This window comes from Dendrobates tinctorius, unplaced genomic scaffold (genome assembly GCF_039654945.1).
Source record: "Dendrobates tinctorius isolate UK_male_01 unplaced genomic scaffold, ASM3965494v1 ptg000063l, whole genome shotgun sequence".
NCBI lineage: Eukaryota > Metazoa > Chordata > Amphibia > Anura > Dendrobatidae > Dendrobates > Dendrobates tinctorius.
The window spans coordinates 11,543,747-11,687,925 of NW_027361731.1; the positions used below are offsets into that span (position 1 = coordinate 11,543,747).

The 144,179-nt window shown below is 46.4% G+C and overlaps 2 protein-coding genes across 4 annotated transcripts; one reads left to right on the plus strand and one right to left on the minus strand.

Annotated features, from left to right (window-relative positions):
- Positions 1-40,810: 40,810 nt before the first annotated feature.
- On the minus strand, positions 40,811-44,876 carry LOC141093958 (SCAN domain-containing protein 3-like). Its single transcript, XM_073579634.1, has 3 exons — positions 43,168-44,876; positions 40,993-41,049; positions 40,811-40,871 (listed from the first exon to the last, which is right to left on the minus strand). The coding sequence occupies exons 1-3, from the start codon at positions 44,874-44,876 to the stop codon at positions 40,811-40,813; spliced, it is 1,827 nt and encodes a 608-aa protein (XP_073435735.1).
- On the plus strand, positions 41,977-84,641 carry LOC141094202 (uncharacterized). Of its 3 annotated transcripts, XM_073579979.1 has the most exons (11): positions 41,977-42,132; positions 57,293-57,412; positions 57,542-57,721; positions 57,805-57,928; positions 58,012-58,109; positions 68,349-68,498; positions 68,628-68,807; positions 68,891-69,014; positions 69,098-69,195; positions 69,394-69,484; positions 82,010-84,641. In XM_073579979.1, the coding sequence occupies exons 2-11, from the start codon at positions 57,356-57,358 to the stop codon at positions 83,785-83,787; spliced, it is 2,880 nt and encodes a 959-aa protein (XP_073436080.1). In that variant the 5' UTR covers positions 41,977-42,132; positions 57,293-57,355; the 3' UTR covers positions 83,788-84,641. The 3 variants fall into 3 exon arrangements, with proteins under 3 accessions (XP_073436080.1, XP_073436081.1, XP_073436082.1); XM_073579980.1 differs by lacking the exons at positions 57,805-57,928; positions 58,012-58,109; positions 68,349-68,498; positions 68,628-68,807 and having other exon boundaries at positions 41,978-42,132; XM_073579981.1 differs by lacking the exons at positions 57,542-57,721; positions 57,805-57,928; positions 58,012-58,109; positions 68,349-68,498 and having other exon boundaries at positions 41,978-42,132.
- Positions 84,642-144,179: the final 59,538 nt, after the last annotated feature.

A 144,179-nucleotide genomic window follows, 5' to 3' on the forward strand; every position in this document is an offset into this window, starting at 1 on the left:
CACTGACAGGTTTGTTAAAGAAACGAAAGAATAGATATAGACACATAGAATACATATATATATATATATGCATTCTATGTGTCTATATCTAATCTTTGGTTTCTGTTATAAACCCTGGTTGGGGCTCCATTATATGTCCATTTTGCAAGCCTGCGAGAAAATCTCGCCATACAGATTACATACGGATGCTTACATGCACAAAATACGCGACCGCACCTTGATTATGGATGACATACGGAGCACTGTTTAGGGGTCATTCATCCGTATTACTCCTGTAAACTACTGACCGTATTTTGCGTCGGTTAGTGTGACCCCGGCCTTACCCCGCGCCGCCTTTTCTACACAGTGTTACGTGTGGAATGTAACGTGTGATTTCTCTGGAGACAAATAGACCCCACACATGAGGGAATTATCACCAGTGACCGGACGGCTACTACTGTATATGGCGGCATATGATTGTGCTATCTACTCCATACCAGGAGCTAAAATGCCGAAATCTCGTTATTTAACCCCTTCCAGAGTCCGGCTGAGGCTCATATTCGGCCATCCACCTCTCCAGTCACCGAGGGGTTTTTTGGTAAAAGGATGGAGGGCTGCGTCTGTTCTTGGATTTTAAAGAGATTAAAGGGGATCTGTCACCTATTTTTAGCCCTATAAGCTGCGGCCACCGCCATCAGGGGCTTATCTACAGCATTCTGTAATGCATTCTGTAATGCTGTAGATAAGCCCCCGATGTAACCTGAAAGATAAGAAAAACAAGAAATATTATACTCATCCAGGGGCGGTCCGGGTCCGATGGGTGTCGCGGTCCGGCGCCTTCCATCTTCTAGCGATGACGTCATTTTCTTTGCTTCCCGTCGCGGCTCTGGCCCGGGCATAGTTCTCGGATCAGAGAGGTCCGGTGCTTGCGCACTGCAGTACTCTGCTCTGCCCTCAACAGGGCAGAGCAGTACGCCGGAGCCGTGAGGGGAAGCAAAGAAGAGGACGTCATCGCTAGAAGATGGAAGGCGCCAGACAGTACCACCCCGCGGTGAGTATAGTCTACTGTAACTCGTTTTTCTTATCTTTCAGGTTACATTGCGGCTTATCTACAGCATTACGGAATGCTGTAGATAAGCCCCTGATGGCGGTGGTCGTATCTTATATGCCAAAAAATAGGTGACAGACTCCCTTTAATAATATCTCGGCTCACAATCCTATCCTTTACCCCTTATACCTGACCTGTTTGACCAATTATCTGGAGGTAAATGGTCATAGATATAATTTGGTGACGCCATTCGGGATAACCAATGCTCCATCAGTCTTTGAAAATTTCATAAATTGTATTTTTTTCCCACTGGTGGGTAGATTTATGGTAATTGACCTGGACAACATATTAAGACACGCACACACTCTGGAGGAGCATGGTGAGAATGTCAGACAGGTTCTGCATGACAACTATTTAATTGCTAACCTGGAGAAATGTCAATTTGAGGTACAGCATCTCCAGTTCTCAGGACATTTGGCTTCTGTATTGGGGTTTCAGATGGACCCGTTAAAGTCCAAACAGTCCTTGATTGGTTTTAACCAAATAACCTGAAAGTGTTACAGAGATTTCTTGTAGTCGAGATACTGGGGAAAAACAAGCGCAAAATAAGGTCTTAACTGATAACAAGATATAATGAAAATAGGGGAGTATAATGCTCACCTGATGGAGTTGCAATATGTTCAAACCATAAAACAGCTGCTGCAAGACACAGAATAGTTCATCCAGGTATAATGTCTTTGTACCTGCGCTGCTGATGAAGACTATCAGATATGGAGATTTTCCTTAAAAATGTTTATTTAAATAGGTTTTCAAAGTCAACGCATTTCAAAGTCATGCAGGACCTCTTCCTCAGGATAAAACCTGATAGCGGATAAACATGTCAAGTTTCAAGCGTTTTATATGCAGTCTTTTTGAAAAAGAAAAAAACAAACAAACAAAGCACGACATGTCAAAATTCCTGAGAAAGTCCGTCAAACAAAGATAAGCCTTGGTACCTGAAGGGATTAGAATAGCAGGAAGCCTACACCGAGTCACAGCAGAGAGAAGGATAACTCCCATTCTGTAACCTGGTAAGTTGTAATATCTCCTATGAACTGCATCTGAACTACAGTAACTGATAAAGTGACTTTCTTTGTCTCCTGCCTTATTACTCCGTGCCTTTTACTTCCATCACAATCTCTGGGGGTCAGCCCTGGTTGGAGAGTGTCTGCAGTGTCTGCATCTGCAGTGCCGGCTATACTACAGTCGAACACTCCAAATGGCGTCACAAATCACTACATAAACTTTATCCCTAATCAATACTTCCCTTTTGCATGACCACCTGGGGCCACGGACCGGGTCACTGACACTGTGACACATCCCTTTCAGACAAGCGGCCCGGTACCGAGTATCCCACGGCCTCTGGGGTGCATCAGTATCACCCTTTATTACTCAGCACCTGCCTCCCAGTCCTTGTTGGACAACAGTGGTAATCTGCTAGTTTTCTGGCTCGGTGCCTTGTTTGCTTTATGTGTGTGATTGTGCAGTTCTGGGATCTCTGGTTCTGCCAGTTTTGTTTTTGCTATTCCATTCATTTCTGCAGCTTCCTCTATTTTTCTACTAGGAGGTTACCTGTTTTTGTTCCTAGTCCCTAGACCGTACAGGGATACCCTTCCCCCTACCTATAGGTCTTCGTTTGAGTTTAATCTAGGAAACGTCGATGGGTCTATTCACAAGGAATAGGTTGCCCACTCCATCGTAGAGGTTCAACCTAATCCTAGTGCAGGGACAGCTTTCCTCCCTTCTACCCTAGTCCTGAGCTGCAGATCCATAACAATGCCCTCCTGCAAATTGGGTCCCTGCTTCATCGCAGCCTCGTATAAATAGAAATTGCCTGCTTCATTACATGTGCCTAACTTCCATGTTTCCCTCCTCAAACCTGTAGTTCTGAGCTACTTCTTTAAGGACTTGGGTACCACTCCTGATCTTGTTAGTGAGGAGGATGTCTTTGAGGTAAAAGATATCTTGGCCACAAAGTGAATAAGGTGTAAAACCTACTTCTTGGTGGATTGGAAGGGCTTCGCTCCTGAGGAGAAGTCTTAGGAGCCCAAAGAAAACATCCAGGCTCCTCTCCTATTGGAGAGATTTTACGCAGGCTTGAAAAAGAGGGGGCGTAAGGAGGGGGATACTGTAACACCTGTGCCCGCGCAGGGTCCCCGTCGCCTCGCTGTGTCGCCCGTACCTCTACCCCGCGGGGTCCCCGCTCTCAGTTTGCTCCCTTCCGACCTGCCTCAGCTTCTCTCCTGCTTCCTGGCGCGCGGCCAGGACATCACCAGCTATGAAGCTTAGGTCGAGCGCGCACTCCCAGTCTCTTGAAGAGACAGCGCGCCTTTTTCAAAAATGTTGTTAACCAATGGTATTCTTGTGTGTGTTATTTCTGGCCCCTCTGCCATATACCGTAGAGGGCACCAGAGCAACAAGTGTTTCCTGTTGCTCGTTCTGGTTTAGTGTTATGATGTGCCTGTGACCAGTTGTATCTTTCCAGTGTCCAGCGAGTATCCCTGCTAATCCTGTTTGTCTTCCTAGACTATCAGCGGCTTGCTATTCCAAACCTGGGACGATACCGGTGCTGCCTGTGCAAGTACCATCCTGCTCATCCGTCCATCATTCAGTTATCCACGATGACGTCTGCACTGCCTTAGACAGCTCCGTCCCATCCTGCCGCTTCTTGTCTGTCAAGTTCTCCGCTACTTGTTATCCTTGTCTGTGCACCAGTTCTGCTGGGCCAGCTTCCACGTGTCCGGGGTCTAACTGGAAGTAGCATCTGTGTCCCTCGGTCATTCCATTCTGATCTTCTTCGACGGGTCTTACTACGGGTGACCGGGGCTCGCATAGTCACTCCCCCTTTGGAGCCCCCTGGACCGTGGTCCCGTGGTTCCACAAAAATAGCAATAAACAAATGTGCACTTCACCATCTGTGCCTCCACTTCCATTTGTTACAATGCAGACATGTTCTCAAAAAAAGCCGCGGAGACTCTTCTGCCTCATCGCCCATATGACTTTCCTATAGACCTCTTAGGCTAGTTTCACACTAGCGTTTGGAGGTGCAGCGCCAAACGCATCATGTTGCATTTTGGTGCGGCCGGCGCACCGTCAAAAGGACGCATGCGCTGAAAAAAGCATATCTGTCCATGGCCTGCATACCCAATGCTAAAGATAGGATACGCAGGTCGCATGCAGCGTCATGCGCCCATAGGTGGAGCTGACCGGAGGAGGCGTGGCAGGGGGCAGAGCTACACGGCGAGCGTCCGCTGCGCCTCCAAACGCTAGTTTGAAACTAGCCTTACCGGGTTCTGACCCTACCTGGGGGCATGTCTACCGTTTATCTCTCCCAGATACTAAGGCTATGTCCCAATACATCAAGGAGAATTTGGACAGAGGGTTTATTAGGAAGTCAGTGTCTCTTGCTGGGGCTGGGCTCTTCTTTGTTCAGAAGAAGAATGGGGAAATTCATCCGTGTATTGATTATAGGGGGTTAAATGCTATCACCATCAAGAATAAATACCCTTTGACGCTCATCTCAGAGCTCTTTGACAGACTGCGAGGGGCAAGGGTATTTTCCAAGTTAGATATGCGTGGTGCCTATAATCTGAGTCGTATTCGTCAAGGTGATGAATGGAAGACCGCATTTAACAGGCGGGAAGGTCATTATGAGCATCTGGTAATGCCGTTTGGTCTCCGCAATGCTCCCACCGTCTTCCAAGACTTCATTAATTACATCTTTTGGGAGTTACTATCCTCCTCAGTAGTAGTGTATCTGGATGATATACTTATTTACTCTCCAGATACTGACAATCACCTAAGAGATGTCTGTAAAGTCTTTGAGCTATTACATGCTAATTCCCTTTACTCTAAAGGCCCTTTTACATTTAGCGATGCACCAGCGATATGACGCGGTCAGGATCGCTGGTGCATCGCTAAATGATCGCTAGTGAGCTTTCATACAGAAAGATCTCACAGCGATGCAGCAGCGACGCAGCGCACCATACTCACCTTTCACACACAGCGATCCTGGGGTCCTCTCGCCCGCCTCCACGCGTCGCTGGACGTCACAGCAGGAAGTCTCAGCAGGAAGCGCCCGACGAGAAATGGAGCTGGACAATCTCGCGCGATCAGCGATGGACAGCGGGGGAGCCGGTCGTTGGTAAGTATCACACATAGCGATATCGCTAGCAATATCGCTATAACGTCACAAAACCAGTGACGTTTTAGCGATATTGCTAGCGATATCGCTTAGTGTAAAACCCCCTTAAGTTAGAGAAGTGGGTGTTTGAGCAGGAATTTTTGCCTTTCCTTGGGTATATTATCTCGGCCAAAGGGTTGGCTATAGATCCTGCCAAACTGGAGTCTGTGATGAACTGGCAAGAGCCGCATTCCCTTAAAGTGGTGCAGCGTTTATGGGATTTATCAACTACTATCGCCAGTTCATCCCTCACTTCTCTACCCTGGTAGCTCCATTGGTAGCCCTCACCAAAAAGGGAACTAATCCCAAACAGTGGTCAGAGGAGATCTCCAAGGCTTTTGCTTCAGTGAAGTCCCATTTCGCTAGGGCTCATGTGCTACATCGGCCCAATTCGCATCTTGTTTCTGGAGGGAGCTTTGTTGGCTGTTAAGCATAGAGCTCAATATCTCTTCAGCATACCATCCCGAAACGAATGGGCTGGTGGAGAGGGCCAACCAGACTCTTATCACCTACCTACAGCACTTTGTTTCTGCCAGGCATTCTGACTGGGCATTCTCTCTGCCCTGGGAAGGGTTTGCTTTGAATAATTCCGTTGCTGATTCCACTGGGCAGACGCCGTTCCTCCTTAATTACGGTCAGCACCAGCGTGTACCTGTGTCCATGTCGTCTTCCGATCCTAGGGTGGTGGATTGGGCTGTGGAGGCGTATGACATCTGGGATCGTACGCTGGATGCTATTAAGGCCTCTAAGGAGAGAATGAGGGTCTCCGCCGACGCTCATCGTCATCCCGCTCTGGATTTTGCCCCTGGCAATTTAATGTGGCTCTCTGCTCGTAACATCAGGCTGCGTGTAGAGTCCACTAAATTTGCTTCCTGCTATTTGGGTCCATTCAAGGTACTGGAACAGGTGAATCCTGTGGTGTATCGACTCAGCATTCCTCCACATCTGAACATCGCCGACACCTTCCATGTCTCTCTGTTGAAGCCCATATATATGGCCCGGTCATCTGGGACTACTGCTAGGAACTCGGATACGTCCTCAAACGATTTCGAGGTCAATGCCATTTTCGGGTCCAAGGTGGTGCGTGGGAAAAAATTATTTTTGGTACACTGGAAGGGTCATGGGCCAGAGGATAGGACCTGGGAGCCAATTGAGCAAATTCGTGCCCCCAGCTTATTGCGGCTTTCGAACATCACCGGTGGGGGGGGTGATGTTAGACGCTGGGATTCTATCGCTGCACAGGGTAGATCCCAAGCTTTGTCTGCCTCTGTGGTATCCCATTCTACTTCGGCTGCAGTGGAGGCTGCTCAGCAAAGACGTCAGTCTCAGCGTCTTGCTCAGACCCGTGCAGTTCACTTGGTTACTGCTAGCCTTCCAGCCAAAGCTATAGTAACCAGCAATAAGCAGTGGCTAACAGACACTCCGGAGGCTAAGTTGAAATTGCTCTACTGAGCATGCTCATGAGGTGGCAACCTCTCATTGGTGGTCAGTTGTCAACTGCTCAGGTGATGTTGCAGTTCCAGATTGGTCCACGAGCAAGGTCCTGTCTGACTGGGATTAAGCGGAGCATTTAAAAGGGTCACGTTGAAGCACTAAGATCCTTTAACCAAGCAGGTACTATTGCACTCTTTCCACATGGAGTGACCTTTTTACGATCCTTTCTCGCAGCATTGCTCCGCCATTGTTTATTAGCTGTGGTTCCTCCATCACTGCACGGTGAACCCCGGGTTGCGATCTCACCTTCTCATAATTTATATTTGGTGCGATCGCAAACCCTAACATCATGTTATCCGAAACAGTCAGAAAATTAGCCACATATTTTCAGATCCAAGGCTTCAAACTATATACTTTGTGTTAGGCGTCGGATTTCTGCGTTTACTCTGCAGGGATCCAGACCCTCACATTCTGCAGTCTCCTGCTGTTTATCTACTGCAGAGGAGATTGCAGGGGAGATTGCCTTGCAGCAAATCTCTCCTGAGGCTAAAGCTGTAGTCACACATAGCAACTTACCAGCGATACCAACACCGATATCAAGGTCTCAGGATCGCTGGTATGTCGCTATGTGATCGCTGGTGAGCAGTCACACAGACAGCTTCACCAGCGATCAGCACAGCGATGCCGAGCACCCGGCATCGCTTGCCATTCCTGTAAAAAATAGAATTAAAATAAAAAATATTGTTATTCTCACCTTCCAGCGTCCCGCGCAGCCATCCTGCCACTCTCCATGCTCCGGTCCCAGTGATCCTTTGCACGAATGACCGCGAGACGTCACGGTCTCGCGGGAGGTCGAAGTCTCGCGGTCATTCGTGCAAAGGATCACTGGGACCGGAGCGTGGAGAGAGGCAGGATGGCTGTGCGGGACGTCGGAAGGTGAGAATAACAATATTAAGTATAGTATAGTCTTACTTGCTGCTGTGTGTATGAGGACGGATGTGGTTAGGGACTGAGTCTAGAATCAGCGCCAGCGCTCCTCTGCTGCACCATCCACAGCTGCTAGCGTCTGACATTGCGCTTGCATCATAGCCTTGTCATTTAGCGGCAGTGTCCACGCCGCGCTACAGTAGCAGCCCTCCTTAGCGTCTGCAGCTGCGACGTCGCACACACGGTAGGTCTAGACGGATGTAGTGCCGCCGTCTTGGGCTACTCCTGTGACCTTATATCGTGTGTGTATTTTTACTGAGTACTGTGACCTCAACAGACTCAGTCCTTTTGTATTTATGTTTATTTGGCATTCCTATGACTTAACAGAGATTGCTTTGCGCACCTGGGTGACGTTAACCCTGCGCGCGTTACCGCCATATTGCTCCTGCCACTACTTAGCAGCGGTTATATCACCTACTGCACGGTGGACCCCGACCGGCGAACGCACTTTATTATTATTTTTATTTAGTGCGTTCCGCCGTTCCTAACACTTTGTTTATAAGCCACTCCAGTGTCAGGAATTGATAGCATGTGAAAACACGGGTATTACATACCTGGTAATGTGTTTTTTCATGAGACATGACGGCACCACGAGAGAGGGAATCCGCCCTTCAAAGACAGGAAACCTTCAAGATCAATTGGGCGGCTCTCTCTCCGCATCAGTTGCTTTACAGAGCACGAGGGGAACTCTGCAGATTAGTGTATATATAAATAATGCATCCTTTATACTCCTAATTACCAACACCCAAGGGAGTGTATAATGCTAATAATGCACCAAACTAATATTGTGATCAATCGGGAGGGAATATAAGGGTGCCGTCATGTCTCATGAAAAAACACATTACCAGGTATGTAATAACCGTGTTTTTCCATCATCCATGATGGCATCACGAGAGAGTTACAGAGATTCGTAGTCTCCCTTCTCCCGAATGTGAGATCAGAGGCAGCAGACAGGTCTAACCTATAATGCCTGAAGAAGGTAGACGGAGGGGACCAAGTGGCCGCCTTACAGATTTGGTCGATAGAAGCATCTGCTCTCTCCGCGCACGATGTCGCCATGGCTCTCGTGGAGTGGGCTTTTAGACCCTCTGGAATGGCTCAGCCTGCACTACTATATGCTAGCATAATGGCCTCTCTCACCCATCTAGCTATAGTCTGTTTAGAGGCTTTAAGGCCCTTTCTTGACCCCTGGAATGAGACAAATATGGCCCTCTGCTTTATCCAAGGTCTTGTTACCTCTAAATACTGCATGAAACCTCCTAAAATCTAGGCAATGAAGCCTCTCCTCCTTGTGGTTACTAGGGTTAGAACAAAAAGATGTAAGATTATTTCATGAGCCCTATGAAACCTTGACACCACCTTGGGGAGATATGCTGGATCTAAAGCCCCCGTTACACTAAATGATGTCCCAGTGATCCCACCAATGATTTGACAAGATGGGATCGCTGGGACATCGTTAGCCCCAGCGATTAGGACCAGCGACGCTGGACGCTGGTTTCTAATGTAAACATCGGGTATCCAGGAGCTGCGACTCCTGGATACCTGCTGTTTACCTTGGAAACCGGTGTACACGCTGCTTTCCAAGGTAAATATCGGGTATCTAGGAGCCACGGCTGATCGCTGGTCTCTTGCTGCCACACGCAGCGATGCGTGCTGGGCAGCGGGAGACCAGCGATCGAAAAATGGCCCTGGCCGCTCGAGCACGATCAGCGATAACCGGCAGGGAGGCCGGTCACTGATCCTCGTCACACACAGCGATCTCGCTGGCGTGTCACAAAATCAGCAATCTCGCTAGCGAGATCACTGTGTGTAACGGGACCCTAACTTTAATACAACGCTGTCGTCCATGACCTGAGTGTAGGGAGGGCCTGCTGATAATGTGTGTAAATCCCCAATCCTACGGGCCAACGTGACTGCCACTAACAAGGCTGTTTTTAATGTTAGTATTCTATCTGATGTCATGTTTAACGGCTCAAAGGGACTTTCTGTCAAAGACGATAAAACTAAATTTAGATCCCAAGGAGGGGGAGTAGGAGATGGGACAGAGTCAGCTCTATTACAGGCTCGGATAAACCTGGTCACCCACATATTGTTTGCCAGGTCACAGTTAAATAATGCTGCCAGGGCTGAGACGTGTACTTTGAGGGTACTGACGGCTAACCCCAACTCTAAACCCTTCTGTAGGAATTCCAGTATTGCCACTATTGGGACCTCCCCTTCCCGTATTGTCCAGAGACAGATAAGAATTTCCTCCATATCCTCCCATAAATCTTGGTAGTTACTGGCTTCCTGCTACTGAGTAAAGGGGATATTAACCCAGCTGAGAATCCCTTTTTCTCTAGTAGTGACCTCTCAAATTCCAGACTGTCAAATGCAGCCTGGACTTCTGAGGGTGACTGAAGGGACCCTGCGTTAGAAGGTCCTGGTCCTCTGGGAGCACCCATAGATCCGTCACTGACATCACTCTCAGCCAGTGGAACCATGGTCTTTTCGGCCAAAAAGGGGCTATCACAATCACCCTGGCTTTGTCCTCCCTGATCTTCCTCAGAACTGCTGGTATGAGGCATATTGGAGGGAAGGAGTACAGGAGACCTAATGTCCACTCTATCCTGAAGGCGTCTACTGTCAATGGCCTGTCCGCTGGACTTAGGGAACAGAATTTCTGAACCTTCCTGTTGGTTCTTGAGGCAAAGAGATCTATTTTGAGTTTGCCCCACATGTGCATCTGATGAAAAACGGACTCTTTTGGGGACCATTCTCCTTGCCTCAAGTTATTCCTGCTCAGAAAATCTACCTTCAGGTTGTCTACTCCGTGAATATGCAGGGCCAACAATGAGAGGAAATGGTGTTCTGCCAGAGTCATGATCCTTTCCATTATCTGCATCAGTGTCCGAGAACAGGTGCCCCCCTGGTGATTTACATACGTGACCGCTGTTTGGTTGTCCGATAGAACTCTTACATGGTGTCCTCTTAAGTGTGGTAACAACCCCTTTAGCGCCCTTTCGATTGCCAGGAGTTCCCAATCATTTGAGGATAGATTTATTTCCTCTTGGGCCCAGGGATCCTGGAGAGAAAACGTGTCTAGGTGAGCTCCCCACCCACAAGGACTGGCATCTGGTGTGACTACTTTGGAGGCCGTGTACACCCAGGGTACTCCTCTTGGGGCTGAATCGATCTGTAACCACCACATGAGTGACTGGAGTACCGAGTCCGGGAGGATAAGCTTTCGCTTCTGAAGTTTTTTGGTCATTCTGCATAACACACCATTGCAGTTCCCTTGCATGGAACTAAGCCGATTTTACCGCTGGTATGCAGGGGGTTAGAGACCCTAACAACGATATTGATCTTCTTAGAGTCATTTCTGGCTTTTTGATTATTGTCACAATTAACTGTTTGATTTTTCTCCTCTTTCTCCTCTGGGAGGTGACACTCCTGCACCACTGAATCCACTGTAAGCCCCAAGAAATTCTGTATCATTGCTGGTTCCAGCTTGGATTTTTTGAGATTCAGCTGCCATCCCAGTGTCTGTAATGTTTCCATCACTATTCTGACTTGTTCTTGACAGTGAGGGAAATTTCTTCCCACTATCAAGAAGTCATCCAGGTATGGTATTATCAGATCCTTACTTATAATAAAGAGAAGAAAATGAAGAGATCCATAAAAAAATTATTTTATTTAAGATTCAAAAATATAAAAAACAGACAAGGTACAAACAATTCAGCAAAATGCCTCAAGAAAGGAAGGGATAGCAAACACATATAAAACCTCCCAAAATGCTCATATTATTAATAATTGCTTGAGGGCTAGGAATTATATAAAAATACCTCCCAAAACCTACATAGCCTGTACTACCATAGATGATATGTGTACCAGTAAATAAACTATAAAGTGCATAGTGCAAATATAAATAACTTGAATATATCAATGTGCCAATGGTGAAAAAGGGGCAAAATAGATCTTAGTGCCTGGGGGAAGAAGCCTAGCGGTGAAACGCGCGTCGGGGTTACAGGATGGGATGAAAGCTCCACATAAGGTGAATCGCTTTCCTATTCTAATGCTTATTTGGTGTTAACACTTTCTATTACTATTCTAATGAGCATATACTAATAATCTTTATTTTTATATAGCGCTAACATATTCCACAGCGCTTTACAGTTTGCACATATTTTCATCACTGTCCCTGATGGGGCTCACAATCTAAATTCCCTATCAGTATGTCTTTTTTTCGAGTGTGGGAGGAAACCGGGCCCGGAGGAAACCCACGCAAACACGGGGAGAACATACAAACTCCTTGCAGATGTTGCCCTTGGTGGGATTCGAACCCAGGACTCCAGTTCTGTAAGGCTGCAGCGCTAACCACTGAGCCACCATGCTGCTCGTATACTCATCATTCTTAGTCTTAGCACTATTGTGGCATTTATACTTGGTCTTTTGTCCCCCTTGGCTAGGATCTATTATGCCTTGTTTACCATTGGCCTATTGATATATCTGTATCTGCACTAAGATCTACAGTATTTTGCCCCTTTTTACCACTGACACATTGATATATTCCAGTTATTTATATTTGCACTATGCATTTTATAATTTACTGTACACATATGATCTATGGCAGTACAGGCTATGTAGGTTTTGGGAGGTATTTTATATATTTCCTAGCCCTCAAGTAATTATTAATAATATGAGCATTTTGGGGGGATTTATATGTGTTTGCTATCTCGCCTTTCTTGAGGCATTTTGCTGAATTGTTTGTACCTTGTCTGGTTTTTATATTTTTGAATCTTAAATAAAATAATTATTTTTTGGATCTCTTCATTTTCTCCTCTATTATAAGTAAGGATTTGCTATATATTCTGAGTTGAAGTGACATTCTTTTGTATATATTCTTTGGACATCAATTTGATGATATGGTGTTATCAGAGTATCTTTTGCTCCGACAAGCGCTGTGACCTCTGAAATCAACTTTGTGAATACTCAAGGGGCTATCGCTAATCCAAAGGGCAGAGCCCTGTACTGAGAGTGATGTAACTGTGACCCCATCCGTACTGGTACCCTGAGAAACCTGCGATCCTGCTGCCGGATCGGGACGTGGTAATAAAGCGTCCTTGAGGTCCAGGACTGCCATATAACACTGAGGAAAGAGGAGCTTCACTGCTGATCTTATCGTCTCCATCTTGAATGACGAAATTATCAAATACCTGTTGAGGCCCTTCAGATTTGTAATTGTCCTCCAGGAATTGTCCGGCTTTTTTATAAGAAATAGAGGGGAGTAAACCCTTCCTTTCTTTCCTTCACCGGAACCTCTTCCAGGACATGTTTGTCCAGAAGCGAGATTACTTCCTCTTCCAGACAGCATATATCTTTGTGGCGGCCAGTTGTGGAATTTCATCTCCAGACCCGATCCATGATTTGTCAGATCCAGGTGCTGAACGAAATCCTCTCCCAGGCTGGAGAGAATGAAGAGATCCATAAAATGATAATTTTATTTAAGATTCAAAAATATAAAAACCAGACAAGGTACAAACAATTCAGCAAAATGCCTCAAGAAAGGAAGGGATAGCAAACACATATACATCACCCCAAAATGCTCATATTATTAATAATTACTTGAGGGCTAGGAAAATATATAAAAATACCTCCCAAAACCTACATAGCCTGTACTACCATAGATCATATGTGTACCAGTAAATCTAATATATAAAGCTCAAGCGTGTGTATGTGTGTATGTCCGGGATTGGCATCCGCATCGTCGCAGCTACAGCCACAAAATTTGGCACAGTCACACGTCTGGACCCCGAGAGCGTCCTAGGCTATGTTGTGAGGTGAAATTTTAACCCCGCGCGTTCCAATTCACCAAACAATTTTGCCCCATCTATATAATGGGGAAAAAGTGTGTGTGTATCAAGCCCCGCCCCTCATTATGATGTCATAATGGCTGCCATTGTGACGCTGATGTCATCATAGGTTGCAAGCCCCACCGCTCACTATGATGTACGGTAATAATGGTTGACTATGGGATGGAGGATGTGTGATGGGTATATGGGCACTGGACTATGGGATGGAGGATATGTATGATGGGTATATGGGCATGGGCCTATGGGATCGTGGATATGTATAATGGATATATTGGCACGGGACTATGGGACGGAGGATGTGTGATGGGTATATGGGCACTCGACTATGGGATGGAGGATATGTATGATGGGTATATAGGTATGGGACTATGGGATGGAGGATATGTATGATGGGTATATTGGCATGGGACTATGGCATGGAGGATGTGTGATGGGTATATGAGCACTCGACTATGGGATGGAGGATATGTATGATGGGTATATGGGCACTGGACTATGGGATGGAGGATATGTATGATGGGTATATGGGCACGGGCCTATGGGATCGTGGATATGTATAATGGGTATATTGGCACGGGACTATGGGATGGAGGATGTGTGATGGGTATATGGGCACTCGACTATGGGATGGAGGATATGTATGATGGGTATATGGGCACGGGACTATGGGATGGAAGATAATTATAATTTGCTATAACTAACCACAGTTAGTTACTATGCCCGGGCAGCGCTGGGCTCTTCAGCTAGTAAACTATAAAATGCATAGTGCAAACATAAATAACTGGAATATATCAATGTGCCAATGGTAAAAAAGGAGCAAAATAGATCTTAGTGCAGATACAGATATATCAATAGGCCAATGGTAAACAAGGCATAATAGATCCTAGCCAAGGTGGACAAAAGACCAAGTATACATGCCACAATAGTGCTAAGTCTAAGAATGGTGAGTATATGCTCATTAGAATAATAATAGAAAGTGTTAACACCAAATAAGCATTAGAATAGGAGAGCAATTCACCTTATGTGGAGCTTTAATCCCGCCCTGTAACCCCGACGCGCATTTCACCGCTAAGCTTTTTCCCCCAGGCACTAAGATCTATTTTGCCCCTTTTTTACCATTGGCACATTGATATATTCAAGTTATTTAAATTTGCACTATGCATTTTAGAGTTTATTTACTGGTACACATATGATCTATGGTAGTACAGGCGATGTTGGTTTTAGGAGGTATTTTTATATATTTCCTAGCCCTCAAGTAATTATTAATAATATGAGCATTTTGGGGGGATTTATATGTGTTTGCTATCCCTTCCATTCTTGAGGCATTTTGCTGAATTGTTTGTACCTTGCCTGTTTTTTATATTTTTGAATCTTAAATAAAATAATTTTTTTTATGGATCTTTTCATTTTCTTCTCTTTATTATAAGTAAGGATCTGATAATACCATACCTGGATGACTTCTTGATAGTGGGAAGAAATTTCCCTCACTGTCAAGAACAAGTCAGAATAGTGATGGAAACATTACAGACACTGGCAGGGGCATACCGTCAATAGTAGCAGACCACGCAGCTGCTATAAGGCCCGGAGAGGTGAGGGGGCCCTGATGGGTGAGGGGGCCCGTGACGGCCACTGCGGTTTGGCAGATGTGCTGTGCTGACACAGTACTATCTCCTTTAATTAAATGTAAGCGACGAACGCTGTATACCCCCTCCTGGCAGCCAGAGACCAGCGTGCATTGCAGGAAGCATTTATCATGAGCCTCGCTCACTCAGGGACAGGGACACACACAAGACTGTGACTCGGTTAGCCCGGCTGGGGGTGGATTTTTTTTGTTAAATGTGTCCCCTCACCGTGCTGTGTGCGATATACAGCGTCCTGTGTGTGATATACAGCGTCCTGTCCCGTGTGCGATATACAGCGTCCTGTGTGCAATATACAGCGTCCTGCGTGCGATATACAGCATCCTGTGTGTGATATACAGCGTCCTGTGTGCGATATACAGCGTCCTGTGTGCGATATACAGCGTCCTGTGTGCGATATACAGCATCCTGTGTGCGATATACAGTGTCCTGTGTGCGATATACAGCATCCTGCGTGCGATATACAGCGTCCTGTGTGCGATATACAGCGTCCTGTGTGCGATATACAGGGTCCTGCGTGCGATATACAGGGTCCTGTGTGTGATATACAGCGTCCTGTGTGCGATATACAGCGTCCTGTGTGCGATATACAGCGTCCTGTGTGCGATATATAGCGTCCTGTGTGCGATATACAGCATCCTGTGTGCGATATACAGCATCCTGCGTGCGATATACAGCGTCCTGTGTGCGATATACAGCATCCTGTGTGCGATATACAGCATCCCGTGTGCGATATACAGCATCTCGTGCGCGATATACAGCATCCTGTGTGCGATATACAGCATCTTGTGTGCGATGTACAGCGTCCTGTGTGCGATATACAGCATCCTGTGTGCGATATACAGCGTCCTGTGTGTGATATACAGCGTCCTGTGTGTGATATACAGCGTCCTGTGTGCGATATACAGCATCCTGTGTGTGATATACAGCGTCTTGTGTACGATGTACAGCGTCTGCTGGCAGCCTGGCACTTTACATTTACAATGGCTCTGGCTGCACTTTGCACCTTAGGGAGGGGGCCCTGCATGCACTGCAGGTGTGTGTGTGTATATATATATGTATATATATATATATATATATATATATATATATACACCACTGAGCCACCAATGATTTATTCTGCCTTGCTAAATGTCTGTGATATATATTGACAATCAATCAGCTACTTGTTGGCCAATAGCTGATAGCCCATTTTGGCATTTCTTATGCTCAGAGGATGATCAGTATAGATTGTTTGTGTGGATAGATTATTATTGTTCTCCGCAGCACATACATGCTGAGAACTGAAAAAAATCAAAGACTAGCTATAAAATTAATTGTTTGACCTACAACATGCAGGCCTGGAGTTAAGAGCACCTGTTGATTTTTTTTTTTTTTTAGGTGGGGGGCCCCATTCAGACTTTTGCTATGGGGCCCCATGATTTCTATGTACTTCCCTGGACACTGAGATGGCAGCTGAACCTCAAAAAAATCCAAGCTGGAACCAGCAATGATACAGAATTTCTTGGGGCTAACAGTGGATTCAGTGGTGCAGGAGTGTCACCTCCCAGAGGAGAAAGAGGAGAAAATCAAACAGTTAATTGTGACAACAACCAAACAGCCAGAAATGACTCTAAGAAGAGCAATATCGTTGTTAGGGTCTCTAACCTCCTGCATACCAGCGGTAAAATGGGCTCAGTTCCATGCAAGGGAACTGCAATGGTGTGTTATGCAGAATGACCAAAAAACTTCAGAAGCGAAAGCTTATCCTCCCGGACTCTGGACTCCAGTTACTCATGTGGTGGTTACAGATCGATTCAGCCCCGAGAGGAGAACCCTGGGCGTACACGGCCTCCAAGGCAGTCACACCAGATGCCAGTCCTTGGGGGTGGGGAGCTCACCTAGACACGTTTTCTCTCCAGGACCCCTGGGCCCAGGAGGAAAGAAATCTATCCTCAAATGATTGGGAACTCCTGGCAATCGAAAGGGCGCTAAAGGGGTTGTTCCCACACTTAAGAGGACACCATGACAACCAAACAGCTGTCACGTATGTAAATCACCAGGGGGGCACCCGTTCTCAGACACTGATGCAGATAATGGAAAGGATCATGACTCTGGCAGAACACCATTTCCTCTCATTGTCGGCCCTGCATATCCGAGGAGTAGACAACCTGAAGGTAGATTTTCTGAGCAGGAATAACTTGAGGCAAGGGGAATGGTCCCTAAAAGAGTCAGTTTTTCATCAGATAGTGCACATGTGGGGCAAACTCAAAATAGATCTCTTTGCCTCAAGAACCAACAGGAAGGTTCAGAAATTCTGTTCCCTAAGTCCAGCGGACAGGCCATTGGCAGTAGACGCCTTCAGATTCGAGTGGACATCAGGTCTCCTGTACCCCTTCCCTCCAATATGACTGATGCCAGCAGTTCAGAGGAAGATCAGGGAGGACAAAACCAGGGTGATTGTGATAGCCCCTTTTTGGCCAAAAAAGACCATGGTTCTACTGGCTGAGAGTGATGTCAGTGACGGATCCATGGGTGCTCCCAGAGGACCAGGACCTTCTAACGCAGGTTCTTTTCAGTCACCCTCAGAAGTCCAGGCTGCATTTGACAGCCTGGAATTTGAGAGGTCACTACTAGAGAAAAAAGGACTCTCAGCTGGGTTAATATCCCCTTTACTCAGTAGCAGGAAGCCAGTAACTACCAAGATTTATGGGAGGATATGGAGGAAATTCTTATCCGTCTCTGGACCAATACAGGAAGGGGAGGTCCCAATAGTGGCAATACTGGAATTCCTACAGAAGGGTTTAGAGTTGGGGTTAGCCGTCAGTACCCTCAAAGTACACGTCACAGCCCTGGCAGCATTATTTAACTGTGACCTGGCAAGCAATATGTGGGTGACCAGGTTTATCCGAGCCTGTAGTAGAGCTGACTCTGTCCCATCTCCTACTCCCCCTTCTTGGGATCTAAATTTAGTTTTATCGTCTTTGGCAGAAAGTCCTTTTGAGCCGTTAAACATGACATCAGATAGAATATTAACGTTAAAAACAGCCTTGTTAGTGGCAGTCACGTCGGCCCGTAGGATTGGGGATTTACACACATTATCAGCAGGCCCTCCCTACACTCAGGTCATGGACGATAGCGTTGTATTAAAGTTAGGGTCTCGTCACACACAGCGATCTCGCTAGCGAGATTGCTGATTTTGTGACACATCAGCGATCTCACCAGCGAGATCACTGTGTGTGACGGCGATCAGCGACCGGCCCCCCTGCCGGTTATCGCTGATCGTGCTCGAGCGGCCAGGGCCGTTTTTCGATTGCTGGTCTCCCGCTGCCCAGCACGCATCGCTGCACGTGGCAGCGAGAGACCAGCGATCAGCGACGCGGGACGTTGGTTTCTAATGTAAACGTCGGGTATCCAGGAGTCGTGCGTCTCCTAGATACCCGATGTTTACCTTGGAAACCAGCATGTACGCCAGTTTTCAAGGTAAACAGCGGGTATCCAGGCATCGCACTGCTCCTGGATACCCGATGTTTACAATAGAAACCAGCGTCCAGCGTCGCTGGTCCTGATTGCTGGGGCTGTCTATGTGACAGCTCACCAGCTATCAGCCTAACGATGTCCCAGCGATCCCATGTCGGATCGTTGGTGGGATCGCTGGGACATCGTTTAGTGTAACGGGGGCTTTAGATCCGGCATATCTCCCCAAGCTGGTGTCAAGGTTTCATAGGGCTCAGGAAATAATCTTACCATCTTTTTGTTCTAACCCTAGTAACCAGAAGGAGGAGAGACTTCATTGCCTAGATGTTAGGAGATGTCTCCTGCAGTATTTAGAGGTGACAAGACCTTGGATAAAGCAGAGGGCCTTACTTGTCTCGTTCCAGGGGTCAAGAAAGGGCCTTAAAGCCGCTAAACAGACTATAGCTAGATGGGTGAGAGGGGACATTATGCTAGCGTATAGTAGTGCAGGCAGAGCCATTCCAGAGGGTCTAAAAGCCCACTCCACGAGAGCCATGGCGACATCATGGGCGGATAGAGCAGATGCTTCTATCGACCAAATATGTAAGGCGGCCACTTGGTCCCCTCCGTCTACCTTCTTCAGGCATTATAGGTTAGACCTGTCTGCTGCCTCTGATCTCACATTCGGGAGAAGGGAGACTACAAATCTCTGTAACTCTCTCATGGTGCCATCATGGATGATGGAAAAACACGGTTATTACATACCGGGTAATGTGCTTTTTCATGAGACATGACGGCACCCTTATATTCCCTCCCGATTGATCACAATATTAGTTTGGTGCATTATTAGCATTAGGCACTCCCTTGGGTGTTGGTAAATAGGAGTATAAAGGATGCATTATTTATATGTACACTAATCTGCGGAGTTCCCCTCGTGCTCTGTAAAACAACTGATACGGAGAGAGGAGCCGCCCCTTTTATCTTGAAGGTTTCCTGTCCTTGAAGAGCAGATTCCCTCTCTCGTGGTGCCGTGATGCCTCATGAAAAAACACATTACCAGGTATGTAATACCCCTGTTTTCACACACTATCAATTCCTGACACTGGAGTGGCTTATAAACAATGTATATAGTTTGAAGTCTTGGGTCTGACAATATGTGGCTAATTTTCTGACTGTTTCAGGTAACATGATGTTAGGGTTTGCGATTGCACCAAATATAAATTATGAGATGGTGCGATCGCAGCCCCGGGTACACCGTGTGGTGATGGAGGAACCGCAGCTAATAAATAATGGCGGAGCAATGCTGCGAGAAAGGATCGTAAAAAGGTCACTCCGTGTGGAAAGAGTGCATTAGTACCTGCTTGGTTAAAGCATAAAGGATCTTAGTGCTTTGACATGACCCTTTTAAATGCTCCGCTTAATCCCAGTCAGACAAGGACCTTGCTCGTGGACCAATCTGGAACTGCAACATCACCTGAGCAGTTGACAACCGACCACCAATGAGAGGTTGCCACCTCATGAGTATGCTCAGTAGAGCAGTTTCTGAACTTATCCTCCGGAGTGTCTGTTAGCCGCTGCTTATTGCTGGTTACCATAGCTTTGGCTGGAAGGCCAGCAGTAACCAAGTGAACTGCACGGGTCTGAGCAAGACGCTGACAGTGACGTCTTTGCTGAGCAGCCTTCACTGCAGCTGAAGCAGAATGGGAGACCACAGAGGCAGACAAAGCTTGGGATCTACACTGTACAGCGATAGAATCCCAGTGTCTAATATTACCCCCCCACTATGCTCCCCCACCGGCGATGTTCGTCACGTTCGAAAGCCGCAATAAGCTGGGGGCACAAATGTGCTCAATTGGCTCCCAGGTCCTATCCTCTGGCCCATGACCCTTCCAGTCTACCAAAAAGAATTATTTGCCATGCACCACCTTGGACCCAAAAATGGCATTGACCTCGAAATCGTTTGAGGATGTATCCGAGTTCCTAGCAGTAGTCCCGGGCGACCGGGCCATATATACGGGCTTCAACAGAGAGACATGGAAGGTGACGGCGATGTTCAGATGTGGAGGAATGCTGAGTCAATATACCACAGGATTCACCTGTTCCAGGACCTTGAATGGACCCAAATAGCAGGAAGCAAATTTAGTGGACTCTACACGCAGCCTGATGTTACGAGCAGAGAGCCACATTTAATCGCCAGGGGCAAAATCCAGAGCGGGACGACGATGAGCGTCAGCGGAGTCCCTCATTCTCTCCTTAGAGGCCTTAATGGCATCCTGTGTACGATCCCAGATGTCATGCACCTCCACAGCCCAATCCACCACCCTAGGATCGGAAGACGACATGGACACAGGTACACGCTGGTGCTGACCATAATTAAGGAGGAACGGCGTCTGCCCAGTGGAATCAGCGACAGAGTTGTTCAAAGCAAACTCCTCCCAGGGCAGCAAGAATGCCCAGTCAGAATGCCTGGCAGAAACAAAGTGCTGTAGGTACGTGATAAGAGTCTGGTTGGCCCTCTCCACCAGCCCATTCATCTCGGGATGGTATGCTGAAGAGATAATGAGCTCTATGCTTAACAGCCAACAAAGCCCCCTCCAGAAACAAGATGCGAATTGGGCCGATGTAGCACAGGAGCCCTAGCGAAATGGGACTTCACTGAAGCAAAAGCCTTGGAGATCTCCTCTGACCACTGTTTGGGATTAGCTCCCTTTTTGGTGAGGGCTACCAACGGAGCTACCAGTGTAGAGAAGTGAGGGATGAACTGGCGATAGCAGTTGATAAATCCCATAAAGCGCTGCACCACTTTAAGGGAATGCGGATCTTGCCAGTTCATCACAGACTCCAGTTTGGCAGGATCTATAGCCAACACTTTGGCCGAGATAATATACCCAATGAAAGGCAAAAATTCCTGCTCAAACACCCACTTCTCTAACTTAGAGTAAAGGGAATTAGCACGTAATAGCTCAAAGACTTTACAGACATCTCTTCGGTGATTGTCAATATCTGGAGAGTGAATAAGTATATCATCCAGATACACTACTACCGAGAAGGATAGTAACTAGCAAAAGATATAATTAATGAAGTCTTGGAAGACGGTGGGAGCGTTACAGAGACCAAACGGCATTACCAGATACTCATAATGACCTTCCTGCCTGTTAAACACGGTCTTCCATTCATCACCTTCTCGAATACGAATCAGATTATGGGCACCACGCATATCTAACTTGGAAAATACCCTTGCCCCTCGCAGTCTGTCAAAGAGCTCTGACATGAGTGTCAAAGGGTATTTATTCTTGATGGTGATAGCATTTAACCCCCTATAATCAATACACGGATGAAGTTCCCCGTTCTTCTTCTGAACAAAGAAGAGCCCAGCCGCAGCAGGAGACACTGACTTCCTAATAAACCCTCTGTCCAAATTCTCCTTGATGTATTGGGACATAGCCTTAGTATCTGGGAGAGATAAACGGTAGTCATGCCCCCAGGTGGGCTCAGAACCCGGTAAGGCTAGTTTCACACTAGCGTTTGGAGGCGCAGCGGACGCTCGCCATGAATATCCACCCCCTGCCACGCCTCCTATGTTCAGCTCCACCTATGGGCACATGACGCTGCATGCGACCTGCGTACCCTATCTTTAGCATTGGGTATGCAGGCCGTGCACAGATATTCTTTTTTCAGCGCATGCGTCCATTTGACGGTGCGCCGGCTAGCACCAAAATGCAACACGATGCGTTTGGCGCTGTGCCTCCAAATACTAGTGTGAAACTAGCCTAAGAGGTCTATAGGACAGTCATATGGGCGATGAGGCAGAAGAGTCTCCGTGACTTTTTTTGAGAACATGTCTGCGTTGTAACGAATGGAAGTGGAGGCACAGATGGTGAAGTGCACATTCGTTTATGGTCCGAAGGGGGCGTAACTATGTGAGCCCCGGTCACCCGTAGTAAAGACCCCTCAAACAAGATCAGAATGGAATGATCGAGGGACACAGGTGCTACCTCCAGTTAGACCCCGGACACGTGGAAGCTGGCCCAGCAGAACTGGTGCACGGACAAGGATAACAAGTAGCGGAGAACTTCTCAGACAAGAAGCGGCAGGATGGGACGGAGCTGTCTCAGGCAGTGCAGACGTCATCATGGGTAACTGAGTGATGGACGGCTGAGCAGGATGGTACTTGCACAGGCAGCACCGGTATCATCCCAGGTGTGGAATAGCAAGCCGCTGATAGTCTAGGAAGACAAACAGGATTAGCAGGAATACTGTCTGGACACTGGAAAGATACAGCTGGTCACAGTCACGTCAGAACACTAAACCGCAACTAGCAACAGGAAACACTTGTTGCTCCGGTGCCCTCTCCAAGGCAGAGGGGCCAGAAATAACACACACAAGAATACCATTAGTTATCAACTTTTTTGAAAAATGCTCGCTGTCTTTTTAAGAGACCAGGAGCGAGCACGCGCGACCTAAGAGTCATACCTGGTGATATGCTGGCCGCGCGCCAGGAAGCAGGAGCAGGGGAGAGAGCCGAGGCAGGGCGGCAGGGAGCAGACTGAGAGCGGGGACCCCGATGGGGGCCCTGCGGAGGTATGGGTGACACAGCGAGGGGACAGGGACCCCGCGCGGGCACAGGTGTTACAGTATCCCCCTACTTACGCCCCCTCTTTTTCAAGCCTGCGTAAAATCTCTCCAATAGGAGAGGAGCCTGGATGTTTTCTTTGGGCTCCCAAGACCTCTCCTCAGGACTGAAGCCCTTCCAATCCACCAAGAAGTAGGTTTTACACCTTAGGCTAGTTTCACATTTGCGGTTGTGTCCGCAGCGTTTCTTCCGCAATAATCCGCATGCGTTGTGTATTCCTATATTTAACATTAGGGACGCATGTGTCTGCGTTTGATTGCGTTTTTCCGCGTTTGACGACGCATATGTCGTTTCGTCGTCTGCGGTTTGGCGCGGTAAACGCTACATGTAGTAATTTTAGAGGCGTGAATTTGACGCCTAGAAACGTATGCGGTTGTTAGCGGCAGAAATGTGGCAAAACAACGCATTGCTGTCTATGTGAACGCATGCGGCCGCAAGTACATGCGTTTGCTTGCGTTCGTGAACGCATGCGTTGCCACAGAGAAAAACATGTCTAGACACTGATAAGCCACCCCCCACATACAAGATGATAAAGGGAGGGAGTGGACAGTTGCAGGTCACTACGCAGCAGACAGAGAAGCAGAGCAGACAGACCAAAGCACCTTGGAGGGAAACAAGCCTCTGAACAATGTGAGTATATCCTAGCCAATGCCTTTATTTTCTATTTTCTGTCTCTACATGTCCTAATTTCTGCCATTTCTTTCTGCATGCATGCATCAGAATGTCTTCTTCTTCTGATGAGGAGCAACATCGTGGGCCTTCTCAAGCCGAACATGTCAGTGAAGTGAGTACTCACCTCCTCAGATTGGTAAGTATTCACTGTCACATCTACACATATGACAATTTTTTTTCCTTTTTTTAGAGCACTTCTTCCACTGAGCAGGAGCAGCGGGGTCACGGTCGGGTGTCAAGGCGACAGCGTGTAAGTATACCTGGCTGACTGTTTACTGTATCCTCACTTTAGTATTCTTGATTCTTCCTTTCTTGACTTTACTCTCTCTTTACACTTTTCTTCTGGACTCCTTTTTTATCTTGACTTTCATTATTCATGCCATTTCTCAGCCTCTGTTTTCTTTCTTTTCCTTATGTTAATGTATCCAACATTAATGTCTTTATTTATTTTTTAGGTTCCAGAACGGGATGAGGACCTCGTTGAAAATGACCTCTACTGTTCTTCGGGCCTTGTTCAGTCTGTAGTTAAAAATCCTTTTAGTGTGGTTCAAGTCCCGACTGGAATATGGCTTCAGTAGGTTTTCACACATCTGAAAGGCCTCATCCCCAACCATAACAAATGGCATTGGTGGACCTTGAGTGTTGGGGAGAGGTCGTGGCCGTGGAAAATTAAAGTTTTTGCCATACACACGGCGGCCCATATCCGAGTTCTTAAAAGTCTGGGAATCGTTGCCACGGCCAAAAGCTCCAATGTCCACAGCGATGAAGCGACAGTCCGCATCGACTATTGCCATGAGCACAACAGAAAAATATTTTTTATAAGTGAAGTACTCCGATCCTGTTCTGGCTGGTTCGATAATGCGGATGTTCTTTCCATCCACCGCTCCCAAACAGTTGGGGAAATCACACACATTCCAGAATTTTTCCGCAATTCCAATCCACATGTCCAAGGTGGGTAGGGGTATAAACTCATCCCGGAGAGCATTCCACAAAGCCCGGAAGGTGTCCGCAACTATTCTGGACAGGGTGGATATTCCAAGCCGGTATTGGAAGTGGAGGGATGAAAAACTCTCTCCGGTTGCCAGAAATCTGGAAGAAAATAAAAAAAACCAAACACTTACAATCAATTCTATTTATGGTGTTGTTATGCTAAAGTCATAAAGGAAAATACCAAAAAAATACATGTCAGAACACCCAAAATTAGCACTGTCATTTGTTTAGATTTGTTACGTACCTTAATGAAACCAGCAGACGTTCCTCTGGTGGAATCGCTCTACGGAGCTGGGTGTCCTGTCTCCGTATGGCTCCTTGGACACGAGCAAGAAAATCCCGGAACGAGTCTTGCGACATCCTTGTATATTCTGGAAATTTGTCCGGGTTGGCATTAAGCTCGCCATACAGCGTGTGATAGGCTCCACGGCTCTCACGTAGTTCAATAATGGGGTGTCTCCAAAAACAGCTACGCCGTCTTCTTCTCCATCTTCCGCGATGTCTGTCTTGCTCCCAAGCAAACTCACAGGCAAGAAACAGCTTGATGCTTAAATCCAGGTTGAAATAAAAGCTCTCCATGCGAAGATCCATCATGACACAGGATACAGTAGCACACTGTTAAGATTTCAGCAGTCCTAGGGTCTATATATAGAGATCCCATAATACACGCCCTCTGTAGTCACATTGGCGGTGTCTGGTTATCTAGATTTTTCTCCTGTTAAATATGTCAACATGCGCACCAAAAACGCAAACGCAGGAAAAAACGCATGGAAAAGTGTACAAACGCAGCTTTTTTTAAACCACATGCGTTCCCGCATGCGTCTAAAAAACGCCGCGTTTGTACGAGTTTATATGCGTTTTTTCATGCACTTGCGGATGCGGATTAAACGCTGCAGATTCTAACGCAAATGTGAAACTAGCCTTACTCACTTTGTGGCCAAGATATCTTTTACCTCAAAGACATCCTCTTCACTAACAAGATCAGGAGTGGTACCCAGGTCCTTAACCCCTTTCTGCGATCCGACGTACTATCCCGTCCACGGTACCCGGGCCCGTATGACCGGGGACGGGATAGTACGTCGGCGCGATCAGCGGCGCCCACGTGGTGAGCGCCGCTGATCGCGGCCGGGTGTCAGCTGATTATCACAGCTGACACCCGGCACAATGTGTCAGGGGCGGTCACCGACCGCCCCCGACACGTTAACCCCTTGCACACCGCGATCAAACACGATCGCGGTGTACCGGGGGTTAAAGGGAAGCATCGGCAGGGAGGGGGCTCCCTCCGTGCTTCCCTGAGCCCCCCACGGCAGCGCAATGTGCAGAGCTGCTGCGGGGGACTCCCTTCCTCCAGGCCCCCGAATCCAAGATGGCGACAGGGGCCTTCGGGGGCCTGCGGAAGCTGGCTTCCTCAGTGCCTGCAAAGCGCAGGCATGAGGAAGCCTTCTGCACTGCCTGTGTCAGATCGCTGATCTGTCACAGTGATCTGTGATGTGACAGATCAGCGATCTGTCACAGGACAGTGATGTCCCACCTGGGACTATTTAATAAAGTAAAAAAAAAAATAAAAAAAGTGTAAAAATAATTAAAAAAAAATCGCCAAATAAATTAGAAAAAAAAAAATATATATTCCCCCAATAAATCCATTTTTTGGAAATAATAAAAAAAAAAACAATAAACGTACATATATTAGGTATCGCCGCGTCCGTAACGACCCGCCCTATAAAACTGTCCCATTAGTTAACCCCTTTAGCGAACCCCTTAAAAAATAAAAATAAAAAACGAAGCAAAAAATAATGATTTATTATCATACCGCCAAACAAAAAGTGTAATAACGCGCGATCAAAAAGACGCATATAAATATCCATGGTACTGCTGAAAACGTCATCTTGTCCCGCAAAAAACGAGCTGCCACACAGCATCATCAGCGAAAAAATAAAAAAGTTATAGCTCGCTGAATAAAGCGATGCAAAAATAATTATTTTTTATATAAAATAGTTTTCATTGCATAAAACCGACAAAAACATTAAAAAACGACCTAAATGAGGTATCGCTGTAATCGTACTGACCCAAAGAATAAAACCGCTTTATCAATTTTACCGCACACGGAATGGTGTAAACGCACCCCCCCCAAAAAGAAATTAATGAAACGCTGGTTTTTGTTCATTCTGCGTCCCAAAAATCGGAATAAAAAGCGATCAAAAAATTTAACGTGCCCGAAAATGGTACCAATAAAAACGTCAACTCGTCCCGCAAAAAATAAGAGCTCACATGACTCGGTGGGTCAAAATACGGAAAAATTATAGCTCTCAATATGTGGTGATGCAAAAACTATTTTTACAATAAAAAGCGTCTTTTAGCGTGCGACAGCTGCCAAACATAAAAACCGCCATAAATAGTAAATCAAACCCCCCGTTATCACCACCATAGTTAGGGAAAAATAATAAAATAAAAAAATGTATTTATTTCCATTTTTCCATTAGGGTTAGGGCTAGGGTTAGGGCTAGGGGTGTGTTGGGGTAGGGTTAGGGTTAGGGTTAGGGTAGGGTTAGGGTTAGGGCTAGGGCTAGGGTTAGGGCTAGGGTTAGGGTTAGGGCTAGGGTTAGGGCTAGGGTTAGGGTTAGGGGCGTGTTGGGGTTCGGGTTGGAGTTAGAATTGGGGGTTTCCACTGTTTGGGCACATCAGGGGCTCTCCAAATGCAACATGGCGTCTGATCTCAATTCCAGCCAATTCTGAGTTGAAAAAGTCAAATGGTGCTCCTTCCCTTCCAAGCTCTGCTATGCACCCAAACAGTGTTTTACCCCCACATGTAGGGTATCAGCCTACTCAAGACAAATTGCAAAACAATTTTTGGGGTCCAATTTCTCCTGTTACCCTTAGGAAAATAAAAAATTGGGGGCAAAAATATCATTTTTGTTGAAAAAAATGATTTTTTTATTTTCACGTCCGAGTGTTATAAACTTCTGTGAAGCACTTGGGGGTTCAAAGTGCTCACCACACATCTAGATAAGTTCCGTGGGGGGTCTAGTGTCCAAAATGGGGTCACTTGTGGGGAGTTTCAATAGTTTAGGTACATCAGGGGCTCTCCAAACGCACATGACACCCGCAGACCATTCCATCAAAGTCTGCATTCCAAAACGTCACTGCTTCCCTTCCGAGCCCCGACGTGTGTCCATACAGTAGTTTTCTCCCACATATGGGGTGTCAGCATACTCAGGACAAATTGGACAACAACTTTTGGGGTCCAATTTCTCCTGTTACCCTTGGGAAAATGAAAAAATTGGGGACTAATTGATCATGTTTGTGGAAAAAATACGATTTTTTTATTTTCATGCCCTGGCATTATAAACTTCTGTGAAGCCCTTGGGGGTTCAAAGTGCTCACCTCACATCTAGATACGTTCCTTAGTGGGTCTAGTTTTCAAAATGGGGTCATTTGGGGGGTTTCCACTGTTTATGTACATTAGGGGCTCTCCAAAGGCAACATGACACCCGCAGACCATTCCATCAAAGTCTGCATTCCAAAACGTCACTACTTCCCTTCCGAGCCCCGACGTGTGCCCATACAGTAGTTTTCTCCCACATATGGGGTATCAGCATACTCAGGACAAATTGGACAACAACTTTTGGGGTCCAATTTCTCCTGGTACCCTTGGGAAAATAAAAAAATGGTGACTAAAAGATCATGTTTGTGGAAAAAATACAAATTTTTTATTTTCACGCCCGGGCGTTGTAAACTTCTGTGAAGCACTGGGGGGTTCACAGTGCTCACCACACATCTAGATAAGTTCCTTGGGGGGTCTAGTATACAAAATGGTGTCATTTGTGGGGGGTTTCCACTGTTTAGGTAAATTAGGGGCTCTCCAAAGGCAACATGACACCCGCAGACCATTCCATCAAAGTCTGCATTCCAAAACGTCACTACTTCCCTTCCGAGCCCCGACGTGTGCCCATACAGTAGTTTTCTCCCACATATGGGGTATCAGCATACTCAGGACAAATTGGACAACAAATTTTGGGGTCCAATTTCTCCTGGTACCCTTGGAAAAATAAAAAAAATGGTGACTAAAAGATCATGTTTGTGGAAAAAATACGAATTTTTTATTTTCACGCCCGGGTGTTATAAACTTCTGTGAAGCACTGGGGGGGTCAAAGTGCTCACCACACATCTAGATAAGTTCCTTAGGTGGTCTAGTTTCCAAAATGGTGTCATTTGTGGGGGTTCCACTGTTTTGGTACATCAGGAGTTTTCCAAACGCGACATGGTGTCCGATCTCAATTCCAGCCCAAAACGTCAAATTGCGCTGCTTCCCTTCCGAGCTCTGCCATGCGCCCAAATAGTGGTTTTATCCCCACATGTGGGGTATCAGCGTACTCAGGACAAATTGCACAATAACTTTTAGGGTCCTGTTACCCTTGGAAAAATAAGAATTGAGGGTGAAAAGATCATTTTTGTGGAACAAATATGATTTTTTAATTGTATGGCTTTATGTTATAAACTTCTGTGAATCCCATGGGGGTTCAAAGTTCTCACCACACATCTAGATAAGTTCCTTAGGGGGTCTAGTTTCCAAAATGGTGTCATTTGTGGGGGGTTTCTACTGTTTTGGTACATCAGGGGTTTTCCAAACGCGACATCATGTCCGATCTCAATTCCAGCCAAAAACGTCAAATGGCGCTGCTTCCCTTCCGAGCTCTGCCATGCGCCCAAATAGTGGTTTACCCCCACATGTGGGGTATCAGCGTACTCAGGACAAATTGCACAATAACTTTTAGGGTCCTGTTACCCTTGGGAAAATAAAAATTGGGGTGAAAAGATCATTTTTGTGGAAAAAATATGATTTTTTAATTGTACCGCTGTACGTTATAAACTTCTGTAAAGCCCTTGTGGGTTAAAAGTTCTCACCACATATCTAGATAAGTTCCTTGGGGGGTCTAGTTTCCAAAATGGGGTCACTTGTAGGGGGTTTCCACTGTTTAGGTACATCAGGGACTCTCCAAACGTGACATGGCGTCCAATCTGAATTCCAGCCAATTTTGCATTGAAAAAGTCAAACGGCGCTCCTTCCATTCTGAGCTCTGCCATGCGCCGAAACAGTCGTTCCCCCCCACATATCAGGTATCTGCGTACTCAGGACAAATTGCACAATAACTTTTGCAGTTCAATTTCTCCTGTTACCCTTGGTAAAATAAAAAAAATTGAACCTGAAGTATTTTTTTTATGAAAAAAAGTTAGATGTTCATTTTTTTTTAAATATTCAAAAAAATTCCTGTGACGCACCTAAAGGGTTAATAAACTTCTTGAATGTGGTTTTGAGCACCTTAAGGGGTGCAGTTTTTAGAATGGTGTCACTTTTGGGTATTTTCTATCATATAGACCCCTCAAAGTGGCTTCAAATGTGATGTGGTCCTAAAAATAAAATGGTGTTGTAAAAATGAGAAATCGCTGGTCAACTTTTAACCCTTATAACTTCCTAACAAAAAAAATGTTGGTTCCAAAATTGTGCTGATGTAAAGTAAACATGTGGGAAATGTTAGTTATCAAGTTTTTTGTGTGCCGTATCTCTGTGATTTAAGGGCATAAAAATTCAAAGTTGGAAAATTGCGAAATTTTCAAAATTTTCGCCAAATTTCCATTTTTCTCACAAATAAAGTTATTTGAATGAAATGTTACCACTAACATGAAGTACAATATGTCCGGAGAAAACAATGTCATAATCACCGGGATTCATGGAAGCGTTCCAGAGTTATGACCTCATAAAGGTACAGTGGTCAGAATTGTAAAAATTGGCCCGGTCATGAACGTGCAAACCACCCTTGGGGGTGAAGGGGTTAAAGAAGTAGCTCAGAACTACAGGTTTGAGGAGGGAAACATGGAAGTTAGGCACATGTAATGAAGCAGGCAATTTCAATTTATACGAGGCTGCGATGAAGTGGGGACCCAATTTGTAGGAGGGCATTGTTATGGATCTGCAGCTCAGGACTAGGATAGAAGGGAGGAAAGCTGACCCTGCACTAGGAATAGGTTGAACCTCTACAATGGAGTGGGCAACCTATTCCTTGTGAATAGACCCACCAATGTTTCCTAGACTGAACTCAAAGACCTATAGGTAGGGGGAAGGGTATCCCTGTACGGTCTAGGGACTGGGAACAAAAACAGGTAACCTCCTAGTAGAAAAATAGAGGAAGCTACAGAAATGAATGGAATAGCAAAAACAAAACTGGCAGAACCAGAGATCCCAGAACTGTACAAAATCACACACAGAAAGCAAACAAGGCACCAAGCCAGAAAACTAGCAGATTACCACTGTTGTCCAGCAAGGCCTGGGAGGCAGGTGCTGAGTAATAAAGGGTGATACTGATGCACCCCAGAGGCAGTGGGATACTCGGTACCGGGCCAGTTGTCTTAAAGGGATGTGTCACAGTAGCAGTGACCCGGTCTGTGGCCCCAGGCGGTCATGTAAAAGGGGAGTATTGATTAGGGATAAAGTTTATGTAGTGATTCGTGATGCCAGTTGGAGTGTTCGACTGTAGTATAGCCGGCACTGCAGATGATCCCTGGGGGAGTAGATGGTGATGGCAGTGCAGATGTTTAACACTCTCCAACCAGGGCTGACCCCCAGAGATAGTGATGTAAGTAAAAGGCACAGAGTAATAAGGCAGGAGACAAGGAAAGTCCCTTTATCATTTACTGCAGTTCAGATGCAGTTCAGAGGAGATATTACAACTCTGACCAGGTTACAGTCTGCGCTGCAGAATGGGAATTGTCCTTCTCTCTGCTGTGACTCGGTGTAAGCTTCCTGCTATTCTAATCCCTTCAGGGACCAAGGCTTCCCGGAGTTTACAGCTTCCAGTATAGCCACTACTCGCTGTTTTTTCCCCCTCTGGCAACTTGCAGCTTGGATCCTGTGTGAAGCTCAAGTTCCTTCTTGCACAATCCTTCACTGATCCTAATTTGCTGCAGTCTTCCTGGGGGAAAACACTCTGCTGTTGGTTGTATAAACTCACACAGTCTCTCAGCTTACCACCCTGCTCTGAAAACATGGAAGGCCTAGGGGCTGGCTCCCTGATTCTTCTTAGCTTTGCTCCTGGAGGAAGCGCATGTCATGGCTTCAAGGAGCAGTCTCCATTTTCTCCTTCACCTTCTTCTTCACTGAAAACAGCAACCTGACTCCTCCCCCTCCCAGTTAGGGCATGTCTGCAAATCTCTAAGCTTCAGACAAGTAAGGGAGTGAGGTAAATTGTGTGTGTGTTGTGGCCTCTAGCAGAGAAAGCATAACTCCAATTGCTTACAAAACACATGCAAAACAGTACATATTTAACCCTTTTGTGGCGGTAAAGGCATAGGGCGCCACATTCCCCACTAGTTAAAGGTAGCACGTCCTTGGGCTACACACGGAATATAAGTTTATAACAAAATGACAACATTTAACCTGAGTTGAGTGAACAGTCCCAGTAACTGAGTTGAGTTGTGGATTACAGCCCAAAACCACTTCTGATTGTTTGGATCGTCCCTGAGTGCAGCTGCAGGGCACACAGACCATAATTGAAAATTCACTGCACTGGCTGTTTTAGATGGCTTCCTGCCAAGGCACGATAAACAGATTTTTCTTCTCAAGTTTAAGAGTCTTTACAAGAGTTCTTGTAGTAGAAGAAGGCATAGTAACTACTGAAATCTCACATTAGTCCATGTGGGCACAACTTCTTTAACATTTTCAATAACATTACCTAAGGCAAAGTTCAATGTAAGTACAACTCAAAACTAAATTATTAATCTTAGACTATTTTACAAATCATTTCTACAGCGAGAAGGGGATTGGCCCTGTGTGCTACGCTGTGATCTGTGCATGATAGGAATACTAGGCAACTTCCTACGAATCTTTGAACCTACCATGGGTACAACAGGTTCACTGCTGACTGTGGGCAACTTTTCTGATTCTTCCTCATGCAAAGCGTTAGTGGTTGGCATTAGCGACTCATTGCTTCCAGAAGAATTTGGTGTCTCTGGTAAAGACCTTTGTGGGAACACCATCACTGGAACTACCAATGCATTGCTAATTTGTAGCCAAGAACTAGGGAATTCACCTAGAACAGTGCGAATCTTTGTATCAGTCTTTTCCTTTAACTGAGGATCTTCCCTAGTCTCAACTCTTTCACGCAACTGTGCTGGACATACTTTCAGATTGCCTCTGGATACGGTAGTACACGTTTTTCCGCCGTCTTTGGAGATAGTACACACTTTGCTGTTGTCATAGCTAGATGGTTGAATAGTGTAAGGCTGAGCCTCCCACTGGTCATCTAATTTGTGGTTTCTTCTCTTTTTCTTTAGCACTTGTTCACCTGTTGGTAAGGGGGTTGCCACAGCATGTCTATTGAAGTTCCTTTCCTGTTTTTGCCTAGCTTGAGCAAGACCTTCTTCTACACATTGCTGAACTTTTTGATACTGCAGTTGTCTTTCTGTATTCCAATCCATGTCCAATTGGCTGGATATGGCTTCAGGAGTTAGGACTCCCATTTCCAGGTGGATGGGGAGTTTACCTGGATGTGCACGCATCAAGTAAGGTGGGACATATCCTGTAGCGCTGGTTGGGATATAGTTGTACATTTCAATCAAATCAGGTAATTTCTCAGGCCATTGGTTCCTTTCTTCCAGTGGTAGGATCTGCAATAAATTGATCACCAGATGATTCAGTTTTTCGCAAAGACTATTGCCTTGTGGATGTTATGGTGTAGTTCTGATCTTTTTACATCCATAGAAGGAGCAAAATTCTTGGAAGACCTCTGATTCGAAGGCTGGATCTCTGTCTGTCAGCACTTGATCTGGGTAGCCATGTGGTCTGCAGAAATATTCCTGGAATGCCTTTGCAGCTGTTCTTGCTGTTTGGTCTTTCACCGGAATGACCACTAGGAAATGGGAATAGTGATCCTCTATTGTTAAGGCATAGGTATACCCTGATCGACTTGGGGATAGTTGCACGTGGTCTAAGGCCATCAGTTCCAAAGGTTGTTTAGTGATGATGGGCTGCAAGGGGGCCCTTTCATTGGCAGAATTCTTTCTTCTGAGATTACATGGGCCTCATTCCCTACACCACTGTTCAATAGACCGTCTCATACCTGTCCATATGAAGCGGTCGTGGATGCCTACTTGCAGCTTTTTCCAACCAAAGTGTCCCTCTTTCATTGTGGTAAGCTTTCTAAACCATGGGCACATCTTTTCTGGGGACCACGATCTGCCATACTAGTTCATGCGTACGTGGGTTAATAGCTCTTCAGATCAACTTGCCTTCAAAAAGGAACAGCTTCTTTCTCTCTTTCCAAACCTGTTGGACATCTGCAGGAGCATCAGGAGCTGGAGACGAAACTGCTTCACCAAGGAATTATTTGACCATACATATATCTGGGTGACTGCTCTGCATCTCTGCCCAACCATGGTGGGGTAGTGGATTAAGGGAAACTTCGTGAATGGCAAGACTTCTCCCTGTCACGTGGTTAGAGTCTTGGGAGGCACGGTGGCGGTGGAATACCGGCATCTCTATTTCTTCCAGGTCTTCTAGATCTTCTGCTGTATCAGGAGCATTTGGCATACGGGACAAAGCATCAGCATTGGCGTTTTTAGTGCCAGCTCGGTATTTAATGACGAACTCATAATTGGACAACCGAACCATGCATCTTTGCTCCAAGGCGCCGAGCCTGGCAGTCTCCAGATGGGTTAATGGATTGTTGTCCGTATAGATGGTAAATTTAGATGAGGCCAAATAGTGCTTGAACCTCTCGGTCACTGCCCAAACGATAGACAAGAATTCTAGCTTGAAGGAGCTATAGTTGGTAGAGTTCCTCTCAGTAAGACGAAGCTTCCGACTGGCATAAGCAATGACTTTGATAGGACAGCTCCTAACCCCACATTGCTGGCATCGGTGTGCAGGATAAACGGCTGATCATAGTCTTGATACGCTAAGATCTCTTCTCCAGTAAGTGCTTGCTTAAGGCTGTTGAATGCCTCATCCAACCTAGCATTCCACTCTATCAGGGAACTCTTGCCTCTGGCCTTTTTAGGTTGGCCAACTAGGAGATCTTGAAGAGGGGCTGACAATTTAGTAAATTCTTTGATAAAACGTCTGTAGTATCCCACTAGGCCTAGGAATTGTCTGACCTCTTGGATGTTGGTGGGTACCTGCCAGTCTCTGATGACAGTCACTTTGTCTGGGTCAGGTGCTACTCCTTCTGCACTCACAACGTGGCCTAAATACTGCACTTTGGGCTTTAGGAGATGACACTTAGATGTTTTACCTTTAAGCCGAAGTTGGACAACGCCTCTGAGACCTCTGCCAGGTGTTGCAGATGTTCCTTATAGGTCCTGGAATATACAATCACATCATCCAAGTACAATAGCACAGTCTCAAAGTTCATATGTCCCAGGCAACATTCCATAATTCTCTGAAAGGTCCCAGGGGCACTGCTCAATCCAAATGGCATGTAATTAAACTCACAAAGCCCCAAAGGAGTAGCGAACGCAGTTTTTTCTTTATCTGCCTCAGCAACAGGAACCTGCCAGTACCCACTGATTAAGTCCAAAGTGGAGAAGTACCTAGCTGATTTTAATGCTGCTAGAGACTCCTCTATGCGCGATAAGGGGTATGCATCTTTGTGAGTAATTTTGTTAAGTTGTCTGTAATCTACATGTGGCGCCCCTGAGGCTTCAGTCACCACAGAGGTACTGCACCTTCTCCTAAGGTGTAGTGCCCCACCATCCAGGTAAGGTGGGAACTCCTGACCACACTCCACACCTGCATTCCACACACAGGATAGTTCATTGGGGCCACCTAACAGCTTCAGGCTGGGGGTTAGCAGAGCACCCCTCGTGGAACCCTGCTTCGTAACACGAGATGTGCTGGGAGGCGGGTGGAGTGAGATGATATAAAAGAGTGGGAAGAGTGAGAGTAGTTAGTTAGTTAGTTAGTTGGTTAGAGGAGAGAGACGAGAGAAGATGGGTGTCTGAAGGACGTGCTGCAGCAGGTCCCAGTGATCTGGGCTGCTGGCAAGAGAAAGACCAGAGAAAGAACTGATAAGATTGATAACCTAACCTTCCATAAGAGAGATAGAACAGATCAGAACGAAGGAGAATAGAAGGACGGAGGGAAGCTGGTTGAAGAAAGATAGAGAACCCTTCCAGTCCAGAGCGCAAAGGCCGGGGCCCGGTCCCCGAGGTTGATTGGATCTTTATGTCCGGCAACAGACACCGGAGGAGTAGTGAGCCACTAACGCCATGCTTGGGACACAACAGCAACTGAATAGAGAGCCGGGACGCAGTGAGGAGTCCCCGAAGCAGGCTACAGCTGTCTGTCATACAAGTAAAGACTAGGAACACCTAGAGAGAGGCATTCCAGGGTAACTAAGTACTGGAGTACTTCACACCTTAAGGCGCATTGGAGGAGTCGTTCAGTGAAGGTACATATTGGCGGAGTGTGGAAGGGAGAACCCTATCTGGCCTGGAGGTTGGCTGGAGCCCTGACCTGGAGAACACAGTACGGAGGCAGGCAGTTGTGTGAACTGCAAACAGTGAGTAAAGCCTTGGAACCGCACACCCTGGTGTCCTCCAGTTATTCCAGCACCGCTACACCTGAGTAACAACATCTATACCATTCTGCTCCTCTCCTCATCCATTGCACCTACACTGCCCTGGGACTACAGCTCCACCTGTGGGGAGCTACAGCATCTTTGCTGCACCACACCATCAGTCCCAGCAGATCTGCATGCAGCGTCGGCTCAACATCTTACTTGCCAAACACCACGGGTGGCGTCACGAACAATCCAAATAAACTATTACACCATTAACATCACCGCCATTGATATTGGGCGCCCGGGGCCACGAACCGGGTCACCGCTGCTGTGACACATTCCCACCTTGACACCGGCCTGGAACCAAGTACCCCGCTGCCCTGGGTGTGAGAGGGCGACCCATACACACATGCGCATGGTACCATCTTTCTTTTTGACCAGCACCAGGGGAGCTGCCCAAGGACTGTAGCTATCCCTGATTACCCCTGCTTGTTTCATTTCTCTTAGCATACCTTTTACACACTGATAATGAGCTAGAGGTACAGGACGATACCTTTCTTTGATAGGTGGGTGATCTCCTGTGGGGATGTTATGTTGAAACCCTTTTACCTGCCCAAAATCCAAGGGATGCTTACTGAAAATCCTTTCGTATTCTTGTACCACTCTCTGCACTCCAATTTTCTGATGTACAGGAGTAGAATTGGTGCCAACATGTATCTTTTGGAACCATTCCTCCCTCTGAACAGAAGAGCCATTTCCATCCATCGCTTCTGATGGATCCAAGGGTTCTACAGCCTGGATATTAATGTTTCTGACTGTGAGTAGTTTGGCTATGGTTGCATAACAGGGCAAGCGAACTTCCTACTCTCCACAGTTCAGAACATGTACCGGAACCCTGCCCCTTTTAAAGTCAACAATTCCCCAGGCAGTCAGCACAGTGGGTCTGCTATCTGAATAGACTGGTTCAAGGAGAGCTTGGTAGTCCCGTCCTCTGATGCCTATTGCTGCTTTGCATCAGCTGAGAGTCTCACTCCTAGGGGGAAGCATAATAGAGTGGGGATCACTCACCCTTGCGTTACCAATCTCTCCACCAGTTAACACCACCTGCTGTTTCTGCACAAGGGCCTTGATATCTTTATTAAGGGCATGCTGTTCTTTGTACGGGGCCGACTTGGCTATGTCTTTCAAAATGGTGATGACCTCACTTAAACAATTTTCAATCACATTTGTGCCTAATGTTATGATAGGTTGACACTCTGCTCTGTGCACCTCTGCCACCACAAGACCTTGGGCTTTGAGCTCCACCTTCCCCACTTTAATAACAACCTCCTTGTATCCCACCTGTGTCAGAGGTAGAACATTACTTGTTATTAATGACAAGTCACCATCAGGAAGTTGGGTGAAATTAGCATCAGTCCAATATCTCTGGTACAGTGTGTGAGGCATTGTGGTTACCTGTGATCCAGTGTCCATGAGGGCGGTGAAGGGGATACCATCCACTACCACAGGTATAAGTGGACGTCCTCCAACATACCTGTTTCTCCAGTTAGTTGCACCAGATTGTCTTACTCCTGGGGGTTGGTCCTCGGCCCCAGGGTTGCCCATTTAAAGGGAATCTGTCACCCATATTTAGTGATATCATGTAAAGATATCACCCAATTGTGCGTCCCATAAGGATTCTATTAGGATTTTTTATTCCCCTTGACCCCGCACCTTTGAGGCATAAATACCTTTTTTATCTTGTTGGGGATGTATGCAAATCGCCGCGGTCCGTTCTGATTGGCGTGGCTTAGTCGCCTTCATCCCCCCTCTCCTCGGCTTGCTGCACGTAATCTTCATCTGTGAATATCACAGATAACATTGGTTTCTGCGCTTGCGCATTGTAAAGGCCTCTGGCGTCTGTGCACTATGCTTTGCGCAACTGTGGGCGAAGCATATAATCGCTACTGCGCATGCGCCGGTATTTTCCAGCGCAGTCTATGCCCCGGAAGTGTGTCCTGCATGTGAAGACTTCCGGGGCATAGACCGCACTGGAAAATACCGGCGTATGCGCAGTAGAGATTATATGCTTCGCCACAGTTGGGCAAAGCATACTGCGCAGGCGCCAGAGACATTTACAATGTGCAACCGTGGAAACCAACGTTATCTGTGATATTCACAGATGAAGATTTCGTGCAGCAAGCTGAGGAGGGGGGGAAGGCTATGAAGCCACGCCCATCGGACCGGACCACGGCGATTTGCATGCATCCCCAGCGAGATAAAAAAGGTATTTATGCCTCAAAGGTGCGGGGTCAGGGGGAATAAAAAATCCTAATAGAATCCTTATGGGACGCACAATTGGGTGATATCTTTACATGATATCAGTAAATATGGGTGACAGATTCCCTTTAAAGAACATTCCCTTTCAATATGATCAACCTTATGGCACCGTCTGCAGATGGGTCTCCCAGAAGAGTCAAATCGGTCCGTTGTTCTCCTGCCGGCGCGAGTCAGTCGTCACTGATGTTGCGGCACTCTTTAGCCGTCACCATGGGAGATCATCTGGGCTTGATGCTAGTTGGATCCTCTCTGTGGGGGAACAAGTCTGGAGAGTCTGAACAGTTTTACATAGAGCAGCCATATTTTTAGTCAGTTCCTGTACTTGAAGTCGTAAATCTTCAGTAGAATCATCAACTGGAATCTGCACATGCTGTACTGCAGGCACCTGGGGTGGGGATACTGCCCCCTAGTGGTATGTAACTGCTGGATGTTTAACTGGCTCAGTGCAGACATAGGTAGATTCTATTAAGATACGGATGGATCTGTCTTTAAACTGAACAAAGTCCATGTCAGGGTTCTGCAATTACATCATGCGCAGTTGTGCCTTACTGGAATCAGACAAAAGACCTTCAATGAACTGCTCTTTCAGCATTTTGTTCTCATCTCTTACATTGTCTGGATAAATTTGTTTAATGGCCTGCAGCGCCTCCTGCAGGTTAAGAGCATAGTCTCTGACAGTGTCCTGTGATTTCTGTCTGCAGCTGAAAAATCGCATCTTTATTTCTGAAGCAGTACGGGTGTCACAAGTATCCCTTAATTTAGCAAAAATGTCTTTTACAGTCTTTTTATCAGTCGCTGGCCAAGATTTAACTTCTCTCTGAGCAGCACCACTGAGCAGACTTGTAAGTATACTGACTTTGTGCTCCTCCGACATAGGGTAAATTTCAAACATGCTGCGCAGCTTCGCTTTGAAGTCACTTAAGGTGTGCGATTCGCCATTGTATTGTGGCAGCCATGTCGCACCTGGTAAATAAGGCATGGTGAGAGGCAATATGGGAGCTTCAGCTGCTGCACCCTGAGCATCACCGGGATTAGACATCTTTCCCCCCTAGTTTGCTGGTGTGCGACTTGCCGCTTCAGTTGCTGCAGGTCATTGCTCCTGTAGGAATTTAGGCACGCACGGTATCCTGTTCTTGATGCCAAAATGATGCGCCCCAGAGGCTGTGGGATACTCTGTACCGGGCCGGTCGTCTTAAAGGGATGAGTCACAGTGGCAGTGACCTGGTCCGTGGCCCCAGGTGGTCATGTAAAAGGGGAGTATTGATTAGGGATAAAGTCTATGTAATGACTTGTGATGCCAGTTGGACTGTTCGACTGTATTATAGCCGGCACTGCAGATGATCCCTGGGAGAGTAGATGGTGATGGCAGTACAGATGTTTAACCCTCTCCAACCAGGGCTGACCCCCAGAGATTGAGATGGAAGTAAAAGGCACGGAGTAATAAGGCAGGAGACAAGGAAAGTCCCTTTATCATTTACTGTAGTTCAGATGCAGTTCAGAGGAGATATTACAATTCTGACCAGGTTACAGTCTGCGCTGCAGAATGGGAGTTATCCTTCTCTCTGCTGTGACTCGGTGTAAGCTTCCTGCTATTCTAATCTCTTCAGAGACCAAGGCTTATCTTTGACGGACTTTCTCAGGAATTTTGACATGTCGTGCTTTGTTTGGCTTTTTTTTTCCTTTTTCAAAAAGACTGCATATAAAACGTTTGAAACTTGACATGTTTATCCGCTATCAGGTTTCATCCTGAGGAAGAGGTCCTGCATGACTTTGAAATGAATTGACTTTGAAAACCTATTTAAATAAACATTTTTAAGGAAAATCTCCATATCTGATAGTCTTCATCAGCAGCGCTGGTACAAAGACATTATACCTGGATGAGCTATTCTGTGTCTTGCAGCAGCTGTTTTATGGTTTGAACATATTGCAACTCCATCAGGTGAGCATTATACTCCCCTATTTTCATTATATCTTGTTATCAGTTAAGACCCTGTTTTGCGCTTGTTTTTCTCCAGTATCTCGACTACAAGAAATCTCTGTAACGCTTTCAGGTTATTTGGTTAAAACCAATCAAGGACTGTTTGGACCTTAACGGGTCCATCTGAAACCTGAATGCAGAAGCCAAATGTCCTGAGAACTGGAGATGCTGTACCTCAAATTGACATTTCTCCAGGTTAGCAAATAAATAGTTGTCATGTAGAACCTGGAGAACCTGACTGACATTCTCACCATGCTCCTCCATAGTACGTGAGTGACAATATGTTGTCCAGGTCAATTACCATAAATCTGCTCACCAAAGAGAAAAAAATATAATTTATGACATTTTCAAAGACTGCCGGAGCATTGCTTAATCCCGAATGGCGTCACCAAATTATATATATGACCATTTACCTACAGATAATTGGTCAAACAGGTCAGGTATAAGGGGTAAAGGATAGGATTGTGAGCCGTGATTTTATTAAAGGGAATCTGTATGCTCGGGCCAGAGCCGCGACGGGAAGCAAAGAAGATGACGTCATCGCTAGGAGATGGGAGGCGCCGGACCGGACCATGACACCCATCGGACCCGGACCACCCCTGGATGAGTATGTTTCTCGTTTTCTTATCTTTCAGGTTACATCAGGGCTTATCTACAGCTTTACAGTATGCATTACAGAATGCTGTAGATAAGCCCCTGATGGCGGTGGCCGCAGATTATATGCGAAAAATAGGTAACAGACTCCCTTTAATCTCTTTAAAATCCAAGAACAGACGCAGCCCTCCATCCTTTTACCAAAAAAATCCCTCGGTGACTGGAGAGGTGGATGGCCGAATATGAGCCTCAGCCGGACTCTGGAAGGGGTTAAATAAACAAGATTTCTGCATTTTCGCTCGTAGAATGAAGTCTATAGCACAATCATATGCCGCCATATAGTAGCCGTCCGGTCACTGGTGATAATTCCCTCATGTGTGGGGTCTATTTGTCTCCAGAGAAATCACACGTTACATTCCACACAGAACACTGTGGAGAAAAGGCGGCGCGGGGTAATTGTGCCAGTAGTGAGGGGAATAATGGCGGGAAGGTCACTGACTGAGGAGAAGGCTCCATGTAGCGTCTGCACTCCGGAGATCATGTGACCCCTGACTCCTCCCCCCTGTGACCTCATCACAGGTCCTGTGCGCACAGAGCAGCCATATATGTGGAGTGCGGCTCTGTGGGTGGAGGTAGGTGCTGGAGGCTCCATTATTCTCTATGTGGAGTGCGGCTCTGCGGGTGGAGGTCGGTGCCGGAGGCTCCATTATTCTCTATGTGGAGTGAGGCTCTGCGGGTGGAGGTCGGTGCTGGAGGCTCCATTATTCTCTATGTGGAGTGCGGCTCTGCGGGTGGAGGTAGGTGCTGGAGATTCTCCGTTACTGAGTGCGGGGGACATTAACCCCTTCAGCACAGAGACTTTTTGGGGGGGTTTTGTTGCCACTTTATAAGAATCGCTATCTGAAGAGCCCGGCGTTGCCCAGGCATAGTAACTTACTGTGGTTAGTTATAACAAATTATAACGATTATCCTCCATCCCATAGTCCAGTGCCCATATACCCCTCATACATATCCTCCATCCCAGTAGCGTAGCTACCACGGGGGCAGAGAGTGCAGTTGCCCCGGGTCCCTTGCTGTAGGAGCCCACCCAGAGCTACTGCCACTGGGTGTACCACCTGAGTTGTAATCGGGGTTACCAGTTATGGGCCCACTCAAATTTTTGCCCCTCTCCCCGAGCTGAACCCCTAGCTATGCCTCTGCTCCATCCCATAGTCTCGTGCCCATATACCCATCACACATCCTCCTCCCCATAGTCCCGTGCCCATATATCCAACACACATCTTCCATCCCATAGTCCTGTGCCATATATCCATCATACATATCCTCCTTCCAATAGTCCTGTGCCCATATACCCATCACACATACTCCATCCCATAGTCCCGTGCCCATATACCATCACACATATCCTCTATCCCAGGGGTCCCCAACCTTTTTTGCACCAGGGACCGGCTTCAAGCAAGACCATTCTTCCATGGCCCGGCAGGGTGAGAATGGAGGCATGTCAGGGGTGGGGCTTTGGTCATAAGGGGGCGAGGCTATGGACAGGTTTAGTAGTCAGTGCATACTTATCATAATATAACATTTATAATGTGAATGAGACTCAACTCACCATAGGTTTTGAAGTGGGAGCACTGGGCTTGTTTCCCTGTATCAGTGGGAGCACTGGGCTTGTTTCCATGTATCAGTGGGAGCACTGGGCTTGTTTTCCTCCAACAAGACGGTCCCATCTAGGGGTGATGGGAGACAGCGACACCCGAAGTGTGTTCCTTATGTCCAGTCTACTCCGTAATCTCGTTTTTGCTGCTGTCATTGCAGAAAATCCAGTTTCACACAGATAGGATGTTGGAAATGGAAGCAGAGTTTTCAGTGCTTTTGTGGCGATCTCAGGATATTCTGCCTTGACTTTAATCCAGAACGTTGGGAGATTTGACATCTCAAACATACTTTTAAGGCTACCATCATTTGCAATTTCAAGCAGTTGGTCTTCTTCAAGCACGGACAAGGTCGATTCACCTGGCTTGTTCACAAATGGGTTGCGAATCCATTCCTTCCTAGTTCGTGGGTCTTTTGTGGTTGGAAAGTAATGCTCAAACTGTACTGAAAGCTGAGATAGATGATCATGCACTAGCTGGGAGAATGAAGGTTCAGGCTCGCTCTCTTCCAAAATCCCTGCTAATATTTGAAACATATCAAATATTCCTGTTCTCACTCGCCGTCCCCACACTTCTAGTTTGGCTTTAAATGCAGCAACTTTATCTGCCAACTTGAAGGCAGTTGTCATTCTCACCTGAAGTGACAGATTAAGTTCGTTTAACAAGTTGAATATGTCACATAAGTAAGCAAGTTTTGTGACCCATTCCTTACTACTGAAATGTGCTGCAAGTGGTGATTCTTTTTCTAAAAGAAATCTATGAAGCGGTTCTCGTAATTCAAAAACTCTGGCCAGTGCTCTACCTTTAGAAAGCCATCTGACTTCAGTGTGTAAGAGAAGACGCTTGTGCTCCGCATCCATCTCCTCACAGAGCTGCTCAAACAGACGTGAGTTAAGGGCGTATGCTTTGATGTGATTAATAACTTTAATCACATCTTGCAAAACGGTGTTAAGTTCAGGTGACATTTTTCGGCTTGCCAGCATTTCTCTATGGATGACACAGTGCGTAGACTCACATTCAGATGCAACCTGTTTGACCCGAGTAGTTAAACCAGAAAACCGTACAGTCATGGCAGCTGCTCCGTCCGTGCATATACCTACACAAAATGACCAGTTTAATTTTCCTGATATGTAATCATCCAAAGACTTGAATAGTTCTGCACCTGTGGTGTTGGCTGCCAACAATAATGCACATAACATATCCTCATGCACATCCTCCTGGAAAATATATCGCACATAAACAAGCATCATTGCTTTGTTGTCAACATCAGTAGACTCATCAACCTGGATTGCATACCATGGTGACGTATTAATCCTCTCTAACAACTGTCCCTCGACGTCTTCTGCTATTTCATTAATTCGTCTAGTGACAGTGGTCGCTGAAAGAGGAACCTGTGCCACATTTTTAACTGCAGCCTCTCCAAAAAGTTCGTGGCAAATGTCCTTAGCAGCAGGCAGGATCAACTCTTCACCAATAGTGAAGGGCTTCTTAGCCTTAGCAATGCGGTTAGCCACCAAAAATGATGCTCTCGGTGCAGACACATTTGTTGATGTGGTGGCCTTCAATAATTTCTTCTGTCCTTCATGTTCACGCTTTTTTCTTTCAAAAAACTCCAAAGGCTTGTCTTTTGATGCAGGGTGCTTGGTCTGTAAGTGGCGAGCCAGTTTTGAATCCTCATTGGATAGCTGGTCACCACATATCACACAGAGTGGGGTTGGGGCGTTTGAATCGCCTGTTGCGATGAACCCATAATTTAAGTAGGACTCATTGTATTTTCTTTTAAATGCAGCTTTCTTTTTTTTTGCAGTCATGGAGTCTTCATCTGTCTCATCATTAGGTCTTTCTCCCTTTTCAAAGAAGCTCTCTAGCAATGTTTGTTTTTTACTCATTTTACAAGAGTTGGAGGCGTAGTGGGCCCCTAACGCTGAAAGATGGATACTGCTACTGATGACTGTCACTGCTAATGATGATTGGAACCTACAAGGAAATGGAGCATTGAGCACTTAGAAAAAATTGTACTGGAGTACTGTACATGCTGATTATTTTTTAATCATGGTGTATGCATAGCTCTGCTCCCACCCTTGTATACACAGCTCCGCTCCCACCCTTGTATACCTGGCTCTGCTTCCACTCTCCCATCCTGTATACATGGCTCCACTCTCCCTCCCTTGTATATATGGCTCCGCTCCCATTCTCCCTCCCCTGTGTATATGGCTCCGCTCCCACTCTCCCTCCCTAGTATATAAGGCTCCGCTCCCATTCTCCCTCCCCTGTGTATATGGCTCCGCTCCCATTCTCCCTCCCCTGTGTATATGGCTCCGCTCCCATTCTCCCTCCCCTGTGTATATGGCTCCGCTCCCATTCTCCCTCCCTTATATATATGGCTCCGCTCCCATTCTCCCTCCCTTATATATATGGCTCCGCTCCCATTCTCCCTCCCTAGTATACATGGCTCCGCTCCCATTCTCCCTCCCCTGTATATATGGCTCCGCTCCCACTCTCCCTCCCTTGTATATATGGCTCCGCTCCCATTCTCCCTCCCCTGTGTATATGGCTCCGCTCCCATTCTCCCTCCCCTGTGTATATGGCTCCGCTCCCATTCTCCCTCCCTTATATATATGGCTCCGCTCCCATTCTCCCTCCCTTATATATATGGCTCCGCTCCCATTCTCCCTCCCTTATATATATGGCTCCGCTCCCATTCTCCCTCCCTAGTATACATGGCTCCGCTCCCATTCTCCCTCCCCTGTATATATGGCTCCGCTCCCACTCTCCCTCCCTAGTATATAAGGCTCCGCTCCCATTCTCCCTCCCCTGTATATATGGCTCCGCTCCCAGTCTCCCGGCCTCCCTTGTATATATGGCTCTGCTCCCAGTCTCCCGGCCTCCCTTGTATATATGGCTCCGCTCCCAGTCTCCCGGCCTCCCTTGTATATATGGCTCCGCTCCCATTCTCCCTCCCTTGTATATATGGCTCCGCTCCCATTCTCCCTCCCCTGTGTATATGGCTCCGCTCCCACTCTCCCTCCCTTGTATATATGGCTCCGCTCCCACTCTCCCTCCCTTGTATATATGGCTCCGCTCCCACTCTCCCTCCCTTGTATATATGGCTCCGCTCCCACTCTCCCTCCCTTGTATATATGGCTCCGCTCCCATTCTCCCTCCCTAGTATACATGGCTCCGCTCCCATTCTCCCTCCCTTGTATATATGGCTCCGCTCCCATTCTCCCTCCCCTGTGTATATGGCTCCGCTCCCACTCTCCCTCCCTTGTATATATGGCTCCGCTCCCACTCTCCCTCCCTTGTATATATGGCTCCGCTCCCATTCTCCCTCCCTTGTATATATGGCTCCGCTCCCACTCTCCCTCCCTTGTATATATGGCTCCGCTCCCACTCTCCCTCCCTTGTATATATGGCTCCGCTCCCACTCTCCCTCCCTTGTATATATGGCTCCGCTCCCACTCTCCCTTGTCTATATGGCTCCGCTCCCACTCTCCCTCCCTTGTATATATGGCTCCGCTCCCATTCTCCCTCCCTTGTATATATGGCTCTGCTCCCAGTCTCCCGGCCTCCCTTGTATATATGGCTCTGCTCCCACTCTCCCTCCCTTGTATATATGGCTCCGCTCCCAGTCTCCCGGCCTCCCTTGTATATATGGCTCCGCTCCCAGTCTCCCGGCCTCCCCTGTATATATGGCTCCGCTCCCATTCTCCCTCCCTTATATATATGGCTCCGCTCCCATTCTCCCTCCCCTGTGTATATGGCTCCGCTCCCACTCTCCCTCCCTTGTATATATGGCTCCGCTCCCACTCTCCCTCCCTTGTATATATGGCTCCGCTCCCACTCTCCCTCCCTTGTATATATGGCTCCGCTCCCATTCTCCCTCCCTAGTATACATGGCTCCGCTCCCATTCTCCCTCCCTTGTATATATGGCTCCGCTCACATTCTCCCTCCCGTGTATATGGCTCCACTCCCATTCTCCCTCCCCTGTGTATATGGCTCCTCTCCCATTCTCCCTCCCGTGTATATGGCTCCGCTCCCATTCTCCCTCCCCTGTGTATATGGCTCCGCTCCCATTCTCCCTCCCGTGTGTATGGCTCCGCTCCCATTCTCCCTCCCCTGTGTATATGGCTCCGCTCCCATTTTCCCTCCCTAGTATATATGGCTCCGCTCCCATTCTCCCTCCCTAGTATATATGGCTCCGCTCCCATTCTCCCTCCCTAGTATATATGGCTCCGCTCCCATTCTCCATCCCCTGTGTATATGGCTCCGCTCCCACTCTCTCTCCCTTATATTTATGGCTCCGCTTGGCTCCCCCATCCTCCCCCATCCTCCCCATCATGCTTACCCTCACGTCGCTGAACTTCCTTCCCGTCGCTGCACGTCCCTGCATCTCGCGGCGCTTCAGCTTCTTCCTGTGCGGAGCGGTCACGTGCTACCGCTCATTAAGGTCCATGAATATGGACGCCACGCCTATGGGAGATGAGTGGCGTCCATATTCATGACCTTAAATGAGCGGTAGCACGTGACCGCTCAGCGCTGGATGAAGCCGCCGCTGGATGAAGCCGCCGCGGGATGCAGGGTGAGTATCAGCTGCTGCACCGCCCCCCAGCTCCCCTTGTGTCCGCGGACCGGCAAGGCACTGCAACGGCCCGGTGCTGGGCCGCGGACCGGCGGTTGCGGACCCCTGCTCTATCCCATAGTCCCATGCCCATATACCATCAAACATATCCTCTATCCCTTAGTGAAGCTTAATTGTTGCCACATGGGTTTTTTTTGCCTTCCTCTGGATCAACATGATAGGGCAAGTTAGGATAGGATATGGGTTGAACTAGATGGACTTAAAGTCTCCCTTCAACCTTAATAACTATGTTACTATGTTACTGTGTTAGTCCAGTGTCCATATACCATCATACATATCCTCCATCCCATAGTACAGTGTCCATATACCATCAAACATATTCTCCATCTCATAGTCCCATGCCCATATACCCATACACATCCTCCATCCCATAGTCCTGTGCCCATATACCCATCACACATATCCTCTATCCCATAGTCCAGTGCCCATATACCATCACACATCCTCCATCCCATAGTCCCGTGCCCATATACCCATCACCCATCACACATATCCTCCATCCCATAGTCCAGTGCCAATATACCCATCATACATATCCTCCATCCCATAGTCCCGTGCCCATTTACCCCTCACACATATCCTCCATCCCATAGTCCAGTGTCCATATGCCATCATACATATCCTCCATCCCACAGTCCCGTGCCCATATACCATCCACATCATCCCATAGTCCCGTGCCCATATACTCATCACACATATCCTCCATCCCATAGTCCAGTGCCCATATACCCATCACACATCCTTTATCCCATAGTCCCCATCTGGGTGGCGCTAAGCAGGGAGTTCCTGGAGATGTGCTGTAATGTAACCTGGCAGTGCAGCTCTGTGTGCGGCCACTGATGATGCGATTTTCTACACTGGTAACAATAGAGCGTGGCAGTAATAGAGGAGGGGGTGACTCATTTCTATCATGTGCTCTCTGCTCCTTTCTGGGGGGCAGACAATGGCTGGGAGCTTATGTTCCCGGGGATGCTAGGTTTCTCCCACCTGGTCAGTGTCTGCTGAGGTGCTGTGGAGTGGGAAAACTGTTGCTCATAGCAACCAATCACCGCTCAGCTTCTTTTAAACAACCCTGGTGAAATGAAAGATGCTTAGAGATTAGGTGGAGCTATGTGGAGTGGGCATGTCTGATAAACACCTACATTCATATATATATATATATATATATATATATAGTGCTTTGCGAAAGTATTCGGCTCCCTGGAAGTTTTCAACCTTTTCCCAAATATCGTGCTTCAAACATAAAGATAACAAATATAAATTTTTGGTGAAGAAACAACAACAAGTGGGACACAATTGTGAAGTTGAACGAAATTTATTGGTTATTTTAAATTTTTGTGAAAATTCAAAAACTGAAAAGTGGGACGTGCAATATTATTCAGCCCCTTTAACTTAATACTTTGTTGCTCCACCTTTAGCTTCGATTACAGCTGCAAGTCGCTTGGGGTATGTCGCTATCAGTTTTGTACATCGAGAGGCTGAAATTCTTGCCCATTCTTCCTTGGCAAACAGCTCGAGCTCAGTGAGGTTTGATGGAGATCGTTTGTGAACAGCAGTTTTCAGCTCTTTCCACAGATTCTCGATAGGATTCAGGTCTGGACTTTGACTTGGCCATCTAACACCTGGATACGTTTACTTGTGAACCATTCCATTGTAGATTTTGCTTTATGTTTGGGATCATTGTCTTGTTGGAAGACAAATCTCTGTCTCAGTCTCAGGTCTTTTGCAGGCTCCAACAGCTTTTCTTCATGATTGATCCTGTATTTGTCTCCATCAATCTTCCCATCAATTTTAACTATCTTTCCTGTCCCTGCTGAAGAAAAGCAGGCCCAAACCATGATGCTGCCACCACCATGTTTGACAGTGGGAATGGTGTGTTCATGGTGATGAGCTGCGTTGCCTTTACGCCAAACTTCAAAGTGCCCTGGATGAATTTGCACCTTCTATACATAGAACAACACAACACAGATGGCGACAACCCTGGCACACCTTGCAAACATGTTTCCTGCAGCGGTGCTCCAGGTGCGCCGAACGTCTGTGGAGAAAATCCAGTCTACACGAAGATTTCATCCATTATAAGTTTATGCTTCGAACATACAACACTGCCCTTCACCTCTCCAAACAAACCTATTTCAACACCCTCATCACCTCACTGTCCAATAACCCGAAACGTCTCTTTGACTCTTTTCATTTTCTACTCAACCCAAGAGTACAGGCCCCAAACACGGAGCTTCGAGCTGACGATCTGGCCAATTACTTAAAAGAAAAAATTGACCAGTCTCGACAGGAAATTATCTCCCAATCACCTCATACCATGCACTGTCCTCCCTCCCCCACTGCATCTAGCTCACTCTCTGATTTTGAACCAGTCACAGAAGAAGAAGTAAGTAGGCTCCTTGCATCTTCTCGCCCAACCACTTGCACCAGTGACCCATTTCCGTCACATCTACTCCAGTCTCTTTCCCCTGCTGTCACCCCTCACCTAACTAAAATATTTAACCTCTCTCTCTCTTCTGGTATCTTTCCCTCATTTAAGCATGCCATCATACATCCACTACTTAAAAAAACATCCCTTGACCAAAACTGTGCCGCTAACTATAGACTTGTCTCTAATCTTCTCTTCATCTCTAAACTCCTGGAACACCTGGTCCACTCCCGTCTTATCCGCTATCTCTTTGATAACTCTCTTCTCGACCCTCTCCAATCCGGTTTCCGCTCTTTACACTCTATTGAAACTGCCCTCACTAAAGTCTCTAATGATCTACTAACAGCTAAATCAAATGGTCATTACTCCATGCTAATTCTCTTGAATCTCTCTGCAGCATTCAACACTGTGGATCATCAGCTCCTCCTCACTATGCTCCGTTCCATTGGCCTCAAGGACGCCGTTCTCTCCTGGTTCTCCTCCTATCACTCTGACCGCTCCTTTACTGTGTCTTTTGCTGGTTCCTCCTCCTCTCATCTACCCCTTACTGCTGGGGTTCGTCAAGGATCAGTCCTAGGCCCCCTCCTCTTCTCTTTGTACACTGCACCTATTGGTCAAACAATCAGTAGATTTGGTTTCCAGTACCATCTCTATGCTGACGACACCCAATTATATGCTTCTTCTCCTGACATCACGCCTGCCTTTCTAGAAAAGCACCAGCGATTGTCAAAACACTGTGTCTAATATCATGTCCTCACTATATCTGAAACTGAACCTGTCAAAGACTGAACTCCTTGTGTTTCCTCCCTCTACTAATGTACCTATACCCGACATTGCCATTTCCGTGTGTGGTTCCACTATTACTCCCCAGCAACATGCCCTCTGTCTTGGGGTCATACTTGACTCCGAGCTTTCCTTTGCCCCCCACATACGATCACTGGCTCGCTCTTGTTATCTGCACCTCAAAAACATTTCTAGAATTCGACCTTTTCTTACTTTTGACGCCGCAAAAACTCTTACTGTTTCTCTTATTCATTCTCGTCTCGACTATTGTAACTCTCTTCTAATCGGTCTTACCAAACCCTCCCCCCTCCAATCTGTCTTGAATGCTGCGCGACGCCTCTACCTTGTGCAAGTCATTACACTGGCTACCCATCCACTCCAGAATCCAGTACAAACTTATTACCCTCACCCACAAAGCACTCCACAGCTCAGCACCACCCTACATCTCCTCCCTCGTCTCAGTCTACCACCCTACCCGTGCCCTCTGTTCTGCTGATGACCTGAGGTTAGCATCCTCAATAATCAGAACCTCCCACTCCCGTCTCCAAGACTATACTCGTGCTGCGCCAATTCTTTGGAATGCACTTCCCAAGTCCATACGATTAATTCCCAATCCCCACAATATTAAGCGTGCCCTGAAAACGCATTTATTCAGATTGGCCTACCGCCTCAACATATTAAGCTAATCTATCCCTGTGTGGCACAGCCAAAAGTTTTACCATAACCAGGTTCCCCGCATCATGTTCCCACATGCCTTATGCATCTATAAGCCCCCTGTGTCTGTACTGTTGCACACTTAACATTATGGCTGGTCCATACAATTAGGGCAACTGTTACCACCCACCTTTCGTGTCTACCTCTTTCCTCATAGACTGTAAGCTTGCAAGCAGGACCCTCATTCCTCTTGGTATCTGTTATGATCTACGTCATTATTGTTATGCTGTAATGTCTATTGTCTGTACAAGTCCCCTCTGAAATGTAAAGTGCTGCGGAATATGTCGGCGCTGTAGAAATAAAATGTATTATTATTATTATTAAACATATAATTTGGCATTGTTGCCAAAAAGTTCGATTTTGGTTTCATCTGACCAGAGCACCTTCTTCCACATCTTTGGTGTGTCTCCCAGGTGGCTTGTTGCAAACTTTAAACAACACTTTTTATGGATATCTTTGAGAAATGGCTTTCTTCTTGCCACTCTTCCATAAAGGCTAGATTTGTGCAGTGTATGACTGATTGTTGTCCTATGGACAGACTGTCCCACCTCAGCTGTAGATTTCTGCAGTTTATCCAGAGTGATCATGGGCCTCTTGGCTGCATCTCTGATCAGTCTTCCCCTTGTTTGAGATGAAAGTTTAGAGGGACCTGAGAGCAATGGTCAGACGGAGCGCACTAACCAGTCCCTGGAACAGATCCTCAGGTGTCTAACCTCTGCTAGACAGAATGACTGGTGCGATGCACTGCCATTGGCTGAATTTGCCTTCAATAGTCGGGTGAGTCAATCCATATGACTCCTTTTTTGATCAATTATGGGTTCAGTCCTCATTTTGGTGAGTTTTCTCATCTGGACTCAGGGTGTCCCAGGGCTGAGGGCTCTGTTCAGCGATTACAGAATACATGGGCAGAAGTTCAGTGGAGTATATCTAGGTCTCAGGGCAGGTATAAGTTTTTTGTGGACAGGAAACAAACACCATGGCCCACGTTTCAGGTTGAAGACAAGGTTTGGCTCTCCACGCGAAACATTAAGTTGAAGGTTCCTTCAGCCAAGTTGGGGCCCAAATTCATTGGCCCATACAAGATTGTGGAAAAAAATCAATCCAGTGGCGTATACGCTGTGCCTTCCACCCTCTTTCAAGATCCCTAACGTCTTCCACAAATCTCTACTGAAACCTTTTGAAGCAGTCCGGGGAGACTCCGAGTCCGCTGCTCCTCCTGTTTTGGTCGAGGGGCAGGTGGAGTACGAGGTTGGTCATATCGTAGATTCCAGGTTGGTACGGTGGTCGGTACAGTACTTGGTTCATTGGAAGGGGTATGGACCGGAAGACAGGTCCTGGGTACCGGCCCGGTTGATGCTTGCTGATCGCCTGGTGCGGGCTTTCCATGCTAAGTACCCGGGCAAGCCTGGGGGTCCAGAGGCCCCCCGTTGAGAGGGGGGTACTGTCATGATCTCAGTGTGGGTTTGACTCGCACACGTGGGGTTAATGTCTGGAACCAGTGCTGATGACTGGCATTCCTGGGGTTAAAGGTTGTGATCCCAGTGCAGGCTTACCTGCACACCTGGGGCTATGATTGTAGCCTCTCCCTGGTTCTGGGAGAGGCTTCTTATAGCCTCAAGACGCTCCCATCCCGGTCAGTTAGGCTCACATACAGCGTTTTTTTAGCGGTTTTTACTGCGGTTTTCACTATAAAACCACTATAAAACCACTAAAAATAAGCTTCCCAGTCATTTCTATGCATTTTGCACTTTTTGTGCTCATTGATGCGTTTTTTAAAAAAGCAGCATGCTCATTAATTTTGCGGATTTTTCCGTGGTTTTGGCTTCTTCCATGCGTTTTGAAACCGCTGAGGAAAAAAACGCATCAAAAAACGCCCAAAAACCGCCGCTGAAAAATAGGTGCAGTTTCTGGGAAGGGATTCAGGTTTTTGAGCAGAAATTTTCTGCAACTTGTGCACTTAGCCTTATACTTTAACCCATGGCATTGTGTGGTGACCCCTGACTGTGTTTGTGCTGTGTTCTGGTTGCTTGATTCTCTGTGTACGACTCGGTCTGTTCTCTGGATATTGCTTTGGATTTTGCTTGGTACCTTCTATGTCTGTTTGGTTTTGACTTCTGCTTGGCCCTGACTATCCGTTCTGTCTCATCCCTGGTACTTTACTGATATCTCTGTGTATGACCTCCGTTTTGCCTGACTCTGAGTATTTCTGTATAGTGTCCTGCCATCTCTGAAAGCAGGATGCTAAGCCCATCCCCCTTGCAGTCACAAGACCGTAGGTCCTGTGACTGCTTGCTAAACTTCAGCGTCCACAGGTCCTGTGTATCTGTACTTTCTGGCTGTACCTGACCCCGGGCCCCCCTACAGTGCGGGTGAGTCCCTGCTCAGCGGAGGCTGCACGCCGGCGCTGACAGGATCCTGACAATATTCACCTGTCCCGGTTCCAATGCTGCTTGCCGCTGGCTATCCGCCGGGTCCGTCTGTCAGTGATGTTCAGGCAGCAGAGGACGCGATGACTTAGTCAGTGTGCGCCCTCTGCTGAATGTCACTGCAGAGGGACCCAATGGGCAGACAGCGGCATGCAGCGTTGGAACCGGGACAGGTGAATATCTCAGGTGCCAGGTCCTGAGCCAGCTGTGATACCTGTCCCCCATAGCGCTACCGTGTCCCCGCCTGCTCAGCACACCGGCACCTGGCCCCCTGGGACAAGAGGGGAGTATGTCCTTTTTTTTTTTTAATACCTGCAGTAGCGGCAGCAGCAATATATGGTGGCATAATCTATGGGGCATCTTATGGGGGTAGCATATGCGGGCATATTCAATGGAGCATCTTATGGGGGCAGCATATTGGGGTATATTCAATGGAGCATCTTATGGGGCAGCATATGGAGGCATATTCAATGGAGCAATGGAGCATCTTATGGGGCAGCATATGAGGGCATATGCAATGAAGCATCTTATGGGGGCAGCATATGGGGGCATATTCAATAGAGCATCTTATGGGGGCAGCATATGGGGCATAATCTATGGAGCATCTTATGGGGCCTATTCTATGGAACATTTTATGGGGCAGCATATGGGGCATAATCTATGGAACATCTTATGGGGCCAGGGCATATTGTTCTATGGAGCATCTTATGGGGCCATTATTAACCTTTGTGCAGCATTATATGGGGTGTATTTTGTATGGAGCATCTTATGGGGCCATCATGAACTGTATGGAGCATTATATGGGGCTCCTGATTCAATATGGCTATTCAAAAACATTTAACCTACTGACGTCTCAATTAATTTTACTTTTATTTGTATCTATTTTTATTTTTGAAATTTACCAGTAGCTGCTGCATTTTCCACTCTAGGCTTATACTCGAGTCAATAAGTTTTCCCAGTTTTTTGTGGCAAAATTAAGGGGGTCGGCTTATGCATGGGTCGGCTTATACACGAGTATATACAGTATATAGAGGTAAAATTATGTTCTGCTCATGAGCATCCATGTCTCTTTTAATGCATCACATCGTTTATTTGCCTGCAGCAGCTGCTTGACATCGGACACTAAATGTGAGTTTGTCGTCCATCCATACACCCAGGTCTCTTTCAGTGACAGTTTTGCCCAGTGTTTTACAATTAAGCACATAATTATACATCTTGTTTGTTCTACCCAAGTGCATGACCTTGCATTTATCCCCATTAAAGCTCATTTGCCATTTATCAGCCCAAGCTTCTAGTTTACATAAATCCTCCTGTAATATAAAATTGTCCTCCTCTGTATTGATTACCCTGCAGAGTTTAGTGTCATCTGCAAATATTGAAATTCTACTCTCTATGCCCCCTACAAGGTCATTAATAAATGTTAAAAAGAAGCAGGCCCAATACTGACCCCTGTGGTACCTCACTGCGAACCGCTACCCAGTCCGAGTGTGCTCCATTAAAAACCATCCTTTGTTTCCTATACCTGAGCCAGCTCTTAACGCACTTACACATATTTTCCCCTATCCCCATTGTTCTCATTTTACGTATCAACCTTTGGTGTGGCACCGTATCAAAAGCTTTTGAAAAGTCCATGTACACCACGTCCACTGCATTTCTTTGGTCCAGTCCAGAACTTACCTCTTCATAAAAGCTTATCAGATTAGTCTGACAGGAACTGTCCCTCGTAAACCCATGTTGAATTTGGGCCATGAGGTTAGTCTTCTTCAGATACTCCAGTATAGCATCTCTTAGAAAACCCTCCAAGATTTTACCTACAGTTGAGGTTAAGGGGTTAAACTGCCAGGATTTTTATTGCAGCCACACCTGTGCCGTCCCTGCGGTGTACATCTATGTTCTGGGGCCCAAAAGGGTTAAAAAAAATTTAAACAATTGTTTATTGCGTGAAAAAATAAAATGTGTCTTCTGCTTTTTCCATGTTTTTTTCTTTTTACAAGAATTGTTGGAGCCAATTTTCTTTAGAAACATTATTATATCTGCTTTATTTCTGGTGTTTTTCTTGTAATATAGGAAAGTCTAAGGCCAGAAATAAACCCCATAAATCGTTGTACATGGAGACTTTGGGATCAGATCATTTCTGTCTGCGGTGTTTCAGAAAATAAAAAAATCTTTTATAAAAGCCTCAAACTTCTGTGTGTGACTCAGAGCTGAGATCTATCGTGATAGAAGATTACAGTGCGGGGAAGACGGGAAACCTTCATATAGACGGCCGGTGGGGATGGAGTCAGTGACCGACTCTGGACAAATATGTTTCAAGAGCCATAGTAGAAGATGAAGATGTCGTCCTCATCATGAAGGAGTTATTTCTCCTGTCACGTGTAATGAATATCTCCTGCAGTATTGCTAATGCCGATTCCAGTGTCTGTAAGGCTGGTTTCACATTTGCAAATGGAGGGCTGCGGACTTCCTTCGTGAAGCTCCGCCCCCTGCCACGTCTCCTCCGGTCAGCTCCGCTTATTTCTGCATGCGGCTTCATGCGGCCTGCGTACCGTATCTTTAGCATTGGGTACGCAGGCCGTGCTGCAGTATGTGGAAGCCGCCCCGCATAAAATTCCAACATGATGCGTTCTATGCAGGTTGCTGCGGCGTCAAAAAGACGCATGCGGCGGCATCCGCATACTGCGGCACAGCCTGTGTACCCAATGTTAAAGATAGGGTACGCAGGCCGCATGCAGAAATAGGTGGAGCTGACCGGAGGAGGCGCGGCAGGGGGTGGGGCTTCACGAGGAAAGTCTGCAGTCCTCCGTCCGCAAATGTGAAACCAGCCGAAATGAGACGAGAATTAGCGTTATGGAAGATGAGTCTATGAGAAACGTATTCAGCTGCCGACTCCGAGGGAGAAACTGCTTGTTGTCTGTGGCCTAAAATATAATAATAATAATCTTTAATTTTTATATAGCGCTAACATATTCCGCAGCACTTTACAGTTTGCACACATTATCATCACTGTCCCCGATGGGGCTCACAATCTAAATTCCCTATCAGTATGTCTTTGGAATGTGGGAGGAAACCGGAGAACCCAGAGGAAATCCACGCAAATACGGGGAGAACATACAAACTCCTTGCAGATGTTGTCCTTGGTGGGATTCGAACCCAGGACTCCAGCGCTATATAGGTTTTATTAGTAGATGTAAAGAAGAAAACTAAATACTGTAAAATAATAAATCTCCTGATATGTTTCCCTTATTATCTCCAGTAATTGTATTATTACACAGGATTTTTATGATGTTACATCGGCTCATCTTCTTCTCATTCAGATCTCTACAATATCGGATCCTCTCAGTGAAGATCTTCTACATAAGAGAATTTTCCTGATTTAGATGGCAGAGAGGATATTACACCTCACCCTAGAGATCCTCTTCTGGCTTACTGGAGAGGTGAGAGATTCTGATGACGTCACATTACATCATTCTTGTCTATGGGAATAACAGATGGACAGAACTGGAGAGGTGAGGACTCTGGAGATGTCTGTAGTGAGATTTATTAATGTGCCTTTCCATAACCAGGATTACACAGTAGTGAAGAAGACCTCTAGTGAGCGCTGTCAGGACCCTGTGTCTGAGGGATGGGGAAGACCCCTGAGCCCAATCATGGGGCCTCCACCTCACCCCCTGATCCATGAGGACATCAATGACCAGAAGATCCTAGAACTCATCTACAAGATGATTGAGCTGCTGACTGGAGAGGTGACACTGCTGGGAATGCTGGGACATTATACAGTAACACTATGAAGGGATCGGGGGGATGACGGTATCATTGTATGTGTCAGGTTCCTATAAGGTGTCAGGATGTCGCTGTCTATTTCTCCATGGAGGAGTGGGAGTATTTAGAACGACACAAAGATCTGTACAAGGACGTCATGATAGAGGTTCCCCAGCCCCTCACATCACCAGGTAATAGACAGGACTAAATACACAAGGCCTATAATTATCTGTATGTAAAGAATGAATTCAGTCCCTGTATGTGTTTCCTCCAGATTTATTCAGTAAGAAGACAACACCAGAGAGATGTCCCCATCCTCTTCTTCCACAGGACTGTAAACAAGGAAATCCCAATGTTCCTCAGGATCATCAGGTAGATGGAGAGAAGGTGTCAGGAGATCTCCACTATGATGTGTAGACGGCTGTGAAGGTCTTGTGCTCAGTCTTGTTTTATCCACCAGTATTATATGTTTTATACTTGTGTAATGAGAGTGATGGAGATGGCAGGATTAGAGCTCATCATAGATGTGACTTCTCCATCTGTTAGTTAACAGCTGCCAGCCAATCGGAGGCTGGCAGCTGACGTCAGCTGCAGCGCACATGTCGCCGGCATCTGGTGTCGCTGTCGTTCGCCGCCGAGTGCGCGCTTCAGCTGCGTGGAGGGAGCTTCGCTGCAGGAGTGTGGCCAGGTAAGGAGAACGTGTTTTGTTTTTTTTGTTTTTTATTGAAAGGGGCGCCGGCAACCCGGGGGCAGAATGGACATGGGGGCTGGGGCAGAATGTGAGACACGGGGGCAGAATGGACATGGAGGCTGGGGCAGAATGTGAGACATGGGGGCAGGGAATGTGAGACACGGAGGCAGAATGGACATGGGGCAGAATGTGAGAGACGGGGGCAGAATGTGAGACACGGGGGGCAGAATGAGACACAGGGGCATTATGGACATGGGGCAGAATGTGAGACACTAGGGCAGAATGGACATGGGGGCAGAATGTGAGAAACGAGGAAAATGTGACAGTGAAACACAGGAGGGGGCAGAATGTGACAGTGAAACACAGGAGGGGCAAAATGTGAGACACAGGAGGGGGCAGAATGGGAGAAGCATGGTGCAGGATCATGGAGCAGGATGGATACAATGTAGACAGAAGGGGCAGGATCGGGAGATCATATGGGGCAGAATTGATACTCGTGAGGGTGATGTGGATTTTTTGGTTGGGTGAATTTACCCCTGTGTGTACTGTGGCCTGTCCTGATTAGACAGAGTCTTATTGAGCGCTCAAGGAAGGAAAGACGCCACACACTGTTAGCAGCAATACCTTCCAGCAGAACTCTGGAAACTTTATTCATATTCATGGTCTTTTATCAGTTCGTATAAAGGAGTGGTTACTCATTAACATAAAGGCTTTACTTCTTATCTAATTGGTCAGTTTGAATACATGAACATATATTGGTGTCCGACCTGGGGTTACTTAGACACCACATGATTTACTGTCCGGAGTCTTGCACTCATCAGCAAGTCTCCAATATCGGCTGGACCATCTGGCCTTGCTTCCTCATTCCCTATGTCTGCTAGATATTTCTCAAGTCACAAGACAATGAGATGACTGGGTAGCAGGTTATTTCCACCAACTAGTTATAAGGTTCAAACTGTGAATATGTATCTGTGTGCATATAAGAATATATAAGAGTACATAAGTATATATGAGTATATAGCAGTATATAGCCTATAGCAGGCAAGTGAGATCTAGATTAAATACATATACATATATATTTCCATAACAATCCCCCCTTAGATATCACTTGCCCTAAAATCCTGCTCCTGGCCCAAAGCGCTGCAACTCTTTTGTGCTGCCAGTGAACTGACATATGCCTAGTGCATACATCCTCCTCTGTACAGACTTTTTGCAAATGGGCGGTCAGAAGATCTGTCCCTAAAGGGGGTGTGGTGCAATGTAATCAAAGTCTCTTAGTTAGCAGTCTATGCAGTCAGTGCATCTGTATTCTCTGTCAGGTAGGTAATTTATTCAGTCAGGGAGGTCATCCACAGCATCATTCCAGCTCAGGTGTATCTTCTGGTATGAAGGCCTTTTCCTGCAATGCGATGCGTGGATCCAGGTGGGGTTTTCCCTCCAGGTCGGTGGCGTCAGCACTTGGAGAAGGGCCATCGGATCTGGGATCGAGTGCTTCTTTTTATGGACTTTTCCCACCAACACTCAACACTATCCTGACTTCAGGGCGTGCATACCAGGCACCGAAACTGGACCTGGCAATGAAGGAGAAAACTCGAGAATGGACATTAGCAAGATTCTTGATAAATTCAATTACACATGCAGACAAATTATCATATTGCATAGTCAACTGCTAAGTAAAGAATACCCCTAAACTGGGTTTTTGACCCAAATAAAGTTTCATATTGGTGACAGCTTTTTCTGAGCCTATGGGAGTGTCTAATGCCAGGGTTTGTCTGTCTCTTGGGCAAATTTTTTAGCATGCTGCTCTTAAGTGTCCCACCTAGTCTATGATGCGGGATGGTGGGAAGTGTGTAGGCCTAAGTCTGACCCTACTGCTGATCAGATCTCTTGTGTCAGGTTTGCTGTGTATGTGGGTCCCTGATCACATGCTATTGCTTCTGGAACCCCCATATCTGCACACTATTTTTGAGAGTAGCTTCTTTGCGGTAGTCTTCGCCAACCGGTTCCTTACTGGGAAGTCTTCAGGCCAGACGATGTGGGGGAACTTTTCCCGCTTGTCCGATGTTGAATTTTGTCGGAGGCCAAACAGCTGCTGGGAATCTTTGCTGTTGAGGTGTGAGTTGAGTCCAATCAGGTCATTCACCTGTGTCTTCAATTCTATGTGAGGGCCATGTGCCTATTGAACCACCGTAGGGTACACACTTTGAGATAGACTGGGTCTGTCTTGAGGTAGACGTTTTGAGGTAGACGGTTTGAGGTAGACGGCTTCTTAGAGCCCAGTGCTTTTGCCCTTGAGCATCCAGCTTTCCTTCTCCTCCTTCCGAGTCTGATCCTGTTACTTCTTGTACAGGTTTCAGGAAGTCATTTTGTCAGGTTTAGTGACTAGGTTGTGGTAATTGACATTCTCTAAGCTGATTGTGGGATTTTAGCTGAGGTTTCGTCTATGTCCGCGCCTCCCTCTGTATGAAGACTCGGGTTAGACTGTGTCAGAGGAGGACTTGGGACTCTTTGCATTGGTACAGATCCAGCCGGTATTCTCCGGGAATGAGGGGGAAAGGTCAAAACTGTCGTAGCCTTGGGATGCCTTCGGACTCATGCAGCTCGTCTCGGGGAGTGTTGCCGTGGACTGCCAATCGTAGGACTGTGCTGGAGAAGAAGCTTCCCCACGAGAGGGTGGTGGAGGACAATCTTCTGGAATGTTCTCCATCAAATACGTCCTTTCTGGTAAAGGTGGGCACCATTCTTCTGCCTCAGAATTCATATCCACGTCAGAGTCTTCATCCTGGAAGAGATTCAGCTTGTTGGCTGGTGGAGGAGGAGGCAGCACTTCTGTCCAATTCAGAGATGGCATCTTCAACGGTTTTCCCATTGACTTCTGTTTGCCAGGTTTTCTCGTCTTCAGTCGTCATGTAGTAGCTGTCTGGCTCTGCGACCTCTCCCATTTTCCATTTTGTCTTCCTCCGGCTGTTTTTTGGCTGCCACGTCTGCCAAGTTGATGCCCCGTGTCTCTACTGTGTTCAGTTTTCCGTGTGCCTTGACCTTCAACACTGCCACCACTTTTAGTAGTTGAAGGGCGTCCAGCAGGTCTCTGATGGCTCCATGGTCCTTCACGGTCGATCCGCTTGCTGTGATGAAGTTTCTTGCAGCCCAGATGGGTCCGAAGTCAGGTGCCATGTCATGCGGGTACCTGGAAGTTTTTGTTCTTCGCAATCTGGCAGGTCTTTCATCAGCTCTATTAGCTCCGCTTCTTGGGCTCTTGGGCTGACAACCATCTGGACCATAGAATGTCTTGATTGCTGGTCGCTGCACATCCCGTGTGGAACCTTCCTTCATCATCTGCAAAACTGGAGCCATCTACGGTATCTTGCAGATTTTTCATCTGAGGGCCCGTATCCGCATCCCCCCTTGGGAGTGGGAGTAGAGACAGGTAATGGCTGAGAGCACTGAAGAGTGGTGGAGAGCAGCCTTGTCAGGAGGGCGTGTGCTGCGGGTATTGTTTTAATGCAGGAGGGCCCCCCCTTGCAACTGGATCCAGGCCGGCTGAGAGGTAGTCTAGAGGCCTCTGGTTTTCCTCCGTGGGTCTGTTTTAAGCCTGGCCAGTAGCATGACCTTCTCCATCTTTGTCCTAGATGATCCTCTGGCGCTGGAGCCGGAAGCAGTGCAGCCATTTCACGAACCTGGTGTGGTCCCTCTGGGCTGAGAGTTTTCCTGGCCCATGCCAAAGTTCTTAGGCCGTTTTTTAAACAGCAGTTCCACTTAGACCTCCAGTTGGTCAGAGGCAGTTTGGCACTGGGTGATGAGCAGCGGATGCTGGGCCTTCTTAGCGTCCGGGGTTCCAGACTTGAGTGACACCCGCACTTGCGCAACTTGAAGTCTTGAAGTCTCCCTTGGGCCATAGGCTTCTGGGTGCTATGTCCAGCACCTCCTTGGGTAGGCTTGCACTGGTTGTTCGAGTGAGGCTCTTGTAGGGCCACCAGCATGATTGATTCTTTCTGGGCCTGGGGTGGAGAGGAGGTCAAGGTCACATCTTCATGGGAAACTTTAGTCACCTTCAGTTCCTGCAGTAGGTCTGCGTTCATCAGGTGGGGTGGGCAGATTTCCACCATAAACTGAAACAGGATAGAGTATCCTGGCTGTGTCCACATGCTCAGGGGCTTGCAAGCTGGGGAACGTCTGTCTTGACCTGCAATCCCCATATAAGACACACGGTGTTCTGATAGACTGGTGAGGTCGAGGATTTTCACTTCTGACTGCACCAGTGTCCACAAGGAATGATATGACAGCCCCCCTGTGATTTGAGGTATTAGGTCCGTTGATGGGGTTTCACCTGTCAGGGGCGTGGCGTCTGGCGGACCCGGTTTCGCCTCTGTCCTATGGACAGGGTTCTTCATTGTCTTCTGTGTTCCTTTCTTGGCCTATTCCTCTGCGGGATGACCTGGGTTGCCGGGGTGCTGTGCACTGGTTCCGGAAATGGCCAAAGTTGCCACAGTTGAAACACTTGCCAGCTCTCCTAACTCTGTGTGATAGTTGCTCCTCCACGTCAGTGGCCATCATGTCAGGGCCTGTCCGTACTCCTGGGAGGGACTCAATTCTTCTGGCTACTGCGAGCAGGACATCTACTGCTATTGTCCTGTACTCAGGCCTGGCCACTATCAGTAGTTTCTTGATTGGTTCTCTTAGTCCATGCACAAAGGCCTGTGCCAACATTTGTCCGTGTACCTGATCATGAATAGTGAAGCCTAAAATTTGGAATACTTGCCTCACTCTGCCATGAAACTCGTCTACAGACTCTGTCTCGGCTTGGCTCATGTTATGCAGGCTGAGTGCTTGTCTGGCGTTGGCCCACTCTCTAAGCTGTTCAATTAGCTTTGATCCTGATTCCCAGGAATGCACATCTAATTCTGATGGAAGCTTGAAGTGTTCCTTCATGATTGGCCAGAATGTTTCACCTGCTTTAATCTCCATTATGGACCAGAGATCTCTCCAGGTTGCAGCATATGTCTGCTGACTCTGCTGCATTCTTCGGTAAAATGGCATGGGGTCCATAACTGGGTCTGGCAGATTTCTTAGAATACTGAACACCTGACTAGGGGTGAAAGGCACATAGTGTAAGGGTTCTGGCTCTATCTGCCCCTGCCTACTTGGTGTCTGTGAGTTTCTCCTAGTGCTAGGTAGCATGTTTGTCCCTCCTTCATTTTCATCAGAGGAGGGACTGTGCCATTGTGTGATTGTCTTTCTGTGTGTGGCACAGGTGTGTACATCTCCCCATGAGACTGCAGCTCCGTGTGGCACATAGGATCCTCAGTCTCAGCAGGTGCAGTGTCTGATGGCCCACACCTCCCTTCTGCTATCTGTTGTATCGGGAGGGCACCTGCATTGTCATGTGTGGGGAGTGATTCACTTTCTTCTCCCGGTGTTATAACTGTCTCTTTAGAGAGAGTGCCCTGTGGAACTAGGGACACTTCATTGTCTGGATCTGGCACTGGGCCAGCTGGTGACGATGAACTGAGAGATGGGTGAGGAAAAGAAAGAGAGGGAAGGGTGGAGGAAAGATTTGGAATAGGAGAAGAAGTGAAAGATAGTGGAGGAGAGTGGGGAGGAGACAAAAAGGGAGGAGATGGTGAAGACAAGGAGGAGGAGGGGGGAGGAGAGGGATGAGAGGTGGGCATTGGTGATGAAGATGGAGAGGGAGGAGAGATAGGATAGAGAAAAGGAGGAGGAGGAGAAGGGATAGGAGGAGAGATAGATGAGAGGGGAGGAGATTGTGAGAATAGCGGAGATAGAGGGAGGAGAGAGTGATGGGAGGAGGGAAGAGTGAGGAGAGAGGAGATGGGGGGGCGGACTGCCCCCCCATCTGCCATCACGGAAGGCATTCTTAGACCTGTGGTCCTTCTCAGACGGCACAGATTAGTATGCCACTGAAAACACTTTTTCTACACGTAAAAAAACAATCCTTTCTTGTTCACACTATCTGCTAGCACCTTCTGCGCTGTTAAATCCTCTGTCACTTTAACAAAATGCAGACAGCAATTGAGCTCAACTAGCTACTTCCCTTTTTTCGTTTCATTCAATACATTATGCCATGCTACAGTTTAAAGAAAAACTGTTCTTGCAAAAAAACACGTACTATGTCTGTTTTAAAACTGAAAAATGTGATTACTAGAAACTAAAACCTAAAAACTGATAAAATGTCACAAAAAAGTGGAGAAAACCTAGAAGAAATAAAAAGGGAAAATGATTTTTAAAAGATTTTAAAACCAAAAAAGTTGATAAAATAAAACAGTATATAGTATATAAACTTTAAAAGAACCACTTAAAAACAACACAATAAATTCAGGGAAAAAACCAAGGGGAAAAAAGAAAAGGAAAAAAAATAAAAGGTACAAATCAAGAAGTTGGTAAACCTTGGAAAAAACACTCCAAAAAGAAAATAAAAATCAGTACAACTTCTAACAATAAAAGGGTTAATGTAGAATGTAGAATGCAGGCACCCAACTTCCTCTTTTTTTTTTTCCCTGCCTGCATCTCTCAGTGAAATCTTCTGAGAACAATGTAAGGGGAGGGGGGGTCAGTGCCCAAAGACTCAGCTTTCTCAAAACTTCTAACACTGCAGTAACAAGAGCCTCTACCAAAAATGCAAAATAAAACATAAAATAGGGAAAAGCAGAGTCCAAAATATAACGATATGAAAAAAAAAATAAAAAAATATTATATATATATATATATATATATATATATATATATATATATATCAGGGGCACCCCCTGCAGGCAAAATAGGAAGTTTACAATACAAAAGAAAAAAAAAACACTTTCTGCTTCAGATCTTCGCGGAAACCTGCAATGAATTCACATATATAAGAAAAAAATCCGGCACTCCCAAATGCAAAAAGAAGTTCCTTTTTATTTTTCACAGCTTAATAATCCACATGATGTACATTCAATAACGTTTCGGTCTCTATAATGGACCTTCTTCAGACATGTGGAGCTGTGAGAATCGTCACGTGCAGGAAAACATGCGCTGTCAGTTGTATGCTGCCATAAGAAAAAGTGCGCACTTTTTCTCCTCCGGTCAGCAGGATCCCCGTGCGTTTTCATCCACGGCCTCGAGTTGGGCGTCAATTGATGTGGATTTTTTGGTTGGGTGAATTTACCCCTGTGTGTACTGTGGCCTGTCCTGATTAGACAGAGTCTTATTGAGCGCTCAAGGAAGGAAAGATGCCACACACTGTTAGCAGCAATACCTTCCAGCAGAACTCTGGAAACTTTATTCATATTCATGGTCTTTTATCAGTTCGTATAAAGGAGTGGTTACTCATTAACATAAAGGCTTTACTTCTTATCTAATTGGTCAGTTTGAATACATGAACATATATTGGTGCCTGGGGTTACTTAGACACCACATGATTTACTGTCAGGAGTCTTGCACTCGTCAGCAAGTCTCCAATATCGGCTGGACCATCTGGCCTTGCTTCCTCATTCCATATGTCTGCTAGATATTTCTCAAGTCACAAGACAATGAGATGACTGGGTAGCAGGTTATTTCCACCAACTAGTTATAAGGTTCAAACTGTGAATATGTATCTGTGTGCAGTATATATGAGTATATAGCAGTATATAGCCTATAGCAGGCAAGTGAGATCTAGATTAAATACATATACATATATATTTCCATAACATAACAGGATGAGAGAACATATGGCTGGAGCCAGGAATGAGACACACGGGGGGCCAGGATGGGGGATATTATTACCATAGGGGCTAATTAAGGGATACTATTACTGCAGTAGTGTATTTATTTTATTTTTTTGAGGATACTGTTTTAAATGGGGGAGGTCCTGTTACTGTGCAGAGTGACACTATGTTGCCTTTTTTTCTTCATCTGGTGTAGTGTAGAAGTTGGGGAAAAAACTAAGTAATGTGTTCTGCAAGTGGAGCTCTAGATAACTATGTTACATAGAGATTAGTGTCATCTGCAAATATTGAAATTCTACTCTCTATGCCCCCTACAAGGTCATTAATAAATATGTTAAAAAGAAGCGGGCCCAATACTGACCCCTGTGGTACCCCACTGCTAACCGTGACCCAGTCCGAGTGTGCTCCATTAAAAACCACCCTTTGTTTCCTATACCTGAGCCAGCTCTTAACCCACTTACACATATTTTCCCCTATCCCCATTGTTCTCATTTTAAGTATCAACCTTTTGTGTGGCACCGTATCAAAAGCTTTTGAAAAGTCCATGTACACCACGCCCACTGCATTTCTTTGGTCCAGTCCAGAACTTACCTCTTCATAAAAGCTTATCAGATTAGTCTGACAGGAACGGTCCCTGGTAAACCCATGTTGAATTTGGGTCATGAAGTTATTCTTCTTCAGATACTCCAGTATAGCATCTCTTAGAAAACCCTCCAGAATTTTACCCACAGTTGAGGTTAGGGGGTTAAACTGCCAGGATTGTTATTGCAGCCGCACCTGTGCCATCCCTGCGGTGTACATCTATGTTCTGGGGCCCAAAAAGGTTCATTTTTTTTAAAACAATTGTTTATTGCGTGAAAAAATAAAATGTGTCTTCTGCTTTTTCCATCTTTTTTCTTTTTACAACAATTTTTGGAGCCAATTTTCTTTAGAAACGTTTTTATATCTGCTTTATTTCTGGTGTTTTTCTTGTAATATAGGAAAGTCTAAGGCCAAAAATTAACCCCATAAATCACTGTACATGGAGACTTTGGGATCAGATAATTTCTGTTCTTGGTGTTTGTGGGAACAAAAAATCTTTTATAAAAGCCTCAAACTTCTGTGTGTGAATCAGAGCTGAGATCTAACGTGAAAGAAGATTACAGTGCGGGGAAGACGGGAAACCTTCATATAGACGGCCGGTGGGGATGGAGTCAGTGACGGACTCTGGACAAATATGTTTCTAGAGCCGTAGTAGAAGATGAAGATGTCGTCCTCATCATGAAGTAGTTATTTCTCCTGTCACGTGTAATGAATATCTCCTGCAGTATTGCTAATGCCGATTCCAGTGTCGGTAAGGCTAGTTTCACATTTGCGGAGGGAGGTCTGTGCACTTCCTTCGTGAAACCCCGCCCACTGCCACGCCTCCTCTGGTCAGCTCTGCTTATTTATGCATGCGGCTTCATGCGGCCTGCGTAACCTATCTTTAACATTGGGTACGCAGGCTGTGCCGCAGTATGCGGAAGCCGCCCCCGCATAAAATTCCAACATGATGCGTTCTACGCAGGTCGCCGCGCCGTCAAAACGACGCATGCAGCGGCATCCGCATACTGCGGCACGGCCTGTGTACCCAATGTTAAAGATGGGGTGCGCAAGAAGAATGCATAAGTAGGTGGAGCTGACCGGAGAAGGCGTGGCAGGGGCGGGGCTTCACAAGGGAAGTCCACAGCCCTCCGTTCGCAAATGTGAAGCCAGCCTAAATGAGACGAGAATTAGCGTTATGGAAGATGAGTCTATGAGAAACATATTCAGCTGCCAACTCCGAGGAGGAAACTGCTTGTTGTCTGTTGCCTAAAATATAATAATAATAATCTTTAATTTTTATATAGCGCTAACATATTGCGCAGCACTTTACAGTTTGCACACATTATCATCATTGTCCCCGATGGGGCTCACAATCTAAATTCCCTATCAGTATGTCTTTGGAATGTGGGAGGAAACCGGAGAACCCAGAGGAAATCCACGCAAATAAGGGGAGAACATACAAACTCCTTGCAGATGTTGTCCTTGGTGGGATTCGAACCAAGGACTCCAGCGCTATATAGGTTTTATTAGTAGATGTAAAGAAGAAAACTAAATACTGTAAAATAATAAATCTCCTGATATGTTTCCCTTATTATCTCCAGTAATTGTATTATTACACAGGATTTTTATGATGTTACATCGGCTCATCTTCTTCTCATTCAGGTCTCTACAATATCGGATCCTCTCAGTGAAGATTTTCTATATAAGAGAATTTTCCTGATTTACCCATCAAAGAAGGATATGGACAGAGACAAGATGGCGGAGAGGATATTACCCCTCACCCTAGAGATCCTCTTCCGGCTTACTGGAGAGGTGAGAGATTCTGATGACGTCACATTACATCATTCTTATCTATGGGAATAACAGATGGACAGAACTGGAGAGGTGAGGACTCTGGAAATGTCTGTAGTGAGATTTATTAATGTGTCTCTCCATAACCAGGATTACACAGTAGTGAAGAAGACCTCTAGTGAACGCTGTCAGGACCCTGTGTCTGAGGGATGGGGAAGACCCCTGAGCCCAATCACGGGGCCTCCACCTCACCTCCTAATACATGAGGACATCAATGACCAGAAGATCCTAGAACTTATCTACAAGATGATTGAGCTGCTGACTGGAGAGGTGACACTGCTGGGAATGCTGGGACATTTTACAGTAAAACTACGGAGGGATCGGGGGGATGACAGTATCATTGTATGTGTCAGGTTCCTATAAGGTGTCAGGATGTTGCCATCTATTTCCCCATGGAGGAGTGGGAGTATTTAGAACAACACAAAGATCTGTACAAGGACGTCATGATGGAGGTTCCCCAGCCCCTCACATCACCAGGTAATAGACAGGACTAAATACACACGGCCTATAATTATCTGTATGTAAAGAATGAATTCAGTCCCTGTATGTGTTTCCTCCAGATCTATCCAGTAAGAGGACAACACCAGAAAGATGTCCCCGTCTTCTTCTTCCACAGGACTGTAACCAAGAAGATCTTGATGTTCCTCAGGATCATCAGGTAGATGGAGAGAAGGTGTCATGAGATCTCCCCTATGATGTGTAGATGGCTGTGAAGGTCTTGTGCTCAGTCTTGTTTTATCCACCAGTGTTATATGTTTTATACTTGTGTAATGAGAGCGGTGGAGATGGCAGGATTAGAGCTGATCATAGATGCGACTTCTCCATCTGTCTGTGACTTTTACAATATTTGTTTCAGGGTGAAGATCTGACCCATATTAATACTACAGAGACATATGTGAGGGGTGATGAGCGGTGTAAAGAGGAGATTCCCACATATGACTACCCAGGTGAGTAGTAACCACTAAATGCAGAGAAGTCACAGATTCTTCTCCCAGGGAAGATATGTGTCTTTGTACCGTGTTAGCCTGTAGATACAAATATATTCAGAATTGAGAGCCCTCAGCGGTTGATTCCTTTTAATGGCTAACTGAAAAGATGGTAACAAATTGCAGGCTTTTGATACTACTCAGGTCTCTTCATCAGGCATAGACTAATACAAAATCTGAAGAATCACATATTTATACACAACACAGCACAGAAAGAAATAATGCAATAGATAAGACAAGTGACGTGAAGCACAGCTATCATTATGGGAGAGTGATAAACAGCTGTGGCCATAAATATTGGAACAGTTCATAGATAAGGAGTGTGAATGTTTTATTCTCCTCTGATTGGGGTCTGGTTCTGTGTTGTGATGCCCCAACAAGGTCTGGGGAACAAATTCCTTAACTGATGTAAAAAGACATATATCCATGAGACACATTCATTCCTGCATTGAGATTCTTCTCAGTCACCGGCTGTGGCTGCTTTGTCGGTGGTGTAGTCCGGCCGTATCACAATCGTGTGATCACCATTTTGCCTCTAGGCCACAACATTCTCCTCCTCCCAAAACTGTTCAAATGACTTTGGGCATTGAAAGCCCTTTTCTATAGAACTTACAACCTGGAGGATCCATCTACCCCCTGGGAATAGAAGATGCTGACCGTTACCTGCCCAGGTCTGTAAACTGCAAACCCAAATGAGAGCGTACGTAGAATATACAAGTTAGAAAATCACTTGGAAAAAAATATTAGCAATATTGTTTTCTCTAATCTTGACAGGACCCATAGTAGCTCCAATGGTCCACCATAAATAAGTGCAACTCCAGTTTACTGTTGGAGTTCTCCCCTCGTACATACAATGTTGTTGGGGATGTAACATAGAATAAAAAATATGTCTTTTTTTACCTGTTCATTCTGTATGATAGTTTGATTGTGGTGGGATTGTCCTACGTCACTTATGTGAGTCTGTAATTCCCTGATAGTCTAAAAAAAAGCCTAAGATGTAAATGTAAAGTGAACCTGTCAGCAGGATTGTGCACAGTAACCTACAGACACTGTCAGGTCGGCGCCGTTATACTGATCACAATGATACCTGGTGATGAAATAATAGTGTAGATATTATTGTTGATAATGCCTATAATGTTGAGGCTTAGAAAAAAAAAATTACATTCAGCAAAATGACACCGGCAGCACCTGTCCAGTATCATCTATCTCTTACTTATAGATACTTATAGTGGAGCGCCCCGCGGGGCCTGGGGGTACTCGTTACCGGGCCCGTCGACTTCAATGGGGGACGGTGTCATGGCGGCGGTGACCCGGTCCGTGGCCCAGAGGCGTCCAGTAAATGTAATAGGGGAAAGTTGTGTGGTATTTATGTGGTAAAAGTAAAGATAATTTTTATAGATGGTGAAATACGTGACGCCACCTGTGGTATTCTGGTCAGAGGTGACTAGCGCTGCGGTGTTACTTCTCTGGGATGGATGTTGGGCGCAGCTATGATGTTGTAGCCCTCCACAGGTAGGGCAATAGTCCCAGGGCAAAGATGTTAAATAAATAGTAAAAATGGCTGTAAACGTTGGGGTGCAGATAAATGAGAGAAAGACACAGAGAGGTGCAGTTTCTTTACATTTAACTGGTAATAGGTTGCAGTCCGGAGTACCACATACAGGTGATGGAATGAGTCCGGCTCGCCTGGAGGCATTCAGGGGATCCACCTTGCCAAGTGGGGATTTAGGACCTTACTTTCTGCACTTTGTGTGTGGGTCTCCGCTGTATATAACTATGCTGCGACCCTCTATTCGTGATGGTTTCACTAGCCTGTATGGATGTCAGCGTGAGCCTATTCCACGGGTACCGTTCTCTTCACCGTCGGCCCTGGGCTCCTTATCTGCTGCCGTGCCCACAGGTGATCAATGTGCACAGGAATTTACAATTCCCTGTACTTTCAGATTCGGCTATCAGGGCGTACAGCACCTGTCAGCCTAGGACTCTGATGTCCCTTTTCTCTTTATTAGCGCTTCACTCAGGGGTCTGCTACATGCAGTATTTTAGCTTCCCCAGAGTTTCTCAGTCTCTGCTCTTGTCCTTTCCCTCTTCACAGATCAGCTGCCTGTCTTTATCTGACCGGATCTTCCAGAAAGATCTCTTTACCTCACGTCCTCACGTTTAAACTGTCATTTCTCCTCACAGCTGTTTTGTTTCCATGACAACTTCCTCAGCTGATTTCTAGCTGACCCAGCAACCTCCTCTGCTGGCCAGAAATTATAAGGCATCTCCCTTTTCTGACCTGCAGCAGGAAATTGTGATTAAATATATGCTGCCTGGCATGGGGGTCCCTTTTCTGCCTCCAAGCATGACTTCACCTCTTAGAGGGAGGTAATGTCACTGTGACAACCAGACTCTGGGTTGTCACATTAGATGCTACTGCGCAGGCACCACCATCGCTGGTGACATTTTTCTGGATGCAATTTTTTTCTAAGCCTCATATTAGCCACAATATTATAGGCATTATAAGCAATAATATCAATGCTATTATATGAATTATGTAAAAATGGGGGCAGGTCAGTGAGGGATCAGTGACCTGTCATAAGCAAATACAGATGCATATGTAATCAAAGCATCACATAAAGCCCCGCCCACAGCCCCGCCCCAAAGAACGAGAATCTCATTAACTGAAAACTACAAATACAGATTAAACAACAACCACAAGATGGATTTCATCACCAGGTATCATTGTAATCAGTATAACGGCGCCGACCTGACAGTGTCTGTAGGTTACTGAGCACAATCCTGTTGACAGGTTCACTTTAAGACATCTCCGCTCTGCACTATTATTCACAGTTCTCTTTAAATGCCTAATATTTCTTCTTGAAAGTCATCTGACAGAAAATATTGGCCCTTACGATAGTTTAGATTGTGAAATCACCGAGACCCATATGCTAATTACACCAGAGAGGTTTCACCACTAGTTACTCAGATTGGGCCAGGGTTACTAGTGGGGTACCACAGGGTTCTGTATTGGGCCCCATACTATGTAATATATTTATTAATGATCTAGTGGATGGCTTACACAGTAAAATATCACTATTTGCAGATGATACAAAACTATGTAAGGTAGTTAACACAAAGGAGGACAGTTTGCAACTACAGACAGATTTGAGTAAATTGGAGAATTGGGCTGAAAAATGGCAAATGAGGTTTAACACAGATAAGTGTAAGGTTATGCACATGGGAAGGAGAAACAGATGCTACAATTACTTACTAAATGGGAAACTGCTGGGGAAATCAGACATGGAAAAAGACTTAGGCATCTTAGTCAATAAGAAGATACATTGGAGTGCCCAGTGTCAGGCAGCTGCCACCATAGAAAATAGGGTCATGGGATGCATTAGAAGAGGTCTGGGGACACGAGATGAAAACATAATTCTCCCTCTGTACAAATCACTCGTCAGACCACACTTGGAGAATTGTGTGCAATTTTGGACGCCGGTGCTCAAGAAAGACATTACTGAACTTGAAAGGGTTCAAAGGCGGGCTACTAAAATGATAAATGGAGTTGGTTCACAACCTTTCTGGGTATTGTAATCGAAATTAGGTCTATTTACTCTAGAAAAGAGAAGACTTAGGGGAGACTTAATATATATGTACAAGTATATCAGAGGGCAATACAGAGATCTCTCCAATGAACTGTTTGTACCAAGGACTGTGACAAGAACAAGGGGGCATTCTTTTCGTTTGGAGGAAAGACAATTTCTGCACCAGCATAGAAGAGGGTTCTTCACGGAAAGAGCAGTGAGGCTCTGGAATTCTCTTCCTGAGGAAGTGGTGATGGCCAACTCACTGAATGAATTTAAGAAAGGAATGGATGCTTTTCTTGTGAGTAACAGTATAGAAGGTTATGAATAACAGAATATTATAGGTAGATGGTTGACCCAGCTTAGGGGAAGGATTTTTTTCCCTGTGGAGAAAATTGGCTTCTACTCTGTGGGTTTTTTTGCCTTCCCCAGGATCAACAATGCAGAACAGCTGCACTAAAAATAGGCTGAACTAGATGGACATAAGGTCTTCCTTCAGCCTTCAAAAATATGTTACTAAGTTACTATGTTATTTATTACTGATGAAGACTGTTGAGTTTGATCATTTCAGATGTTATTGTCTATAGTCAGTTTTCGACTACAGTAGCTAGTGTCCAAAATGATCTGATTTATCCTCTTCCTGTAGCCAGTTTTGTGTTCCTAATCAGGCCCCATTTTTAAAATCTGACGTGTGTGACTTGATGTGGTGATAAGTTTGGAATTCTTCACAAAGGATAATAGAAAACAAATGTATCTTATAAATTATTTTCCAACTTCGCACAATACCCTATATACGATTGTGCACTACTGTCTGGGCACATGGCAGTGTTCAGAAGGGAAGGAGCACCATTTAGCTATTTGACTGCAGATCTTGCTGGAATAGTTTGCAGACAGGGCCGCCATCAGGGCATTACTGCCTTGACTGGTGTATGGGGCCCGGTGGGTAGAGGGAGCTCGCATCGGGCCCCATCTCATCTGCTCACTGGGCCCTACTGGCAGGCTAAACCGGGCTTTAGTGGCAGTTCAACGCTATTGATGCCTGGGCCCGCACGTCAATAGTTAACAGCTGCCAGCCAGTCGTAGGCTGGCAGCTGATGTCAGCCGCAGTACACACGTCGCCAGCATCTGACACTGTCATTCGCCGCCGAGTGTGCGCTTCAGCTGCGTGGAGGGAGCTTCACTGCAGGAGCATGGCCAGGTAAGGAGAACGTGTTTTTTTGTCTTTGTTTTTTTTTTATTTTTATTGAAAGCGGCGCCGGCAACCCGGGGGCAGAATGGACATGGGGGCTGGGGCAGAATGTGAGACACGGGGGCAGAATGTGAGAGACGGGGGCAGAATGTGAGACACGAGCAGAATCGCATGGGACAGAATGTGAGACATGGGGGGCAGAATGGACATGGGGCAGAATGTGAGACCCAGGGTCAGAATGGACATGGGGCAGAATGTGAAACATGGGGGCAGAATGGACATGGGGGCTGGGGCAGAATGTGAGACACGGGCAGAATGTAAGACACGGGCAGAATGTGAGACATGGGCAGAATGTGAGACACGGGCAGAATGGACATGGGGCAGAATGTGAGACACGGGGGCAGAATGTGAGACACAGGGCAGAATGTGACAGTGAAACACAGGATGGGGCAGAATGTGAGACACAGGAGGGGGCAGGATGGGAGAAACATGGTGCAGGATCCTGAGGCAGGATAGGTACAATGTAGACAGATGGGGCAGGATCGGGAGATCATATGGGGCAGAATGGATACTCATGAGGGCAGTATGAGAGAACATATGGCTGGAGCCAGGAATGAGACACATGGGGACCAGGGTGGGGGATATTATTACCATAGGAGCTAATTAAGGGATAGTATTACTGCAGTAATGTATTTTATTTTTTTGAGGCTACTGTTTTAAATGGGGGCAGGTCCTGTGACTGTGCAGAGTGACACTGTTGCCTTTTTTTCTTCATCTGGTGTAGAGTAGAAGTTGGGAAAAATTAAGTAATGTGTTCTGCAAGTGGAGCTCTAGATAACTGTGTAATTTCCTGCAGAGACGAGCCCTGGCTGGAAGATGTAATGGCGGTCTGTGCTGGATGAAAGATGAAAAGCAAAGAAAAAGGACTTCACCTAGAGAAGTCACTGGTGAGTCAGTGTGTTAGCTGTACACTGACACTATATACAGAGGTCCTGTGTATAATGTCACCGGTGATCATTATACTACCTGTACATTGACACTATATACAGAGCTCCTGTATATAATGTCACTGGTGATCACTGGATTACCTGTACACAGACACTGCATACTAAGTACAGATCTCCTTTGTATAATGGCACTTATGGTGATAGTATTATGTTTTTTATTAATGATCAGTATTGTAGTATTCAGTCACCATGTGCTGGTAATATGTGGTCTGGCCATGGTGCGGTGGTATTTGTCCCTTGTATGTGCTATTATTCTGTCACTGTTGTGGTAATGTGGTCTGGCCATGGTGTCGCTGTATTTGTTCCTTGTATGTGGTATGTCATGTCTGCCATGTCTGTTTTGCCTCATGAACCCTGGAGCAGTGTGCACGCGCATCTCATGTCTGCTATCCTGCATGTTCCCTAGAACAGTGTGCACACTCACCTCATGACTGTTGGGCTGCAAGATGCCATCGTTTCTGCTCTGCCTTCTGTGATCATCTCTGTTTTCCAAGAACCCCTGATCATTTGTCCTTTCTATGTTCCAGCACTCTCTGGTTCTGCAATCATCTCTGCATGTCTGGAAACTTTGATCATGTGACCTTCCCTAGGTTCCAGCACTGTCTGGTTCTGCAATCATCTCTGCATGTCTGGTACCTCTGATCATGTGACCTTCCCTAGGTTCCAGCACTGTCTGGTTCTGCAATCATCTCTGCATGTCTGGAATCCCTGATCATGTGACTGCTCTCTGTGATCCTGAGGATCTGAACGCAGGGTGGATTGATTTAAATCACGCCGATTTAAATCATGATTTAAATCACGATTTAAATCAAAAGATTTTTTTCTATTTAAATCGGATCGATTTAAATCATGATTTTAATCATGATTTAAATCACTGATTTAAATCAAAAGGTTTTTTTTTAATATAAATCACGATTAAAATGAGAAGTGAGAGCAGTGTGCATGTGCGCCCATAGTTACACGGACGAAACTAGGGGCAACGATCTAACGCCAGGGTGAGGGGGGGACCCCAAAGTAAGTAAAAATCTTTTTTGTTTTACTATATGGCAATAGGTAGGTGTTTAAAAGCAGCATGTCTTAATTGTATAAACTATTAATAGCCTCCACATTTTGTTCATACTGCCCCTTTAATTCCACACTTCTAGCTTGGTTTCAGTTTTGGTTTAGTTTCTTTTTCCCTGCATTCAGTTGACATGCCCAAACTTGTTGGATAGTCAGCAGTACTTGGCTCAGGCTGTAGTAACATCAGCAGTGCTTGGCTCAGGCTGTAGTAACAATCAAACTTCATAAGTGATCTGTGTGAGCCATGGCAGCAGGTCGTAAGAGAGACCCTATTTGGGTTCATTTTGTTGAGATGCCAGCAGCAGATCTTGGAAAGAAAGGTGCAAGAGCAAAGTGCAAATACTGTCAAAAGGATATCCAAGGACTTGTTTGCCGTTTGAAATCACATTATGAAAACTGCAACCAGAAGGGAAATGAAGATGTTGATAGTGATACAACTAATGTCAATGAACCCCCACAGCTTCTTATGCACCAGGAGCCTAGTACTAGTGGTAAGTCTGGCAATTAATTTACAACCTATTTTTTTAACAGACATTTTACTGGGATGGTTAAAGTCTATGAAAAGAAAAATGATTTAAAATCAAAAAAATCTGATTTAAATCAAAAAAATCTGATTTTTTTTAATTTTTTTAAATAAAATCAAGATTTTTATCCACCCTGCTGAACTGGAAGTTCTCCCCTGGTCCTGACCTGGAAGTACTGGTGCTACGGTGCTATATGAGACCGCCCCTCCCTATTGGCAGGGCCTGATTATTGTGTTGCTTCCCTGCATGGCTGCTTGGTCTGCTGGGTCGCTCCCTCTATTCTGTGCCCTTGCACTCTGCTCTGTTGTGCGTCTCTGCACACGCTCTGTGCTCATACTCCGTCTCGTGTCCAGTCTCTTGTCTCATGTTTGTCCATTGTGCCATGTTTGCCCTTGCCTTGCTTTGACTTGTAGTACTTCTGCTGTTCTTTGTCTTTCCCTGTTTCGCCATGTCTGGTCTTTGCTATTCTGAGCCTTGTAGTACTTCTCATGTTTCTTGTCTCTGCCTGGTTTTCCATACTCCTTCCTATGGTGCTCTCTTGCACATTTCCATGTCTAGTCCCAAGGTGCTCCCTTGGCCCGGCTCTGGGCTTCGGCCTACGCTCCCCTGCTAGACTCTGTCCTCGCTCTGTCCTGGCTCTGTTTCTGCCTATGTCCCGCTCCGTGTTCCGTACCTTGTCTTGCCTTGTTTCTCGCCTAGTCTTGCCTTGTTCCTTGCCTTCTCTTGAACCCCGGTGTGGGTTCCCCTTGGCCGTCTCCTGTGCCGTGGTAAGTGCCTCGTGTTTGTGTACAGCCTTGTGCACTGGCCAGTGAGGTGTTCCTCCTGCTTGGCTCCTAGTACGCAGCCCTTCCTTGAACCCTGGCGTGGCTCCTAGCACGCACCCTGCCTTGAACCCTGGCGTGGCTCCTAGCACGCACCCTGCCCTGAACCTGGCGTGGCTCCTAGCATGAAGGTTCCTTTGCCCGCCTCCTGTGCCTTAGTCGTGCCTTGTGCTGGTGCTACAGCCGTGTGCACTGGCCAGCGAGATGTGCGTACGGCGTGGCTCCTAGCACACGTCCTGCCCTGAACCCTGGCATGGCTCCTAGCATGCACCCTGCCTTGAACCCTGACCCTGGCGTGTCTCTTTGCACGCGCAGGACTCTGCTTTGTTATCTTGTGCCTTTGCGTGTCTCTATACACGCACACTGTCTTATTTGTTACCTTGTGCCTTGGCGTGTCTGTATACATGCACCCTGTCTTGTTTGTCAAACCTTGAACCCTGTCTTGTTTGTTAAACTTTGAACCCTGTCTTCTGTTGAACTATGAACCCTGGCGTGTCCCCTACACACGCACCTTGTCTTGCACCTTGCTTTGTACCCTGGCGTGTCCCCTACACACGCACCTAGCCTTGCACCTGACCCTGGACCCTGGTGTGCCCCTAGCACGCATCCTGCCTGGAATCCTGCCTTGGACCTCGGCGTGTTCCCTAACACGCACCATGCCTGGAGATCTGTCATGCCTCCTTGCCTGAACTCTGGTTTGCTTGCCGGATTCCCAGAACCTGCCGATCGCTGCCAGAGATCGTAAGCCTGATGACTGCGGCCTGATGTCCGGAGCTGATGTCCGCAGCCTGATGCCCTGATCATGTCGATCGTTGCCAGCTGTCCGATGCCATTGTGCCTTTACCTGTACCCAGGTGTGCCACCTGGCACGTACCATGCTATGGACCTTGGCGTGCCCATGCACGCACCTTTCCGTGTTTGCTTGTCCTCACGTTTTTACACTGAATGTGATCCTGAGTTATCCTAATGAAGATAACTTGCACCTACGTCTTGTCTTGTCTTGCTGTTATGAATGGGTCACCGAGGAGAAAAAAAACAAAACAAGCTAAGTCACAGAAAACCAGAGAGGTTGGTAACTATGCAGATTGCAGATCCCTGATCCTAACCACACAACTAGCAGCAGCCGTGGAGCATACCTACGATGATCCTAGACACTTCGTCACAGCCGGAGAACTACATAAGCCTGAAGCAAGAAAAGGAGAAAACTAACTGCCCCAGAGCAGACCCCAAAGGAAAGACAGCCCCCACACATGTATTGACAGTGACACAAGATGAAAGCACAAACACAGGCGAGAAAATAGACTGAGCAAACGATGGGGCCCAAACTAACTAGAAAGGATAGGAAAGGAAAGACACTCTGCAATCTGCAAAAAACCCTACAAAAATAATGTCCAACACTTTTAATAGAAAAATTAACCCTGAAGTCAATAGACTTCTCCAACTATATCAGCACTCTGAAATATTCTGAGACAGAGCACAAAGAGGCCAATCTAATAAGGGACAAAAAGCAAATTGGAAAATACAGGTAAATAAGAATGGAAATTCAGCACAGCCCCAGCCGGGGCTGGCTGACCACACAAAAAACTGAATAGACCAACAAAATCAAGTGTGAACATTAGCAGAAAAACTTAGCTTTAGATGACTGGAACAGAGCTGAAAACCAAGATCTGACAAGCCAGAAGGAATCACCAGCACCAGAATAGGGAGTCGGCTGTCTTAAATCCAGTCTGAGATTCCTCAGGTCCAATCGTCATCCTCATTATTAGGTGGCAGATCTCTACTGATTAAATCAGCCTCACTACCTCCTGTTACCACCAGAGGGAGCCTGGCAGGAGAACTCACAACTGGTGGACCAGAAAATAAACTCACAACACTTGCTTCCTGCTCGTCCTTGTTGTCAGACACTTGCACATAGTGTCCTCCTGAGCTGGCCGTCTGGTTCCAGCAGTCGTGATGGCTCACCCCCTTGGTCTTGCCCCTGACACTCCCTGTATAGGGGTTGGATTCTCACAAGTTTAGCTCGCCCTCGGTGGGTGGGTGCCACGACCCAGAGGGTCCACTCAAAAACGGCTCAGGAGAAGCTGAGTTCGTCACATGGTATTATTGGTCACCATGTGGTGGTAATATGGTGTCTGGTCATGGTGCGGTGGTATTTGCACCAAAACAAAAAAGTTCCAGCAACAAACATCCAAATCAGATTGTTGAATAGATGTTAAAACTTCATCTTTATTGCAATGCCTTTAAAAACATTTCCTTTTCCTTCCTCCTTTTCTATTTTACTCTGCTTTTTGTACTGATCACAGACATGGCTATGACTAAGAACATTTTTGTTCGAAGCACATAATCCCCTGGATTTACAATTTTAACAGTATGTTTTTAAAGGCATTGCAATAAAGATGAAGTTGTAACGTCTATTCAACAATCTGATTTTGATGTTTGTTGCTGGAACTTTTTTGTTTGATTACCACAGCTGCTTTTTTCGAGCACCATCTTGGAGTCCACACCCAAAGCCACAGAAATTCATCTAATGGTGAGCTGGATACTTTTTTTTTTCCTTCTATATTGATATGCAGTGGTATTTGTCCCTTTTGGATGTGATACTATTGGTCATTTTTAAAATTGAAAAATAAATATAAAAAAATACAGATACATTTTATTGGATATTTTAACCAATGTTTAATGGGTTAGAATAGAGTAGGTCTTGGCCAAAAGAGTCTACGTTGTCGTGGTGGCATATTTAAAAAATCTTGTGGCCAAAACAATAGCTGCTGGCTATGTGTGTGATCTGGAGATGGAAACTGTTAATGTGTGATTGGTGAGAAGTGGAGTTTTTCCAAGAGAGAGCGGTGGGGCCGTGGACAGTTCGAGAGGTGGAGCCTGGGCAGAGTCTCAAGCAGGCCCCGAAAATTTTGCAACTATGGGGCCCCAAAATTCCTAGTGGCAGCCCTGTTTGTGGACACAATGTATTGGGAGCACTGTTCATGGTCACCTGGCAGCTCAGAAGATGTCCACCATGAACATGCTTGGCACTACTTTCTCTGCTTTCCATATCCCAAGAATTGCCTTGCTCATCGCACTTTTAAACACCCTTACATGGAATCTGGACTTACACAGGGCCCCTTAGGGTTGAACCTTGGTGTTACCTTCTAATCTATGGTGATAGATGGCAAGAAGAATACTCATGTAGCTGAGTCAGAATCAGAAGGACAGAATACAGAGTCAGAAGACACAAGAGTAGTCAGTAAACAGGCCACGGTCACAACAGGAAACAAATACACAAGCCGCGAGTGGAGCACAGAGGACTGAACCAGAGGAGAACAACGCTGTATCTGGCAGATTCCGGCCATATGATTTGAGGTTTAGTAGGGTGTGGTCCTTTCCAATTGGCTGACGTAGGGAGCAGATTACTCCAGCTGGACAGCAGGAACAGAACCCAGATGAGATTGGACACACCATATGCAGGAGCCCTAATATAACCAAATGACAGAAAACCAGAACAGTCAAAATACTTAGAAGGAGTGAATCTTTTTTCTCCACAGCCACTTTCCAGAAATTAACACACAGTGGATGTTGGAGAGTGAAAATTACACATTTGCTATTTTATTACCCAACACATAGTGCCCAGATTGTGCTCCAGGAGACACACACCATAAATTAAGTGGGTTCTTCTCACTATAATATTGCTAAATACAGGGATCCTAAATGTTGTTTGAGCACAATGCAAGACTCAGAAGTGAGAGCGGATTTTGCAGGATTGTTTTATGGAAACCTTGTTGCTTTTCAACAGCCTTTGAGCCACTAATAGTGTGGGAACCTCTGTTTTTCCAGTGACAGATGATGGACCTGAGTGGGGAATTTTTTGTCTGTCTCCTTCCCCACCATCCTGTAGAATGTAAGCCTGAAAGGGCAGGGTCCTCTCTCCTCTGTATCAGTCTGTGATTGTTAGTTTGTTTACTGTAAGTGATATCTGTAATTTGTATGTAACCCCCTCTCATGTACAGCACCATGGAATCAATGGCGTTATATAAATATTAATAATAAAAATGAGAATTGGTATTTTCACCTAACTAACATTGGTTGGTTTCTTTTTATTCAATATTTGGGAGGCAGAATGAACAAACAGTTGAACACCACACACTACTGGCTCATCCTATAATGTTTTCTATTAGACTGTGAACTGTCATTGTGTTGGTAAATAATTACATCTTTTTACTTAGCTTGCCATTTTTATGGATAGTTTAAGTAGAAATGTTCAAAAATATAAAATTCATGGATATTTTATTAAAAAGAAAATAATTGTTTTTGTCTTGGCAGATGACTATACCAGGAGATCAGAGGGACAGCTGATATCTTCAATTTTTAAATCTGATGATCTTGAGATCCTACAAGATGCAACTGAAGTGAATGCTATTACTCTAGATATACCATCATCCATTCACAGCAAAGATCTGTCATCTGACCCTATGAAACAGGTCCCATCTTCTGATTCAATACCGAGTACTAAAGAAAATCAAAGTCACAAAAGAGACATTAAAAAACAAATTGCTCCTCAAGCAAAGAAGTTATTTTCATGTTCAGAATGTGGGAAATGTTTTACACAGAAATCATATTTTATTAACCACCAGAGAATTCATACACGGGAGAAGACTTTTTCCTGTTCAGAATGTGGGAAATGTTTTAACCTGAAATGGGATCTTGTTAAACACCAGAGAATTCACACAGGGGAGAAGCCTTTTTCCTGTTCAGAATGTGGGAAATGTTTTAACCGGAAAGAGCTTCTTGATAGCCACTGGAGAACTCATACAGGGGAGAAGCCTTTTTCCTGTTCAGAATGTGGGAAATGTTTTAAGCAGAAAGGTCATCTTGATAACCACTGGAGAACTCACACAGGGGAGAAGCCTTTTTCCTGTTCAGAATGTGGGAAATGTTTTAACAAGAAATGTAATCTTGATAACCACTGTAGAACTCACACAGGGGAGAAGCCTTTTTCCTGCTCAGAATGTGGGAAATGTTTTAACCAGAAATCGGTTCTTGATAGCCACTGGAGAACTCATACAGGGGAGAAGCCTTTTTCCTGTTCAGAATGTGGGAAATGTTTTAACCGGAAAGCGCTTCTTGATAGCCACAGGAGCACTCATACAGGGGAGAAGCCTTTTTCCTGTTCAGAATGTGGGAAATGTTTTAAACAGAAATCGGTTCTTGTTAGACATCAGAGCGGTCACACAGGGGAGAAGCCTTTTTCCTGTTCAGAATGTGGGAAATGTTTTAACAAGAAAAGTCATCTTGATGACCACTGGAGAACTCACACAGGGGAGAAGCCTTTTTCATGTTCAGAATGTGGGAAATTTTTTAACCAGAAAGGTCATCTTGATAACCACTGGAGAACTCACACAGGGGAGAAGCCTTTTTCCTGTTCAGAATGTGGGAAATGTTTTAAACAGAAATCGGTTCTTGTTAGACATCAGAGTGGTCACACAGGGGAGAAGCCTTTTTCCTGTTCAGAATGTGGGAAATGTTTTAACAAGAAAGGTCATCTTGATAACCACTGGAGAACTCACACAGGGGAGAAGCCTTTTTCCTGTTCAGAATGTGGGAAATGTTTTAACCGGAAAGCGCTTCTTGATAACCACTGGAGAACTCACACAGGGGAGAAGCCATTTTCCTGTTCAGAGTGTGGGAAATGTTTTAACCGGAAAGCGCTTCTTGATAACCACTGGAGAACTCATACAGGGGAGAAGCCTTTTTCCTGTTCAGAATGTGAGAAATCTTTTAACCAGAAAGCGCATCTTGTTAGACATCAGAGCGGTCACACAGGGGAGAAGCCTTTTTCCTGTTCAGAATGTGGAAAATGTTTTAACCGGAAAGCGCATCTTGATAGCCACGGGATCACTCATACAGGGGAGAAGCCTTTTTCCTGTTCAGAATGTGGGAAATGTTTTAACCAGAAAGGTCATCTTGATAACCACTGGAGAACTCACACAGGGGAGAAGCCTTTTTCCTGTTCAGAATGTGGGAAATGTTTTAACCAGAAAGCACTTCTTGTTAGACATCAGAGCAGTCACACAAAGGAGAAGCCTTTTTCATTTTCTTAATGTGGGAAATATTTTATTTTGAAATCAGCTGTTAATAAACATCAGCGATATCACATGGGGAGAAGCCTTTTTATGTTCAGATTGTTGGAATTGTTTTAACCAAAATTGGATCGTCTTAAAGGGGTTGTCTCTTGTTATTCCTCATGTTTGCTGACAAAAGGATAAAGCTTAAACTTTATTAATTCCAAATGTAAAACTATACCAATAATTCACCCCCTGAAGGTTAGTCAGAAGGTGACTAATAGAAAAAAACATATACCCCACGTTTCAGTATATAGGGTGAGGTGATGTATATACACTCACTCTCCAAGCCTCTCATTTCTACGGGTTTCATCATCCTCACCAAAGGCAACTCATTGAGAGACTATTTAATACTGACCTATATGCAAGTGAGACTAGACAAAAAAACACGTATCATGTTATCCAAAACAGTCGGAAAACTAGTCTTACATAGCAGACCCAAGACTTTAAACTATATACTTTGTAAGTTTATAAGCCAGTCCAGTGGCGGTCAGTCAGGAATAGAAAGTATGTGAAAAAACAGTATAATTATTGTGTCTTTTCTCCTATAGGGACTGCCCTAGTTTGGTATTGTAAGACCAGTCAATTAGTAGTACGGACATATTGTCCTAGACTAAACTCAGTTTTCAGACGGCCCAATATATACCACTCAGGGAAACTTACCTGCTCCAAAGATCATTACCAGCTTTTAACTAATGGCCATGCTGCGGTCTGTCAGGGAGTTAGTGCAATATCATTATAAAGGCTAGGGATATGTGAAATCATAATGTCTGGGAGACAGGGCCGGTTTTAGGTAAAGTGGGGCCCTAGGTAGGGATGAGCGAGCACAGTCGTGGGTGTTCGGTACTCGGGGAGTAATGAAGTACTCGCGGTACTCGGTACATAGCGAGTATTTCACTACTCACCTCACACTATTCGAATGTCCCGCCCAGCATTTGCCTATCACAGTAACGCCGCACCCTTCTTGCTTGTGGGCGGCATTACTATGATTGGCTGGCCGCCCAGCATCATACATGACTCATAGCCTGGCTCTATCTAGGCCCTGCTGCCGCCATTTTCTGCACATTGCATGCAGAATACAGCTAGTAAACCCACAAAAAGCCACATAAGTTCACAACAACGCCCATCATTCAAAAATTGCTCTTTTTATAAACCACACAAAAACAAGTTCAAAAACACAAAAACCATGCAGTGTTTGGTTGTAATTTGATTGTGTCAAGTGGCTATGCTGCTCAGTCTTCCACCTTATATATACTCACTGGTTTTGCACTTGTATGTGGTTTTATAATAATAAAAATATTTATACAAGTGCAAAACCAATGAGTAGTCTAAAGCGTGATCTCACCAATGACGTAACCGGGAAGGTCCACCTTACAACAGACATGTGGACAAGTACATGTGGCCAGGGACTGCTAGATCTCTGTCACGGCACACTGGATCAACCTGGAGGAGGGTGGGTCAAAGTCTCAGACTGGACCATCACATATCCTACCCACGCCATGAATAGAGGGCCCAACCTCAATCAGGGTTTCCGCCTCATCATATACGTCCTGTCTCCCCTCTTCCTCCTCCTCCATCTCGTCATCCTATGCTGAATTACCATCCACATCACTCCCAAGTTGGGAGCTATGCAGCAGCGCATCGGTAAAGCAGCAACATGCTCTGCTGAAGCTGATCTGCTTAGGTGAAACACCACACGCTGCAGCAGAGCTGTGGCAAGGATTAAAACAACAGACCGATCAGTGGTTCTCCCCACTGCAACTCCAACCTGGTCTGGTTGTCTGTGTGGCGCCCCTGAGGCTCAGGCGCCACAGAGGTACTGCACCTTCTCCTAAGGTGTGGTGCCCCACTATCTAGGTAAGTTGGAGGCTCCTGACCACGCTCCAATACTCGCACCCCACACAATAGAGTAGTTCAGCAAAACCACATTGCGGCTCCTTGCTTAGAGAGAAGCAGAGCACCTTTGGTGATTCCCTGCTTGGAACACTAAATGTGCTGGGAGGTGGGTGGAGTTGAGGATACACAAAAAAGAGAGGGAAGGTTTTAGGATTCGAGGTCAGTCAGATGGGGAGTCTGAGAGAGGAAGCCACTCGGAGAGGAGTGGGGATCCCTGGAAGAGGGATGGAGGAAGGAGTGCTGCAGCTGCCTCAATGATCTGAGCCAGCTGGGCCTGCTGGCACAGGAAAGGAAAGAAGGAGAAAGACATTGAACCGAAGCCTGAGCTTCCATAGGAGGGAAAGACAAGTACGGAACGTAGGAGTGAAAGTGGACACAGAGGACGTGGGTTAGAGGAAGAACCCTGCCTAGAAGTTCTAAGCGCAAGGCCGAGGCCTGGTCCCCGAGGTTGTATGGACACTAATGGTTCTGTAGCAGACACCGGTGGAGTAGTGGGCTGTAAATGCACTACTCCCATCTAAGGCTTGGGGGCACAACAGCAAGTTGAATAGAGAGCCGGGACTCAGGAGAAGAGAGTCCCCAAAGCAGGCTACAGCTGTCTGCTGTACAAGTAGAGTTCTTGGGAACATCTGTCAGGAGGAACTCCAGTGTAACTCAGTACTAGGAGATCTTCACACTTAAAGGCGCTATAGAGGAGACGCTCAGAAAAGGCACATAAGTTGGCGGAGAGTTGGAAGGGAGCATTCCACCTTGCCTGGAGGTTGACCGAGTCCCTGACCCGAAGGACACGGCACAGAAGCGGGCACTACAGACTGTGAGTAAAGCTTTGGAACTACATGCCCTGGTGTCCTCCATTCCTTCCTGTGTCCGTCCGCCTGGCACTGCTACATCCCCTGCACCAAACACTACACCATCTAAGAGTCTCTTCACCTATCCTGCCCTGGGACAACAGCCCTGCCTGTGGAGGGCTATAACATCATTGCTGCACCACACCATCTGTCCCGAAGGATCTGCAGCGTCGGCTTAACACCTCCCTTGCCGAACACCACAGGTGGCATCACAAACTATTCCATTAACTACATTCCACCATTTCCATTCCCCGCCATTGCTTGGGTGCCCGGGGCCACAGACCGGGTCACCGCTGCTGTGACACATCCCGCTGACACCGGCCCGGTACCGAGTACCCCACGGCACTGGGAGGGTGACCCAACTTGGCGTCACGAAAAGGATGAGGAGACCCGATGCCATCAGGTTCTGTGTGCCTAAGATTTGTTGGACTTAAAACTTTTGAGAATGCGCAGAAGACCCAATTTAATAAACTGTAAAATGAACATTAAAAATGGCCGTTGGCGTGGAGAAGAAGGGCGTGATGAGATGGAAGGTCCTAGGAAAAGACCGCGAACAGTCTTGGGCCTCCCCTGCCTGAATTGCTATGTGACAGCAACATGGCCCACCCCCCGAGGGGTTTGTATACTGGCTTGGTATGGAGGCGCTGGAAAAGACGCCGCCCCAAGAAGGAGGGGCAGAAGCCAGTGGCGGGAAAGGGGCTGAGGAGGGAGAAGAACGCCATCTTGGAGAGGGACGGGAGGAGGCCTGCGGAGCGCGGGGAAGTGGATCTCCCCGGCGCTATGGATGAAGGCTCCAACCCAGTGTCCGAGATGAATCGCCAGCAGCTGGAGGAAGAAATAGCCCAGGTGACACAAAGCATCTAAAATTAGGCAGGAGGCCTTGTGGAGGCTGAACTGGCAGCACGCCCGGGAGGGGCCTATGCCGGCGGTACCCGCCGCTGCTGCAGCAGAGCTTCCCCAGGCAGATTCCGTGGAGCCTGCCGCTGCCATCACACCACCAGCAGCATCCGAAGCCCCCTTGCTTCCGCCACAGGAAAACTTGTATGAGGCCCCGGAAGCCAGAGCAGAGGAAGAGGAGCTCCCGCCTGGACCTGACACGGCTGCGCAGGTCCCACCAGAGGCCTCCGCAGACCCGGAGCCTCCACCCGCTGCCACCGGCCCGCCTTCACCGGCACCGGAGCAGAGACCACACCGCAAGGAGGCTCCAGGTACGTCCGATGCCCCGACACCTGGGAAGGCCCTGGGGTGTACCACAGTCGCAGCGGCTGGCCAGGTCGTGCTAGATCTGGTCTGGGACTGGGATACCAGTCCCCGGGGGGAACACCGGAACCCCTGGAGGTGGTGCCGCGGTACCAAACCAGCCTGGATCGGTCCCGGGAGGAGCGGGAGGATAATGAGAACTGGGCTAGTTGTCAAGCTACCAACCGGCAACTGGCAGCTGAACACCTGGAGAGGGAGCAGCGCCTGTTAGCGTTACTAGGCCCAGATTTGGACCGGAAGGAACAGGTCAGAGCCGGTCATTATGGTCCCAGAGATGCAACAGGTTGGGGCCAAATCCTGAACGTGAATCATGAGAGGGGGTTCAGCTTTATCCATGACCCTACCCGAATCTCTGATCTGTTCTTTAACTGGAGGGATGCAGAGCCACACTTGAGGAAGGGGCACCCTGCCAGGAACCTGAGCCCGGGAGATCATGTGACATTCACCAGACATGAAGGATTGAGAGGCTGGTACGCGATGAACATCAGGCGAGTCCCGGAGGATCTCATCCAGACCTGCAGGCAGAAACCAACTACTTCCCCCATGTGCCAAGGTGCGCTAAAGGTACAGAAAGCCGCAAGCTTCACCCCACTGGAGGAAGAGTACCTGAGGACTGCCCATGCATTCCTTTCATCTAGTAGCAGTTCCCAATCATCAGCCTCCAGAACCCCAGGAGTGAACAACAACCATTAGTCAAGATGTTTCCTTAATATAACTCTCGTTACCCAGGAGGGTATTTGCACAGTTGTGCCATTGTTTTCTATTTTTGTACCAGTTTTCCTATTTTTGGTTATCATGTCCTAGTTTATTTTTCCAGCGTTGCCCTGTTATGTTGGCAGCCTTTCCATTGAACTAAGGAGATCATGAACGCTGAATGGTCCAGAACTGCAGTTGTAAATAGTTGCACCTCTTTAGGTGCCCTCTCTTGGTTTTACATAGAACACTTTGCCAAGATAACGTCTACCTCATTTGGAGCATGACTCCAATCAAAGGACACTGCAAGAGATCCCTGCTGGGAGCAGTGTCCAGCACTTACAAGAATTATTGAAAAGTTTAATGTGAAGTATTTGATAATGATGTATCTTATGAGAGTAAAAGGCTTTTATATATAGAATGTTAAAATAAAGAGATAAGAGATTTGGATAGAGAATAATAAAGAATTGAAAATGTAGATGATGAACCAGGCACCACGGTTGTCACTTAGAGTTAAGAGAAAAGAAATGTGTTGATGAAGAATACTGAAGTGGTAGTGAGTAACAGACAATAGCACTTTGAATTAAGTATTGTATAGAAAATTGCACTTTTGACTTAGGATTTTAGATAGTTAATTAAGAATTGTTTGCAACGCTCAAGAATGAGTGCCTCTCACATTGGGAAGTTTAGTATAAGAAATGTTTATTCAGCATTACAAAAAAAAAATGTGTAAGTTCCTGTATTGTCAACTTTGTTTACCTTGCAGCCCGCGGATGTGCTGTGTTTAACGGGGGGTATGTGGTGCCCCTGAGGTTCAGTCGCCACAGAGGTACTGCACCTTCTCCTAAGGTGTGGTGCCCCACCATCCAGGTAAGTTGGAGGCTCCTGACCATGCTCCAACACTCGCACCCCACACAATAGAGTAGTTCAGCAAAACCACATTGCGTCTCCTTGCTTAGAGAGAAGCAGAGCACCTTTAGTGGTTCCCTGCTTGGAACATTAAACGTGCTGGGAGGTGGGTGGAGTTGAGGATACACATAAAAGAGCGGGAAGGTTTTAGGATTAGAGGTCAGTCAGACGGGGAGTCTGAGAGAGGAAGCCACTCAGAGAGGAGTGGGGATCCCTGGAAGAGGGATGGAGGAAGGAGTGCTGCGGCTGCCTCAGTGATCTGAGCCAGCTGGCATGGGAAAGGAAAGAAGGAGAAAGACATTGAACCGAAGCCTGAGCTTCCATAGGAGGGAAAGACAAGTACGGAATGTAGGAGTGGAAGGGAACACAGAGGACGTGGGTTAGAGGAAGAACCCTGCCTAGAAGTTCTCAGCACAAGGCCGTGGCCTGGTCCCCGAAGTTGTATGGACACTAATGGTTCTGCAGCAGACACCGGTGGAGTAGTGGGCTGTAAATGCACTACTCCCATCTAAGGCTTGGGGGCACAACAGCAATTTGGATAGAGAGTCGGGACTCAGGAGAAGAGAGTCCCCGAAGCAGGCTACAGCTGTCTGTCCGTACAAGTAGAGTTCTTGAGAACATATGTCAGGAGGAACTCCGGTGTAACTCAGTACTAGGAGATCTTCACACTTAAAGGCGCTATAGAGGAGATGTTCAGAAAAGGCACATAAGTTGGCAGAGTGTTGGAAGGGAGCATTCCGTCTTGCCTGGGGGTTGACTGAGTCCCTGACCCGGAGGACACGGCACAGAAGCAGGCACTACAGACTGTGAGTAAAGCTTTGGAACTACATGCCCTGGTGTCCTCCATTCCTTCCTGCGTCCGTCCACCTGGCACTGCTACATCCCCTGCGCCATACACTACACCATTTAAGTGTCTCTTCACCTATCCTGCCCTGGGACAACAGCCCTGCCAGTTGAGGGCAATAACATAATTTCTGCACCACACCCTCTGTCCCGGAGGATCTGTTTGCTGTGTCGGCTTAACACCTCCCTTGCCGAACACCACAGGTGGCGTCACGAACTATTCCATTAACTACATTCCACCATTTCTGTTCCCTGCCATTGCTTGGGTGCCCGGGGCCACGGACCGGGTCACCGCTGCTGTGACACATCCCGCTGACACCGGCCCGGTACCGAGTACCCCACGGCCCTGGGAGGGCGACCCAAATGCGACAATGGGCGTAACCTGGTGGCGGCTTTAAAGCTCGGGAAGCTGGTCCACGTGCCATGCATGGCTCACGTGCTGAACCTAGTGGTGCAGAAATTTATTAAAACATACCAAGACTTGCTGTACCTACTTAAGAAGGTGCGCTGTATTTGCGCCCATTTCTGCCATTCCTCAACCGCTGTTGTCGGTCTTGCAGCGCTTCAAAAGCAATATAATTTGCCCAGCCACTGACTCATTTGCGACCTGCCAACATGGCAGAACTCAACATATCATATGTTGGCAAGGATAAGTGAGCAGCAGAGGGCACCTGCTGAATACCAGCTTAAACATGCCCATCACACTGAGACTGACCCAAGACACAAAGCAACTGTCGAGTGGGTGTGGATCGCTGATATTTGTGTGGTGCTTGATAACTTTGAGTACTGCACCAACCTTGTGAGTGGTGATCAGGCTATTATCGTCGTAACCATCCTTATCCTATGTCTGCTGAAAAAATCACTGCAGAATCTAAAAATGGAATCTTTGTGTGCCCAGCAGCTGGGTATGGAGCAAGATTTCACAATGGGTGATCCTACCCAGCCAATATCATCAGACAACATTGGGGGATGAAGATGATAAAAACGAGGAGGGAGAGGACTTATTTTGCACTGGAACCGAGGGGACACCTCATGCTACAGAGGGGAATCCCAACCCCAGCTTCATGTCTGTCCAGCATGGGTGGGCTGGAGAGGAGGAGGTGGAGGAGGAGAGTCGGTGTGAGGAGAGGATGGGTATTGCTCCTCCTTCTGGGGTCACAGAAGATTTGTCTCTTTACAGCTTAGCACACATGGCACACTTCATATCTGACTGTCTGTGCCAAGACCCTCGGGTAATCCACATTTTCAATAGCAATCTATACTGGTTGGCCACCTTTCTAGACCCACGGTACAAGGACAAATTTCCTTCGCTACTGTTGCAGTCACCAAGGGGTTTCACAATTGAATCCTTCAAAAGGGCCGTTGTCGATCATGTGATGGCAACAGCACCCTCAGACACCACTGCTAGCAGAGGTACCAGCTCTGTGCAACAGCATGCATTAATGGGGAGAGACACGCCAAGCAGGTCCAAAAGAGGTAGTGATAAAATGTCCACAAACTGGGCCATCTTCAGTAAACCGGCTCATCACCCAGGACTAGCTGGAACAGTAACAATGTCAAAGAGGGAGATATTGGACAAGATGGTCAACGACTATCTAAGTCACCATACCTGTGTCCTTCCAGATGCTTCTGTTCCGTTTAATTACTGGATATCCAAGCTGCATAGTTGGCCAGACCTCTCCTTATATGCCTTGGAGGTGCTGGCCTGCCCTGCTGCTAATGTGATGTCAGAGCGTGTTTTCAGTGCCGCTGGGGCAATCATCACAAATACACACACGGTTGACTACAGAGAATGCAGACAGGCTGACTCTGATAAAATTTAACAAGGACTGGATTTCGCAACAGTATTTAAGCCCTCCAGATGACAGTATCCCAACCTAAAGTCACCCAAAACATTATTTTTTTGAAATTGCTGATCGCATCCATCACTTCCCATACAAGCCCCTTTTCTTCTTCTTATACATGTTTTGAAATCCTGCTTCTGCCACATGTACCTCATGGTGAATAAGCTAAAAACAATGTTCCGTTAATTAATATTTTCCCATCGGAGGCACTTGTGATGAGACCCTTCTTCCTTCATCAAATATGATACAGCACCTTGGGCTAATTTTTGGAGACACTATGGCTATGCCCGGACACTGGGCAATGCAACTACTGTGCTAGTAGTCCTAGCTTCATAATTGTTTGGCCCTTCAGACCTGCCCTGCTTCCTTCATCAACCATGATACAGCCCCTTGGGCTAATGTTTTGAAGACACTATGTCTATGCCTGCACATTGGGCACTGGAACTACCGTGCTAGTGTAGGCAAGGGGACTGACCTATGGACCTGTCTGAAGGGGAACAGCAAATGGAAAATGTGCAGTAGATATACTTGACGTGAATTTGTATATACATGTGGGGAGAAATCTAGAAGTAGTGAAAGATGGTGAAGTACTGGGGTTTGACCACTAGGGGGAGACAAAGAACAGCAGGAGAAGGAGACGGTGCAGTACTAAGGTTTGGCCACTAGAGGGAGACAGAAGAAGGCAGGGAAAGGACTTCACATAATGAGTCAGTTTACTACTCCTATGTATCCTTAATTAAGAGACACCTGTATAGATATAATGCTACTGGTGCATGGGTGATTATCGCTTTAATCAGGAGACACCTGCATGGATATACTGCTATTGGTGCATGGGTGATTATCGCGCTATATAAACCCCTTATTACCCCCCTGTTTTATCACTCCCTGAGGAAGCAACGGGTGAAACGCGTTGGAGTGTGGGGTGGCAGTGACGGCACATACATAATGAATCCTGGTTAGTATTTGGAATTTTCCATTTATCTCTATTTAGATTATGGGATTAATCATTTACTTCAGGCAATTTATTGGTTAATAACTATTTTATATATGCACTGCACTTTATTCCTATGTATTTACTGATCAATAGAGTTGGGATATATTTCTCGATAAACTATATCTTTATATAAAATATATGTGCTGGAGTTCCAAGATGGCCGCTGATGGAGCAGGACACACATGACAGGGCTCCTGCTGCCCCTAAAGCAATCTAAACCATCCAAGCTTGGAGAAACAAGAAAATCAGCTCCAAAGGCCGCTCTCGTAAGTAATGCACACAAGAACCCCTTCTGTAGTCCCCTGGAACAATTCGGGGATAGTTGTAAGGCTGAAATCCCCATCAGATGGGGCCGCAGCTGGACCTGAGGAGAGACGTGGGGCCTGATGAGGCCTGCACCTCCTATCAGCAGAGGAGCACACGTATTAGCTGGAGAGCTGCTGCTGAGAAGTGCATTCCCGGGAGAGATCATCTGGAGGAGGGCAGCGAGGACCCCTGGCTGCAAGACCTCTGCGGTGAGTGGTTAGTCCGCCTCTCCCGTAAACACCACACATGTGCACGCTTACCTGAGGAGGATCCAGAGCCGCGCGGTTGGTGAGGCAGAGCGCCGTGTGTGGCCCTGAGGCGGGGAGGCTGTGTATAGAGAGCAGCGGAGAGGCCGGGAGATTGGTGCTTTCAGCCCATAGCCTGCGACGACGCATGTGGGGAGCTGGAGTACCGGCAGTAGAGTGATTCTGACAGGGAGATAAACAGGCAGACCTGAGGTATAGAGAAAGGCTTGCTCCCTTGCCTCCAGACATCAAACAGCAGCAGCCATAAGGAGAACACCTGAATGACCACTGCTTTCTGTAAGACAATAAACACTGCACATAATAATAATCTTTATATAGCGCTAACATATTCCACAGTACTTTGCACACATTTTCATCACTGTCCCCGATGGGGCTCACAATCTAAATGCCCTATCAGTATGTCTTTAGAATGTGGGAGGAAACCAGAGAACCTGTAGGATGGGGTTCACAATCTAAATTCCCTATCAGTGTGTCTTTGGAATGTGGGAGGAAACCAGAGAACCCAGAGGAAACCCACGCAAATACGGGGAGAACATACAAACTCCTTGCAGATGTTGTCCTTGGTGGGATTCAAACCCAGGACCCCAGTGCTGCAAGGCTGCAGCGCTAACCACTGAGCCACCGTGCTGCATCAGATTGAAAAGCAACACATCAATTAAATTCCCCTCACTTATAATATGGCATAAGAGGAAATATAGTGCCCAGCGGAGGAGACAATGATTAATTACCACAGAGCACAAATGTATGCAAAATATACAGAATAAATAGCGGACAGAAGCTTGGGTTCCTGTAGCATTTGAACCTAATGAAAGATACAGCGAATGCTTGAAGATGGGAAACTTTTTTTTTTTTTTTCTTACAGCTCATTAACCCATGAGCTGAAATAGCACCGAGATGGAACACATTGTCTGAACACCATCTAGTGGCGAAAAGGTTCTATGACATCCAGAAATTGTGATCACACAGGGTACTAATATATTACGAGACTCTGACTACTGAATGTACTGAGAAAAGATTTTCCAGCCTCTACTAAAGGAGCTATACCCCACTCCTCACAAAGCATAAAAGAAAGAAATATGGTCAAAATAGGACGCACATCCAGGGCGCCTTAGGCAATAGTGAGACGCTGTCAAACAAAGAGAAGGAGAAGTTCATCACAAAACAAAGGGGACTAAAGCTTGACGCGCCCCGCTGTAATGACAGCAATGAAAGCCCAGAATTGGGAGGAGAAGCAGAGACCCCGGATCTAGAGGACAAAGATGGACCCATATCCAGAGGCTTTATTAAAAACATACTATCTTCAGCTCTGGCCCCTTTAGCAAAAGATTTATCGGACATTATTATTATTTATTTATATAGCAGCATTGATTCCATGGTGCTGTACATGAGAAGGGGTTACATACAAATTACTATATCACTTACAGTAAACAAACTAACAATGACAGACTGATACACAAGGGAGAGAGGACCCTGCCCTTTCGGGCATACATGCCACAGGAAGGTGGGGAAGGAGACAGTAGGTTGGTGGGTTGCAGCAGTTCTGGTGTTGGTTGAGGTGATATCACCGGTAGTGGTGAGAGAGAAGGAGGTAGCAGGGTCATTGCAGGCTGTAGGCTTTCTTGAAGAGGTGGGTTTTCAAATTCTGTCTGAAGGATCCAAATGTGGTTGATAGTAGGACTTGTTGGGGCAAAGAATTCCAGAGAATAGGAGCTATTCGGGAGACGTCTTGGAGGCGGTTGGGTGAGGAGCGAATAAGTGTGGAGGAGAGGAGATCTTGGGAGGACCGGAGATTACGTGAGGGAAGGTATTGGGAGATTAGTTCGGAGACATATGGGGGAGACAGGTTATAGATGGCCTTGTAGGTCAGTATTAGTAATTTGAACTGGATACGCTGAGGGAATGGGAGCCAGTTGTTGTGCCTGCCGGCGCTCACCTAGGGTCCTCCTCCAGCCGGCGCCCCTCCTCTCCGCTCTCGCGCCGTCCCCTCTCTGGCTTTGCAGGGGTTCGGCGCGTCGGAGGCCCGCGCATGCGCGCTCGCCCTTCCTCGGCCTCTGTGCATCATGGGGGCACGTGACCCGGTGGCTCCGCCCCCATCATGGCGGCGCCCACCGGGTATTTCAGCCGGGTGTCGGGACAGGTAAGACGCCTGTTTGTCTTAGTACGTGGCGCCGCTATTCTTGCGCAGCGTCACCCCTGGCCATCAGGTCCCCACGCACCCTCTGTGCTGCGCTCTCCTGTGTCTCAGCCTTTGTCCCCGTCTGTAGCCTGCTCCCGTGTCTCCCTGTCTCTGTTCACCGTCCTCCTTGGTTCCTTTGCTTCCTTCTCCTGTGTCCCCGTGCCGGTCCCTGTACCTCTGCCCTATTGTTACCTCCCTCCTGTATTTTACGCTCCTTCCCCTGTCTCATTCCTTGTCTCATTTCCCAGGCCCAGCCTTTCCTAATTTCCTTCCCTCATCTCCTTTCAGCTTCTGGTCCCGGTTCCGTCCTGACCCTTCGGGCTTCCACAGCCTGCCTCCTGCTTCGTTGGATCTACGCTTCCCCTCGTATACCTTTCTCCACTCTGATCTGATCTGCTCTCCTGTATTTACCCCGTGTCGTCCCTTTGGTTCCGGCTGTCGTGGTTCCATCTCCCTTGGGCCTGCCCCTAACACTCCCTGTATAGGGGGTGGTCATCACCTGGTCCGCTCGCCCTCGGGGGCTCTGGAGCCACGACCCAGAGGGTCCACTCTCGGGTTTTCTACCTAGAAACCTAACAGAACAAACAGGCCATGGACCCCGCCGGTGCCGCTGCGGTTCAAAAGGAGCTGCTCTTTTTACGGGAGAACCAAACCCGTATCATGGCGTTCATGAAGTCCATGGATTCCCGTCTCTCTGCGCTCCAGGCCTCCGACCCAGGGAACGCTTCCCAATTGGCTGGACTGCAACAAGAACTGGCACAGCAGAGAGATTCCCAGGCCCATATTCTTAATTACATGGCCTCTATAGACGACCGCTTACACTCCCTGCAGGCGGCCGCCGCGTCTCCCGTCTCAGCTTTGGCTCCCCACCCACCGCCCCGCCTAGCTCGGCCACCTCGTTACAACGGGGACCCCAAGCTGTGTCGGGGTTTCCTGAACCAGTGCCGTCTCCACTTCGAGCTCCTGCCCCAGCAGTACCCCACTGAACGGGCCAAGGTGGCTTTTATTGTCTCCCACCTCGAGGGAGACGCTTTGGCATGGGTTAACCCTCTCTGGGAGCAGGATGACCCTGTGGTCTCCCAGTTAAGTACCTTTTTTGAGACGTTTCGTCGAGTATTCGACGAACCGGGCCGTCTGGCCTCTACCACAGAATCTTTATTCAACCTCCACCAAGGGTCCCAAACCGTGGGCCAATATTCCATCCGGTTTCGGACTCTATCCTCGGATTTGGGGTGGAACAATGAGGCATTGGTAGGGGCCTTCTGGCGAGGTCTCGCGGGTCGTATTAAGGACGAGCTGGCTGGTCGTGATACACCCACCGCCTTAGATGAACTGATTTCTTTGGCCACACGGATCGATCTACGATTCCAGGAACGTGCTCGTGAGAGGAGGCTCCCGCGTTCTTCCCCAGCCGTCCGTGGACCTCCCTGCTCTCGGTCCGGGATATCCGCTTCAGCCTCTATGCCAGAACCCATGCAGGTAGACCGGCTTAAACTATCGGGACAACGCCGAGAGGAGAGGCGAACCAATGGTCTCTGTTTCTATTGTGGCAGCGACTCCCATCTGGTCCGTGCCTGCCCGGAGCGTCCGGAAAACTCCTCCGCCTAAGTCAGGTAAGAGAGGCCTCCATAGGTGTATGTGATACCTCTCCACCCCTCACTCTGTCCGTTTTGTTGCACGTTGGTGGTAAACGTTTTTCTTTGGCGGCCTATGTAGATTCCGGCGCAGCAGGAAATTTTATTAGGCTCGAGGAGGTTCTTAAATTCTCGGTTCCGGTTAAGACCCTAGAAACTCCACGGATCCTCGCATCCGTGGATGGTAAACCTCTTCAAGAGGCAGTTACCCTAATCACTCAGGAGGTAGAACTCCAGGTAGGGGCTGTGCACAAAGAGAAGATCGCCTTTTATGTCCTGGCGGGCATCTCGCACCCTATTCTTCTTGGTCTTCCCTGGTTACGGGCCCACGAGCCTACCTTAGACTGGCATAAGGGCCATATCCTGCGCTGGGGAGGGTCCTGTGGGGCGGGGTGTCTGCTGCCAGTGCGTCCCATGGGTGGTCCCCGTTCCCTTACTCTGGTCTCCGGGTTGCCCATCGCTTACAGCTCTTTTTCTGATGTCTTTAGCAAGAAGGAGGCCGAGAACCTCCCGCCGCATCGACCCTACGATTGCCCCATCCACCTCGTCCCTGGAGCTATCCCTCCGAGGGGCAGGATTTATCCGCTCTCGCCGGCAGAGACGCAAGCCATGTCTGAGTACGTTCAGGAGAACTTGGCCAGGGGTTTCATACGAAAGTCTTCCTCTCCTGCGGGCGCAGGCTTCTTCTTTGTCAAGAAGAAGGACGGGTCGCTCCGCCCGTGCATCGACTACAGAGGTTTAAACAGCATCACGATAAAGAACAAGTACCCGTTGCCCCTCATCCCCGAACTCTTTGATCGCCTTAGAGGAGCCCAGATATTTACCAAACTTAATCTCCGAGGAGCCTATAACTTGGTCCGAATTCGCGCTGGGGATGAGTGGAAGACCGCGTTCAATACGCGTGACGGTCACTACGAGTACCTTGTCATGCCTTTTGGCCTCTGCAATGCACCCGCAGTATTCCAGGAACTCATCAACGATATTTTTCGAGACCTCCTCTATTCCTGTGTCGTGGTTTACCTTGACGATATCCTTGTCTTCTCCCCGGATCTCTCTACCCATCGGCGGGACGTTCGGCAAGTGTTGCTGCGTCTTAGGGAGAACCACCTCTTTGCCAAGTTGGAGAAATGCGTCTTTGAGCAACCGTCCCTGCCGTTTCTAGGATACATCATTTCGAGGTCTGGACTGAGGATGGATCCTGAGAAAGTGTCCGCTGTCCTGAACTGGCCTCGTCCCCTTGGACTCAAAGCCATCCAACGCTTCATCGGCTTTGCCAATTATTATAGGCAATTTATTCCACACTTCTCCACCTTAACCAAGCCTATCTCTGCCCTCGTACGCAAAGGGGCAAAACCCCACCTCTGGCCTCCTGAGGCAGAGGAAGCCTTTCAAGCTTTGAAGAAGAAATTCTCTACAGCGCCTGTTCTCCACCGTCCGGATGCCAATAGACCCTTTATTCTTGAGGTCGACGCATCATCTGTTGGAGCTGGAGCCGTTCTCCTGCAAAAAACCTCCACTGGTCGGACTGTTACATGTGGATTTTTCTCTAAAGCCTTTTCCCCGCCCGAGCGCAATTACTCCATTGGGGACAAGGAACTACTTGCGATAAAGCTGGCTTTAGAGGAATGGCGTTACCTTCTCGAAGGAGCTGTCCACCCCTTCACAATATTTACCGACCACAAGAATCTGGCCTACTTCCAATCTGCTCAAAGGCTCAACCCTCGGCAAGCCAGATGGTCATTATTCTTTGGACGCTTCGATTTCGAGCTCCACTTTCGGCCGGGTGATAAAAATACCAAAGCAGATGCGCTATCGAGGTCATTCCTCCCTACGGATGAAGAGGAGGGTCCTGCTCACATCATCGATCCAGCGAAGATCGTCACTTTAGCTCCTCTAAGTTTGGTTAATCCACCACCAGGCAAGACAAAGTAAGGATTCTGCGTTGGGGGCACTCCTCTAAAGTCGCCGGGCATGCTGGAGCCAAAAAGACTCTGTCCCTCATCTCCCGCCACTATTGGTGGCCATCGCTCCGCGAGGACGTCTTGGAGTTCACCGCTTCGTGTCCCTCCTGCGCCCAAAATAAAGTTCCAAGGCAGTTACCCTCTGGTCTCTTACATCCGTTGCCTATACCTTCGGTCCCTTGGAGCCATGTCGCCATGGATTTTATCACGGATCTACCTCCATCCTCCGGCTGCACTATCATTTTGGTGGTGGTGGACCATTTTTCCAAGATGGCCCATTTTATCCCTCTGCCTGGCCTGCCTTCGGCACCCGAGTTGGCGAAGATCTTCTTGCAACATATTTTCCGACTTTATGGCTTTCCCCAGCACATCGTGTCTGACCGTGGTGTTCAATTTACCTCCCGTTTCTGGAGAGCCCTCTGCGGCTCAATGAAGATAGCCCTGGATTTCTCTTCTGCCTACCACCCGCAATCCAACGGCCAAGTGGAGCGAATCAACCAAGTGTTAACCTCTTATCTTCGGCATTTTTCTAATGCACATCAGAGCAACTGGGTCTCGCTGCTTCCTTGGGCTGAATTCGCCCACAACAATCACCCCAACGAATCCTCTTCTAAGTCCCCCTTTTTTGTGGTTTTCGGACAGCACCCGGGCATTCCCCTTCCCGTTTCCCCCGCCTCGGGCGTGCCGGCGGCAGACTCCTTGTCCTCAGAATTTTCTAAAATTTGGGAGGAGACAAAAGGGGCCCTTGAGAGAGCTAGCGATCGGATGAAGAGGTACGCCGACAAGAAACGCCTTGACGCTCCTCCTTATCAGGCGGGCGATAAGGTCTGGCTATCCTCACGTTTCGTTCGCCTTAAGATCCCCTCTTATAAATTGGGTCCACGTTATATTGGGCCTTTTGAGATTTTGAGTCGCATCAACGACGTGGCCTATAAACTAAAGCTACCTGCCTCTCTGCAAATTCCCAATACCTTCCACGTCTCGCTCCTCAAACCTACAGTATTTAATCGCTTTCACCCAGCCTCCTCCCGCGCCCCTCAACCTAGCATCGCAGAAGACATCTTTGATGTCAAGGACATCTTGGCAAAAAAGACCGTCAGGGGTAGGACCTTTTTTCTTATTGATTGGAAAGGGTTCGGTCCTGAGGAGAGGTCATGGGAACCCCAAGAGAACATCAATGCCCCTCATATCATGAGAAAATTCTTGTCCCGCCTTAAGAGGGAGGGGAGTAAGAGAGGGGGTACTGTTGTGCCTGCCGGCGCTCACCTAGGGTCCTCCTCCAGCCGGCGCCCCTCCTCTCCGCTCTCGCGCTGTCCCCTCTCTGGCTTTGCAGGGGTTCGGCGCGTCGGAGGCCCGCGCATGCGCGCTCGCCCTTCCTCGGCCTCTGTGCATCATGGGGGCACGTGACCCGGTGGCTCCGCCCCCATCATGGCGGCGCCCACCGGGTATTTCAGCCGGGCGTCGGGACAGGTAAGACGCCTGTTTGTCTTAGTACGTGGTGCCACTATCCTTGCGCAGCGTCACCCCTGGCCATCAGGTCCCCACGCACCCTCTGTGCTGCGCTCTCCTGTGTCTCAGCCTTTGTCCCCGTCTGTAGCCTGCTCCCGTGTCTCCCTGTCTCTGTCCACCGTTCTCCTTGGTTCCTTTGCTTCCTTCTCCTGTGTCCCCGTGCCGGTCCCTGTACCTCTGCCCTATTGTTACCTCCCTCCTGTATTTTACGCTCCTTCCCCTGTCTCATTCCTTGTCTCATTTCCCAGGCCCAGCCTTTCCTAATTTCCTTCCCTCATCTCCTTTCAGCTTCTGGTCCCGGTTCCGTCCTGACCCTTCGGGCTTCCACAGCCTGCCTCCTGCTTCGTTGGATCTACGCTTCCCCTCGTATACCTTTCTCCACTCTGATCTGATCTGCTCTACTGTATTTACCCCGGGTCGTCCCTTTGGTTCCGGCTGTCGTGGTTCCATCTCCCTTGGGCCTGCCCCTAACACTCCCTGTATAGGGGGTGGTCATCACCTGGTCCGCTCGCCCTCGGGGGCTCTGGAGCCACGACCCAGAGGGTCCACTCTCGGGTTTTCTACCTAGAAACCTAACACCAGTGAAGAGATTTGCAGAGGGGAGACGCGGAGGAGTAGCGAGGAGAGAGATGAATTAGTCGGGCAGCAGTGTTAAGTATAGACTGGAGAGGTGCAAGGGTTTTAGCAGGGAGACCACAGAAAAGGATGTTGCAGTAGTTGAGGTGGGAGATGATGAGGGCATGCACAAGCATTTTAGAAGACTGAGGGTTGAGGAAAGGACGGATTCTGGAAATATTTTTGAGCTGGAGGCGACAAGAGGTAGAAAGAGCTTGGATGTGCGGTTTGAAGGACTAGGCAGGGTCAAATGTTACTCCGAGGCAGCAGACTTTCGGTACTGGGGAAAGTGTGATGTCATTAATTTTTATATCTAGGTTGGGTAAGGAAGATCTGAGAGATGGAGGAAAGATGATGAGTTCAGATTTGTCCACATTGAGCTTGAGGAAGCGAGAGTAGAAGAAGGAGGATGTGGCTGAAAGACACTCTGGGATTCTGGACAGCAGAGAGGTGACGTCTGGGCCAGAGAAGTAGATCTGGGTGTCATCAGCATAAAGGTGGTAGTGCAATCCGTGGCACTTTATGAGTTGCCCCAGACCAAGTGTATAGATTAAGAGTAGGGGTCCTAAAACAGAGCTTTGGGGGACTCCAACAGAGAGAGGATGGGATGAGGAGGTGGTGTGGGAGTGGGAGACGCTGAATGTGCGATTGGAAAGGTATGAGGAGATCCAGGATAGGGCAAGGCCTTTGATGCCGAAGAAGGAGAGGATCTGTAGTAGGAGGCAGTGGTCAACTGTGTCGAATGCAGAGAACAGGTCTAGAAGCAGGAGTATAGAGTATTGTCCATTTGATTTGGCTGTAAGTAGGTCGTTAGTAATTTTGGTCAGGGTTGTCTCAGTGGAGTGATGGGGGCGGAAACCAGATTGTAGATTGTCAAAGAGCATTAAAAAAAACATCCAACATATTGGAAATAGAGTAGAGGAACTAGAGGGAGCAAAAGCTACTTTAACCGCGTACGCAAGTGAATTATCTACAGGACTCCAACTCCATGAGGATCATATTAACACTTTACATACAGCACTACAGGACATGGAAAATAGAAACAGAAGAAGCAATCTTAGAGTCCGTGGCATACCGGAGGTAACTGGTCAGGAAGATGTGACAGCAACTCTGACAGAATTATTCTCGCCCCTGCTGGATCCAAGTGAAAGACCAATGTTGATTCTTGAAAGAGCACATAGAGCTTTAAAGCCTAAACCCAAGACAACAGAACCACCGAGAAATATAATTTGCAGGATTTTGGACTTCTGAATGAAGGAGAAAATTCTTAAACAAGCAAGATTAATGGAAACATTGAAATACGGAAGTACAACAGTGCGTATATTTCAAGATCTCGCCACTTCAACCTTAACTAAGAGACGCATACTTAAGCCTTTAACGGATATACTTAAGAAAAAGCATTTCTTGTTCCGATGGCTCTTCCCCTTCGGTTTACTGATTACAGCGGAGAGCAAGAGATTCACAGTTAGAACAACAACAGACATTGTGAAGGTCTGTGAAGAACTCGAGATCATACTTGATCCAATACCGGACCTCAGATTGCGCCATACAGATCTCCAGCTTTCGAACTTACCGATACAGGACCAATGGAAGAAAGCAGGTGGTCCGAGAAACCAGAAAGCCAAGAAAAGGCAAGCGGGAGCTCAGTGCTCCGTTACTACTTGAACTATGTTCATTAAACTGGACAGACTATGCTAATTTTTGCTCTACTAGCTCATAGGTGGTTTAATATGATAAGATGCTAGAATTTATCGGTTTCCCTTGCTGGGTCTATCTTAAATAGACTGATAGCCAAAATGTTAGGGACAGGGCATCAAGCCCATGTTAATGTTAATTTATTCATGTTATCTTCTCTTTCTTTCACCACTGTTTTTCACCTCCTTCCCACACCCTTGACCCCCTGGCAGAGTGGCGAGAACCGATGTCTGAGACCTAGGTTTCCTGTGAGTTGCCATGGATGATAAGATGCAAGCAACGACCATTGTATCATATAACGTGTGTTAGGAATGGTGGAACGCACTAAATAAAATAAATAATAAAGAGCGTTCGCCGCTCGGGGTCCACCATGCAGAAGGCGTTATAATTGCTGCTGAGTAATGGCAGACGTGCTATATGGTGATATAATGCACACGGGGTTAAACGTCACCCAGGTGCGCAGAGCAATCACTGTTTAACCACAGAGATGCCAGTAGGAGTAAACACAAAAAGGCTGAGCCTGTTAGCGTCACAGGTCTCAGATATATGCACACACGGTATCAGGTCACAGGTGCAGGACCAAAGGCAGAAGGAACTGCGTCCGTCTAGACCTACCGTGTGTGCGGTGTCACAACTGCAGGCGCCAAAGGGAGCTGCAACTGCAGTGCGGCGTAGGACACTGCCGCGAGACGATAGTGCCGTGTGGAGTAGCACGATCGGATGCTAGTATAAAGGTGCTGTGTGCACAGTGGCCTAAGGCTTGCCACTGACTGGCGCTGACTGCTGAACTAATTCCCTATCCACATGTGTAATATCAGAGGGAAGGGGTTTCAAATGAGTCAGTCACCAGAATCATACATCCGTCACCATTCACACATCTAGCAAGTAATGTCTATACTAGCGCATGGCCGAACGGCCATGCGGTCCTTTTATAGCCGTGCGTTGCCGGGACCTTCCAGATCTCTGAGATGGACCAATCAGATCAGTGGAAGGACCTGCGCACGTGACTCCCGAGCTCCAATGGGAGATCGTCTCATGAGCATGCTCAGTGGAGCTGCAGCGGGACTTAGCCTCAGGAATGACTTGCTGCAAAGCAGTATGTGAGGCTCTGGACTCCTGCTGTATAGCTACAGGAATCCGACACCTAACATTACCCCCCCTCCTAGGCCCCCCCCCCTGAGCCCTCCAACCCACCACCTTATGCCCATCAGAGGCATAGGCCTCAGACTCGTCCAAAGGCAAGTATGATGTCCCGGCAGGTGAAACAGAAAATCGGGACATGTGGAGGGCATCAGAGGTGGCAAAATCTCCAGGTTTGAGAAGGGACACCTGAGAGACAATGGGAGCGGCACAAAGGCCAGAAACCAAAGTTGTAGTAGAACGCCGCAGAGTATCGGCAGGCATCTTCACTCTCTGTGTAGGTGAGGCATTCCGAGCACAAGAGACACATGCCCGAATATATTTTTTAGTGTCCCGAGCCCTGTGCGGCCACCAATAAGACCTTGCCAGGAGTTTTGTGGTCTGCATGTAGCCACAGTGGCCACCCACCCTGGACGCATGTGCCCACGCGAGAACCTTCGGCCGAAGGCGAGGGAGAACAAAGGTCTTGTCCGGCGGCACAGAGGTTGGCCACTGTGGGGCCCTGTTATCGTGGGGAACAGGGTGTTGACAGTGGCAACCGCAAATGGGGCTTAGTGCCGGATGCGCCTTGAGACTGGCGCGAGACACCTCCATGGGCTCTGGGAGTGAACACTTTAGCTCGCGTGGCTCCAGTGGTTCAAAGAGGTTTGGAGCCAGAGTAACCTTCCGTCTGGATTGAGCACGCTCCACCCCGCGTACCGAAAAACGGAGATCAATGCGGGTGGAGATGGCAATCAGCTTCTCCAGACTTGCAGGAACCTCTCTGGTAGATAAAGCATCCTTAACATGCTCTGCTAAACCTCTCCAAAACACGGGGATGAGAGCTCTATCAGACCACTCCAGCTCGGAAGCCAGAGTCTGAAAACGTATGGCATACTGACTGACTGAGAGCGACCCCTACGTTAATGCCAATAGCTGAAGAGAGGTGTTGTGCGTGACTTGTGGTCCTAGGAAGACCTGCTTGATAGCTGTTAAGAACTGAGCAGCGGTCCGAACCTCTGGGTCGCCACGCTCCCAAAGAGGTGTGGCCCATTCCAACGCCCTGCCCGACAGAAGGGAAACAATAAACCCCACCTTAGCCCGTTCCGTAGGGAATCGCGCAGCCAGTAATTCCAGCTGGATAGAGCACTGACTCACGAAACCTCTACAGGAGGCGCTACCACCAGAAAATTTATTGGGCAGCGGGAGGCGCAGGGGAGGACGTGGACCCATGAGAAACCGCTTCTGCGATTGCCTGAACAGCAGCCTCAGTGGACTTCGCAGCAGAGATAGCACTCTCAAGAGTAGCCAACCGGCCCTCCAGCTGCCAAATGTACTGTCGTAATTGCTGCTGTTCTGCAATTACCAGAAGGCGTTATAACTGCTACTGAGTAACGGCAGACGTGCTGTATGGCGGTATAATGCGCACAGGGTTAAATGTCACCCAGGTGCGCAGAGCAATCACTGTTTAATCACAGAGATGCCAGTAGGAGTAAACACAAAAAGGCTGAGCCTGTTAGCGTCACAGGTCTCAGATATATGCACACACGGTATCAGGTCACAGGTGCAGGACCAAAGGCAGAAGGAACTCCGTCCATCTAGACCTACCGTGTGTGCGGCGTCGCAACTGCGGGCACCAAAGGGAGCTGCAACTGCTGCATGGCGTAGGACACTGCCGTGAGCCGATAGTGCCGTGTGGAGTAGCACGATCGGACGCTAGTGTAGAGGCGCGGTGTTGTGAGTTCATTTTCCCCTTCACCATTGAGGTCTGATGAACTCCCTCTTCTGGTGAAGGAAGGTAGTGAGGCTGATTACCAAGCACCTGAGCAGGATGATGTTGACTGGGTGACTGGAATTGCTGACTGGATATAAGGCAGCCGACGCCCTTCTGCCTTGCTGGTGAGTTCTCAGAGGGATTCTAGCAGACCAGTCTGATTCCTGCTCCTCAAAAGCTAAGTTTTCTGCTCTGCTTTTTGCATTTGTGTTTTGGTTTTGTTTTGCCTTGTTTTTCTGGATTTCTGCCATTCCCTGCTGGGGTGAGCTGAATTCCTATTTGCTCTGTCTTCAGAAAATACCTGAGTACTGATATAGTCTTTTTGAAGCCTAGCGTCTTCAGGGCTTTTTTCCCTATCAGTCTGTTTGCTCTTGTTTTGATAGGGTTTTGGCGGATTGCAGACAGCAGCTTTTCTATCCTGTCCTATTTAGTTAGCTTGGGCCCCATCATTTGCTCAGCCTATCTTTCTATCTGTGTGAGTGTTTTTTCATCTTGCTTCACTGTCATTATACACTCACTGGCCACTTTATTAGGTACACCATGCTAGTAAGGGGTTGGACCCCCTTTTGCCTTCAGAACTGCCTCAATTCTTCGTGGCAGAGATTCAACAAGGTGCTGGAAGCATTCCTCAGAGATTTTGGACCATATTGACATGATGGCATCACACAGTTGGCGCAGATTTGTCGGCTGCACATCCCTGATGCGAATCTCCCGTTCCACCACATCCCAAAGATGCTCTATTGGATTGAGATCTGGTGACTGAGGAGGCCATTTGAGTACAGTAAACTCATTGTCATGTTCAAGAAACCAATCTGAGATGATTCGAGCTTTATGACATGGCGCATTATCCTGCTGAAAGTAGCCATCAGATGTTGGGTACATTGTGGTCATAAAGGGATGGACATGGTCAGCAACAATACTCAGGTAGGCTGTGGCGTTGCAACGATGCTCAATTGGTACCAAGGGGCCCAAAGAGTGCCCAGAAAAAATTCCCCACACCATGACACCACCACCACCAGCCTGAACCGTTGATACAAGGCAGGATGGATCCATGCTTTCATGTTGTTTACGCCAAATTCTGACCCTACCATCCGAATGTCGCAGCAGAAATCGAGACTCATCAGACCAGGCAACGTTTTTCCAATCTTCTACTGTCCAATTTCGATGAGCTTGTGCAAATTGTAGCCTCAGTTTCCTGTTCTTAGCTGAGAGGAGTGGTACCCAGTGTGGTCTTCTGCTGCTGTAGCCCATCTGCCTCAAAGTTCGACGCACTGTGCGTTCAGAGATGCTCTTCTGCCTACCTTGGTTGTAACGGGTGGCAATTTGAGTCACTGTTGCCTTTCTATCAGCTCGAACCAGTCTGCCCATTCTCCTCTGACCTCTGGCATCAACATGGCATTTCCGGCCACAGAACTGACGCTCACTGGATTTTTTTTCTTTTTCGGACCATTCTCTGTAAACCCTAGAGATGGTTGTGCGTGAAAATCCCAGTAGATCAGCAGTTTCTGAAATTCTCAGACCAGCCCTTCTGGCACCAACAATCATGCCACATTCAAAGGCACTCAAATCACCTTTCTTCCCCATACTGATGCTCGGTTTGAACTGCAGGAGATTGTCTTGACCATGTCTACATGCCTAAATGCACTGAGTTGCCGCCATGTGATTGGCTGATTAGAAATTAAGTCTTAACACACAGTTGGACAGGTGTACCTAATAAAGTGGCCAGTGAGTGTATGTTGGGGGCTGCCTATTGCTTTGGGGTCTGCTCTGGACTTAGCTAGTATTTCTGTTTTTGCCTCCTACGGTGACTCATTCATAACAGCGCGGTGTGCACAGTAGCCTAAGGATTGCCACTGACTGGCGCTGACTGCTGAACTAATTCCCTATTCACATGCGTAATATCAGAGGGAAGGGGTTTCAAATGAGTCAGTCACCAGAATCATACATCCGTCACCACGTCACCATTCACACATCTAGCAAGTAATGTCTATACTAGCGCATGGCCGAATGGCCATGCTGTCCTTTTATAGCCGTGCGCTGCCGGGACCTTCCAGATCTCTGAGATGGACCAATCAGATCAGGAGAAGGACCTGAGCACGTGACTCCCAAGCTCCAATGGGAGATCGTCTCATGAGCATGCTCAGTGGAGTGGCAGTGGGAATTAGCCTCAGGAATGACTTGCTGCAAAGCAGTTTGTGAGGCTCTGGACTCCTGCTGTGTAGCTACAGCAATCTGACGCCTAACAACGTGAGAGGACTAAATGTGCCGATTAAGAGGTCTCAAGTATTAGCACACATTAAGAAACTTGGAGCGGACATAGTTTTGCTACAAGAGACGCATTTCACATACGATAAGGCCCCGAATTTAGAAAGACACTACTACAACACCTGGTATCATTCATACTCATCCTCCAGTAAATCTAGAGGGGTCGGAATAGCGATTTCCAAACATATGCAATTTCAATTCAAGGATCTGATCAAGGATAATGAGGCCAGATTTATCTTCACCCGGGGGATATTAGCTCATCAATTAATTACAATAGGGAATCTTTATGCTCCCAATGCGAAACGAGATATTTGGTTTGCTAAAGTAATGAACAAAGTCACTCAATTCATTGAGGGAACCTTAATATTAGGGGGTGACTTGAACACACCTCTTGAACCAGCGCTTGACACCTCATCAGGGAGATCTAACATTACAAAGAGAGCACTAAAATGTTTCTCCATGGTTTTACACTCAAACCAACTCGTTGACACCTGGAGATATCTTTGCCCTTCTACAAAAGACTTTACCCACTTTTCAAAAAGTGCAATCGTCATATAGCCATATTGATTATCTTTTCTTACAATTCCAGTCTATCTCATACTTAAAAGATGCGCAAATAATACCCAGTATACACTCTGACCATTCTATACTTTTGATAACGTTCATGGTGGGACACAGACCTAAAAATAACATGTGGAGGTTGAATGAGTCTCTCCTGTCTGAACAGCCTTTTAAAGATAAGCTAAAAGAAACATTAAAAGCATATTTTAAACTTAACACGCAAGATCAAACACAATTCCCTATTGTTTGAGAAGCACACAAGGCTGTGATAAGGGGGAAGATGATCTCAATAGCCTCACACCGGAAGAAAGTCAGGCAAACAAATTTGGATTCCTTGTTTAAGGAGATCCAGCTCCTTGAGAAAAATCATAAGCAAACACAAAGCACCGACACCTTGGTCCTTTTGACACAAAAGAGACAAACCCTAATAGACTTATTGAACAAAGATTCAATTAAAACCTTCACGAAATGGAAGCTCAAAATTTTTGCGCATGGAGACAAGGTGTCGAGATTCATGGTCTCTCTGATTAAAAAAAGGAAAGCGAGGTCACTAATTTGTACACTAAAAAGTCCAAGTGGAACTAAGATTAGAGACCCAGATGGTATTGCGGAAGCCTTCCAAAATTACTATTCCTCTCTTTATAATTTGCGCTCTGGGGAAACAACAGAACAACTAGAAAAATGAAGGGCCGATATTAGGGACTATCTACAGTTAGTTCTTTTACCAAAACTGTCTGAGGGGCAACAACTCGAGCTGACCAGTCCCTTTACGTTGCGGGAACTCCAGTCTGCTCGAACTGCCCAGTGGGCTAGAGTCCGGGTCCAGATGGTCTCCCTGCCTCCTACTACAAAACCTTTCAAGAGATTTTAAACCCCCATCTTTTGAAATTGTGTAATGAAGTGCTAGCGGGAGCGGCCTTCCCGAAGCAGACATTGGAAGCGCACGTCTCCTTAATTCATAAAGAGGGCAAAGACCCCGAGTCATGTAGTAATTACAGACCAGTCTCACTATTAAATAATGATCTTAAACTCTTTGCAAAAATGATAGCCAAAAGGGTGAGTTTGGTCTTAGACTCATTGATATCATCAGACCAAACGGGATTTGTGAACAGCAGGGAAAGCAAAGACAATTCTCTAAGAATCCTATATTTGATGCAACATGCGCATCTCAATCGGCGGCCCCTGATATTAATGTGAACGGATGCAGAAAAAGCATTCGACAGGGTGGACTGGACTTTCATGCAGGAGACCCTCTTGAAATTTGGCTTTCCTGAGATGCTCGTTACAGCTATATTTCAAATGTATAAGTGTCCAACAGCGAAGGTGAGAGTGAACCCCTTCACGACCAATGACACCACATAGGCGTCATGAAAACCTGTGCCAATCTGACCAGTGATGCCTATGTGGCGTCATGACTTTAAAGCCCCCCTGCGGTCGGGTGATCGGGGTCACTAAAAGGTCACCTGACCCGCAGATACAGGGGGCTTTGTTCTTCACCACAGGGGGCGTGGCTTCACCCCCACGTGGCTACGATCGCTCTGATTGGCTGTTAAAAGTGAAACAGCCAATCAGAGCGATAGTAATATTTCATCAATGAAAACATGGCTGGAGACAGTAATGTGACCCCCCCACACACCGGCGGGCGGGGCAATCGGCCCCCGCGACTGAATGACATTGGTGATGTGCCGCCGCTGTCATCATCAGATCCCCCCGCCTCCCTCCACTCCTCCCACAGTCCGATCACCCCCCTCCCACCCCCTGGTGCATACCGAGTGCCGCTGTCGCTCCCGGTGTCCCGCGGCCCCGGATCATGGGCGCCGCCATCTTGGAAAATGCCGGCTGCAGATTCGATTCATTCATTTTGATCACTCTCACAGTGATCAAAATGAAATGAAAAGGAAATAAAACCCCCTCTATCACCCCCATAGGTAGGCAAGTATAATAAAATAAAGAAAATATTTTTATTTTTCCATTAGGGTTAGGGTTAGGGTGGAATTAGGGTTAGGGTTACAATTAGGGTTAGGGTTGGAATTATGGTTAAGAGAAGGGTTAGGCTTGTGGTTAGGGTTATAGTTAGGGTTGGGATTAGGGTTAGGGGTGTGTTGGAGTTAGGGTTGTGGTTAGGGGTGTGTTGGGGTTAGAATTGAGAGGTTTACACTGTTCAGGCACATCAGGGGGTCTCCAAACGCGACATGGTGCCACCATTGATTCCAGCCAATTTTGCGTTCAAAAAGTCAAACGGTGCTCCCTCCCTTCTAAGCCCTGATGTGTGCCCAAACAGTGGTTTACCCCAACATATGGGGTATCAGCGTACTCAGGACAAATTGCACAACAACTTTGGGGGTCTAATTTCTCCTGTTACCCTTGGGAAAATAAAAAATTGGGGGCTAAAAAATTATTTTTGCGGAAAAAAAATGTATTTTTATTTTCACGTCTCTGCGTTATAAACTTCTGTGAAGCACTTGGGGGTTCAAAGTGCTCACCAGACATCTAGGTAAGTTCCTTGGAAGGTCTAGATTCCAAAATGGGGTCATTTGTGGGGGGTTTCTACTGTTTAGGCACATCAGGGGCTGTGCAAACGTAACGATGACCGCAGACCATTCCAACAAAGTCTGCATTTCAAAATGTCTCTTCTTCCATTCCGAGCCCTGACGTGTGCCCAAACAATGGTTCCCCCCCACATATAGGGTATCAGCATACTCAGAACAAATTGGACAACAACTTTTGTGGTCCAATTTCTCCTCTTACCCTTGTGAAAATAAAAAATTGCGAGCTAAAAAATCATTTTTTGAAGAAAAAAAATGATTTTTTATTTTCACAGCTTTGCGATATAAACTTCTGTGAAGCACTTAGGGGTTCACAGTGCTCACCATACATCTAGATAAGTTCCTTGGGGGGTCTAGTTTCCAAAATGGGGTCACTTGTGGGGGGTTTCCACAGTTTAGTCACATCAGGGGCTCTGCAAAGGCAACATGACGCCCGCAGACCATTCCATCAAGTCGGCATTTCAAAACCTCACTACTTCCCTTCCAAGCCCCGACGTGTGCCCAAACAGTGGTCCCCCCTCACATATTGGGTACCAGCGTACTCAGGACAAATTGGACAACAACTTTAGGGGTCCAATTTATCCTGTTACCCTTGTGAAAATAAAAAATTGCGGACTAAAAAATAATTTTTTGAGGAAAAAAATATTTTTTATTTTCATGGCTCTGCTTTATAAACTTCTGTGAAGCACCTGGGGGTTCAAAGTGCTCACTGTGCATCTAGATAAGTTCCTTAGGGGGTCTAGTTTCCAAAATGGTATCATTTGTGGGGGAGATCCAAAGTTTAGGCACACAGGGGCTCTCCAAACACGACAAGGTGTCCGCTAACGATTGGAGTTAATTTTCCTTTCAAAAAGTCAAATGGTGCTCCCTCCCTTCTGAGCCCTGCTATGTGCCCAAACAGTGGTTCCTCCCCACATATGGGGTACCAGCATACTCAGGACAAACTGGACAACAACTTTTGTGGTCCAATTTCTCGTGTTAGCCATGTGAAAATAAAAAATAGCGTGCTAAATAATTTTTGAGGAAAAAAATGATTTTTTTATTTTCACTGCTCTGCGATATGAACTTGTGAAGCACTTGGAGGTTCAAAGTGCTCACTATGCATCTAGATAAGTTCCTTAAGGGGTCTAGTTTCCAAAATGGTGTCACTTGTGGGGGGTTTTCACTGTTTAGGCACACAGGGCTCCCCAAACGCGACATGATGGTGTCCGATAACGATTGGAGTTAATTTTCCATTCAAAAAATCAAACGGCACTCCTCCCTTCCGGACCCTGCCGTGCACCCAAACAGTGGTTTATGACCACATATGAGGTATCTGTGCACTCAGGAGAAATTGTCCCACAAATTTTATGATCCATTTTATCCTGTTGCCCATGTGAAAATGAAAAAACTGAGGCTAAAAGAAATTTTTTGTGATAAAAAAAGTTCTTTTTTTACGGATCAATTTGTGAAGCACCTGGGGGTTCAAAGTGATCACTATGCATCTAGATAAGTTACTTGGGGGTCTAGTTTCCAAAATGGGGTCACTTGTGGGGGAGCACCAATGTTTAGGCACACAGGGACTTTCCAAACGCGACATGGCAACTGCTAAATATTCCAGCATATTCTCCATTCAAAAAGTCAAATGGCGCTCCTTCCCTTCCAAGCCCTGCCGTGCACCTAAACAGTGGTTTATGACCACATATGAGGTATCAGTATACTCAGGAGAAATTTCCCAACAAATTTCAGGATCCATTTTATCCTGTTGCCCATGTGAAAATGAAAAAAATTAATGATAAAAGAAAATTTTTGTTGGAAAAATTAAAATGTCCATTTTTTCCTACCACGTTGCTTTAGTCCCTGTGAAACACCTGAAGGGTTAATAATCTTCTTGAATGTAGTTTTGAGCACCTTGAGGGGTCCAGTTTTTAGAATGGTGTCACTTTTGGGTATTTTCTGCCATATAGACCCCTCAAAGTGACTTCAAATGTGATGTGATCCCTAAAAAAAAGGTTTTGTAAATTTTGTTGTAAAAATGAGAAATCGCTGGTCAACTTTTATCCCTTATAACTTCCTAACAAAAAAAAATTTTGTTTCCAAAATTGTGCTGATGTAAAGTAAACATGTGGGAAATGTTATTTAGTAACTATTTTGTGTCACATAACTCTCTGGTTTAACAGAATAAAAATTCAAAATTTGAAATTTTCACCAAATTTCTGATTTTTTCACAAATAAACGCAAAAAATATTGACCTAAATTTACCACTAACATGAAGCCCAATATGTCACGAAAAAACAATCTCAGAATCGCTAGGATCCGTTGAAGCATTCCTGAGTTATTACCTCATAAAGGAACACTGGTCAGAATTGCAAAAAATGGCCTGGTCATTAAGGTCAAAATAGGTTTGGTCATGAAGGGGTTAATGGAGATTTATCCATCCCATTTGAGATTAGGAATGGCACCCAACAGGGTTGCCCGCTCTCACCATCCTTATTCATTTTAACTATCAAAACTTTGATTCAAAGCATTAGACAACACCCAGATATTAATGGGGTTCAAATAGCGGGGACATCTCATGTGGTAGCAGCCTTCGCGGATGATTTGTTACTTCTATTGACTAATCCGAATAAAGAAATACCAGCAGTGTTGGGGTTGTTTGGAAAATTTGGAGGTCTATCAAATTTTCAAAATAAACCTTGATAAATCGGAAGTGATGAGTATGAATGTCCAGTGCTCGACACTCCGGGAAATCAAGTCCAAATTCCCAATTAAATGGAACTCGAGCCACATCAGCTACCTAGGGGTTAAATTGAGTCCTCACTGTTTGCACTTAATTATCTACCACTACTCTACCACTACTCAACTCCACGTTAGAATCAATTAAGACTAGTGTTGAGCGATACCACCCGATACTGAAAAATATCGGATCGGAATGGATCGGTCAATCTAAAAAAAAGTATCGGGTATCGCCGATTCCGATCCCGGAAGTCCCATTCAAGTCAATGGGACAGAAATATCGGAATTGAAAAAACCCCTTTCTTGCCTTGTACAGCCTGTTCGGGAGGGGGGAAGAGGGTGGGCGGTGCGTGGGCAGACACTGTGCATGTCTGTGTGTGCAGGCGGGGTCTGTACGGGCCTCTCGGTGGTCTGTACAGGCCTGTCGGGGGCCTGTGTGGCTGTCGGTGGTCTGTATGGGCCTCTCGGGGGCTTGTGCCGGCTGCTGGTGGTCTGTATGGGCCTCTCGGGGGCCTGTGCCAGCCTGCCGGGGGCCTGTGCTGGCTGTCGGTGGTCTGTATGGACCTCTCGGGGGCCTGTGCCGGCCTGCCGGGGGCCTGTGCCAGCTGCCGGGGGTCTGTACGGGCCAGCCGCGTGCCTGTGCCGGCTGTCGGTGGTCTGTGCGGGACTGCCGGGGGTCTTGTGTGTGTGCAGGCATCGTCCGATGGGACTGCAGTGATTGACACATTAGCCAATGATGGGACACTAGTAGTCCCATCATCCGGCTAATGTGTTGAATGTAAAAAAAAAAAAACATACTACATACATACTATATATATACATACTACATACATACTACATACATACTACATATATACATACTACATACATACTACATATATACATACTACATACATACTACATATATACATACTACATACATACTATATACATACATACATACATACTACATATATACATACTACATACATACTACATACATACATACTACATACATACTATATACATACTACATACATACTTACTACATACATACTATATACATACTACATACATACTACATACATACATACTACATACATACTATATACATGCTACATACATACTACATACATGCTACATATATACATACTACATACATACTACATACATACTACATATATACATACTACATACATACATACTACATACATACATACTACATACATACTACATACATACATACTACATACATACATACTACATACATACTACATATATACATACTACATACATACATACTACATACATACTACATATATACATACTACATACATATATACATACTACATAAATGATTGCAAACACAAATTCTTTGGTATTATTATCTTCATTTAATTTGTCTTAAATGAAAAAACACAAAAGAGAATGAAGCAAAAAGCAAAACATTGATCATTTCACACAAAACTCCAAAAATTGGCACCCTCAGCCTAATACTTGGTTGCACAACCTTTAGCCAAAGTAACTGCGACCAACTGCTTCCGGTAACCATCAATGAGTTTCTTACAATGCTCTGCTGGAATTTTAGACCATTCTTCTTTGGCAAACTGTTCCAGGTCCCTGATATTAGAAGGGTGCCTTCTCCAAACTGCCATTTTTAGATCTCTCCACAGGTGTTCTATGGGATTCAGGTCTGGACTCATTGCTGGCCACCTTAGAAGTCTCCAGTGCTTTCTCTCAAACCATTTTCTAGTGCTTTTTGAAGTGTGTTTTGGGTCATTGTCATGCTGGAAGACCCATGACCTCTGAGGGAGACCCAGATTTCTCACACTGGGCCCTACATTATGCTGCAAAATTTGTTGGTAGTCTTCAGACTTCATTATGCCATGCACACGGTCAAGCAGTCCAGTGCCAGAGGCAGCAAAGCAACCCCAAAACATCAGGGAACCTCCACCATGTTTGACTGTAGGGACCGTGTTTTTTTCTTTGAATGCCTCTTTTTACTCCTGTAAACTCAATGTTGATGCCTTTGCCCAAAAAGCTCTACTTTTGTCTCATCTGACCAGAGAACATTCTTCCAAAACGTTTTAGGCTTTTTCAGGTAAGTTTTGGCAAACTCCAGCCTGGCTCTTTTATGTCTCGGGGTAAGAAGTGGGGTCTTCCTGGGTCTGCTACCATACAGTCCCTTTTCATTCAGACGCCGGCCGATAGTACGGGTTGACACTGTTGTACCCTCGGACTGCAGGGCAGCTTGAACTTGTTTGGATGTTAGTCGAGGTTCTTTATCCAACATCCGCACAATCTTGCGTTGAAATCTCTTGTCAATTTTTCTTTTCCGTCCACATCTAGGGAGGTTAGCGACAGTGCCATGGGGTTTAAACTTCTTGATGACACTGCGCACGGTAGACACAGGAACATTCTGGTCTTTGGAGATGGACTTCTAGCCTTGAGATTGCTCATGCTTCCTCACAATTTGGTTTCTTAAGTCCTCAGACAGTTCTTTGGTCTTCTTTCTTTTCTCCATGCTCAATGTGGTACACACAAGGACACAGGACAGAGGTTAAGTCAACTTTAATCCATGTCAACTGGCTGCAAGTGTGATTTAGTTATTGCCAACACCTGTTAGGTGCCACAGGTAAGTTACAGGTGCTGTTAATTACACAAATTAGAGAAGCATCACATGATTTTTCGAACAGTGCCAATACTTTTGTCCACCCTCTTTTTTATGTTTGGTGTGGAATTATATCCAATTTGGCTTTAGGACAATTCTTTTTGTGTTTTTTCATTTAAGACAAATTAAATGAAGATAATAATACCAAAGAATTTGTGTTTGCAATCATTTTCAGGAAGAAACTGAGTATTATCTGACAGAATTGCAGGGGTGTCAATACTTTTGGCCACAACTGTATATACATACTACATATACAACATTCATACAACATACATGCTACATATATACAACATACAAATATACTACATACTACATACATGCTACATATATACTACATTCATACAACATACATATATACTACATACTACATATATATTACATACAACATACATGCTACATATATACTACATTCATACAACATACATACATAGTACATACATACTACATACATACTACATATATACAACATACATACATATTACATACTACATATATACTACATTCATACAACATACATACATACTACATGCTACAGACATACAACATACATACTGCGTACAATACATTCATAGAATACATACATACTACATACATACTGCATACAATACATACATATAGACATACAGTTCATATAACATAGAGTACATACTCACCAATACTTGTCACTTTGATCCCCGAAGCCAGTGTCATCTAAGGAAAAATATGAAAATAACAAACCACCAAATACTCCCTGATCCGCAGAAATCCACGAGTGAGTGTCCCATGCCGATCTCCCGTGGAGAGCAGCAGCATCACCTGATGCGACCGCTCTCTACGGGGCTCAGGAATCCAGTATCGGGAGGTAGGTATCCTTCTGCACTGTATTCCTTCGCCACTGTAAAAAAATAGTCCCTGGTCTCACTTTATGGCAAATGCTGCGTGGGAACTTTTTCACTCAGCAATGCCAAAAGTGAGACTAGGGACTATTTTTTTACAGTGGTGGAGGAATACAGTGCGGAAGGATACCTACCTCCCGACACTGGATTCCTTGAGCCCCTAGAGAGCGGTCGCATCAGGTGATGCTGCTGTTCTCCACGGGAGATCGGCGTGGGACACGCGTGGATTTCTGCGGATCAGGGATTATATGGCTTGTTTGTTATTTTCATATTTTTCCTTAGATGACACTGGCTTCGGGTAACAATGTGACAAGTATTGGTGAGTATGTACTCTATGTTATATGTACTGTAGGTCTATGTATGTATTGTATGAATGTATTGCATGTACTAGTATGTATTGTATGAATGTATGTTGTATGTAGTATGTATGTTGTATGTCTGTAGCATGTTGTATGTATGTAGTATTTATGTAGTATATATGTATGTTGTATGAATGTAGTATATATGTAGCATGTATGTAGTATCTATGTATGTTGTATGAATGTAGTATATATGTAGCATGTATGTATCTATGAATGTAGTATACAGTGGGGCAAAAAAGTATTTAGTCAGTCAGCAATAGTGCAAGTTCCACCACTTAAAAAGATGAGAGGCGTCTGTAATTTACATCATAGGTAGACCTCAACTATGGGAGACAAACTGAGAAAAAAAAATCCAGAAAATCACATTGTCTGTTTTTTTTTCATTTTATTTGCATATTATGGTGGAAAATAAGTATTTGGTCAGAAACAAAATTTCATCTCAATACTTTGTGATATATCCTTTGTTGGCAATGACAGAGGTCAAACGTTTTCTGTAAGTCTTCACAAGGTTGCCACACACTGTTGTTGGTATGTTGGCCCATTCCTCCATGCAGATCTCCTCTAGAGCAGTGATGTTTTTGGCTTTTCGCTTGGCAACACAGATTTTCAACTCCCTCCAAAGGTTTTCTATAGGGTTGAGATCTGGAGACTGGCTAGGCCACTCCAGGACCTTGAAATGCTTCTTACAAAGCCACTCCTTCATTGCCCTGGCGGTGTGCTTTGGATCATTGTCATGTTGAAAGACCCAGCCACGTTTCATCTTCAATGCCCTTGCTGATGGAAGGAAGTTTGCACTCAAAATCTCACGATACATGGCCCCATTCATTCTTTCATGTACCCGGATCAGTCGTCCTGGCCCCTTTGCAGAGAAACAGCCCCAAAGCATGGTGTTTCCACCACCATGCTTTACAGTAGGTATGGTGTTTGATGGATGCAACTCAGTATTCTTTTTCCTCCAAACACGACAAGTTGTGTTTCTACCAAACAGTTCCAGTTTGGTTTCATCAGACCATAGGACATTCTCCCAAAACTCCTCTGGATCATCCAAATGCTCTCTAGCAAACTTCAGACGGGCCCGGACATGTACAGGCTTAAGCAGTGGGACACGTCTGGCACTGCAGGATCTGAGTTCATGGTGGCGTAGTGTGTAACTTATGGTAGGCCTTGTTACATTGGTCCCAGCTCTCTGCAGTTCATTCACTAGGTCCCCCCGCGTGGTTCTGGGATTTTTGCTCACCGTTCTTGTGATCATTCTGACCCCACGGGGTGGGATTTTGCGTGGAGCACCAGATCGAGGGAGATTATCAGTGGTCTTGTATGTCTTCCATTTTCTAATTATTGCTCCCACAGTTGATTTCTTCACTCCAAGCTGGTTGGCTATTGCAGATTCAGTCTTCCCAGCCTGGTGCAGGGCTACAATTTTGTTTCTGGTGTCCTTTGACAGCTCTTTGGTCTTCACCATAGTGGAGTTTGGAGTCAGACTGTTTGAGGGTGTGCACAGGTGTCTTTTTATACTGATAACAAGTTTAAACAGGTGCCATTACTACAGGTAATGAGTGGAGGAAAGAGGAGACTCTTAAAGAAGAAGTTACAGGTCTGTGAGAGCCAGAAATCTTGATTGCTTGTTTCTGACCAAATACTTATTTTCCACCATAATATGCAAATAAAATGAAAAAAAAACAGACAATGTGATTTTCTGGATTTTTTTTTCTCAGTTTGTCTCCCATAGTTGAGGTCTACCTATGATGTAAATTACAGACGCCTCTCATCTTTTTAAGTGGTGGAACCTGGACTATTGCTGACTGACTAAATACTTTTTTGCCCCACTGTATATGTAGCATGTATGTAGTATCTATGTATGTTGTATGAATGTAGTATATATGTAGCATGTATGTATCTATGAATGTAGTATATATGTAGCATGTATGTAGTATGTATGTTGTATGAATGTATTATGTATGTAGTATGTATGCATGTTGTATGAATGTAGTATATATGTAGCATGTATGTAGTATGTATGTATGTTGTATGAATGTAGCATGTATGAATGTAGGATGTATGTATGAATGTAGCATGTATGTTGTATGAATGTAGTATATACAGTGGGGCAAAAAAGTATTTAGTCAGTCAGCAATAGTGCAAGTTCCACCACTTAAAAAGATGAGAGGCGTCTGTAATTTACATCATAGGTAGACCTCAACTATGGGAGACAAACTGAGAAAAAAAAATCCAGAAAATCACATTGTCTGTTTTTGTTTCATTTTATTTGCATATTATGGTGGAAAATAAGTATTTGGTCAGAAACAAAATTTCATCTCAATACTTTGTGATATATCCTTTGTTGGCAATGACAGAGGTCAAACGTTTTCTGTAAGTCTTCACAAGGTTGCCACACACTGTTGTTGGTATGTTGGCCAATTCCTCCATGCAGATCTCCTCTAGAGCAGTGATGTTTTTGACTTTTCGCTTGGCAACACGGACTTTCAACTCCCTCCAAAGGTTTTCTATAGGGTTGAGATCTGGAGACTGGCTACGCCACTCGAGGACCTTGAAATGCTTCTTACGAAGCCACTCCTTTGTTGCCCTGGCGGTGTGCTTTGGATCATTGTCATGTTGAAAGACCCAGCCACGTTTCATCTTCCATGCCCTTGCTGATGGAAGGAGGTTTGCACTCAAAATCTCACGATACATGGCCCCATTCATTCTTTCATGTACCCGGATCAGTCGTCCTGGCCCCTTTGCAGAGAAACAGCCCCAAAGCATGATGTTTCCACCACCATGCTTTACAGTAGGTATGGTGTTTGATGGATGCAACTCAGTATTCTTTTTCCTCCAAACACGACAAGTTGTGTTTCTACCAAACAGTTCCAGTTTGGTTTCATCAGACCATAGGACATTCTCCCAAAACTCCTCTGGATCATCCAAATGCTCTCTAGCAAACTTCAGACGGGCCCGGACATGTACAGGCTTAAGCAGTGGGACACGTCTGGCACTGCAGGATCTGAGTCCATGGTGGCGTAGTGTGTAACTTATGGTAGGCCTTGTTACATTGGTCCCAGCTCTCTGCAGTTCATTCACTAGGTCCCCCCGCGTGGTTCTGGGATTTTTGCTCACCGTTCTTGTGATCATTCTGACCCCACGGGGTGGGATTTTGCGTGGAGCACCAGATCGAGGGAGATTATCAGTGGTCTTGTATGTCTTCCATTTTCTAATTATTGCTCCCACAGTTGATTTCTTCACTCCAAGCTGGTTGGCTATTGCAGATTCAGTCTTCCCAGCCTGGTGCAGGGCTACAATTTTGTTTCTGGTGTCCTTTGACAGCTCTTTGGTCTTCACCATAGTGGAGTTTGGAGTCAGACTGTTTGAGGGTGTGCACAGGTGTCTTTTTATACTGATAACAAGTTTAAACAGGTGCCATTACTACAGGTAATGAGTGGAGGAAAGAGGAGACTCTTAAAGAAGAAGTTGCAGGTCTGTGAGAGCCAGAAATCTTGATTGCTTGTTTCTGACCAAATACTTATTTTCCACCATAATATGCAAATAAAATGAAACAAAAACAGACAATGTGATTTTCTGGATTTTTTTTTCTCAGTTTGTCTCCCATAGTTGAGGTCTACCTATGATGTAAATTACAGACGCCTCTCATCTTTTTAAGTGGTGGAACTTGCACTATTGCTGACTGACTAAATACTTTTTTGCCCCTCTGTATGTAGCATGTATGTAGTATGTATGTAGTATATACGTAGCATGTATGTATGAATGTATTATATATGTAGCATGTATGTAGTATGTATGTATGTTGTATGAATGTAGTATATATGTAGCATGTATGTAGTATGTATGAATGTAGTATGTATGTATGTTGTATGAATGTAGTATATATGTAGCATGTATGTAGTATGTATGTTGTATGAATGTATGTAGTATGTATGTATGTTGTATGAATGTAGTATATATGTAGCATGTATGTAGTATGTATGTATGAATGTAGTATATATGTAGCATGTATGTATGTTGTATGAATGTGGTATATATGTAGCGTGTATGTAGTATGTATGTATGCTGTATGTATGTAGTATGTAGTATGTTTTTTTTTTACATTCAACACATTAGCCGGATGATGGGACTACTACTGTCCCATCATTGGCTAATGTGTCAATCACTGTCAGTGTAGCAGGCATCGCCCGATAGGACTTGTAGTCCCATCGGACGATGCCTGCACACACACAAGAACCACGGCAGGCCCGCACAGACCACCGACAGCCGGCACAGGCCCCCGACAGGCCCGTACAGACCACCGGCAGCCAGCACAGGCCCCCGAGAGGCCCGTACAGACCACCGGCAGCCGCCACAGGCCCCCGAGAGGCCCATACAGACCCCTGACAGTCGGCACAGACCCCCCGCAGTCGGCACAGACCGCACATCATGATGTGCACAGACCGCGCATCATGATGACGTCATTTCAGCAGCCAATCACAGCCATGCCAATAGTTAACATGCCTAACAGGATGTGCCCACACTTCTGAGGATTCTCATTGGCTGAATCAAATCGAGCGGGCTGATAGCTTTATGGGAACTTCCGATTCCGGTATCCGATACGAAAAAAGTATCGGATGTCAGTATCGGAATTCCGATACAGCTAATATCGGCAGATACCCGATACTTGTGGTATCGGAAATCTCAACACTAATTAAGACATGGAGAGCACCTTTTGTCTCTCTCAGTAGGCCAAGAAAGAAATGTGGCAGGAATAAAGTACACCTCATAGTAACTTATGTGTGAGGCAGAGGTGACAAGACCCGCCACTCCCTGCCGCAGAGAAATCGCCAAAAAAATTTGCATGCTTGGTCACACTCGTCAAACATAGTGTTTGAAAAGTGTTGTAATGTATAATAATTAGATCTGTCTCTTTAAGCAAGCCAGACTTATGGGACTTGGAGGGTGGAGACAAGAGGGACGAGAAGGAAAGTTTCAGTTTCACTTCTGGGAGCATGGGAATGCAACTGTTATGCTGTGTGCTGGAGGACGAAGAATAAAACATATCTAAAGTTTAATACCTTGAATTCTTCATAACGTGTGGATATTACAACTGGCGACGAGGATGGGATATAATCACCTACTGCTGTGAGTATGGACTCTATTTTACCGCTTCACACGCCAGCACCACTGAGAGTCTCTATCATGGCTGACTACTTGCACACATTCCCACAGTTTGATATGACTGATGTCATTAATCTCTCCCATAACTGGAGAAAATGGCTAAACAGATTTGAGAATTTCCTAGAAGCCATGGACATAAAGGAAGAGAAAAGAAAGAGAGCTTTGCTCCTGCATTGTGCAGGCACAGGAGTCTATGACATATACAGTACGTTACCTGCAGCAGAAACAGACACATACAGCAACTGCACTAAAGCTCTCACTGGCTACTTCAACCCCAAACAGAACATCTGATATGAAAGATATAAATTCAGGATTGCCAAGCAGCTTCCAGAAGAGTCCATAGACACTTATGTCACACGGCTGAAAGAGTTAGCACATGGATGTGCCTTTACAGATGTAGATGATGAAATCTTAACTCAAATAATTGTCACCTGCTCGTCTAATAACCTAAGGCGTAAGGCTCTGCAGCAGGATATCTCTCTACATGATTTGCTCAAAATGGCCCGTGCTATAGAAATAGCAGATCATCAGGCTACCGTAATGGAGAATGGGGATAAATTACATGTGCATAATCTCAAACAGAAAAATTTACCAGACAAACAAGCCCAGAAACAGAAGAAATGTTATAGATGTGGACAGGATTTCCCTCACCACCAGAACAAATGTCCAGCTATAGGACAAACCTGCAGTAAATGTGGAAAAGGGAATCATTTTGCAGCTGTTTGCAGATCAGCGCACTACAAGCCTTCGCTGCCTATGACAAAATCTGCAGATGTAAAAGTGATAAATCAGGACACAGAAGAAATGTCTGCGACTGAGAACTATGTGTTCACTACCTCTGTCACTGGTTCAGTACAGTCTCCCTGTGTTACACTCTCAATCGGCAACACTGACATTACCTTTACAATAGATACAGGGGCTTCAGTGGATATCATAGATGGCACTACATATGAACAATTGAAAACAAGGCCAGTCTTACAACAAGTGCAGACTAAAATCTTTCCCTATGGATCTAAAACACCTCTAGCTATAATGGGACAATTTGATTCTGAAATTAGATATAAAGAAAACAGGCAGAAAACCACTTTCCACACATTACAAGGATCGGGAGGCTGTCTTCTCAGCTATCACACTGCCTTGGAGCTAGGGCTCATCCAGATTATTCATACCATAACTAACCCTGCGGATATGGATGTACAAACTATGGTGAACAGCTTTCCCTCCCTATTTAGTGGTTTGGGAAAACTAAAGGACTCTCAAGTACACCTTCATGTGGATGACAATGTTCGTCCAGTAGCCCAGCCTCACAGGCGTATTCCATTTCACCTGAGACAGAAGGTAGAAAAGGAACTCCAATTGCTCATGGATGAGGACGTTATTGAAACTGTTACTGGTCCCACTCCATGGGTCTCTCCACTTGTGGTAGTTCCAAAACCAAAGACTCCTGATCAAGTGAGACTGTGTGTTGACATGCACCTGCTCAACACCGCTATCCAGAGGGAAAGACATATCTCACCTACGATTGATGACATTATTGATTTATTAAATGGAGCCACCGTCTTTTCAAAACTCGACCTCAATAAGGGATATCATCAATTAGAACTGAGTCCAGAGTCCCGATATTTGACCACATTTTCCACCCATGTGGGCCTCAGAAGATACAAAAGATTGACTTTTGGAGTCTGCTCAGCAGCAGAAATTTTTCAGGATGCAATAAGGAGTGTCATTCAACACATCCCAAATGCCTTTAATTACAGTGATGACATATTGGTTTTTGGTAAAACTCAAGCTGAGCATAATCGTGCTCTATATGCTATCTTCGAATGCCTGCTTTCTGCTGGACTCACTTTAAACAAAGAGAAGTGCGAGCTTGACAAGGGTTCATTAGAATTCTATGGTCACATCTTCTCGGCAAAAGGAGTACAACCAGACCCCAAGAAAGTGGAAGCTATCAGAACAGCCTCAATTCCACAGGATGCCAGTGAAGTGCGTTCTTTCCTTGGAATGGCAAGTTACTGTGCTAGATATATTCCGAATTTTTCAACAATCAGCAATCCACTACGGGAACTTACAAAACAAAGTTGTATTTTTCAATGGTCTCAAGACTGTCAGGCCTCTTTTGAAACAATTAAAAATGAACTCTGCTCGACAACCACTATGGCTTATTTTGATCCAGCTCTTCGAACTGAACTGATTGTGGACGCCAGTCCCATGGGACTGGGTGCTATTCTAGCGCAGTACAAGGATAACAATCAAAATCCTCACATCATTTCTTATGCAAGTAAGAGCTTAACAAACACTGAAAGAAAATATTCTCAACCTGAAAAAGAAAGCTTGGCAGTTGTCTGGGGATGTGAACACTTTCACTTATTTCTCTATGGAGCTCCCTTCACCATTGTCACAGATCATCAAGCACTTCTTACAATCTTTGGAAATCCCAGAGCTAAAATGCCTGCACGAATTGAACGATGGGGCCTACGTCTACAGGACTACAACTATAAAATTGTTCACAAACCTGGAAAATACAACAATCCGGCTGATTATCTTTCAAGACATCCTACTAATGATGATATACCTGTGCATTCCTCCATTGAAGAATACCTACGTTTTGTTACAGATCATGCCGTGCCAAAAGCACTTTCTCTTGATCAATTTATAAATGAAACAACAAAAGACAGGACACTCTGTGCCCTAATACAAATCATCCAAAATCGAAGGTGGCATGAAATTCAAAAAGAAAAATTTCCTGATTCTGAGATTGATCTGAAAGAGTTAAAACTATTCTCAAACGTACGTGAGGAATTATCAGTCACTGAAGAACACCTCATTCTTCGAGGTACCAAACTAGTTGTACCTAAGACTTTGCGTAACTTAGTCATACAGATAGCACATGAAGGTCATTTAGGAATTGTTGGCACAAAGAAGTTACTCAGAGAAAAAGTGTGGTTCCCAAATATGGATCACTTGGTGGAAGAAAAGATTAGACGCTGTTCTACTTGTCAAGTAATCACTCCATCATCAAACTTAGAGCCATTACAAATGTCTCTGTTACCCACTGCTGTCTGGGAGGAAGTGGCAGTCGATATATATGGACCGTTGCCAAATGGCCAATACATTCTCGTAACAATTGATGAATATTCTCGATACCCTGTCATTTCATTTATCTCTTCAACATCTGCTAATAATGTTATACCAGAGCTGGACGACATTTTCTCGGCATATGGTATTCCAAGAGTGGTCAAAACAGACAATGGACCTCCATTCAATGGACATGTGTTTACACAATTTTCTGAATACTTGGGATTCAATCACAGGAAAATCACACCTTGCTGCCTGCAAGCCAATGGAATTGTGGAACGTTTTATGCGCACTCTGGGGAAACGTATCAAGGCAGCGAGTCTGGAGCACATCCCACTGAAACAGTCATTATACAAATTCATGCGTAATTACCGCAATACGCCACACTCCACTACTAATGCTGCTCCAGCTCATTTAATGTTCAGCAGAACCCTGCGTATACGTCTCCCGGATGTGACCAGCCATCCCCGACCGAGTGACTCCTCAGTGAGATCCACAGATTTCTCCAACAAACAAGCCATGAAACGTTATGCAGACAGAAGGCGAAGGACACAGTCAAGTGCCATCGAAAGAGGGAATGTCGTGGTGGTACGTCAAAGACCAACCAACAAGACCTCACCTGTATATGGTCCTGCAAAATATTATGTTACCAAAAGGAAAGGCAGCATGATCACAGCTGAACGAGATGGACACTCCATAACGCGAAATTCTTCATATTTTAAAGTCATACCGCAGAATGATGACAATGAACTCTCTTTGGTGGAAGATTTGGTATCTGATGGTGGAGAGGACCAACAAGAGGTAGCTGGTCCATCAACAATGAACCCTCTCAATGAGCCCAGACGTTATCCTACACGAGAGAGAAGAGCTCCATCGAGGCTTATTGAAGAAGTGTAACTACAGTTTTGTTTTGGTTTTTTTTTTGTTATTTGTTTCTCTGGTTTTAGAATTGAACAAATAAGACAAAACGGACATATGATTTCTTTGGACGTTTTCATGTTGTTGCATTTGTCAGTAATATAGATTATTTATAAAAAAAAAAAAAAAAGAGGGATGATGTAATGTATAATAATTAGATCTGTCTCTTTAAGCAAGCCAGACTTATGGGACTTGGAGGGTGGAGACAAGAGTGATGAGAAGGGAAGTTTCAGTTTCACTTCTGGGAGCATGGGAATGCAACTGTTATGCTGTGTGCTGGAGGACGAAGAATAAAACATATCTAAAGTTTAATACCTTGAATTCTTCATAACGTGTGGATATTACAAGTGTGACTAACTTTTTTTTACTATTGAGGCTGCCTATGCGGCATCAGTAGTAAAAGACATATAATGTTAAAAATTATAATAAAAAAAATTGTGATATTCTCATCTTCCAGCCATTCCCCGCAGCGTTCCCGATCATTGCGATGCTCCCAGCAGCTCCCGATCCCAGTGATGCCTTGCGAGACAATGACATCTGATGACGTAGCATCACGCGAGACAGCTACGTCATCACAGGTGATTGTCGTGCTAGGTATCACTGGGAACGGGAGCTGCCGGGAGCATCGCTGAGGCCTGGGGACGCCGGAAGGTGAGAATATCAACGATTGTTTATTTTAATTCTTTTTTTTGCCAGGGATATGGTAACCAGTCTCCTCTCCTCCAGACCCTGGGTACCAGCCGCACATTTTCCGCAAAAAGAATGAACCTGCTGCATATTTTTCCGCAATGCGATTTAGCAACGGAAAAATACGCAGCATTAGCACAGCATGTGCGGAATGCCATTGAATACAATGTCTTGCTTATTTTATGCATTTAGTTTTCGCAGCGAAAAAATGCGGCAAAAATGCATAAAATACGCGGGAATGTTGGACATGTGTACACAGCCTAAAGAAACATTAGGCAGCCACTCCACGCCTGCTCACTGCCTATTCCCCTCTCATAGCTCCTCCTGGCAACTGCCTGCACCCATGGCCCTGCTCTTATGTGCCGGGGGTTACATGGGGGGACATAGGACATCCATTATACTTTGTACACTCCAGCTGACTTAATGCCACAGCTGACAGGACACAGCGAGGCTAATGGCTGCCACCAATTGCAGGGGCCCAGGGGTGGCCGCAGCATCTGTAAACCTCCCACCCACGGGGGCGGACCCTGCACCTCAGCAGGGCGCAGACAGGGTGTCCAGTGGTGCCTAGGTAAGTGCATGTGTTGCGTGGCCGCAGCTGCCACTGCTCTCTCCATACCTCCTGCATGCACACTCTTTGGGGTGCCCGGCACAGAGCTGCCAACCTAATGGGCAGCTGTCTGCAGCCCTGGGAGCCCGAACGTGTCCGGAGCAATGCACCAGTGCAGCCCCTGCATCCTGCACTGGTAAGAGGGTGAGAGGTATGCACCCGACCTGGGGGTGCACCGACCATGGGTACTCACCAATATGGTTGTCTTCGATGTGCTCAAGCAGCTCGGCCAGGGTGGCAAAGTGGAGTCCACAGGCATTGGAGAAGAAGGAGGCAGCAGCAATGCCTGTCAAACAGTGGCGTAACTAAAAAGTTATGGGCCCCGGTGTGAACTTTCAAATGAGGCCCCCCATGCCAAAATACACGCATATCATCTCGTACACATGCGGCTCCTCTCCGTACACCTTGTACACACGCAGGTCCTTTCCATACATCTTGTACACGCACGGTACACCTCATGCACACGTGGCTCTGCTCTGTACACCTCGTACACATGTGGCTCTACTCCATACACCTCGTACATGCATGGCTCCGCTCCGTACACCTTGTACACACGCCGCTCCTCTGCGTACACCTTGTACACGTACGGTACACCTCGTTCACACGTGGCTCCGCTCCGTACACCTCATACACACGCGGCTCCGCTCCGTACACCTCGTACACACGCGGCTCCGCTCCGTACACACGCGCCTCTGCTCCGTACACCTTGTACACACGCAGCTCCGCTCTGTACACCTCGTAAAAAAGCGGCTCCTCTCCGTACACCTCGTACACACGCGGCTCCTCTCCGTACACCACGTACACACGGTGCTCCCCTCCGTACACCACGTACGCACGCGGCTCCCCTCTGTACACCACGTACACACGCGGCTCCTCTCCGTACACCCCGTACACACGCAGCTCCCATACGTACACAAGCGGCTCCCCTCCGTACACCTCCTACACACGCGGCTCCGCTCCGTACACCTCGTACACACGCGGCTTCGCTCCGTACACCTCGGACACACGCGGCTCCGCTCCGCACACCTCATACACACACGGTTCCGCTCCATACACCTCGTACACACACAGCTCTGCTACATCCAAAATTGTACACACAAAGCTCTGCTACATCCACCCTGTAAACCTCTCCTGACCTCACACAGAAACTTCCCTCATCCAGCACCATGATGAAGATAGGCACAGCAGAGTTCTGCACACAACGAGGACCCTGATCATGTGACCCCTGACTCCTCCCCTCCTGTGACCTCATCACAGGTCCTGTGCTTACAGAAGATTACAGCCTGCACCCCTGCCTGTCATCATGATGTGGTCATTGAGGTCCCAGTCTGGTGGGGCTGAGAGTGAGGAGCTGGACAGAGATGGAGGGAGAGAGGAGGATGGCAGCCGATTCTGGAGGAGGGAGAGATGGAGAGAGCGAGAGGGGGAGGAGGCAGCCGGAGGAGGAGCCGGCTGTATGGAGCAGCTGAGAGGAGCAGCTGAGAGGAGGGGGCAGCCAGGACAGAGGAGGGACCCGAACAACCTCCACTGCTGGACGGACAGCTCCAGAGTCCAGACCAGTGGCGGATTATAATTGGGCAATTGATCCTTGGCTGGTGGGCCCCCCCACACCACTGGGCCCTGGGCTACCGCCCAGATTGACCTTATTATAATCTGCCACTGCTTCCGAGTCATAACCACGGATGCTAGTCCCAGGAGCTGGGGGGGCGCATATGAGGGATATGTGGGTCCAGGGGGTATGGAAACCATCTGAGCAAGATTACTTGTCTAATCTAAAAAGAGCTATTAGCTGTGGAGCGGGCCCTAAGTAGTTTCCTTATGTCCCTACAGGGCCGACACGTCAGGCTTCTCTCAGACAATAAGAAAGCCGAGGTTCAGTTACTATCCCTTACATCTCTCCATATATAAGGGAAACACAATATCACGGCCGATTTCCTGAGCCGCAACAAGCTCAAACCTCAAACAAGGAGAGTGGGTAATGAACGGGACCATATTCAAACAGATTGTGCACATGTGGGGGCCCCAGAAATAGTCTTGTTTGGCAACAGAAAGAAGAGACAACTAAATCAGTTTTGTTCTTTGGATCCCAGAGAAAACCTGTATGCAGGGGACGCTCTCCTAATCTCGTGGATCTTTGGCCTGGCCTACGCCTTCCCCCCACTGAATCTAATACCGATAGTGCTGGTGAAGATTTGAGAAGACAGGGCTCGCATAATCCTGATAGCCCCATTCTGGCCCAGAGGACCGTGGTTTCCTTGGTTGAGGAAGAGGTCGGTGACTCGGCCATGGATTCTGCCGGAGCTCCCGGATCTCCTCTCCCAAGATCCAGTATTCCATCCGTGAGTGTCCAATCTGCATCTAGCGGCTTGGAATTTGAAGGGGCACTACTGAGTGGGTAGAGCTTCTCTCGGGGACTACTCAACACCCTATTGAAAACCAGAAAACCTTCCACAACAAATATCTATGTCAGAATTTGGGAAAAATTCTTGTCGACCTCTGGGGCGGAGGTTGGTCAGAAAATTCGCATTAACCAGATATTGGAATTCCTACAGAAGGGGTTAGAGATGGGTCTAGCCACTAATACGCTTAGAGTCCAAGTTTTGGCCCTAGGGGCACTATACAACTGTAACCTAGCGGGCAATTACTGGGTTTGATCTAAGGTAGTGCAGGCTATGAAGGTTTTGGAAGGTATTAGAATCATAGAATCATAGAATCGTAGAGTTGGAAGGGACCTCCTGGGCCATCTTGTCCAACCCCCTGCTCAAAGCAGGATTCGCTAAATCATCCCAGTCAGATGTCTGTCCAGCCTCTGTTTGAAGACTTCCATTGAAGGAGAACTCACCACTTCTCATGGCAGCCTGTTCCACTCATTGATCACTCTAACTGTCAAAAAGTTTTTTCTAATATCTAATCTGTGTCTCTTCCCATTCAGTTTCATCCCATTGCTTCTAGTCTTTCCTTGTGCAAATGAGAATAAAGTTGATCCTTCTACAATGTGACAGCCCTTTAGATATTTGTAGACAGCTATTAAGTCTCCTCTCAGTCTTCTCTTTTGCAAACTAAACATTCCCAAATCCTGCAACCTTTCCTCATAAGACAGGGTTTGCAGACCGGTCACCATTCTGGTCGCTCTTTTCTGAACTTGCTCCAGTTTGTTGATGTCTTTTTTAAAATGTGGTGCCCAAAACTGGACACAATATTCCAGATGAGGTCTGACCAAAGAGGAGTAGAGGGAAATAATGACTTCACGTGATCTAGACTGTATGCTTCTGTTAATACATCCTAGAATTGCATTTGCCTTTTTTGCTGCTGCATCACACTGTTGACTCATATTCAGTCTGTGATCTATTAGTATACCCAAGTCTTTTTCACATGTGCTGTCACTTAGCCCTATTCCTCCCATTCTATATATGCTTTTTTCATTTTTATTGCCCAGATGTAGTACTTTGCATTTCTCCCTGTTAAAAACCATTCTGTTAGTTGCTGCCCACTTCTCCAGTTTATTTAAATCTTTTTGAATCCTCTCTCTCTCCTCTCTAGTATTAGCTATCCCTCCTAGCTTTGTGTCATCAGCAAATTTAATCAGTTTACCCTCAATTCCTTCATCTAAATCGTTGATAAAGATGTTGAACAATACAGGGCCCAGGACAGAGCCCTGTGGTACCCCACTTGAGACATTCTTCCAACTGGATGTGCAGCCATTTACGACCACTCTTTGGGTCCGATCACTAAGCCAGTTATGAATCCACCTAACAGTTGCCTTGTCCATTCCATACTTAGTCATTTTTTCAATAAGGATTGTATGAGAGACTTTGTCAAATGCTTTGCTGAAGTCAAGATATACTATATCTACAGCATTTCCTTGATCCACCCAATCAGTGATACCGTCATAGAAGGAAATTAAGTTAGTCTGACATGACTTATCAGTTACAAACCCATGCTGACTCTGTTTAATCACTTCATTCTTATCCAGGTATTGACATACATGTTGTTTAATAATTTGTTCAAAGATCTTTCCTGGTATAGAAGTCAGACTCACCGGCCTATAGTTGCCTGGGTCCACCTTCTTCCCCTTTTTGAAGATAGGAACAACATTTGCTCTTCTCCAGTCTTCTGGCACTTCTCCTGTTCTCCAAGAATTTTCAAAGATTATGGAGAGGGGTTCAAAAATTTCTTCTGCTATCTCCTTCAGTACTCTGGGGTGTAATTCATCTGGACCTGGAGACTTGAATTCATTTAGGTTAGCTAAGTGTTTCCTCACTATCTTTCTGTTTATAGATATCCTGGATTCTTCTATTCCCTTAATAGGACAGTGAATAACAGTTGATGTTGCATTTCCTTTCTGAGAGAAAACAGATGCAAAATAGGAATTTAAAAGTTCAGCCTTCTCAACATCCTGTCTTACCATTTCATCATTTTCATCCTGTAAAAATACTATAGCATCTTTGACTTTTCTTTTACTTTTGACATATCCCCAAAATCCTTTATTATTGCTATTTTTATATATTTCCTAGCCCTCAAGTAATTATTAATAATATGAGCATTTTGGGGGGATTTATATGTGTTTGCTATCCCTTCCTTTCTTGAGGCATTTTGCTGAATTGTTTGTACCTTGTCTGTTTTTTATATTTTTGAATCTTAAATAAAATAATTTTTTTATGGATCTCTTCATTTTCTTCTCTTTATTATAAGTAAGGATCTGATAATACCATATCTGGATGACTTCTTGATAGTGGGAAGAAATTTCCCTCACTGTCAAGAACAAGTCAGAATAGTGATGGAAACATTACAGACACTGAGATGGCAGCTGAACCTCAAAAAATCCAAGCTGGAACCAGCAATGATACAGAATTTCTTGGGGCTAACAGTGGATTCAGTGGTGCAGGAGTGTCACCTCCCAGAGGAGAAAGAGGAGAAAATCAAACAGTTAATTGTGACAACAATCAAAAAGCCAGAAATTACTCTAAGAAGAGCAAAATCGTTGTTAGGGTCTCTAACCTCCTGCATACCAGCGGTAAAATGGGCTCAGTTCCATGCAAGGGAACTGCAATGGTGTGTTATGCAGAATGACCTAAAACTTCAGAAGCGAAAGCTTATCCTCCCGGACTCTGTACTCCAGTCACTCATGTGGTGGTTACAGATCGATTCAGCCTCGAGAGGAGTACCCTTGGGCGTACATGGCCTCCAAGGTAGTCACACCAAATGCCAGTCCTTAGGGGTGGGGAGCTCACCTAGACACGTTTTCTCTCCAGCATGCCTGGGCCCAGGAGGAAATAAATCTATCCTCAAATGATTGGGAACTCCTGGCAACAGCGGTCACGTATGTAAATCACCAGGGGGGCACCCGTTCTCAGACACTGATGCAGATAATGGAAAGGATCAAGACTCTGGCAGAACACCATTTCCTCTCATTGTCAGCCCTGCATATCCGAGGAGTAGACAACCTGAAGCTGATTTTCTGAGCAGGAATAACTTGAGGCAAGGGGAATGGTCCCTAAAAGAGTACGTTTTTCATCAGATAGTGCACATGTGGGGCAAACTCAAAATAGATCTCTTTACCTCAAGAACCAACAGGAAGATTCAGAAATTCTGTTCCCTAAGTCCCGCGGACAGGCCATTGGCAGTAGACGCCTTCAGGATAGAGTGGACATCAGGTCTCCTGTACCCCTTCCCTCCAATATGCCTCATACCAGCAGTTCTGAGGAAGATCAGGGAGGACAAAGCCAGGGTGATTGTGATAGCCCCTTTTTGGCCGAAAAGACTATGGTTCTACTGGCTGAGAGTGATGTCAGTGACGGATCCATGGGTGCTCCCAGAGGACCAGGACGTTCTAATGCAGGGTCCCTTCAGTCACCCTCAGAAGTCCAGGCTGCATTTCACAGCCTGGAATTTGAGAGGTCACTACTAGAGGAAAAGGAATTCTCAGCTCGGTTAATATCCACTTTACTATGTAGCAGGAAGCCAGTAACTACCAAGATTTATGGGTGGATATGGAGGAAATTCTTATCCGTCTCTGGATCAATATGGGAAGGGGAGGTCCCAATAGTGGCAATACTGGAATTCCTACAGAAGGGCTTAGGGTTGGGGTTAGCCGTCAGTACCCTCAAAGTACACGTCTCAGCCCTGGCAGCATTATTTTACTGTGACCTGGCAAACAATATGTGGGTGACCAGGTTTATCCGAGCCTGTAGTAGAGCTGACTCTGTCCCATCTCCTACTCCCCCTCCTTGGGATCTAAATTTAGTTTTATAGTCTTTGACAGAAAGTCCCTTTGAGCCGTTAAACATGACATCAGATAGAATATTAACTTTAAAAACAGCCTTGTTAGTGGCAGTCACGTCGGCCCGTAGGATTGAGGATTTACACGCATTATCAGCAGGCCCTCCCTACACTCAGTTCATGGACGATAGCGTTGTATTAAAGTTAGGGTCCCGTTACACACAGCGATCTTGCTAGCAAGATCGCTGATTTTGTAACACATCAGCGATCTCGCCAGCGAGATCGCTGTGTGTGACAGGGATCAGCAACTGGCCCCCCTGCTGGTTATTGCTGATCGTGCTCGAGCAGACAGGGCCGTTTTTTGATCGCTGGTCTCCTGCTGCCCAGCACACATCGCTGCGTGTGGCAGTGAGTACCAGCGATCAGCAACGCTGGTTTCTAATGTAAACGTCGGGTATCCAGGAGTCGCGCTGCTCCTGGATACCCGACGTTTACATTAGATACCAGCATCCAGCGTCGCTGGTCCTGATCGCTCTCTTCTTCAACCCTGATGAAGAGAGTAGCTATCTCTCGAAACATGTCGGTATTGTGCTGCCTTTGAGCCACCGTCTTACCCCCAGTGTGACGTCATGCTAGCCCTGCCCCATCACACGCCGAGTCCCTCAGCGTTGCTTTTGGCCGGAGCGCGCGAGGCAGCGGCGGTCTCCACGTCCATACAGATTAGCAGCAGCAGCCCCAGCCCCCACGCTGAGCACCCAAGCCTGCCTCACTGAGCACTGGCCCTGCAAGTAAGTGCACCAGAATCAAGCACCTCGTTCCACTAGTGGGCACAAGCTGTCACTAACGCTCATTCACTTTGCAGGAACTGTGCCATCATTTGTTTTGCACAGGATTAATCATTCTGACCTCGCCTGTTGAAATTGGCATGCAGTAAGGTCAGCATTCAGTTATCATCTCAAACATCTATTTATCCCCCTATTTTTTTTTTTTTTGTGTTTCATTTTATTTTTCAACTATTATATTTTTTTACATCAGAAACAGGCTGCAACATTCCAATCTTAATACCTGGCAATGGCTACATTTACAGCATGTATTTTATATGGTTCTGATTTCCATTAGGATGTGCTCCACTATTGCCAATGCCATCCAGTGCACGTCTTGCCGCATGTATGCAGTCCTTGAACAGCCGGTCGAGGGTGCACACTGCTGTGCAAGATGTGAGCACGTTGTGCATTTGGAAGCCCAGATACTGGATCTAAATGTGCAGCTGGCAACACTGAGATCCATAGACAATATGGAAAGGAGTCTTCTGCTCACTGAGCAGACGCTCAATGGGATAGATGAGGGGGGGATGCTAGGTTGGAGCTGCAGGACAATGAAGCAGCTAGCTGGGTGACAGTTAGAAGGCGGGGTAGAGGGAAGAGCACCAGGGAGGCTAGTCCTGATCTGGCACACCCCAATAAGTTTGCAAAGTTGGCAGATGAGGGGAGTGTTAGTGCAGGAGTAGCACTGCTGCAGCAAGGCATGTCCTCTGAAAGCCGGAGGAGTGTCTTCTCCAGTAAGGGGGGAAATAGGAGAGCAGGGCAGGCCAGACAGGTTCTGGTAGTGGGAGACTCAATTGTTAGGGGAACAGATAGGGCAATCTGTCACAAAGACAGGGATCGTCGAACGGTGTGCTGCCTACCTGGCACTCGAGTCCGACACATCGCTGATCGGGTTGACAGATTACTGGGAGGGGCTGGTGAGGATCCAGCGGTCATGGTGCACATTGGCACAAATGACAAAGTTAGAGGTAGGTGGAAGGTCCTTAAAGATGATTTCAGGGAATTAGGCTGTAAGCTTAAAGCAAGGACCTCCAAGGTGGTATTTTTGGAAATACTTCCTGTACCACGTGCCACGCCAGAGAGGCAACGGGAGATTAGGGAGGTTAATAAGTGGCTCAGGAATTGGTGTAGGAAGGAGGGGTTTGGGTTCCTGCAGAACTGGGCCGACTTCTCAGTTGGCTACAGGTTCTACGCTAGGGACGGGCTGCACCTCAATGGGGAGGGTGCAGCTGTGCTGGGGGAGAAAATGGCTAGAAGGTTGGAGGAGTGTTTAAACTAGGGACGGGGGGGAGGGTATTCCTTTTATAGGAGGGGAAGACAGTGCAGATAGAGACCTGGGCACAAATAATGACATTGGGGGTGGGGGTGGCATGGGGGGTGGGGTTAGAACAGTTAATAATTTAAGAAAGAATAGAGGTACAGAGAGATACATAAAGTGCATGTATACTAATGCCAGAAGTCTCGCCAACAAAATGGAGGAATTGGAGTTAATGTTGTTGGAACATAATTATGACATGGTGGGGATATCGGAGACATGGCTGGATGAGAGCCATGACTGGGCAGTTAATTTACAGGGCTATAGTCTGTTCAGAAATGACCGTACAAATAAGCGAGGGGGAGGCGTGTGTTTATATGTAAAATCATCCTTAAAACCCATCCTTCGTGATAATATATATGAATCTAATGAAAATGTAGAGTCCCTGTGGGTAGAGATAAGGGGAGGGGGGGAAAATAATAAATTACTGATAGGGGTTTGTTATAAATCTCCAAAAATAATGGAAGCTACAGAGAATATCCTCATAAAGCAAATAGATGAAGCAGCGACTCAAGGAGAAGTCATTATTATGGGGGACTTCAACTACCCTGAAATACATTGGGGAACCGAAACCTGCAGTTCCAGGCAAAGGTAATAGGTTTTTGACAACTATGAGTGACAATTACCTATCACAACTGGTTCAGGACCCAACAAGAGGGGGGGCACTGCTAGACCTAATATTATCCAACAGGCCAGACCGCATATCAAATGTAAGGGTTGGGGGTCACTTGGGTAATAGTGATCACAAATTAATAAGTTTTCATGTATCCTTTAATAAGATGTGTAGTAGAGGGGTTACAAGGACACTAAACTTCAGGAAAGCAAATTTCCAACGGATGAGAGATGATCTTGGTGCAATTAACTGGGACGATATCCTGAGACATAAAAATACACAAAGAAAATGGGAGACGTTTATTAGCATCCTGAATAGGACCTGTGCACAATATATACCGTATGGGAATAAACATGCGAGAAATAGGAGGAAACCACTATGGCTAAATAGAGCTGTAAGGGGCGCAATAAGAGATAAAAATAAAGCATTTAGAGAATTAAAGCAAGTAGGTAGTAATGAGGCATTAACTAAATACAGAAGATTAAATAAATTCTGTAAAAAGCAAATCAAGACAGCAAAGATTGAGACAGAGAGACTCATTGCCAGAGAAAGTAAAAATAATCCCAAAATATTCTTTAACTACATAAATAGTAAGAAGCTAAAAAATGATAGTGTTGGTCCCCTTAAAAATAGTCTGGGTGAAATGGTGGATGAGGATGAGGAAAAAGCCAATATGCTAAATGACTTTTTTCAACAGTATTTACACAAGAAAATCCCATGATGGATAACATGATCAGGGATAAAAATTCTCCATTAAATGTCACCTGCTTAACCCAGCAGGAAGTACGGCGGCGTCTACAAATCACTAAAATTGACAAATCCCCGGGCCCGGATGGGATACACCCCCGAGTACTGCAGGAATTAAGCACAGTCATTGATAGACCACTATTTTTAATCTTTAAAGATTCCATAATAACAGGGTCTGTACCACAGGACTGGCGTATAGCAAATGTGGTGCCAATATTCAAAAAGGGGACAAAAACTGAACTTGGAAATTATAGGCCAGTAAGTTTAACCTCAACTGTGGGTAAAATCCTGGAGGGTTTTCTAAGAGATACTATACTGGAGTATCTGGAGAAGAATAACCTTATGACCCAATATCAACATGGGTTTACAAGAGACCGTTCCTGTCAGACTAATCTGATAAGCTTTTATGAAGAGGTAAGTTCCGGACTGGACCAAGGGAATGCAGTGGACTTGGTGTACATGGACTTTTCAAAAGCTTTTGATACGGTGCCACACAAAAGGTTGATACATAAAATGAGAACAATGGGGATAGGGGAAAATATGTGTAGGTGGGTTAAGAGCTGGCTCAGGGATAGGAAACAAAGGGTGGTTATTAATGGAGCACACTCGGACTGGGTCACAGTTAGCAGTGGGGTACCACAGGGGTCAGTTTTGGGCCCGCTTCTTTTTAACATATTTATTAATGACCTTGTAGGGGGCATAGAGAGTAGAATTTCAATATTTGCAGATGACACTAAACTCTGCAGGGTAATTAATACAGAGGAGGACAATTTTATATTACAGGAGGATTTATGTAAACTAGAAGCTTGGGCTGATAAATGGCAAATGAGCTTTAATGGGGATAAATGTAAGGTCATGCACTTGGGTAGAACGAACAAGTTGTATAATTATGTGCTTAATTGTAAAACACTGGGCAAAACAGTCACTGAAAAAGACCTGGGTGTATGGGTGGACGACAAACTCACATTTAGTGGCCAGAGTCAAGCAGCTGCTGCAAAGGCAAATAAAATAATGGGATGCATTAAAAGAGGCATAGATGCTCATGAGGAGAACATAATTTTACCTCTATATAAGTCACTAGTGCGACCACACTTAGAATACTGTGTACAGTTCTGGTCTCCGGTGTATAAGAAAGACATAGCTGAACTGGAGCGGGTGCAGAGAAGAGCGACCAAGGTTATTAGGGAACTAGGGGGTCTGCAATACCAAGACAGGTTATTACACTTGGGGTTATTTAGTTTGGAGAATCGAAGGCTTAGGGGTGATCTTATTACAATGTATAAATATATGTGGGGACAATACAAAGACCTTTCTAATGATCTTTTTACTCTTAGACCTGTGACGGGGACAAGGGGGCATCCTCTATGTCTGGAGGAAAGAAGGTTTAAGCATACTCACAGACGCGGATTCTTTACTGTAAGAGCAGTGAGACTATGGAACTCTCTGCCATATGATGTTGTAATGAGTGATTCACTACTAAAATTTAAGAAGGGACTGGATGCCTTTCTTGAAAAGTATAATATTACAGGGTATATACACTAGTCTCCTTAATATTGCGTTGATCCAGGGAGCTAGTCTGATTGCCATATGTGGAGTCGGGAAGGAATTTTTTTCCCCAATGTGAAGCTTACTGTTGCCACATGGGTTTTTTTTGCCTTCCTCTGGATCAACATGTTAGGGCAGGTTAGGATAGGATATGGGTTGAACTAGATGGACTTAAAGTCTCCCTTTAACCTTAATTACTATGTTACTATGTTACTATGTTACTATGTTAAGTGAGTAAATCAAGATTAGTTCATATTTTATTTTATTTTTTTCCCTCTGAAACACACTAACGGGCTCACCCCCATTTAACCCTATATTATCTACTCAGCAGTTTTGGCATCCAAATGCAAGGCAATATACATCTATGACAAGGTGAATAGTCTCAGAATACTGCTATACATTCACCACCACGTGATTTTTTCACACACCAGCAAGTAATTACTCAGTTATATTATTTTTTCAGTTCCCAGTATAGCGTGGTGTATTTCTTTTCTTATCAGCTTTAGCTCTTTTAAACAGGCACCAGCACAGAGCCTGTTATTCACCAGCTGCATCTGGGAATAGTGGACCTTCCTTCTCTGTCCAAGTGGACTGGCGCCAGTGTGTTAATCTTAAACTAATAGGGGAAGTTGTTGTGAATGGTGGAATGAAGTTAGATGAATAGTTCGTGACGCCACCTGTGGTGTTCGGCAAGGGAGGTGTTAAGTCGACACTGCAGACAGATCCTCTGGGACAGATGGTGTGGTGCAGCAATGATGTTATAGCCCTCCACAGGCAGGGCTGTTGTCCCAGGGCAGTGTAGAAGTGGAGAAGCTTAGATGGTGTAGTGTCCGGCGCAGGGGATGTAGCCGTGCCAGGCGGATGGACGCAGGAAGGAATGGAGGACAGCAGGGCATGTAGTTCCAAAGCTTTACTCACAGTCTGTATTGCCCGCTTCTGTGCTGTGTCCTCCGGGTCAGGGACTCAGTCAACCCCCAGGCAAGATGGAATGCTCCCTTCCACGCTCCGCCAACTTATGTGCCTTTTCTGAACGTCTCCTCTATAGCGCCTTTAAGTGTGAAGATCTCCTAGTACTGAGTTACACTGGAGTTCCTCCTGACAGATGTTCCCAAGAACTCTACTTGCACGGCAGACAGCTGTAGCCTGCTTCGGGGACTCTCTACTCCTAAGTCCCGGCTCTCTATCCGTGTTGCTGTTGTGCCCTCAAGTCTTAGATGGGAGTAGTACATTTACAGCCCACTACTCCACCGGTGTCTGCAGCAGAACCATTAGTGTCCATACAACCTCAGGGACCGAGCCCCGGCCTTGCGCTTAGAACTTCTAGGCAGGGTTCTTCCTCTAACCCACGTCCTCTGTGTTCCCTTTTACTCCTACGTTCCGTACTTGTCTTTCTCTCCTATGGAGGCTCAGGCTTCAGTTCAATGTCTTTCTCCTTCTTTCCATTCCCGTGCCAGCTGGCTCAGGTCACTGAGGCAGCTGCAGCACTCCTTCCTCCATCCCTCTTCCAGGGATCCCCACTCCTCTCCGAGTGGCTTCCTCTCTCAGACTCCCCATCTGACTGACCTCGAATCCTAAAACCTTCCCACTCTTTTTTGTGTATCCTCAACTCCACCCACCTCCCAGCACGTTTAGTGTTCCAAGCAGGGAATCACCAAAGGTGCTCTGCTTCTCTCTAAGCAAGGAGCCGCAATGTGGCTTTGCTGAACTACTCTATTGTGTGGGGTGCGAGTGTTGGAGCGTGGTCAAGAGCCCCCAACTTACCTGGATGGTGGGGCACCACACCTTAGGAGAAGGTGCAGTACCTAAGTGGCGACTGAGCCAAGGGGCACCACACGATCGCAACCCTGGGTCCACCGTATGGTGATGGAGGAACCGCAGCTAATAAATAATGGCGGAGCAATGCTGCGAGAAAGGATCGTAAAAAGGTCACTTCATGTGGAAAGAGTGCAATAGTACCTGCTCGGTTAAAGCATAAAGGATCTTAGTGCTTTGACGTGACCCTTTTAAATGCTCCGCTTAATCCCAGTCAGACAGGACCTTGCTCGTGGACCAATCGGGAACTGCAAGATCATCTGAGCAGTTGACAACCGACCACCAATGAGAAGTTGCCACCTCATGAGCATGCTCAGTAGAGCAATTTCTGAACTTAGCCTCCAGAGTGTCTGTTAACCGCTGCTTATTGCTGGTTACCATAGCTTTGGCTGGAAGGCCAGCAGTAACCAAGTGAACTGCACGGGTCTGAGCAAGACGCTGAGACTGACGTCTTTGCTGAGCAGCCTCCACTGCAGCCGAAGCAGAATGGGAGACCACAGAGGCAGACAAAGCTTGGGATCTACCCTGTGCAGCGATAGAATCCCAGTGTCTAACATAACCCCCCCACTAGGCTCTCCCACCGGCGATGTTCGTCACGTTCGAAAGCCGCAATAAGCTGGTGGCACGAATGTGCTCAATTGGCTCCCAGGTCCTATCCTCTGGCCCATGACCCTTCCAGTCTACCAAAAAGAATTTTTTGCCACGCACCACCTTGGACCCAAAAATGGCATTGATCTCGAAATCGTTTGAGGACGTATCCGAGTTCCTAGCAGTAGTCCCGGATGACCAGGCCATATATACGGGCTTCAACAGAGAGACATGGAAGGTGTTGGCGATGTTCAGATGTGGAGGAATGCTGAGTCAATATACCACAGGATTCACCTGTTCCAGGACCTTGAAAGGACCCAAATAGCAGGAAGCAAATTTAGTGGACTCTACACGCAGCCTGATGTTACGAGCAGAGAGCCACATTAAATCACCAGGGGCCAAATTCCAGAGCGGGACGATGATGAGCGTCGGCGGAGACCCTCATTCTCTCCTTAGAGGCCTTATTAGCATCCTGCGTACGATCCCAGATGTCATGTGCCTCCACAGCCCAATCCACCTCCCTAGGATCGGAAGACGACATGGACACAGGTACACACTGGTGCTGACCGTAATTAAGGAGGAACGGCGTCTGCCCAGTGGAATCATCGACTGAGTTATTCAAAGCAAACTCCTCCCAAGGCAGCAAGAATGCCTGGCAGAAACAAAGTGCTGTAGGTACGTGATAAGAGTCTGGATGGCCCTCTCCACCAGCCCATTCGTCTCGGGATGGTATGCTGAAGAGATATTGAGCTCTATGCTTAACAGCCAACAAATCTTCCTCCAGAACCAAGATGCGAATTAGGCCGATGTAGCACAGGAGCACTAGCGAAATGGACCTTCACTGAAGCAAAAGTGTTGTGAATTCATTTTCTGGTTTACCTCTGGCTTCTGGTGAGGGTGGTGGAGCTGGCTGTGTTGACAGAGGAGTCGTGAGTTCTCCATCCGGGCTCCCTCTAGTGGTGACAGTAGGTAATGAAGCTGATCTAAATGGCAGAGACCTGCCACCTGAGGAGGAGGACTGTGAGTGGACATCAGGAGTCTCTGACTGGATTTAAGTCAGCCGACTCCCTAATTTTGTGCTGGTGATTTTTTCCTGCCCTGAGGTTCTGGTTTCCAGTTCTGTTCCTGTCGTCTCAAGCTAAGTGTGCTCTGCTATTTTCTCACATGAGATTTGGTATGGTTTACTCAGTTTTTGTGGTCAGCCAGCCCCTGCTGGGGCTGTGCTGAATTTCCATTCTTATGTCTCTGTTTATGCCAGTTTGCTTTTTGTTCCTGATCAGATTGGTCTCTTTTTGCTCTGTCTTCAGAATATACCAGAGTGCTGATATAGGGAATTGAAGTCTAGGGGCTTCAGGTTTTTTGTTATCAGAAAGTGTTTTCATTTTTTGGCAGGGTTTTGTGCGTGATTGCAGACAGCATCTTTCCTTTCCCGTCCTTTCCAGTTAGTGTGGGCCCCATCATTTGCTCAGCCTATTTTTCTATCTGTGTTTGTGCTTTCATCTTGTCTCACCGACAATACATGTTTGGGGGCTGTCTATTGCTTTGGGGTCTGCTCTGGGGCAGTATAGATTTCCTCTTTTCTTGCTTTAGGCTTATTTAGTTCTCCGGCTGTGACGAGGCGTCTAGGATCATCATAGGTATGCTCCACGGCTACTGCTAGTTGTGTGGATAGGATCAGGGGTCTGCAATCTGCTTAGTTACCAACCTCTCTGGTTTTCTGTGGCTTAGCTTGTTTTTGTTTTTCCTCCTCGGTGACTCATTCATAACACAAAAGCCTTGGAGATCTCCTCTGACCACTGTTTGGGATTAGCTCCCTTTTTGGTGAGGGCTTCCAACGGAGCTACCAGGGTAGAAAAGTGAAGGATGAACTGGCAATAGTAGTTGATAAATCCCACAAAGCGCTACACCACTTTAAGGGAATGCGGCTCTTGCCAGTTCA

Coding starts and splice junctions, on each gene's coding strand:
- LOC141094202 (XM_073579979.1), top strand. CDS start 57,356: ATGGCAGAGAGGATATTACACCTCACCCTAGAGATCCTCTTCTGGCTT. Junction 57,413..57,541: donor TCTTCTGGCTTACTGGAGAG/GTGAGAGATTCT, acceptor TTCCATAACCAG/GATTACACAGTAGTGAAGAA. Junction 69,196..69,393: donor ATGTTCCTCAGGATCATCAG/GTAGATGGAGAG, acceptor TATTTGTTTCAG/GGTGAAGATCTGACCCATAT.
- LOC141093958 (XM_073579634.1), bottom strand. CDS start 44,876: ATGAGTAAAAAACAAACATTGCTAGAGAGCTTCTTTGAAAAGGGAGAA. Junction 41,050..43,167: donor CCATTTCCAACATCCTATCT/GTGTGAAACTGG, acceptor TTTGGTGAGCAG/ATTTATGGTAATTGACCTGG. Junction 40,872..40,992: donor ACGTACTATGGAGGAGCATG/GTGAGAATGTCA, acceptor TTCTGCATTCAG/GTTTCAGATGGACCCGTTAA.